The 136,335-nt window shown below is 46.2% G+C and overlaps 4 protein-coding genes across 8 annotated transcripts; 1 reads left to right on the forward strand and 3 right to left on the reverse strand.

The window, feature by feature from the left end:
• The first annotated feature begins 453 nt into the window (after positions 1-453).
• On the forward strand, positions 454-18,638 carry CNTN2 (contactin 2). Its single transcript, XM_040985267.1, has 22 exons — positions 454-523; positions 4,163-4,307; positions 4,423-4,598; positions 4,752-4,847; positions 5,200-5,409; positions 5,569-5,668; positions 6,939-7,114; positions 7,467-7,603; positions 7,956-8,085; positions 10,078-10,228; positions 10,321-10,448; positions 10,711-10,886; positions 11,299-11,419; positions 12,156-12,314; positions 12,960-13,109; positions 14,607-14,677; positions 14,979-15,213; positions 15,556-15,668; positions 16,567-16,753; positions 17,067-17,179; positions 17,836-18,004; positions 18,380-18,638. Exons 1-22 carry the CDS (start codon positions 454-456, stop codon positions 18,487-18,489), a joined length of 3,123 nt encoding a protein of 1,040 aa, XP_040841201.1. The 3' UTR covers positions 18,490-18,638.
• Positions 18,639-23,719: 5,081 nt separating this feature from the next.
• TMEM81 (transmembrane protein 81) lies at positions 23,720-27,818 on the reverse strand. Of its 2 annotated transcripts, XR_005884473.1 has the most exons (2): positions 25,630-27,818; positions 23,720-23,859 (listed from the first exon to the last, which is right to left on the reverse strand). XR_005884473.1 is itself a non-coding variant. In XM_040985513.1 (1 exon), exon 1 carries the CDS (start codon positions 26,999-27,001, stop codon positions 26,231-26,233), a length of 771 nt encoding a protein of 256 aa, XP_040841447.1. In that variant the 5' UTR covers positions 27,002-27,818; the 3' UTR covers positions 25,483-26,230. The 2 variants fall into 2 exon arrangements, 1 of the variants encoding a protein (XP_040841447.1); XM_040985513.1 differs by lacking the exon at positions 23,720-23,859 and having other exon boundaries at positions 25,483-27,818.
• RBBP5 (RB binding protein 5, histone lysine methyltransferase complex subunit) lies at positions 25,483-58,451 on the reverse strand. Of its 3 annotated transcripts, none has more exons than XM_040985511.1 (15): positions 58,326-58,451; positions 50,721-50,746; positions 48,852-49,024; positions 46,380-46,520; positions 45,158-45,320; positions 43,637-43,746; positions 40,406-40,525; positions 40,166-40,319; positions 40,001-40,072; positions 38,075-38,192; positions 36,833-36,902; positions 36,231-36,460; positions 35,221-35,298; positions 30,533-31,180; positions 25,483-25,737 (listed from the first exon to the last, which is right to left on the reverse strand). In XM_040985511.1, exons 1-14 carry the CDS (start codon positions 58,342-58,344, stop codon positions 31,152-31,154), a joined length of 1,503 nt encoding a protein of 500 aa, XP_040841445.1. In that variant the 5' UTR covers positions 58,345-58,451; the 3' UTR covers positions 25,483-25,737; positions 30,533-31,151. The 3 variants fall into 3 exon arrangements, with proteins under 3 accessions (XP_040841445.1, XP_040841443.1, XP_040841444.1); XM_040985509.1 differs by having other exon boundaries at positions 35,107-35,298; XM_040985510.1 differs by lacking the exon at positions 25,483-25,737 and having other exon boundaries at positions 29,842-31,180; positions 35,107-35,298.
• An 8,054-nt stretch (positions 58,452-66,505) lies between these two features.
• DSTYK (dual serine/threonine and tyrosine protein kinase) lies at positions 66,506-119,032 on the reverse strand. Of its 2 annotated transcripts, XM_040985514.1 has the most exons (13): positions 118,585-119,032; positions 99,059-99,447; positions 85,107-85,770; positions 82,148-82,380; positions 80,663-80,746; positions 79,871-80,047; positions 77,853-77,982; positions 77,337-77,493; positions 76,771-76,903; positions 74,585-74,698; positions 72,965-73,079; positions 71,523-71,657; positions 66,506-70,515 (listed from the first exon to the last, which is right to left on the reverse strand). In XM_040985514.1, exons 1-13 carry the CDS (start codon positions 118,844-118,846, stop codon positions 70,328-70,330), a joined length of 2,781 nt encoding a protein of 926 aa, XP_040841448.1. In that variant the 5' UTR covers positions 118,847-119,032; the 3' UTR covers positions 66,506-70,327. The 2 variants fall into 2 exon arrangements, with proteins under 2 accessions (XP_040841448.1, XP_040841449.1); XM_040985515.1 differs by lacking the exon at positions 71,523-71,657.
• Positions 119,033-136,335: the final 17,303 nt, after the last annotated feature.

A 136,335-nucleotide genomic window follows, 5' to 3' on the forward strand; every position in this document is an offset into this window, starting at 1 on the left:
TGGCAATGCATGTGGGCAGGTGCATTCTTGCTTCTCAATTAGTCATTGCTTTTGCCTCTTGAACAGCACCCCCGCTGGCTGGAGGAAGGTGGGGTAGGGTACAGGGCAGACCCAGACTCCCAGGGGCCTAAGTAGGAGGCACTCAGCCGGGGAGGTGGGGGGGGGGGGAAGGGGGGAAAAGAGCGCCTGGATAACAGCTAGGCCTCCTCCCCTGGGACCCTGGGGGGAGGATTATCACTAGCAGTTCCCTCAGCCGCAACCTTGCTGCCACAGCCTAGGTAAAAGCATGACGAGCCCAGATGTGTCTGGGGCTGGGAGGGGTGCTCCTTGGCTCATAGCCACCTGCCTCCTGCCTCCTGCCTCCTAGGCCTTTCCCAGCCTCCAGCTAGACTCACCCCTCGTTGGACTCAGACGCCTGCTCCCCAATCTCTGCCTCTGCTGGGAGCGCCCACCATGAAAACACCTGCCAGGAGGAAGCCCATCCTGCTGCTGCTGGCTGCTATGACCCTCATCTCCTGCCCAGGTAAGAGGGTCTGCTGTGCTCGTCAACCAGCTGGGTTGGACTATATCACTGTGTCCTTGCCGTGGTGTTCATGATGATTTCAGTGTAACAGTCTTTGCATTGCTGTAGCATGCCAAGATAGCTGAGGGCATTTCCTTGGAAACATTTTTCTCCCTGTGGCTCTTCCCTTCCGTCAGACAGGAGGGGAGGGCATGCATCTTTGCCATTCCTTGGAGTTCCTTAAGGAGGATGTGTGGTTTGCCCCCCAGGTTACTCAGCAAGATTCTGCCACAGCTAGAACACCTCTCTCCCTGACACAACCCTCTAAGCTAGAGATGGAGGCCCTAAGGCTACCCTGCCCAGGGTAGAAGGCCCAGCCAGACGTGAGCCCCAAGGCTGAGACCCACATTTAAAAAATAATGTTCTCAGAGACACTGGCCACAATTCAAGTGTTCTGTGGCCACCTACAATAGCACAGACTCTAGAACATTCCATCAAGAAAGTTCTGGACAATGCATCCTGGCAGACAGACACTGATGGACAGCAGAACTGGGCAGGAGACAAGACTGGGAACAGGGCAGAGCTCAGGCAGAGGGTCTCCTCACAGAGGGGGGAAGGGACTGTGGGTGGCCCTGCTGTCCTGGAATGGGAGTGCAGGGGGATGTCTAGTACCTGCTGCTCTGAGAGAGTTATTGTTTGGCTTCTGCCCTGACCCTGGGTCAACAGGCATTCCTTCCTGCCCTAAATGTCTCCCTGGCTCAAGTAGTACCATACTCTGTGGTCCTTCCACAGTGCTGCCATCTGGGTTCCCCACAGTCTTGGCAGGGCTCTGGCCATTGTCTCACCAAGGGGGGCACTGCTGGTATCTGCTCAGATCTCCTTGGTCAGAGCCATCCCATGACCCTGCTGGGAAATGGGTGGGGTTGGGGAGCCCTGGGGGTGCCAGGAGGCAGAGGAAAAGTACCCCTCACCTCTCTGCTGGGCCCTCCCAGTATAAGGCAAGGGATCTGGGCAATCTCCAGGGTCCTTATACCCAGAGGGGTTGGAAAGCAACTGCCAGGGTCCAGGGCCTGGCCGGCCACCTCACAAAACCCATAAAGACAAGAGGACCCAGTTCTGTCCCTAGCCCCTACCTCTGCCCGCAAGGCCTCTGGAGGCCATGTTTGGGGATAAAGCTATCCAGAGAGAATCAGAAGGTGTGGCACACGGGCAGCAAGGAAGGGCTGGCTTTGTGCCTGTGTGTGTGTGTGCAGATACTTTGAAGGTGTGTGTGTTGTGGAATAAAGTGGCAGGTTGTACGTGTGTGTATGAGCACACATATGGAAGATGCATTGCAGGTGTGTGTGTCACCATGAAGGTGGCATTTAGCTGGGCAGTTCAGATACCAGTTATGCTACCATTATCCCACACCAGGGGTTCTGGATTACCTGGCTAACTCCAGCTTCTTGCTCCTGCAGACCCAAGGGGGTAGCAGCAGATGACAGCTAAATACTTGGGTCCCTACCATCCATGTGAGAGCCCTGGGTGGGATTCTTGGCTCTTGGCTTCAGCTGGGCCCAGTCCTAGTGGTCATAGGCATTTGGGGAAAGAATCAGTAGATTAAAGATCTCTGTCTCTTTCTTTCAAAACAATAAAGAAAAAGGATTTTTTTTTAAAAAGAATGCTGGCTATGAGGTGAGCCAACCTACCAAGGCCAGCCCCATCTTGCTCAGAGATTTTGGACAAGTTATTTAGCTTCTGAGATCCTAGCATCCAAATCAGTAAAGTGAGACCATGATAGTGTCCATTTGGAAGAGGAGAACATGAGAGGAATGTAACACTGCTTTTTACTATTATGGCTGTTGCCATTTAGTTATATGGTTATGACAGATAACAGTGCCTGTTTGTGAATGCACACACACACACATACACATCTATAAAGCTAAATGTTCATGCACAGGAATGGGTGTGTGAGTATGGCAGCCCCTTGGACTCGCACAGAGGGAGTAGCAGAGACAGGTGCCCCCTTGTGGGAGCCAACGTGTGATGTGGCAGGCAAGTGTAAGCCCAGTGCAGAGAACATTTTCCAGAAAGACAGCCAGCCAAGGGGCCGCTCAGGGCCCCCTACCCAGCAGAACTCCCGGCAGCTGCTATTGTACAAGGTGACCCTACCCACCCCCACACTCTCTCCCCCACTCCCAGCAGGCCCAGCTGAGGCAGGCATCTATTTCCTCCTCCACCACAGTCATTAACTTGGGATTAAACTGGGCTCTGCAACCCAGACTAGGAGCAGTGAAGAGGGACAGCCTGGGGAGGCAGTGAAGGGGGTGGGAGTCTGCCTGGGCAGGGCTGTTCTTGGGAGCCTTGGCTCCCTCCCTCATTCTGAGAGTGGTTAAACAGCTGCTCTCTCCCTTGGGGGACCAAAGGGCTGGGCCTCAGCTGTGGACCGAGCTCCCTCCCCCGCCCCCTGGACAGCTGGATACTCTGAAATGGGAGGTACTAATTAGTTAGTGGGGTGCTCTCCACCCATAACTCAGCGCCGAGGACAGGCAGGCAGCCAATTAGGGGGTTCGTCCTGCCCCCATGCCATAGGGGTCAAGGGAATCAGTCCCATATATCTAAGGACAGCACCACCCTGCCCTGGTGATGCAGGGCAATGGTGCGTAAAAAGAGACATATCTGCCCAGGGCAGGGCTGGCATGGAAACCCCATCTGCACTAGGGACTCCCCATCTGCTTGGGCAACTCACAAGATCTGAGGTCTGGGCCCCATCCATGCCAGACTCACCTTGGCACTGTGGGCAAGTCCCTTCCTCCTCTGGGCCTCCCTTTCTTGAGTTGTGACACTAGGATTTTATAAAATAGCCACCAAAGCCTCCTGCTTGCAGGCCTCCCCCCTCAGGCTTTCTGCCTTACCTGTTCTCTCTCTCTGGGGCCACCTTTGGGTGCAGTGGACATCCACTAAACCTGCTCCCCTCACCAGCCTTCTGCTAGGTGACTCCTCAATGGATTTGAGAGATGAGTCTGGATTCTCTCCATGTCACAGGTGGAGACTGCTATGACTTGCTCAAGGTCAGGCCTGATCCCCTAACCCCCCAATAACTTTTTGCTAGGCCTTAGTGCCTCAGAGGGATGCTAGATTCTAGGGACAGTGACAGGTGAGTTTTTGTACCCCTCCCCCTGCCCATCCTTTCTTCTCTGGAGCTCCCCTGAGAGCTCTGCCCACCACTGTGAGCAGTGGCCACTGCCTGTTCTCTGAGGCTCCAAATGCTGCTGTGGCACCTGCCACTTTGCACTCTCAGCCTTGGGTCTCCCTCCCTGGACTCAACTCTTGAGGACTTGTGTCTTTATCATTTTGGCAGCTGGTCTCCAGGGTGAGCCAGGTACACAGCAGGTGGCCCACAGCTACAGGTGTAAGATAGGGTCAGATGGGTCCTGTCTGGCCCATTTAAGCTCGAAGTCAAATTCATGAAAATAAAACACAAAATTTTGCTCTGCCACCCCCTCACTAGCTCCATTTCCAGTGCTCAGCAGCCCCAGGGACCTAACACCCCTCACAGTAGGCCATGTCCAATAGAGGACATGGCAGCCATTCCCAGGAAGCTCTGCTAGACAACACAGCTCTCAAGGCCTGGCTCCAGCCAGGCACTGAGGTGGCCTCCATTGGTGTCCCCCTCGACAGCCTGGACTTCAGCCTGGGGATCACCTGCCACCTTTGGGCCTGTCTTTGAAGAGCAGCCCCTTGGCCTGCTGTTCCCAGAGGAGTCCACAGAGGAGCAGGTAATGCTGGCATGCCGTGCCCGGGCCAGCCCTCCAGCCAGCTACAGGTGAGGCCCTGTGGTGGGTACCAGGAGGCCATGGACAGCAGCCTGGCTCTTCCTCACCCCAGGGGGTGGGTGGCTGGCTGTGGCCAGAGGTTCCCCTGCCTGTCTCTTGCTGCAGGTGGAAGATGAATGGCACAGAGATGAAGCTGGAGCCAGGCTCTCGTCACCAGCTGGTGGGGGGCAACTTGGTCATCATGAAGCCCACCAAGGCCCAGGACGCTGGCGTCTACCAGTGCTTGGCTTCCAACCCAGTGGGCACTGTTGTGAGCAGGGAGGCCGTGCTGCGCTTCGGCTGTAAGAGCCCAGGGAGACGGAGAGGGTGGAGGGAGCCAGAGAATACACCCCGGAAGGCCATGTAAACAGCCACTTCCATTTGAGGGCTGTGAAGGGGAAGGGTGGTCCCCGGGCTTGAAGGATGGTACTTAAGCCCTTGGTCTCCCCCTGTAGTCCTACAGGAGTTCTCCAAGGAAGAGCGGGACCCGGTGAAGACACACGAGGGCTGGGGGGTGATGTTGCCCTGTAACCCACCTGCCCACTATCCAGGTGAGTTGGGGCCCTGCACTAGGTTAGGCAGAGGGCACAGGATGGGCCTCTGGCTCCTCCATGGAGAATGGGATGGAAGGTGGATGGTGACCCTGGAAGGCACAGCCCCTGGGCGTCCTGCCTTGGTGAGTCTGTTCCATCCATCCCTTCAGACTGGGAGTCCCTGAACACTGTGTTCATTGGGGACAGGGCTAAAGTCACATCCCCCTTCCACGGTGTCTGTAATTCAGAGCACCAGTGGCTCTCAGGACTGGGTCTGCAGGTGCTGAGACACCCTTAGCACATCCCTGCAAGCTAAGCATCCCGACTGGTTCAACTGCTTTCTCCTACCCCATCCCACTGCTGCCACCAGGCTTGTCCTACCGCTGGCTCCTCAACGAGTTCCCCAACTTCATCCCAACGGACGGGCGTCATTTCGTGTCACAGACCACAGGGAACCTCTACATTGCCCGCACCAATGCCTCCGACCTGGGCAACTACTCCTGCCTGGCCACCAGCCACATGGACTTCTCCACCAAGAGTGTCTTCAGCAAGTTTGCACAGCTGAACCTAGCAGCTGAAGGTCAGGAGGCAGTGTGGCTGGGGAGCAGGAGCCAGAGCCAAAGACCTCCCCCAGCTGTCCACACACTGTGGGTACTGATGGATGCCTAGGTCCCAGGCACAGAGGGCACCTGCCCTGGCATCATTTGTATTTGGTGAGCAAAATCCCTCTCTCTTCCAGATCCCAGGCTCTTTGCACCCAGCATCAAAGCCCGATTCCCTGCAGAAACCTATGCACTGGCTGGGCAGCAGGTGACCCTGGAATGCTTCGCCTTCGGCAAGTGAGTGGAGGAGGGGAAGGGTCTCCCTGAAGTTGGGCCTGACCTCTGAGAGACCCACAGGGGCACTGTTGGCAGCAGGGTGAGAGCAGGCAGGGTCAGTGCTCCTGGCAGAGTGCTGGGTACACAGTGGGTCTGCAGTGCCACTGACCAAGCACTAACACTCTTGTAGAGGCAGCACATGCTGGGCAACTGACACTAACCAGAAGACCTGGCTCCCTAGCAAGGATGCAGGCTTAGATGGCTGGGGTACAGTGTGCAGGCTTCTGCCTGGTGGCAGAGCTTGTGTAGGTGAAATGGCTAGACCAGTGCTGGCATTTAGTTAACTGTCGTATGGCTGCTGAGAGTTACCTGCTGAGATGTACCCCCACCCCGCCACCGGGGGGGAAGTTATTCTTCCTGCTTTCTCAGAGGTGGGGTTTATCGGTACAGGGCTGAGCAAACAGCAAGCACTCCATGAGTGTTTGTCAAATGAGTGAAAGTGCAAGAAGTCTCTCCAGCAGCTCAGGATGGCCACTACTATATGGAAAGCTATGGGGCTTCTAGAAAAACAGTTTGAAAAGCACAGACAGACAACTCAGTAAACATCTCCCCGCTTAAAAAAATATTTCTTTGAAAGGTAGCTAAAGAAAGAGACCAAAACAGAGACTTTTTTATCTGCTGACTTACTCTCTAGATGGCCACAACGGCCAGGGCTGCTGGGCCAGGAAGAAGCCAGGAGCTTCTTCTGGGTCTCCTACATGGGTGGCAGGAGCCCAAGCAATCGAGCCATTTGCCTCTGTTTTTCCAGGCATGTAAGAGCTGGATTGAAAGTAGAACTGGTACCCACATGGGATCTGGCATCACAGGCAGCAGTTTTACCTGCTGCACATGCCAGCTCTCTTAGTAAACCTTTCAGACTCATTGATGTCTCAGCCCCAAGCAGTATCCAGATTCCTCATAAGTCTACTTGAAAAGTAGGGTGACGGGCCACTGCTGGTAGGTGTGGGGTGTGGAACAACCTGCCAGAGGACCCACATCCCTACATCCCAACATCCCAACATCCCAACATCATAGTGGTTGCACTGGGATGGATGGATGAATGGATGGATGGATGGAGGAGGCTGTTCCTGGCCCCTTCTCTGCTTGTGCTCCAAGCTACTTGGGGAAAGAAAGGGGACCCTCCACAGTACCCTCTTCCAGCCCACTCAACATTCCAGGAGGGCCTGGACACACCTGGGAGTGAGTGTGCCTTACTCAGCCCAAACCCCTCTGGCCTTATCTCCCTCACCAGCCCTGTCCCCAGGATCAAGTGGCGCAAAGTGGATGGTTCCCTGTCCCCACAGTGGGCCACCGCCGAGCCCACCCTGCAGATCCCCAGCATCAGCTTTGAGGACGAGGGCACCTACGAGTGTGAGGCGGAGAACTCCAAGGGCCGTGACACTGTTCAAGGGCGCATCATTGTGCAGGGTATGGGAGCCAGGGCCGCCTTCCCCTCCCCCTGCAACCCTTCATTTACCCTGTCCCCAAGGAGAGAATTCGAACCAGGACTGCATGGGGTGAGGGGCCAAAAGCTAAGTGTTGTGGCTGGCTCAGAATACTTGACTGGTACAGCAGACAGAGGGTTTTAGGATGGTCAAAAGTGCTAAAACAGCCACTGGCACAATTCCAAACACCAATTTCCTTATGCCTGATTCGTCCTGCCCCTCCCTTTAATCCTTTCTACACTGCAACACACAGTGCCCCCTGTCGTGTGGCTCAGGCAAAACACCCCTGTGATTCTCCCAGCTCACCCTGGTTCTCTCTCCCCTGCTCCCCATAGCTCAGCCCGAGTGGCTCAAGGTGATCTCAGACACGGAGGCTGACATTGGCTCTAACCTGCGTTGGGGCTGCGCAGCTGCTGGGAAGCCCCGGCCTACAGTGCGCTGGCTACGCAACGGGGAGCCCCTGGCTTCCCAGGTAGGAGATGCGGGGCTTTTCTTATCCTCAGCTCCTTTGGTTCTTTGGGTCAATTATGGTGGCCATACCTCTTTCCCTCTGAGAGTTCTATGTCACATGCTGAAAATAGACAGAAACATAGAGACCTGGGTCCAGGCCCCGCTAAGCCGCAGCAAAGGCTGCGGCCTTGCCAGTATCCCTTTGCTCTTTGTGAAGCCCTGTGGAATATCAGAGTGCTGAGGTCCAGGGGACCCATCCCCCAGGGGCTGGCAAGGTGCCCCCATGCCCCGCAGGTGCTCCGCTGGTCCCTCCTCCCCAGCATTCCAGGTCCTGACTGCTCCCTACCCTGCCTTGGCCGGGTTCTTCTACACAGAACCGGCTGGAGGTGTCAGCCGGGGACCTGCGCTTCTCCAAGCTGAGCCTAGAGGACTCTGGCATGTACCAGTGTGTGGCAGAGAATAAGCATGGCACCATCTACGCTAGCGCCGAGCTGGCTGTGCAAGGTACTGGGTGCAAGTGTGGGTGGGGTGGTGGGGCATTCATTTCTGCACACAAGCACACACACATACAGTCTGCCTTGGTTTAGAGTAGTGCCTGAGGAATGTCTTAGCTACTGCAACAGTACTCACCCGGTCCCTCACGTCCAGTTTTCATTTCTTGATCGATCAAGTGAACAGAAACAGCAGTGCTGCCCCAGGGGGCGACTGTGAGGAGTAAACAAGCCAACAGAGCAGCAGCTTGGAGGGCCCTTCCTCGCGCAGGCACCCAGTGAAAGCCAGAGGTGGTGTCTGCTTGTGTGATGGGAGCTTCCTGGGCCTCCTCACTGGCCAAGTGGACACAGTGATGCCCATCTCATGGTGCTAGGACGCACTTATTCATTCATTCAACCCTGGGAAATGAGCACAGGAGGCTCACAATCCATGAGAGGGGGAGGAACAAATAAACCCAAGATCAGAAACCTACAGAATTTCAAATAGCAATAAAAATACAGTAAACACCATGCTTGGTACAGCGGCTAAGACTCTCCCTGGGGGCCTACCTCCCACACTGGAGTGCTTGGATGTGAGCCCCACCACTCCTGATTCCAGCTCCCTGCTAATGCACGTGGGGGGCAGCAAGAAATGGTTTCAGTGCTTGGGCCCCTGCCACTCACAAGAGAGACCTAGCTGGAATTCCAGGCTCCTGCTACAACCTGGTCCAGCTCTGGCTCTTGTAGGCATTTGAGGAGTGAACCAGCAGAGGGAAGGTGTCTTTTTGTCTTTCCAACAAATGAAAATAAGGTTTTGTTCTGTTTTTTTTTTTTTAATATAAGAAATAACAGTGTAAAGCAAATATGGGAGAACAGTGGGTCAAGAAGGAGCAGTTAGGTGGGCAGTCAGGGACAGCCCTCTGAGGACATCATTATCTGAGCTGTGATGGGAGTGCTAACAGCAAGCTCCATGAAGATTTGGGGAATTTGTTTTTTAAAGCATATTTATTTGAGGGCCAGGAGTGATAGCCTAGTGGCTAAATCCTTGCCTTGCATGTGCCAGGATCCTTATGGGTGCCAATTTGTGTCCCAATTGCTCCACTTCGCATCCAGCTCCCCACTTGTGGCCTGGTGAGGCAGTCAAGGACGGCCCAAAGCCTTGGGACCCTGTACCCATGTGGGAGACCCGGAAGAATTTCCTGGCTCCTGTCTTCAAATAGGCTCAGCTCTGGCTGTAGTGGCCACTTAGGGAGTAAATCAGCAGACAGAAGATCTTTTTTTCTGTATCTCTTCTCTATCTGCCTTTCAAACAAAAAATAAATCTTTAAAAAGTATATCTGAAAGGCAGTTAGAAAAAGACAGATTGGGATCTGCCATCCACTGACTCACTTCCACCGCCATCCATTGATTCACTTCCAAATGGCCACAATGACCAGCGCTGGGGCGAGGCTAAAGCTAGAAGCAGAAGCTTCTTCTATGTTCCCCATATGGGCACAGAGGACCAAACGCTTGAACTATTTTCCTAGGTGCATTAGCATGGGCGTTCAGAAGGGAGGAGCTGGGGACTTGAACCAGCTCTCTGATATAGAATTTTGTTATCACAGATGGTAGCTTCACCTGCTGAGCTATAGTGCTGGCCCTCCATTTGGGGAATTTCCAGGCACCTTTTTATAGCTAGTGTGAAGGTCCTGAGGCCCAAGTGACCAGGTGGTTGGAGCAAGGTGATGGAGGATGAGTGGAATGAGGGGGCAGTTGCGGGCAGCTAGGAGCACACTGGCCTGGATGATGAGATGCTTCAGCTGTTGGGTGTAGGAGTACCTGTAGAAGCAGCACAGAAACAGGAGGGCCATGGCTGGGGGGGTGGGGTGGGAGGTAGCAGGGACAGAACAGGTGGTGGCTTGGAGCAGGGAGACAGTGGTGGGGGTGACGAGAAGGGGCTGGGTTCTAACAGGCTCCTGCTGGCTTAGCATGGGCCAGTGAGTCCACATCAGTGGTTAATACTGGCAGCTCTTCCCTTTCATTCCAGCACTGGCCCCTGATTTCCGGCAGAATCCCGTCAGACGGCTGATCCCTGCAGCCCGGGGTGGTGAGATCACCATCCCCTGTCAGCCCCGAGCTGCCCCCAAGGCTGTGGTGCTGTGGAGCAAAGGCACCGAGATGTTGGCCAATAGCAGCAGGTACCACCATGCCCCCCTCCTGGAGACTGCTCCCCTGCCCACGGCTCTGGCCAGCCCCCAGAGTGGCCGTATCCACCTTGTCCTTGCTGCAGAGTAACCGTGACTCCAGATGGCACCCTTATCATCAGAAATATCAGCAGGTCAGATGAGGGCAAATACACCTGCTTTGCGGAGAATTTCATGGGCAAAGCCAACAGTACTGGAATCCTGTCTGTGCGTGGTAAGGCCTGTGGTTGGCTCCATGGTCTGCTGAGTCTCCTGGCTTGATTTCTGAGGCTACTGCCGGGTTCTGTTTGGCTTGGCACCACCCTCTTGCTACCACCCAGAATCAGGTCCTCCCTCCCTGCCTGCCCCATATCTCTGGGTATACACCACCCCTTGCTGTTTCCTGGGCCTTAGATGGAGCCTAGTGCCTGTCCTGCAGCTCCCATCTACGCCGACCTCCTGCCCCACCCACTTAGGGGATTTGTTTCTCCCAACAGATGCAACCAAGATCACTCTAGCTCCATCCAGTGCTGACATCAACCTGGGGGACAATCTGACCCTCCAGTGCCACGCCTCCCATGACCCCACCATGGACCTCACGTTCATCTGGACCCTGGACGACTTCCCCATCGACTTCGATAAACCTGGGGGTCACTACCGGAGGGCCAGCATGGTGAGGCCCTAGGGGCCCTGCCCTCAAAGCTCTTATCTCAGGCCCCTGCCCTAGCAAGCTCCACCTTGGGTTGATCACCCCTTGGTGATCCCTCCCCCTGAAAAAAAAATCACTTATCTGGGAGAAGCAAGGGGACAAACCCAGAATTCCAAGTGCCTGAAGCCTCATTCCCCCTGCTGCTGTCCTCTTTCTGTTCCAGTGCAAGTGTTGTCATTCACTTGGACTGCCATTGGCCCCTGTAACTTTGCTGGTTGGTCCCCAGAGGTAGTAAATGGGGAACAGCCAAGTCCCCTCATGGACAGGGATAGTGAGATACAGTTGTGTCCCTGGTCGTCATGGAGCAGAGCCCCCCCATGCTCTGCCTCCGGGCCCCCACTCTGACCTGCCTGCACTCTGGGCTGTCCCCGTACAGAAGGAAACTGTCGGGGATCTGACCATCCTGAATGCCCAGCTGCGCCACGGCGGCAAGTATACATGCATGGCCCAGACAGTGGTGGACAGCGCATCCAAGGAGGCCACGGTCCTAGTCCGAGGTAAAGGAGCTGCCACCTGTATCCCCATGCCATAAACCCTGGAGGCCAACTGGGCTACTGTGACCTCCCTCCCTATATGCTTCTCCCCAGCTCCCTAGGAAGGAACTCCCCATGGAACCTGCTGAACTGCAGCTAGGTCTTAAATGAATGGGATATTTTTCTGCCAAAGTCAAGCTTTTAAAGAAACCCCTCCCGGGGTGCAAGTTGGGCACAGCAACTAAGCTACCCCTTGGGATGCCCACATCCCTGATTCCAGGGGGCTGGAATCAAGGCCCAGCCCCGTCCTCTGCTCCACCCTCCTGCTCACACACACCTGCAGGCAGCAGGTGATAGCTAAAGTACCTAGGTCCCTGCCACCCACATGGGTAACGTGCATTTAGTTCCTGACTCCTGACTTCCACCTGACCTTGGTTTCTGTGGGCATCTGGGAAATGTCTCTTGAGTCTTTCAAACAGAACACATTCCACAGCAGGATTCCTTTGCTAGGCCCAAATTTCTCAGACCCAGTTCTGGGAAACTTCCTCAAGTGGTGCCCACTGTGAGCCCCTCAATGGAAGATACAACTCCCCCAAAGGATAGACACGGCCCTGCCCCTCATTCTCCACTCTGGGGCAAGTTCATCGCGTCCTCTGCTGTGCCTTGTCTTATTCCTGCACCAGTGCCAGCGGGGGACTGGAGGTGGTGTGGATTTGAAGCTGCCCAAGTCTCACCCTGCTGCTCTAATCTCTGGGTGTAGGTCCGCCAGGTCCCCCAGGGGGCGTGGTGGTGAGGGACATCACCGACACCACCGTCCAGCTCAGCTGGAGCCGTGGCTTTGACAACCACAGTCCCATCGCCAAGTACACCCTCCAGGCGCGCACTCCGCCCGCAGGAAAGTGGAAGCAGGTTCGGACCAGTAAGTGTAAGGCATCTCTGGGATCAGCCATGACCATGCCTGGCTGAGCGTGGTGGGTGGGTGGCAGTGGCTGAGCTGGGAGCTTCCTGGAGAGCCAACAAGACCATCCCCAGGAAGCTGGTAGGGGTAAAAAGATGGAGGCAGTGGTGCTCAGCCCGAGTTCTTGAAGAATGAGGGGCAGGCAGGGGTGGGAAAATGGTGTTATTGCCAGAATAGCAAAAATATCCAGGAAGTTGAGACACGCTTCAGTAGTAGATTCACTAGGACAGGGAAGTTGGCTTCCATTTTCTCTTTTCACTAATTGGTGTTAATTTTTTTTTTTTTGAAAAGCATCTCATCATTTGTGTGGGGGGCTCAGTCCCCCACACAAAACAGGATGAAGCCAAAAGCCAGAACTCAATCTAGCTGTCACCTGCTATGTCCCAGGGTGTGTGTTAGTGGGGAGTTGAAATCCTGGTCTTGAGGCCAGACACTGTGCTGGAGTCCTGAGTGGCGGCTCCCACCTCTCAGTCATTTCAGGAAGAGGTTCTGAGTGTGTGCAGGAACCACAAACAGAGCTGGGCTGAGGTGGTGGTCCAGGCCCAGGACCTGCCTCTGCCTACAAATAAATGAACGCTGATGCCGTGAGGCCCTGGTACCTTGCAGATCCTGCAAACATCGAGGGCAATGCTGAGACCGCCCAGGTGCTAGGCCTCACCCCGTGGATGGACTATGAGTTCCGGGTCTTAGCCAGCAACATCCTGGGCACCGGAAAGCCCAGTGGGCCCTCCAGCAGAATCCGGACCAAGGAAGCAGGTCAGTGTCCCCAAAAGAATCATTGACAGGGCAGAGAATCTGGTACCCTGAGTTCTGGCTCTGCTCCCTGACGAAACAGATGAGAAGGGAGCAGCAAGTCCACTGTGTACACAGACCAGCCATCCAAAACCCTCATTTCAAAACTGGGTCAGCCTGACTGAGAACCCACAGCTCTATTTTTAAGTCAGCTTTTTAAATGGGATAAAAACTTAAGTGTGGCGAATGAAAGACCCTAGCAGAGGCTGAATTCGAATCCAGGGCCTTGCAAGTACATGGATTGCAGAAATCGACTCCTGAGGAAGGGGAGTGATGTGTGCCAGACAGGTTTTTGGCAGGGGAGGGGACGAAATGTCTCTGCCAGCAACCTCAATGAGAGGCATGTAGGAACTCAGGAGGCAGGGAGAGACACAGGCCTGTCAGCACCTTCCTGCCGTCTGTGTCACGTGCAGTCCAGGGGCCCAGAACGAGCGCTCTAGGACCGTGGACACTGTAGTGTCTCTCCCTCCTCTATACCCCAGGCTGACTTCCCATGCCCTTTCTGGGTCCCGGAAACATTTTTTAGCAGATACCTCTCTCAAGAAATCTAGAGGATGCACTTTCTTTGATGGCCTTAAACTTCCTTGAGAGGCCAGTGTGGGGTGGTGAAAGAGCCTCCTTTATTCTAGTGTCCAGAGGCTGGCAAGAACAGGACAGCTGGGATGGAGAAGTGGGGGGCTTGCAAATCCCAGGCGCTGGGGCCAAGTTCTGGCTGTGCTATGTAATAGCTTGACTTAGCAAATCACTTCCTTGTCCTGGGCCTGTCTCCCTACCCTAAAAAGGGCACTCACCTCCTCAGAGCCAAGTGGGCATGTGTTTAAGTGCCTCTTGGGAATGACAAGGCCCTAAGGTATTGTCACCAGTATCCAATTGCTGGCTTATCTGCAGAAATATTTTGACTCCTAGCTGTTATTTACTCCAGAACTGTGGTGGGCTCATGAACACACCCTTGCTTTAATACTAGCTTTAACACAAGAGACAATTAGGAAATTAAACCTGCCACATTCACACACAGTTCATTTAACACCCCGGAACCCCAGAGCAATGCCTTCCTGGGTGTTTCCTTGCTGCCTTCCTTCTGGGTGATTTTCCTCCATTTAAAGCAAGCTAGAGTTGGTCACTGTGACTCAGCTCCAGTCGGCAGTGGTGAGGTCAACTCATTTATGGCGTCTCCTGTTCTTTGGCAGCCAAAGCTTCTCTGATGAGAAAAACATGATCATGTTGCATCAATGGAGAGGGAAATCAGAGGCTCAGAATGGTTAAGATACTTTGCCAGGGAAACACAGCCACATGTGTGGATTTGAACTTAGGTCAGCCTGATTCAAGTACCTACACCCCAAGGAATAAGATCCAAAGTCCAACTGATGTGGTGTCCCGCCCCAGGATGCTCAGCAAGGACAGCCTTGGGACCTTTGTTCCCTTGCAGCACCACCCATAACTGTGTCCCTTGGTGTCTGGCAGCCCCCTCGGTGGCACCCTCAGGACTCAGCGGAGGTGGTGGAGCCCCCGGGGAGCTCATCATCAGCTGGACGGTAAGCTGGCAGGGAGAGAAGCAGGCCTGTGCCTCCCAGTCCCATGCTGGGGGGATGGGGTGGGAGGGGCAAATCTTTCCCCTTGACTCATCTCCTGTGTGAGCAGTGTACAGAAAGGTTCAAATTCAAAAGCCAACAACCCCACATCCCCATCCCCTTATACCTGATGCCCCCACAGGAATTAATAGCAGGTGAAGACTGTACAGGAACAGGCACCCTGGGATGTCCCTTGGGGTGAAGGTCGGGTGGGCAAGAAAACGTGCCCATGGCCCCGCGCCCATGCCACGCTCTTGCCCCTCAGCCCATGTCACGGGAGTACCAGAACGGAGACGGCTTCGGCTACCTGCTGTCCTTCCGCAGGCAAGGCAGCACCGGCTGGCAGACGGCCCGGGTGTCTGGCGCCGACGCCCAGTACTTTGTCTACAACAATGGGAGCATCCAGCCCTACACGCCCTTTGAGGTCAAGATCCGCAGCTACAATAATCGCGGGGACGGCCCTGAGAGCCTCATGGCACTTGTGTACTCAGCGGAGGAAGGTGGGCTGCCCCAGGCCTGCCACTTGTGGCCAGCATGGCCGCTTGTCCAAAGAGTTGGGGACGGGGGGGGGGGGAGGACAGCAGTCACACAAAAATCTAAGCTCCATTTTCTAGAAGCTGGAGAGGACAGTGAGTGCTAAGCCCTGGGCTTCACCTCTGATCCCTCTCTCCCTTCAGGGCTGAGGTAATGAGGGAGGCTCCCTGAGAAGAGAAGTGGGCCCTAGAGTGGTCTAGGAGCCCCATGGGCCTTCATCCTGGGCCCTGGCCTCTTTCCCAAAACCCTCAGCAAATGAAGCCCCAGGAGGCCCACAGGACCCAAACCCATTCTGCCTCCATCCCCAGAGCCCAGGGTGGTGCCTACCAAAGTCTGGGCCAAGGGAGTCTCGTCTTCAGAGATGAACGTGACCTGGGAACCTGTGCAGCAGGACGCGAATGGTATCCTGCAAGGGTATGAGGTGAGTGGAACTTGGAGCCTGGAAGGGAATACTCATCAGCTCACCAGGCATCACTCCTAGATTCATTTACTCACTGTCTGCACAGTGAGAGGCCAATCTGTACAGCCATCAGTTATACAATTTACCAAGACCCTGCAGCTGATGCCCTCGGGTGGACAGACTGGTAGGCAACCTCGAAGTAAACACGGGGCTGCAGCCAGCACTGGAGGCCAGGTGAGGGGGGGTGGGTTCTGGGAAGAGGCATGGCCTGCCCCTCCCACCTGGTATCACTGGGCATGCACAGGGAACAGCACGATCCTCTCTGGGTACCAGTAAACAGGCCTGGGCCATTAGTCTCTGGCCTCAGACTCCACAGAGGGGAAGATGGGGTGCAAGGGAAGGGATAGAAAGACAAGTAGACTGTCACTGCTTGAGGGAGACTTATCAGGCAAGGCCCATGACTGAGAATAAATTCAACCTAGTAGAGTCAAACTGGGATCTAAACCCAACAGCTTGGACAAGCTCCAGTGAGAAGACAGCCTCAAAACTTGCCCTTGATTTGGGAGACTCTTCAGCAGATCTCAACAATACAATGACTACTAAGAAGGGCTTGTATTCACCGGGCAGCCCTTATAATCTAGCTACAGTTGGGGAAGGAGTCTGTTTCATGTCCCTTAACAGAACCTGCTGAGTTCCATTCGGGCCACTGCTGCGCTGAGCCTGCGTCCCCACCTCTAGCTTCTATGCATTAAAGTGCTTTGGACTGGGTACCAGGACATGCAAGGGGATCATGCTAGCATGGCTTGGCTCCCTGGGATCTTATGATCAGGCCCCAGTTCTGAGGAACAGAATGTGAAGCTAGGGCAACCCTGAGGTCCTGGGTCTGGCCACTGATCCTAGGGTCCCCTCCTTGCTTCAGATTCGATATTGGAAAGTTGGGGACAAAGAAGCAGCTGCTGACCGAGTGAGGACTGCAGGACTGGACACTAGCGCCCTGGTCACTGGCCTGCACCCCAACACCAAGTACCACGTGACCGTGCGGGCCTATAACCGGGCTGGCACTGGCCCTGCCAGCCCTTCTGCCAATGCCACTACCATGAAACCTCGTGAGTCTGTCTGCCTGGGGTGAGAGTTGGGGTGGGGGTCTCCGGGATGACCCCTCTCCACAATCAGGGAAGTGCTATAACCACTAGTTCTGGGCTGGGCTGGGCTGCACAGAACAAGGCCGTGAGAGTGAAGAGGGGCTGGAAGTCCCAGGCCCTGAAGCCCCTCTCTCTTCTACATGGGCTTTGTTTCCAGGAAGCACAGGCAGAATTTCTGGGTCCTGTAGGCAGATACTAGGGAAAGGGTTGGCTAAAGGCTAGGGCTGGGAGTGCAGTATGACCTTTGGAAGTCTCCCCAAAACTCCCTCCCTGGCAGCTCCACAGCGCCCTCCTGGCAACATCTCCTGGACTTTCTCAAGCTCCAGTCTGAGCATTAAATGGGACCCCGTGATACCCCTGCGAAATGAGTCTGCAATCACTGGCTACAAGGTGAGGATCCACCAGGCCTGGCATGGGAGAAACAGCCCTTCTGTGTCTCCAGGGAGCACGGGGAGCCTCAATCCAGATCAAGGAAGGTCTGTCTTAGGGCCTGTGACCACAGCATACAGCACCAAGCGACTCTCGTGTAGTTTGTAGTAAAGACTAAAGACAAGGCAGTTTGGCCTAGGAGTTAAGATGCTAGTTAAGATACCTGCGTCCCCTGTAGGAGTTCCTGGGTTCAAATCCAGGCTCCATTCCTGATTCTGGCTTCCTACTAATGTAACAGGTGATACACACTTGGGTCCCCACATGGGAGGCCTGGATTAACTTTCCAGCAACCGGCTTCTATGCTTGGCTTGGGGCCAATTAGTCTTTTGGGGTGAGAACCAGCATATGGACATGCTCTCTGTTTTGAATACAGGGAAAATGGTATTGCTGCAGAAAGGCTTGGGTCATGGGGCAGTGAAGGACTTGGTGGCTCTGGCCCAAGGCACTGGCAAGCCCAAGTCAGCTGCTTGCAAATTGTCTTCCCATTAGTGAGGAGCTTGGTCAGTGGGAAACTGAGGGAGGTGTGGGGAGGCAGAGCCCCATTCTGGTGACTAGGACTGGGGAAGAGAAGGATTTGCCTTGGTTAAGGAGGAACCACCTGGACATCTCACACACAGATGCTGTACCAGAATGACCTGCACCCAATGCCCACACTCCATCTCACTGTCAAGAACTGGATAGAAATCCCACTGCCTGAGGACATCGGTCATGCCCTGGTGCAGATTCGGACCACGGGACCAGGAGGGGATGGCATCCCAGCAGAAGTCCACATCGTGAGGAATGGAGGTGCTGTCCCTCCCTAACCTTTGTCCCCCAGATGCCTGATGAAGGGTTTGGTCGCACCCAAGCCAACTCCCAACCCTAAGGGGAAGACAGACAGGAACCAAGGGCAAAGCAGTCCTGGACTTGCCCAGACCATTTCCTCCTTCCCACATCCTGAGCCTGCTGGTGGAGGGCAGTGGAGACCAATCAGCAAAGGCTGAAGTCCTATCAGGCATTGCACGAGTTAAGGGCGCTCGTGCTCCCAGGCCTGTGGGTGCCCCAGGCCTCCTCAGGTGTCCTGAGCAAAGGACTGGGGAGGGGGGAGGCTGTCCTGAGGGTGGGGGCTGAGGTTCCCAAGCCTGGCTGACTCAGCCCCCACACCCCTGCTGCTGGTTTCAGGTACGAGCATGATGGTGGAGAACTCGGCTGTGCATCCAGCCCCACACCCCGGCACCCTTCTCTCCCGCTCTGTGGTGATGCTGATGCTCTTAGGCTGCCTGGAACTCTGACATCAGTGCCCACCTTCTGCGCTGGAGTTGAGCACCCACCTCCAACAGACTCAGCCGCTGGCCCAGGTTCTTTCCCCGGTGCCAAGCGGGTCCAACACTGTGCCCAAGAGCTGTTGGCTTTCAATCCCTACTTCAAACAGTGCCCTTTTGTAGGAGGTGGGATAGCTCATATTCTGCCACAGGTCAGAACCCATGTGGACTGTTTTCTTAAAGTCACAAGGCACCGGGCAGTGACTTCAAGATGATACTGAATCCCATGCCTGGGTCCTGGAGGTGACCTGACTGGCAAACAGGCCTATGGGAAGAATGGGGCTTAGCAGGCTTCTTTGGAGTCACAGAGCTGGCACCCCGAGACCCTGAGTTGATCCTGCCACCTGAGGGTAAAGTCCCATGCCCGGCACAACACTGGGATTCTGGGGGCTGAAATGGGACAAAGTGTAAGTGACAGCAGCTGGCCCCAGGCTCTCCCCTGCAGCCTCTTCTTGGGGAGTGCACAGCTGGGCCTTCCACAGTCTTCTTTGATTCACTGGAGTCTCCTGCCTGTGTGGGCAGTGGGGGAACTGGTGCCTGATGGCTGGAGCTAGGGTTTGCACCCTTCAGTATCACAGGTAGGAGCTGAAAAGGGTCCAGAGGCTGAGACACCCCATGGAAAGAGGCACCTGCCTTGCCTGCAGGCAGGGTTACAGTCCAGGTGATGCTGCCCTCCCAGCCAACACTGCCAATCCGCCCATTACCCCCAGAGTGACAGAGCCATTTCAGGGGACTAAAGGGCTTATCCTGGGGAAACCTCCACCAAGACCTACCCTGCACAGCCCCTGCAGGGTCTGGCCAGGATACAGGGGCAGTGCCCCACCTTCCAACCTTTGCTTCCAGCTCTGCAGGCAGACCTGGGCTTCTCCCACCTGCAGGCCCTGTCATCCCAGCATGGACGCATGCCTTCAAAGTAATGCAGCGTTAGCTCTGTGTTCTGGAGCTGGAGGCAAGGGCTCAGGGTGGCTCCACTTGTACCCAGGAATGGCCCAGATCGCCTAGCAAGACCTGCTCCCCAGACTGCTTGGCCTGCTCTTTCACATTTCTCTGAAAGAAGAAGCGGTTAATAAATGGGAACTCCTACACTGAGCTCTGGATACATAGCCAGTCACAAACATCAGTGCTAGAAGAGGTTTGAGAGCTCAATTGCAGAAGCCCTTCACTTCAGACAAGAAAAAGGTCCTGAAGGTGAGAAACTTCCAAGGTCAGCTGGAAGTGACAAGGCTGGACAAAGAACTCCGGATGAACTCCTCCTACCTTTGGTTCAAGGTCTTTGTCCAGAGGAAGGAGGCGGTGCTGTACGTCGAGGGCCTGGTTTCAGAAGGCGGTGAGGGTCAGTAGCATGTGACAGCTCCGCTTCAAGAGGTCCAGGCTAATGGTCAGCAGGACTAGCACGGAAGGGTCCAGCCCAAGACATGGGCATGTCCCAAGAGCCATCGAGTCCTTGTTGCCTTCTAAGTCTGGCTCCTGCTGTGACCTCCAGGGGGGCAGTGTTAGCTTGAAGCCTTCTTTTGTCCTCACTGTTGCTCCGAGAAGAGGTCACAGCATGGGTGGGCTCTCCAAATCCAGGCAGCAGTAGCACGACCAGGAGAGCCCAGGGCCTGCTCTCCAACAGGTGGCCTTGTACACGTGGGAGCAGCGTGTTGGGCATGTGCCCTGGAGACTCCCGAAGCCTGTTTTCTGTAGTTTACAGTTAGAGCTCTATTTTGTTATGGTTTTTTAAACTTTCAAGTCCTGCTCTCTTTTCCTGGGCAGGTTTATGTTTACCCATAATTTTTTAAAAACGGAAGTCACATACCTTCTCCCTACTACCACCAGCTCCCCCTGCACTAAGGCCTCTCCGCAGCCCTGCTTCCCTGGAGCCATTAGATCTGTTCCCAACCTCGCAGCAGGAGTGCTAGGGGCTCAGCTATGGGGCCATTCTCCTACTACAGGGACCTCAAACTCAGTCTAGCATCCCCATGCTGATCAAGGTACCTTGCTCCAAGGTTTAAAATTCAGGGTGGTAGGAAGACGGGCGTGGACTGGCTGCTGGGCCAGGAGATGAGCTGGTTTGGCAAAGAACCTAACCAGGCAAGTTGTAGGCTGCAGCCCTTAGGCATACTTGAAAGAAGTAACAAGTTACTGAAAATTGTAATTCTAATGAGGCCCATCAGGAAGGGGAGAAGGCAGCCCTGCTGAGAGGCCCACAAAGGGCTTTTAGCAAGGAAAACCTAACCACTGAGCAGGCAGAACTGGGGACACAAAGCCATAGCACTGCGGCTATACCTGCAGCTGTCACCTCCTGCAGAAGTCAGAAGAGTAGTGACTAAGGTGTAGTGAGAGGGGAGATGACTTACGGGCATTAAAGACTGTAAAATGCAACAGCTCCTTGCTGGAGGGTCTTCTCAGATCGGCGGAGAACTGCAGGTATGGTTTCCCCTGCTTTGGCCACGACTCAATTCTGCATCCTTCTCAGGCAGAAGTTGAATGGGTCAGTACCTTGCCCCACAGCTGCACGGCCAATGTCATGAGGACCAAAGGCAGATGTCCTAGCCTGACATACCTTTTCAGGCCCAGGGAGACTCACTCACTCTGGATATAGCAGGGGTCAGCCTAGAGAGCCCTTTGACCCTTGCCTGGGCCCTCTAGTCCTTGTTGCTTTGACAAGTATATGTCCCAGTCTCAGGGCAGCAAATGACAGTGACTGTGGCAGGCAGAGTGGCAAGGCAAAGGGTACAGTAGAGGAAAGAGGAGGTGTCTTCTGATAAAAAGGAAGAGCCAGAGCAGGCAAAAGGCTTTTATAGGGAATTGCAAGGATTTGGATAACTGTTGGTGTGGGAGCCTAGGTTGAGTGACATGACTATAGGAGATGCTCAAAGTGACTGTCCCAGATTCTTAAAATCCAAAAGTGCTCAGCAAAGAAAGAGGTATAAAGACACCATTTGCTTTGGGTCCAGTATCTCAGAGGAAGCTGAGGGAGAGGGCTCACCCCAGGAATTCTGGCATAGCCCTGTGTATTTCCCAGCATGCTCTGCCTCTTGGAACCCCAAAAGTCATCTCACCTATGCCCAGAGCCAGAGCACAGGGCAGCTAAGAATGCTGGATTCTCTGGAGCTCCTCCTTGGCAAGAGTTGTGCTCCCTCCTTCCCTCAGAGTTTGCCCTAGGTCAGAGGGACAACAGGGATCCCCATCTGTGCTCCCTGACACCAGTGCACTGCTCTGCCTCCCCATATCAGACTTTACCTGGGCTTAATCCTGTGTATGAAGGGAGTCGTCAAGAAGGCTTCTGGAACAGTGGAAAAGGGATCCGATGGGCATTTTCCTAAGAGATTTCAGTGAGCTCCATGGGAATAGGCACCCGGCAGCTGCGGGGGGTGGGGGCATGGGGAGGGGTGCCCCATGGACTTGTACATACGGTTATGGGTTTGGGAAGGTTGGACAGTATAGGAAAATGAGAGGGGCACACTGGGTCAGCTTCTCAAGAGCCCCAAGTACCCTTCAGTGAGGTCATGCTGCCATGGCCCCAAGACTCCCCACTGTACTCCCTGTCAGGGCCTGCACAGCTAGGCAAGTGCTAGAGCCTCACCAGAGCCCTGACGCCTTTTGTTCGGAGCCATTCCCCTGGCCCACTGTCTGTCTCGGGTACAACTTGTAATGGTAGTTACTGACTCTGGTAGCAGACAGTTCTTAAATAAAGATGGTTTCCCAACCTGCTGGGGCAGCAGGCATCAGCTGTGGATGTTTTTCTCATCAGGTCAAAGTGTACCTCTTTGACCTGCTGTTAACTCCCAGATACTGTTTTCCGGTCTTCTTTAAAGGCCAAGCTATCTCCTGAATACTTCAGCAAACTGTTTGTCCACCAGTATTGAACCTAAAGTGTGCCACTAACTGCCTTCCCAAACTCAAGCCCAGGACTTCACAGTTCACCCTGCAATCCCTATCTTAAACATGAGGCAGATGGCAGTCAACAGCAGCAGACCAGAACCCAGTTTTGAAATCCACCTATTTCCCTCCACAGTGGCTAAGTGGGGTGAGATGTGTCAAAAGTACGATCTTTCTAAAACAGCAGCAATGGTTAGAGGCTCCTGTGCCATGTGCCTAGGCCAGTGTTCTCCATCTGGGTTACAGATCAGAAAAATTACAAAATGTTAAAAACAAAACAATGCAACACACAAAAAACAAAATAATTAACACACCTAAAAGGTGTTAAAAATTCATGGAAAATATGCATATCTTTCATTTCCATTTTCCATCAATCTTTTTTAAATTAAAAAAAAAATACTATTTGAAAGGCACAACGGCAGAGGGAGAGATGGAGAGACAGAGATCTTCCATTTTCTGGCTCATTCGCCCAAATGACTGCAACAGCTGGGGCTGGACCAGGAGCCAGGAACTCCTAGGTGTCCGACCTGGGTGGCAGGAACTCAAGTACTTGAGTCATCATGCAGTGCCTCTCAGGCGTATCAGGAGAGTCAGACTGAAAGAGGAAGAGCTGGGACTTGAACTGGCACTCCAACACAGGTCTTGAGCATGTTTAACCTGCCGCATTCTAACACCAATCCCTTTCATGAACCTTTTGCAGTTCCCATGTGTGTAGCAACTACAAATGCATTGCTACATACAGCACACAGACCCTGACTTCCAAAAGATATTCACACTAAAAGAAACCATGGTTCCTTGGAGAAAGAGCAGGATTCACATTTGGGACAAGGACATTCTAAAGTGACCCTGAGATAGCTTGAACCAGAAAGCAAGAAATCAGTCAAACAGCACCATAGCAGGACATAACAGCTGGCTTAAAGGGACTTCTATGGCTGGCCAGTGTGGTAGCACAGCAGGTTAAGCCAACACTTGGGATCCCCATAGCCCATATTAGAGTCCTGGCTCAAGTCTTAGCTCCTTTGATTTTGAAATTTATTTATCTATTTGAAAGGCAATGTTACACAAACAAAAATATCTTCCATCTGTTGGTTCACTTTCCAATGGTCACAATAGCTAGTGTTAGGCAAGACCAAACCAAGGAGCCAAAAGCTTCTTCCAGGTATCCAATGTGGGTTCAGAGGCCCAAGAACTTGGGCCACATCTTCTACTGCTTCTTGAGGTATGTTAGTAGGGAGCTGGAATGGACGTAGAACAGCCAGCTTAACCAGTGCCCATAATTGATGCTGGCATTACAGGAAGCAGTCTTACCCATTATGCCACAACTCCCCCTATTCTCTCCCACTTCTGATTCAGCTGCCTGATAATGTGCCTGGAATGGCACATTAAATAGAGGCACTTACATATAAGTACTGGGGTTGATGGGAGTACACGGGAGACATCTGGATAGAGTTCTAGGAACCTGGTTTCAGCATGGACCTGATATTTAGGGAGTGAAACCAGTGGGTGGAAGTTAGCTCTCTTGTGTCTCCATTGGTCTGCCTCTCAAATAACAGAAAAATGATGACAGTAATAGATCCCATATATAATGTGCTGACTAAAAAAAGAAAAAGGAAACTACTGCAACTTCAAAAACAGAAGGTTAAAAGGAAGACTCCTTTAAGGAGAATATGTAAGCTATTAAAGCTATAAATGTAGAAATGATGAACTGAAAGAACTACCAAGTCACAACAAATCCTCAGTGTGTAGTAAGGATCACTGGAGGATGCCAAGGTTCATGTAAAGTTTTTGGAAAACCAGATAATCCCAAAGTAAAACCATACAGGCTGCTCATTTCCATGTGGAAAGGCAGGTCACACACACACACCCTCTTTGGAGAGATCTGGCAGTTACCACCCTAACCAATCAGCCTTATTTCACCAGAATGGGTCAAACTAACATTGTCAGCCTCCCAATGTGACAGTAAGCACATCTCTCTTGTTGAAAATGCTCGTGATTCAGTCCTTACGAAGCCACTCACAAGGAAATAAGATCCTGATGGTGGGACTCTATCCAAGACAATTGGACTAGTTAGACTCTCAGCAAAATAAAGGTCATGAAAAAGAAAATACAAGAAGGGAGGAGGTCTGTTGGAAAAAGAGATCACAGGAGTGACAATTTTCTCAAAAATATCTAACATTTTAGAAATTGAATCTATGGGCCCGGTGTAATAGCGTAGCGGCAAAAGTCCTCACCTTGAACACACCAGGATCCCACATGGGCGCAGTTCTAATCCCGGCTGCTCCGCTTCCCATCCAGCTCCCTGCTTGTGGCCTGGGAAAGAGGATGGCCCAAAGCCTAGGGGCCCTGCACCCGTGTGGGAGACCCAGAGGAGGCTCCTGGTTCCTGTCTTCGGATAGGCTCAGTTCCAGCCACTGTGGCCACTTGGGGAGTGAATTGGCAGAGAGACAGATCTCTGTCTCTCCTCTCTGTTTATCTGACTTGCCAATAAAAATAAATAAATCTTTTTTAAAAAAGTTGAATCTAAGTTTTCTGTAAGACTAGAAAATTTCTTAAGTGTGATAAAGATACTATGGTCAGCTGTGAAAATGTCCGTATTAGGAAATACACACAGGATTCCAGAGTTAACGATCATCATGCAACAGTTCAGCCATAATCAATATCCACCTCGGAAACAATCATGACAAAACGCTTACAGGTGATTCTGGATAAAGGGTCTGTGGAGGTCACTAAACCTTTCAATTTTTCTCAGGCTTTTTTTTCTCTTAGTTAAAAGGAAATCATCAAGATCCTTTTGGCCATAATTTAACCTAAATTACAAGCATCCTCAGGGTTGGGCTCAGGACCTGGATTTCTCAGAAAGTCCAGTGGATGACCCTCACGCACACCTAGACAAGGGCACTGACCTTTGGTTTCTGCAATTGCTACTGCAGCTGAAGACAGGAAGAAAAGCCACCAGGCTCTCGGGATTAGTTCAGTTGGTGGCTAACAAGCCAATCATCAGGCACATGGTGACACCCCAACCCTCGCAACATCCTCCCTTCCCAGTGTGCATTTAGGCTTGGATTTTCAACAGAGGACAACTAGTTACTTTAAGAGATCAATATAACTGACCTTTAAAAGGAACAAGCCTCAGGGCACCAAAAGAGCAAGAAGGAAAGGGACAGCAAGACATGGAACCACCTGGACGACCAGAAGGATCCAGAGCTTTGCTAGGAAATTCAATTTAACATGGAAGTCAGGATTCACCTGGGGAATGCAGGGCAGCCTACTACACATTTGAGACACACGTCAGTCCTGACAACCCGCCTGTGCACAGCCCCACACGGGAAGCAACCTGTTTACCTTCTGAAGAACCTGGGGAAAATGGAAACCAGACTGGTAATTATAAGGTGGCTTAAATGCCAGAAATTTTTAAAAACAAGAAAAAGCTGCTTCTATACAGCTATTGTGAATTTTTTTTATTGAAGAGGGGGAAAATATTTTCACTAGAAAAGCTATTAGTAAATTTTACAGAAACCCACTGTTTGAAACAGAGGTGTGAGGCACACCAGTAAATCATAAAGCAGAGAAAACTGAATGAACTTGGGCTTGGAGGACAGATCCCTTCTTGGGAACAGGCCCGGTGCCAACAGTCAGGTTCCGATGGGCAAGTGCTCAGGAGAGAGATGAGTGAGAAACGACCGCTCACAGCTCCCAGGAGGTTCTCCCCACCCTGTTCCCACTTGTTCTTTGGGTGTTGGGAACCCCTCCCCTTGGGTGACACACTATCAGGCAGCAGGAAAGGGAAGGTGGGTGGGCTTCCAACAGCCAGACCCTCAGGAGTCAGCCTCATGAATACTGGAAGCAGTCAGTGGCCAGAGGTTGGCCTCCAAGCTCTGCAGAGCGCTGCGCTCACCAGCACCCCACCCACCACTCCACTGGTGATTCCTATTCCCACGGCCGATGCCACCTTCTTTTTCCACGATGGGTGATGAGGCATAGAATGGTTTGTCAGATTGACTTCCAGGCCCTCACCTACTAACTTTTGATCATCAGTAAGGGACTGATAGAAATTCAGGTTCACCAAGTTAGGAGGAAGAACCCTCAGCCCAAAATACAGCCTCTTGACAAACTTCAAGTTTTTCAACAGCTGCACGTCACAGCGGTAGGTCCCGGAGTCATACTCCTGAGCAGGCAGAAACTTCACAAAGTAGGAGTGGGCTCGAAAGGGCCTGAAGACCTCATCGTTAGTGGAGATGATGCCCCGCGCAAGTCTCCAGGTGAACCGAAAAGCTTCCTGCCCGACTTCCAGGATCTCTGGACTCAGGCAGCTGAGCTCAAACTGCTCCCCAGTGAGAACAGTGAAGTGGAGCATTCCACAGATCCAGTTGGTCAAACACTCCAGGCGCTGAGATGTACAATTCCTTCTCACTCCATCAGGGCCCACCTCACAGACGGTCTCCTCCTTGTAGCCGAGGCCACAGGTGACAGTACAGGCGGTGGCATTGATGATCACTTTCCCCACAGCTTCTCGCAGCCTTTTGGGGATAGCCAGTGTGTTGGGAGATGTTACTACCAAAGGCAGGCAGGAAACCATCACCAGGCTGCCAAGGGGGAAACTAGTGGCCAAGTTCTTCATGTCTTAGTAGGTTTCATTAACCTCAGGCAGACCCTCCAGGTGTCCCAGTGGAATCCTTTAGCGTATCATAATCTCATGCAAGATGTAGGTACCATCCATAAAACAAAGTCGAGTCCTTAAGGACAGGTAAAACTATAGGTAGAGAAAAGCTCAGAATGTTGTGCTCTCTTACAGTTGTTAGTGACCACATGACTTGTCTTCATTCTTTTCATATCTTTTTAACTAATGTAAATCTTATGGAGACAAAGATAAAAGACTTCAGAAACAGTGAATTTTCAAACCGCTTCAAATGCAGTTAAGTTTCACACTTCTCATCTGCATCCAGCCCTCTCCAAATGTGAGATCCTAGACCAGGAGTAGGAATCGAAAAGGCCTGCAAAATTATCTGGTCTGGCCCTGCCAAGGAAACTGCAGACTGGACTTGAAATTTTATAAAGGTATATAGCAGGGGCTGATTTTGAAGTTGATCACTCTGTATGGCCCCCAAATGATGTACTAAATATGCTAATGCCATTTGGCTCTTAGCAGAAAAAAAGGCTCCAAACCCTCCCACATTACATCTGACCTCAGGAAAAAAACACATTAAGGTCTAAACAAGAGAAAATACAATTTGAACTAAGTTCAAGTTCAGCAAGTTGAATTATTTACTTTGCTCTTAAACCTTTCAGAACAAGGATTAAGGGCGCTAGCACTGCAGTGCAGTATACCACTACCTGCTTTCTATATAAGAGTTCAGTTCAAGTTCCAATTGTTTCCAATCTAGCTCCCTGTTAATGCATATGTAGAGACACCCTACATCAGAGGCCCAAAGTTCCTGACTCCTGGATTTGGCCATGGCAGTCATCTGAGGAGTGAACCAAAGAATGGAAGATGAATCTTTCTCTGTCAAATAAACCAATCTCTAGAAAGAAAAGGGGCCTAGTGCGATACCCTAGTGGTTAAATCCTTGCCTTGCAACTGTTGGGATCCTATGTAGGGAATAAAAAAAGAAAAATAAATATCTTAAAAAAAAGATAAGATTCAGTTCTTTGCCTTTGGACTTACCCTTCAGAATTTCTATTTCCTCCTCTGTAAATTAAGACCTCTGTACTTTGTACAGAAATGCTGGGTGTGAAAATACTATGTGAAGCATGAACCTTGTGAAGATTTTAAATAAAACTCCAAGTTAAAATAAAAAAAAAAGATAGGCCATGATTAAGGCAAACATTCCCACCTCGGGTACTCTTCTTTCCCGTGGGGACCAACAGCATTTTCTGTGTTGGACGATGCACAAGGCTGACTGCTGGCTCAGACAGAGGTTGCTATGACACAGGTATGATGTCACAGGTAGGTTCCCATCATGCAGATTAACACAGGTAGACATTCTTGCAGTGATGAAGATCAGATTCGGATTCTCAAATACCCTATTCATTTGGAAATGAAGTGCACTCAGTGGATTTTAATGCTGCTTAATGCAGAAGAAGAAAAGCTAATAGGAATTTAAGAGTACTTGGACTAAGAAAACTCTGAAAGGCAGGAATCTCTTGGCACGCATTGGTCACCATCAGTGTCTAGAGCTACGGCTCTTTCAGAGAAAACATTAAAATTCCACTCTAGGCTAATTAAAAAAAAAAACAAAATTCTTTTTAAAGACTTATTTTTATTGGAATGTCACATATGTAGAATGGAGAGACTAAGAGATCTACCATCCACTGATTTATTCCCCAAGTAGCTGCAACGGTTGGTGCTGAGCCAATCCAAAGCCAGGAGCCAGGAGCTTCTTCCGGGTCTCCCACACAGGTGCAGGGTCCCAAGACCTTGGGCTGTCCTCAATTGCTTTCCCAGGCCACAAGCAGGGAGCTGGATGGCAAGCGGGGCCATCAGGATTAGAACCGGCACCCATATGGGATCCTGTTGCATGCAAGGCAAGGACTTTAGCCACTAGTTTACTGCACCAGAACCGGGTTAAGTCATCTTAACTGAGACTAATCCTACATGATCTCTTTGGTTAGCAACAACTTTTGCAAAAATCCTTGTTTGTTTACAATCCTGTCTAGATGCAGGAATGCAGGACTCCCTCCTCACTCCTTTCAGCTGTGGATTTCTACACAGAAATGTCTTAACACCACAATAATCTGCATTTTCTGTTGTACAAAAGCAAAGTGGCTGGTTATCAGTGTTTACAAACAAACATTTACACTTGTTGTTTAATAAACATCCAATTTTATTTACAAAGCATTAAAGCTTCAGCAAGAAGTACCCAAGGCTATGTTTCATCTTGTACAAAACTACAGAACATTAAAAAAAACCAAAATGGTATTGAGCGGGGAGTGGGGATGTGACAGAAGGGCAAAGGAAAATATACAGATATTGTACAAATCAAGAAATCCCAACTGGAATAGACAGAAGTTCTTAAGAACTAAAAACATCTTCCAAAAACATAAATAATGATTAGGACCTGCTGCCAGAGGCCATTGCGAAGTTGATTTTCTCAAAAGCCAGTTAGGGAGTGGAAAAGCTTAACATCTAAACCCACAGGCAGAGGAAGCCAAGCTGCTTCCCACAGGAAAATAAGGCAGTTTGCACACACCTGCAGTGCACGGGATGGGGCAACTGGAATGGATAGGAGTTAGTTTGCAAAACAGGACTATGCCTAGTGAGCCACTACCAACTCCAAGCAGCGGACTAATCAGGAAGTTCACAAAATGGGCAGTCAAGCAGAAAGAAGCAGAAAGTAGTGGCATCTGGAAGCACTGGCATTTTGCAACTGACTCAGGAGAACTTTCTTCAATTACTGCATATACCGGCTCTACGACACAGAATGGAACAAAAGTGGCTCATACTGATGGGTTCTACTTTCATTTTTATCCTAACATCTACACGGCAATCAACATGTTTGGCTACCTATAGGAGCCTCCCCCAATGGACAGAGGTTTCATGATTAACATAGGATTGAAAGTCTCCTTCACTCCAGCAAATGCACTTACTGCTCAGCTGAAAGCCCCCTTTGGCAAGGCTACTGAGTCCTTTCTAGACCTGGCTTCCTGACTGGGATTCTCAGAAAATTCCAAACTCCTACCCTAATATACACATCCATCCAATCTTCTACTTTTCATATAAAGAACGGCAGAAGGGTTGGGGAGGGAGCTAAGCAACCTTTCACAGAAAGGAAGTGACTGAAAGTACAATGAGAAAAAGGAGCACAGACACAGCAAGGGAAGGGATGATGATGGGTGAGGACAGATTTCCACCGGTAGTGGTAAAAAACTGGACCTTGGTCTTTGATTTAAACTCTGCTACTGCTGCTTTGATTTTGATGGTTTTACTTAGTCCTTGCATAGGGTCTCCCCCCAGCCCACTCCCCCCCAACCCCAGTAAAAAACTTTGCTGAGAAATACAGTGGTGTGTTTCCATCTTTGGAAACCAGCACAGAAAAAGATCAACTACTGATGATTCTTCACTGGAGAATCTTCAAAACACCATGATTAATGAGAATGAACCAATACGGGAAGAAAACATGCAATGAATAAGGAACCCTGAATCTCTTATTACCCATTGTCTGGAGCAGAATGGGGTGTGGCAGGAGCAGTGGCTGTCTCCTTTTTTCTCCCTTTCTGAAAATTTCAATCTTTCAGGCATTTTTTCTTTTCTGTCCATCATTTGTACCAGTAATGGAAACACAGGAGGTACCTGAAGAGATGGTAATTTTAAAAATGAAGGAGAATCCGTAGCCCAAGTTTTCCTAGGATACAGGTTGCAAAACTTCAGATAAGGACAAATCACCTGGGGACATGCATTGAGGACAGAAAGCAAAACAGGAGATAGAAAAATGGTCAAAAGGATGCTGGAAAAATAGTCAGATGAGCAAATATGTCGTTTCCCCAGTACTGCAACTAAGCCTTGAGATTTAGGTCAAAAATACCTCTATGCGGTATCTTCACAATCCTCATTCCTGAGAGCCTATTTGGACTTACGCTTGAAAGGGAAGGTAGAGGATGTATATTCTTCTTTCATAATTCACTTCTTCATTCAAACGTAAATTCACTCCCTTCCACCTCCAGGGTGGGAGGCAGAGGCCTTTGTTTTAAATTAAAGTCAATCTCAAATGACTGACCACACTGTCCAGAGGCCACATGATGGCAAGGGGAAAGCACGAAGAACTTCAGGGTCTTCATAACAATTCTGAGATCGCTCCTCCTGCTAAAGAAGTCAGACACAAAAAGCAGCAGTTAGCATCAGTCAGCCACGCACAGACAGAAACACTGCTGGATGCTGGCTGGTGCGTTGCACACACACAGGGTTGACAACTTCCCCCATTTAAGAAAAGGTGCGACCACACCAACTCCAAGTACTCTTTGTTGAATTAACAGATCATCCAAATCCCAGCCCACATCCCAAGGCAGCAGGGAAATGAATGATCAGAGGTAGACATTTTCTAAGCTGCTAGTTATTGTCTAAGGTGTTGCCGTATAACATTTCACAATTCAGTGTAGTAAAGGAAATTCTAGGGTATTAAACTTTTCATACTGTAGTCTCATTATTTATCAAATAATTAAAACCCTTTCACAAGTGCACCTGGTCCTCAGGGGACAATCTTCTCACCCTGAATTTATAGGAGAAAATGGTCATGATAATACTGTCTGTATTTCCATGTACCACAGCTCGCTGACAAACACAACCCTAGAGAGTACAATCAAGCAGACAGACACTTCCCTGTTCAATCTCAGAGGGGCATCCTTAAATGGACCGCTGTGAAAATTAACTAGGAAGTGTAAAAAGAAAACAAAGTGAAGAAATCCCTCCCAGATGCCGCTGGATAGGATAGGATCTGCTGTGTGCAGGTGAAATGGTTAGAAAATAATGGCCCAAGTTATGAAGTGAAAGCACCCAGTTATAAAATTTTTCTTTGCATCTGGGTTTTAAAGTTCAGTACAAAATTAAAATCAGCAGCAAAAAGTATCCTTACATTTGCCTGAGAAAAAGATTAACAGATGCAAAGTCTCTACAGGGTTAAAAAAAACCCATATTTAAGCATTTTTTATAGTTCAGGAAAATAATAATCATATTTAAGCATTTTTTATAGCTCAGGAAAATAATTTTTTATAGTTCAGGAAAATAATACTTTTTTCAGACCTCTCAACACAAATCATAAAAATGAACCTCTTGAGATGATAAAAAAATCTTTGGGTGGACACTTGGCACAGTGGCCAAGATGCTCCCAGGGATGCACATATCTCATACACAAGTGCCTGAGTTCAGGGCTCAACCCTGCTTCTGATTCCAGCTTCTTGTAACCCACATGGGTGATCCAAATGGAATTCTAAGCTCCTGAACTCAGCCTGGTCTAGCCCTAGCTGTTGCAACCATTTTTGAGAAGCAAACAAACAGATGGAAGATCTGTTTCTGCCTTAACAAGAACTAAAAAACCATGAACAAATAAATAAATAAATAAATCATGACATGCAAAAACACACACACAAAGGCTCAACATTATACCTCTGTCACCTTCAGGCCAGTCTCACTGTTTCCACAGTTACTATGACAATGTTAGTATTAAGCGATTAAAAAATAATACAATCGCTTCTCGGCTTTTTGGCAAAGATCAAGTGTAAAAAACAATACAAGTTTGCCATGTTAGGTCTAACTCATGATGGCAGAGTATGGTTTGATTATAAGCTAACAGCATCAATCATGGGCACTCGAGATGACTAATGAGATGCCTTACACTGATTATTTGAGACATCCCTCCTCCTCAGATTAGACATGAAATCAGACATAAATGCAAAAATAAGGGAGACAAAGATGTTGAGGCCTGCCAGAGCATGACAGAGGCTTGTGATAAAGCACGGCTCTCCCCATGGAACGCCAAGAGGAATGTACCAGAGGCTGGATGGCAGGGTTCCTGGGCTTCCCGGGACATCCAGTTTTGCCACTCTCCCTAACTGTTGCTGTTGCCACCAAGCTCCAAGCTCTACCAAAGTGTGTCAGCAGCACTGCCTACAGTCCTCCTGAGCACACATCGCAAGCAGGCCCAGCTCCGGACTTGCTCTCAGTACGCTGGAGCTTAATGTGCTCATTTCCACTCAAGAAGAGGCCAGAATCCAAGGCCAGAGAGAAGAGAAGGATGTTGAGATCACACAGGTATGGGATACATGCAATCACAGCTAAGGTAAGAAAAACATCCTGCTACCCTGGGCACTGCTTTGTTTATGCACTGTCATAATTGCCTCATCACCCTGTTCCTGAGAAGGTCCCCTAAGACGTTAAGGTAGAACGCTGAAACAGCCAACATAGTTGCCTCTACTGGAGGCTGACCAACTTAAGTGCCTAACAAGAATAACCAGAAACTAGAACTTTAGTGTGAAGCACCCTGTTACTTCCCAGATGCAAGGCTGAACTTTCAGTGGGTCATTCCCTTACTTATCCTTGTTCGCAACACAAGTGGAATCATCTGCTAACAGGTCCTTGGAAATGGCGGCTACTCCTACCAGACTAGCAGGTTAAAAAGATCAATTGCACAAATACTAAATTGCATATCCTACATACAGATCAAAATTTTACTTTCTTCTATTACTAAGAAAATAAAAAGAGGCTCAGAGTTGTAGTGCAAACAAGTTAAACCACTGCTTGTAATGTCAGCTTTCCATACTGGTCTGAATCCTGGCTGTTTCACTTCTGATCCAGATCCCTGCTAATGCACCTGGGAAAGCAATAGAAGATGGTCCAAAATCCTTGGGCCCCTGCACCTGAAAGAAGACCTGGATGAAGCTCCTAGCTTCAGCCTGTCTCAGTTCTGGCCACTGTGGCCATTAAGCGAGTGGAAGAAGGAAGCAGAACAAGCAGAAGGAAGATCTGTATCTCTCCCTCTCTCTCTAACTGCCTATGTGGAAGACCTGGAAGAGGGTCCTGGCTTTGGATTGGCTCAGCTCTGGCTATTGTGGCCATTTGGGGAGTGAATCAGCAGACGGAAGACCTTCTCTGTCTCTCCTTCTCGCTTTATATCTGACTTTCCAAAAAAATAAATATATCTTTAAAAAGTAACACTGATATACAGTCTTATGAGAGATTAGAGACTAGAAAGCTGTTTCATCAGATTAACTCTCCACCACAATAGTGACTCACGCTTGGACGCTTCTGCAGCAAAGCTCAGAAGCAGCACTGTGGCCGTGCTCCTCACTGAAAAAGCAGTAGAGGATGGCCTCTGGACCCTGCACCTGTGTGGGAAGCCCTGAAGAAGCTCCTGGCTCCGAATGGTTCAGCAACAGTCGCTTCGGCCATTTAGGGAGTGAACCAAGAAGATCAACATCTTTCTCTTTCTCTCCATAAATCCGATCTACCTTTCCAATAAAACTAGGTTTATTTAAACTTCCAAAACAACACTATTCAAACACAAAAGGATTCTAATCTGATATTTTCCAAACATTACACCACTTATCCCAGGTTCACAAGTATCTGACAGGATTGCTCTGCACCTCTCAGTAAAAATTCCTAACCATTTATAAACTAAGTTTCCAAAGGCTTAAGCAGTAAACCACACAGATACTACAGACTCTGTCTTTTTGATGATCTCCTATTTTTAGCTACTGGAGGAAGAACACCCCAAAACCTCATCTTCCTTAACAGGACACCGCCAAACACTTTCTCACTGCTTCTAGACTTCTGAGAGAGATTCATTCACTGCGCACTTGGAGAGAGAGAGAGACAGAGAATCTTATAAGTAAGATGTCAAGGGCGACTTAAAACAAGCTTCTATGTCTGGTACTTCATTGGACATCACCAACCTAGAGCAAATACAGATCAAGCACTGAACTGAACCATGGGTTCTTACCCATTTTTGGATCATGGATTCCTTTAATATGATGAAAGCTATGGATATTTTCATCAGAAAAATCTACAGACTGTTTTGCAGTCATAGAACAACAGATACCCTCCATCCCCGAGTTTTACAGCTGCTGAATTAAGCAAATTCGGTTTAGTTTGCCCCTAGTAGCAACTTAAAATGCAGATTTTTATAACCGGGGGAAAGGAGAGAAGGAAGAAAAGACAATGCTGCAGTTAGATGGAGTCAGGGCTGTACAAAGCAAGGCCACAAAGCAAGCTGGGCAGCGCTCCCAATGTGTCCTTACCTGTCAAGGGCTGGCTGAGCTCCACCTGCACTTGACCCTTCGCTGATCCTTCCAGAGGTAACCCTCTGTCCCCTTTGTAGAGTTTCGGTTTAAATGGAGAATCTTTCTCTTTACCTTTTGATCCTTTAGGCCGGCCTGCTTGCTTCTTCTTGGATTTGCCATCCCCCTTCACACCCAGTAGTGGATGGACTTCTGCAGAAGGACAAACAGGCATGGGAAGGGAGCCACGGCACCGTTCCCATCACCCCGGCCAGAACTGTGTGACCCAATGTGGTGCCTCTGTGTCCCCCAGGCGCTAATACAAGGGTTAAGGCTTACCCTGTTATTTATAAAACTGGACAAGTGGCCAGCCAAAAGGCACATATGGCCTGTGTGGTTCACAGTAACTATAAGTTGAAGAAGTAGCTGCACTTTATCAAACTGAGTAGGAACAGGAACACCCTCCCCATACACACCCCCCTCCCCAAGCAGAAAAGGGATAGTTTTGGAACTTAACAGACAACTGGGAGAAGAATCTTGACCCTACCACTTTATGTTAAGACTCTGAATAAGTCATGAAACATTTCATACATACTCCTAGCCTCAATTCTCTCCTTTTGTAAAGCAGGGGCAACAAAGTGCCAGGAGGTGAAAGTTACAAAACTGTGAATAGAACAGGGCAGATACGATGGACAACATAAGGGTATGTAATCTGTAGTAGCTTAAAAAGAGAGAAAGAAAGAGAGAGCGAGAGAGAGAGGATGCCCAAGAGTAACCGCCCCCCGACACACCCATGTTTATCCATCCTGATATCTGACAACAGAGGTTTCCAGAGGCAGCCAGCAAAAGGAGAGAAGGAAGGGACTACCTGTGTCTGAGTAGTACTTCATTATCTTAAAAAAAAAATCACTTTATGGGAACAAGTGAAAAAGATGAGGGGACTTGAAGTGGGTTGCCTGGTAAGGATGCAGAGGGGCAGGAATGTCCCACTTTAGCAGGACAGAACATACAACCATGACAAAGCTGTAAGCAGGACAGTAAAGACCCATGGGAAAACTTCAAGGTAAAATCTCTTGAGTATAAAATTACCAGTTAACAGGAAGAGGAAAAGGTGGTGGGCAGCAGGGAGAAGAGGCAGCTCTTACCATCATTTGGGACTCCTTGAAGTTCGATGTTGGTTGTTTTGGGTTTCTTCTTGGGCGGCTGGGATCCATCAGCTGAGGACTGCCTCTTCTTCTCTGAACTAGCCCCTTCATCCATCAAGGAGGTTTGGACTGCATCCGGTGGGGGGCCATAGGGATTTTCCTCTGGATCTTCTACCTCAGGGGCAATGGGTAAATATAACAGAGCCTTTGAATCTTCCAGCTCTTCATCACTATTTGGAACAGGATCAGACAAGGGATTGGAAAAAAGAGGAGACAGTTGCTTAAACCGTGAGCCCTTCCTCTAGCACCTATATTAAGCATAAGCAGCTGATATGATCAAGGACTTTAAGATAGTCAAGTTGAATAAAAGGAAACCAAACACCATGATTAACAAACTCAATCACAAAAATAAACAAATGAATTATTTTGGTTTCTGAGAATTGGCTGTCTGTGCTACAGAAGAGGAGATGATTAAAACATATTTTTCCTACACCACAGGCATTCTGTCTTCTGACTCACAATGAGATGGGACTGAGGTGATACACGGGGAACTGGACGATGCAGACTAGGAAGGGGCAGCCAAGCGCCCCCCGCTAGCTCACCTGCTGCAGAAGGCAGCTATGGGGTCCACACTGGTGACATCTACTTCCTCATCTTCTGCAGCATCAGCACCTACAGGACAGAAGCCCAGGAAAGGATTGACAAAGAGTAGAAAATTGCCTCTGACTGGCAGCAAACGATTTTCATGAACTGAAATCCAGGAGAAGCAAAGGAAGAAAAACTATTCACTTCAATTATTTAACAAACAGTGCAGAATTTCCACCACATGCTGGGCTGGTAAGAGAGCAAGGACTGAGAGTGTTGGAAACAGCTCTACCCAGGCCGTCAGCTACAGACTGGTGGTCTCAATTGAATTCCTAAGTGCTAGCTATGTGAGAGTGCTCAGAAAGAACAATCGCTGTGAGAGTCTGAGATGACTTCCCAGAACGGAATCCACCAGTGCCAAGGCAATTCAGAACCCCTGCACCCCTGGAGTCCTTCCTAAAACACACAAGGTCTGTGGGTTATCTACAGCAGGTGAGGCCAGCACTATCAGGCTGGAAGGAACTCACTGCAGTCCCGCCCTCCATTCCTGACACCAACAAGTGGCCCCTGAATCACTGACAAACAACCTGACAGGGCGACTGGGCTGATAGCCACACACACGAACCCCTACTGTGTAGAACACCTTGAGTTAGACAATGGGAGACAGTCAACTTTGTGTGCTAGAGGATTTTAGCTAGGAAGACAATGATCACAGTCATAATTGTAATAGAAAATACTGAGTATTTATTATCGTCTAGGGATCCTCTAAGTGTTTTACGTGAACTAGCTCATCCACTCCCTATCGCCCTAAAATGCAGGTCATATAATTTCCCAGCTCATGAGGAAGTGCAGGTTCACATATTAGAAATAACTATTTTGTGCGAGGCAGTCCGGCTACAGTGCCCACACCCTTGCCCTTCTCACAGAATGACAGAACACATGACACGCTGAGCACTCGGCGCGTGCGGCCGCCCTGCCAGATGCTCCACGTAAATCCCCACTTAACCGTCTGCAATTAGTCAGGAAGTATAAAGTGCAATGTCAAGAGAGCTGCTGGAGCCCTGCTAATGCCCACATAAGCTCTTAGATAATGCCTTTACAAATTAAAACTCTCTACACACTGGGGAAACCGTGTAAGCCCAGAGAAAAGAGTGACATTTTAGATAAGGTGCTGAAACAAATTTACAACTCACATCAAGCTTGCTAAGTGAAGCCATCATTTCTCCTTGAGGAAACATTCGGTGCAATGACCAACATACCTGTCTGTTCAGGCTCACTCTTGTCTTCATCTTCAATGTCAAACTCTGATTCCCTTTCTTCATACTCTACATTTTCATCCAACTCTTTGAAATCTGGTGCGAAGGCACTCCAATTTTCCTATTCCACAAACAATATACACTACTTAATCATATAAGGAAGCAATAACCTATAACAGACATTAACAATGAAACATTCAGAATTTCACAACTAAATCTGGTAGAGAACAGAACTTAAATATCTACAGGTTGTCTTTCTCTTTTTTTGGTGAAGCAATTATGCTGGCACAAACAGGAATTTGGCATTAACCAGGTCTAGAATGCCAACCAGCTAATGGCTGCTTTTCTCCCAGCAGTGTAACACTTGTATAGGTACAAGGCAACCTAGGCAGTTGCCTACAGCTAGGAAGGTTGTCTTGTCTTAGGGCATTTTCTATTTTATTTTAAACATTCCTATTATTACCTACCTAATTTTTCACAGGTAACTACCTTCTCCCATCTTCTTAAGATGTAACTCAAGTAATTTTCTATCAGCATGCTGATTACAAATGTGGGTTTAACGTTGTAATGGAGAAAACAAATATACAAACAAATAAAGTGGAAATGGGCCAATGTTGTGGCCTAGCACCATAAACTACCACCTGCAACGCTGGCATATAGGCACCAGTTCAAATCCTAGCTGCTCTATTTGAGACTCAACTCTCTTCTAGTGTGCCTAGGAAAGTAGTGGAGAATGACCCGTTCAGCCCTACACCCATGTGGGAGACGCGGAAAAAGTTCCTGACTTCAGCTTGGTCCAGCCCGTCATCATGGTCATTTGGGGAGTAACTCAGCAGATGAAAGATCTCTGTCTCTCCTTATGAAAAAGATCTTTCCCTAAGACTCTCCCTCTAACTCTGGTTTTCAAATAAACAAATCTTTACAGCAACAAAAAAAGTTGGAGGCCTGGCCACGATAGCCTAATGGCTAAATCCTTCCCCTGCATGAGCCAAGATTCTATACTGCTGTTGATTCATATCCAGGCTGTTCCACTTCCCATCCAGCTCCCTGCCTGTGGCCTGGGAAAGTAGCAGAGGATGCCCAAAGCCTTGGTACTCTGCATTTGCATGGGAGATATGAAAGAAGCTTCTGGCTCCTGGTTTCAGATAAGTTCAGCTCCAGTCATTGCGGCCACTTGGGGAGTGAATCAGCAGACAAAAGATCTTTCTGTAAAGCTGCTTTTCCAATAAATAAAATAAAATAAATATTTTTTTTAAAAAATGGTGGCATGGCAAGCTAAGCCTCTGACAATGGCACTGGGCATCAGTTCATATCCCACCTGCTCCACTTCTGATCCAGCTACTTGCCAATGGCCTGAGAAAGCAGGGAAGCACTGCTCAAGATTTTTGGTCCCTGCACCTACATGGGAAACCCAGAGGAAGCTTCTGGCTCCCAGCTTCAAACCAGCCCAGCTCTGGCTATTGCAGTCATTTGAGAGTGAAGCAGCAAATGGTAGATTTTCTCTCTCTCTGATTTTCAAGTAAAATGAATAAATCTTTAAAGAAAAAAGTTATAAGTAAAACCAAGATGTAAAACAAAAATTGAGCTGAAAGTAAGAAAAGCAGAAGAAAAATATATCTCAAATAAGTAATAGAAAATACACTAGGGAGGGGTGGGGGGAATCCCAGTACCTACAACTGTGTCACATAATGCAATGTAATTAAAAAAAAAAAAAAAAAAAACAACAAAAGAAAATACACTAGATATTCTTACTAAAAGCACAGCTTGAAACCAAGACCTTACCATTAAAGGGAAACTAGATGCATGGAAACTGGTTAACAAGGCTGCAAGAATGCAAAATAAGGTAATTTTTAGTTTAATATATGTAAAATTCTTTAACAAAAAGGGGTACCTAGTTTCAAAACAAATTAACCAAAGAAAAATACTCACAACTTGATTTTGTGCCCAAATAGAGACGACTCCACTAGAAATGGATGCTATGATGGGTCGCACAGGATGCCACTAAATGCAAGGAAGAAAAGAAAAAAACAGGTCATCAGCACAGACTCACAGCCTTGAGCTCAAGTGAGTAACAATGCACAGCCCTGGACTCACGGCCACGTCCAGGAGCAGCTCTCCTCTCGTCCCGTGGAGAATTTTCACCAGGTTGCCAATGCTCTTCTCCCAGATGTACAGAGCATGCTGCCGGGCAGAGCCTGCCACTATGTACTCCCCGTCACCAGAGAAGCAACACTTCTTCCACGGGGTCCTAGAGGTCAAAAAATAGAGCATGGAGAACAGGCACCCAAGCCCCATCCCTGCACTGTCATCTACTCTTCCAGGTGTGACACATACCTGTTCACCAAGTCCTGCAATTTCTGCATGGGTTCAGGTTCCCCATCTCTTCCACAGGTTAAGATTTCTCTGCCATCATAAACTCTGATTATTCTATCTGCTGTGTTAATCAAGAAGCAACTACAGAAAAAACAGCACCAGAGATTAGAAATGTTTCACATTTCTTATCATTAAGAAAGCACCACAAAGACTAAGAACTGGGAAAAAACTGAGTACAAACCTACAGGCCAGAATATTTGTTCATTTATCTGCCACCTTCCAAATCAAAATAAAATTTGAAGTGAGAATGTTTTATTATACTTCCTTTATGTCCTTGAACACAACAAGCACAAACTGTTAGTATTCTAAGTGAAATGTATGACCTCTAAAATTAGCATGTTGACTACAAAAGCTCTAGTTATATGCATGGAAATACTTTTCTTGTTGGATTGCAAAGTCAGATATACAGAGAAGGAGATGCAGAGAGGAACACCTTCTATCTGTTGATTCACCCCTATGCCACAGCAATGGCCAGAGCTGAGCTGATCTGAAGCTAGAAGCCAGGAGCCTCTTCGGGTCTCTGACATGGGTGCAGAGTCCCAAGGCTTTGGGCCATTCTCAACTGCTTTTCCAAGCCACAGGCAGGGAGGTAGATGAGAAGCAGGGCTGCCAGGATTAGAACCAGCACCTATATGGGATCCTAGAGCATTCAACGTGAGGACTTTAGCCCCTAGGCTACCACGCTGGGCCCGTAAATAGCTTCATTTCTAAAATATGTTCTATATACAATGTATTCTTTTTTCGAGATTTATTTATTTGAAAGTCAAGAGTTACCAATACAGAAATCTTCCATCCACGGGTTCACTCTCAAAATGGCCACACGGCCAGGGCTGGCCAAGTCAGGAGCCAGGAGGTACACCTAGGTCTCTCATGTAGATGCAGAGCCCCAAACACTTGGATCTTCTTCCACTACTTTCCTAAATGCATCAGCAGGGAGTTGAAAATAAAGTGGAGCAGGCAGGACTCAAACCAGAGCCCACATGGAATACTGGCATTTCAGGTGGCAACTTAACTCATTATACTACTTTTTTTGTTTTAACATTTATTGATTTTAAAAGTCAGAGATGGAGAGGAACAGAGAGATCCCCCATCCCAAATACCACTCCCCAAATACCAGGACCAGTGCAGCCAGTGCTGGACCAGGCCAAAGCCAGAGAATCCAGAGCTTCCTCTGGTCTCCCATGTGGGTGGCAGGAACTCAAACTTGGGTCATTTTCCCCTGCTCTGTCCAAGCTATTAGCAGAAAGCTGGACAGTAAGTAGAGCAGCTGACACTCAAATCAATGCCAATATGGGATGCCAACATCACAAGTTGTGGCTTTACCAGCTACATTACAAGGATGACACCCAAAATATTCTTAATCGAGTTAGTAAACTATGTCACTTCCAAATGTCCTATTTTTTTTACTGGAAAGCTTAGAAATCTGTCTAAAAAACAATTCACTTTAGACACCTTTATTTTTGGATGTTTATTTATTTACTTGAAAAGCACAATCGTAGAGAAAGGCAGAGAGAGAAGAGAAAGATCAGAGGTTTGGTAGTTCACGCCTCAAATGCGTGCACCGGCAGGGCTGGCCTAGGCTGTCAGGAGCCAGCAACTCCATCTGGATCTTCCACCTGAGAAGCAGAGCTCTAAATAACTGAACCTCCCAGAATGTGCCTCAGTAGGAAGTAAAAGGATGCAGGAAGTAGTCGTAGGCACTTCAACCTAAGATGTGGGCACTCCAAGTAGTGGCTTAACCTGTGGTGCCACAATGTCCGCCCTCAACGCTTTCTTGCAGACTTCACCAACTAACATGTTCTCAATTCAAGACAATGTTTAGACCGGAACGCAGCAAAGGATGTATGAGCGTTCCTAACAAAATACAATGAATAGCTTTCTTTTCATTTCTGTTCTTGTATCTACTTTTAATTGGGAAACCATAATTATCATAAGCAACATCATAAATTAAAAGGGTCAGAAAGCCTTGTGTGACTCCCTGTTGAGTTATAATATAAACCTGACATCAATTCTGATCACAGTAGCTCATCTTTCTTCCTCAGAGCTTACTACACGCCAGGTATTCTGCTTCTATACACTGACACTTGAACACCTTTTCCATACAGAAATGGTAAGGGCTGGTGTTGTGGCACACAGGCTGCCACTTGAAATAGGCAGCATCCCATGTCAGAGAGCTGATTCAATTCTTGGCGCTCCATTTTCTTTCGTTCTTTTAAGATTTTATTTTTATTGGAGTCAAATGTAGAGAGAAGGAGAGACAGAGAAAGAGCATCCATCTTCTGGCTCACTTCCAAATGACTGCAATGGTCAGATCTGAGCCAATCCGAAGCCAGGAGCCAGGAGCCTCTTCCAGGCAAGGCAAGGACCTTAGCCACTAGGCTACTGCACTGGGCCTGGCATCTCCATTTTCAATCCAGTTCTCTCTGTTAACCTGCCTAGGAAAACAGCAAAAAAAAATCACCAAGTATTTGGGTCCCTAAATACATTTGGGAGACTTGGATGAAGTCTCGGCCTTTGTGGCCATTTGGGGAATGAAATGAAGATGGATGATGATGACGGTGATGCGGCGTGTATGTGTGTCTGTCTTTCCTCTATGATTCTACCTTTCAGTAAATAAATAAATTCTAAAAAAGAAAAGAAAGAGGGCCTAGCGTAATAGCATAGCAACTAAAGTCCTCACCTTGAATGCGCTGGGATCCCATATGGGCGCCAGTTCTAATCCCAGCGGCCCTGCTTCCCATCAGCTCCCTGCTTGTGGACTAGGAAAGCAGTTGAGGACAGCCCAAAGCCTTGGGACCCTGCACCCGCGTGGGAGACCCGGAAGAAGCTCCTGGCTTTGGATTGGTGCATCACCAGCCATTGCGGTCACTTGAGGAGTGAACCATCAGACCAAAGATCTTCCTCTCTGCTATCTCTCCTCTTCTCTGTATATCTGACATTCCAATAAAAAAAAAAATAAAAGAGAGAAAGACAGACAGACAGACAGATAGATAGGGCGGGCCTGATAACCTCCAGGTAAGAAAGATGTGACCTCTGATTCAATGCAGAAGATTTCGTGAATTCATGAACCAACACTACAGATTTTCTAATATCTTTAAAGGGAAAAAATTATACAAGCAAACTGCAAATCTTAATGAATTTCTGCATTCCACTCACTTTTAAAACTGTCCATGAGGACAAGGTCCCACTCACCTCCCCTTCCGGGCAAACTCAATTGACTTTATGGCTGTAGTATTGCTTGTTCCAGTTGTTACTCTGAAGGAAGCAACAAGATCCTGAGAATCTGTTTTTAGGACCAAAATCTAAGTTCAAAGGAGAAAAACAAAAGTTAATATTCTGAAAACTCACAGTAATTAGATTTGGCTTCTGTGAAGTGAGCAGAAACGGGATAAAACTATAAACGTCTAATCTCATACAAACTGTCAACACCATTAAATGATATTTCCTTTCACCTCTTAGGAAAATGGACAGGTTGTGAACTATTCTTAAAATCTAATGCTTAACAGCCAAAACCAGAAGCAATCCAAGCATTTATTAACGGATGAACGGACCAACAAATGTAGTGAATACACAACCTGAGCCCTGAAAAAGAGGGAAATTCTGACCTATGCTACAACATGGGTGAACCCCCAAGACTGCATGCTAAACAAAATAGCACAAGGACAAATATTTAGAAATATGAGATATGGAGAGTAAATAAATTCTCAGATACATGAAGTAAAACGGTGGTTCCAGGTGTTAGAGAAGACCAGGGAATGAGGAATTCCTGGTTCATGAGTTCAGAGTTGCAGTGACAAGACAAAAAGCGTCCTGGAGATAGAGTGGTTCCGGTGGCATAGTATGAGTCTATTTCTCAGCGCCATACAAATGAACATGGGGACAATGGTCACATCTGCATTATACACATCCCACCAGGATTTCTTTAACGCCACTTTCTAAAGCAGCCTAATCATCATGGTATATAACGGAACCATAAACTCTAAACATGGAAAAGAACTTAAAAACAGACTTCTTGTTCTGCAAAAGCACTTCTACAATGCATCCCGAACAAAAGAACCTACACCTTCCCAATATTCTAAAAGGTAAAAATGAAAGAAGAGCTTAGGCCTCAGTAGTATAGCATAAGTTTGGCTAATTATACGACACTTTATAAAAATAGGTAGCAAGACATTTTTATCGGCAGGGTTCCAGATAACATAATTTAAACCTAACTTTAAAGTAATTTTGCAATTTAGTAATAGTCTTTGACTACTCTAAATCCACATAGCAGGAATTATCAAGGGAAGAGAAAGGTTACACTTACTAGAAGAGCCACACTTAGTTCAGGTGTAAAGAAATTCCAAGTGGAGAACAAGGAAACACAAAAATGCACGAGATATCTGAGCTTGGGACTGGTACTGTGGTATAGTCAGTTAAGCCACAGCCTGCAACACTGGCATCCCACAAGCACCTCACTTTATGTCCCCACATCTGATCCAGTTTCCTACTAAAGTGCCCGGGAAGGCAGCAGAGGGGCCCTGCCACCCATGTAGAAAAATCAAGTGGATTTCCACACTCCTGGGCTTCAGCCTGGCCAGTCCAGTCATCTGAGCAGTGAATTAGCACAGGGAAGATCTGTCTGTCTCTGGGGCTGCAACTCTCCCTTTCAAATAAATAAACCTTTAAATTACAAGAAGATTCTTATTTGGCCACCCGCCAGGGATGCAGGCTCACCTTGCCTTTTGCATTTCCTGTGTAGATATATTCCCCTCGCCTATCGAAGGATGCCACCACATTCAAATCGGAGTCATCATCTACTGGCAGAACAACGTGTGTGGAATCTGAAAGGGTCAACATGACAGGAGCAGATTTCATGGGGCACACGAGAACCTTGTTCCTGTTTAAAAATATGAACAGTATATTGGCTGTTGCGTTGATATTGGCAGGCTGATTCCCTGTCCTGTCCACTACTCTCATCAGCTTTCTCAGCTAAAGTAAATTTAAGTAAGAAAAACAGTAATATCTGTCTAGGAGCAAGAAAAAACTCAGTAAAATTACTGGGGCCCTACCTTACCAAAATAAACGTAATAATCATTAAAAATATATATGAAGATGCAACCAACTAGTAAAACATAAGTAGTAAAAAAGCAAAATATTGACTCCAATGATATAAAACATGTTTATTTGTGTGATCTCATATGTATTGAGCCATGAGACATTACAAAAGCTTTATACCTAAAGAAAACTTGACACAAAGAGAACCCAGAGAAATTAAAATACTTAGTTAAGACAATGTGTGGTGAATAATTTCCTCTTAAATAATGTTTTTAATACTGAGCTTTTGAGTTTCAATAAAGGGGAAATTCTGCTAACAAACATTCCAATAATCTGGGGTGGAAAGTCCCAGCTATCACACTTGTTCCCACCCTTGCCAACTTCCAAAGCCTCAATACCATCAGTTTTTAGTAACACAATGCTCTCCAAAGGAATTCAGTAGAACCAACCTACTGAAGGTCTGAATAGATGTTCCCATTTTTCTTCAAAGAACTTAAATGGGGGAAGGAGGATGTGACGAAGCAGGTAAGCTGCCAGTTAGGCTGCCACATCCCATTCTGAAGTGTCATTCTCAAACTCAGCTATTCTGTTTTCAACCCAAGACAGGGGGTTGAAGGGGGAAGTAGCAAGTGCTGAACCAAATGCCTGGATCCTGTCACCCACTTGGGTGACCCAGAGGTGAGTTCCAGTTCCTGGCTTTGATTTGGCCTGGCCCTGGTTATTATGAGGATTAGGGGGGGTCCAATGAAAGAAAACCTATTGGTTATTCTGCTTTTCAAATAAATAAACATACATATACATCTTTTATAAAAACAACTTATATGGAAACTGTCAGAAGCCTAGCGCAAATTCCTTCAGCTACAGCCCAACCCAGAAAAGGAATGACTTAGATTAAACCTACTGATCTCGTGGATGATACTGGACTTTCAAGATGGGCGAAGGGAATCGAAACCTCTGGTCGCAGTCTCCTGAAAGAACATCCCACTGTGACACTATATTATCAGTGGAAGCACTCACGAGTTTATGACCATCTCGGCTCCAACTAGGAGATAAAAAGGGTAACTCAGAACATAAACTAAGTTAAAATAAATCACTTTAACTTGGTGGTATTACATTATTCTTCCAAGAAATTATTTTCTTATTAAAACCTGTAGCTATATGGAGGCCACAGTACGACATCTTAACACATGCATACAACATGTACTGATCAAGCTTTCTATAATGCCCTCATCATGACCCAGGGCTGCCTTCCTCCACTTCCTTATAACGTACCTAATAGGTTATTATGAACTAGTCACCTTTAGGTCATGATTCCTTTGATCCAACTCAAACTTGGTACCTGTTATCCAAATCAACTCTATCTTCATAACCCCTACAGCCTATAGTTATCACTTCCATGTTGAGACGGAGCTGTGACTTTTACTAGCTCCCACATATGAAGGAAAACTATTTTGTGACTGGCTTATTTCACTGGATCTTCCAGGCCGAACCATTCTGCACAAGTGGCAGGATTTCATTCTGTGCTACGGCTGAAGGGTACCCCACTATGTATATATACCACATCTTCTTTATCCAGCCACCTAATGATAAACATCTCACTTGAGTCCATTCCATTCTTGGGCTGTTGTGAACAGTGCTGCAGAGCAGTGATCTCTTGGGATTTTATGTCTTTTGGATGTATAAGCAGCAGTGGGACTGCTGGATGATATGACATCTCTACTAACAGTTCTTTAACATAACACCATACTGTTACCCATAGTGGCTGCAATAATTTAAATTTCCACCAACAGTGTGTGAAAGTCCTCCTTCCTTCACAACTTCACCAGCATTGGTTATTTTCAGTCCTTTTCATAATAACCATTCTAATAACTCTGAGGTGACAGCTTGTTGGGGTTATGATTTGCACCTTCCTAATGTCTCATGGTATTGAGCAGTTTTCATGTATCTGTTAGCCATTTGCATTTCTTCTTTTGAGAACTACCTACTCAAGTACTGGATTGGGTTTTACTCTTTTGAGTTCCCTACACAGTCTGGATATGAATCTTGGTCAGAAGAGCTCACAGATACTTTCCCCAATTCCACTGCCTGTCTCTTCACATTTCTGGTTATCTCTGTGCTGTGTAGGACCTTCCAAGTTTGATAGAATCCCATTTTCCTGGTTCGGCTTTTGAGTATGTGTGAGTCACATACATTGCCCTAGACCCAGGGCCATTCTTCTAATGCTTACTCAAATCCACAATAAGCTTTCAACTAAATAAGAATTCTTAATTTTATGACATTTTCACATCTAGTAGTGGCAACTTTAAAAAAAATAGTAATTCTTAATATTTCAAGATATCACTTAAAGTGGCGCAATAAAAGATTCAAAATCCTAGAAAAAAAATCTAAAATCAGTTGGCTCTTGAGGCTCATGTATACAGCACAATCACAAACTCGCAGAAAACTATCACTCTCCAGGTGGTAGAACTATGGAAAACCAGTTCTTTGTTATTTTTCATAATTATCTAAAACAATGATTGATGTTACTGTATAATCAAACATACATGTGTATTTTCAATGGGTAGGACTGATAGTTGCATGACTGAACATATACATAAACCACTGAATTCTATACTTTAGCAGGTGAACTGCTCTTAAAAACACGTGTACTAATTTCAGTCTTTATTGCAAGAACACAAGAAACACAAAGGACCTGGAAAGGAGCCAGTGCTCCCATTCTGCGAGACCATCAGTGTCCCAGCCCAGGCAGGGGCCAGGCCTCCTCCCGATTCCGTGCTCCATACTATCACTGTAACTGCCATTCAAACCAGGGAAACAGCCATGATTTTATTAATCTAGACTTGATTAGGTGCCTTCTTTTGGTGCCAAGTTCATTTAAAAAATAAATGCTATCCCAAAATAAAAACTTCTGATGTGGACAGAGAAGCTTCAGAGAGGAGTAAAATCAATAGGAATAAATATAAAAATAGACATTCGCTCAATACATTTGATAGAAAGCCCTAATTACTGAAAGACTTGGCATGTTTGTGAACATAGAACTGCTGGAATTGAAGAATCTGGACAAGGCTGGACTAGGCAACCAGTGCATCACTATTACCATAACACTATTACTGTAACAGATGCCACTTTTAAATAGCTCAATCCAGAACTGCAACACAAGACAATCATACTCATGAACTTCCTGGAAAGGTGCTTTAATGACCCCACGGGTTTAGTTAGGATCTACATAACCTACAAGAAATTGTATTACCAAGAACTAAGTATTTAAAATTCTGAATTTAAGTTATCTATATTGAACCAGGGGAATATATAGTCACAATTTACTTCCCCCAATTTAACCTATATTTAACATACTGATTGAGAACTTCCTTACCATAGAGAACAGACTGGATGGATGTGTGCACTAATTATTTTTGCAATGCCTCTTGTCAAGAAATCCCAAATGACAATTCGGCCATCATTACAACCAACCGCAAGCAGTGTGCCCCATCTGTTAAAGGTACAAGTGAGGGCCATGCTGATACAATCCAAAGTTCCATCAGCTTCCTAAAAATGAAAACAAAGACAAGAATAAAGACAGTAAAAACAAAGCATCCAAATTATCTAAGATCTTCTTACCACATGTCAAACACTTCACTCGAATCACAACACTAATGCATACCAAAATCTATGTGTCTTCATATACCTACTAAATGAACCAGAATGAAGAAAAATTTATAGGGGCTGGTAGGGTGGCATGGTGGGCAAAGCTGCTGCCTGTGGTACTGACATCTCATATGGGTACTAGTTCAACTCCTGGCTGCTCCATTTATGATCCAGCTCGCTGCTAGTGGGCTAACGAAAACAGGAGTGGAGCTGGGCCTCTGTAACCATGTGGGGAATGCAGATGAAACTCCTGGCTCTGGATCAGTCCAGCCTCAGCCACCACTGCATTCATTTGAAGAGTGGAATAGCACATCTCCTTTGTCCCCCATTACTCTGCCTTTCAAAACAAAACCAAAAAAAAACTCTGTGTTTTGTTTTTCAGATTTTACTTGAAACAGATACAGAGAAAAGGAGGGAGACAGAGACGTTCCATCTCCTCAAATGATTGCCAACAGCCAGGGCTGGGCTGATCCAGTGTTGGGAGCTAAGAGTTTCTTCCAGTCTCCCACATGGGTTCAGGGCCCAAGGCTTTGGACCATCCTCCACTGATTTCCCAGGCCAAAAGTAGGAAGCTAGATCATGAGTGAAGCTGGATCAGAAATGGACTGGAAGTTATTTAACAAATGAGAGAGAAATATCTACAAAGGGCAACCAAGAATTGTGGAAACAAAGGACAATGTTGTAGTAGAGTGTGTTAAGCGACCACATGAGATACCTACATCCCATACTGACTGCCTGGCTGAGTCCTGGATCCTCCACTTTCAATCCAGTTGCTAGCTAATGTGCCCTGGGAAGCAAATGATGATGAGGCAAGTATTTGGGTTCCTTCCATCCTTTGTGAGAAACTGGGATAGAGCTCCTGGCTTCAGTTTGGCCCAACCCTGGCTGTTGCAGGCAATTAGGGAGTGAACCAGTGGATGCGAGATTTGTGTGTGTGTGACTTTCAAATAAGTAAGTTTTATTATTTATTCAAATAAATAACTTTTAAGTAAAAAATCAAAAACGGTTTTTGGAAATAGATGTTCTTATTATCTCTCACTACTGCAACCTTGCACAGATTTTCTAGAGGGCAAACAGGCCAGCTTTTACAGTCACTAACAGTCACAGCTATTAATCCAGCAAACAAAGCTCCGGGACAACACTTTAAAACAAAAACCCTGGAGGAATCTATATGCACAGTATTAAGGAAATAAAATTATTTTGCATCAACATGAACCCATTTAGATACAATAACACATTCAATTATTATAAAATATATTTTAAAAGTGAGGTACAATTATACATATTACTGCTATGGAAAAACACTGATTGAAACTAGATAAAGTAGAGGCAAAAGCAATCCACATAACAGGAGGTGCTACCTTGAAAGTCTTGTATGTAAAGGCGAATGGCCTCTACCCACTTACAACAGCCAGCGATTCCCAGCCAACACTGCATATTCTGCCTTATGGTCAAAATTAAACACTTAGTTCCTTCTCAGAGCAGATTTATTACTTTAAGGGTTATCAAAAGACAAGAACAAAAAAGCAATTTTGTTCAAACACAAAAACTGGGTAGTAACCCTATTCCCAAAATCATGACAGAATTATACTCTTACCTCTGGGTAGTTCTGCCCAAAGGACTCTGCAAGAAAGCAAAGAAAAACAATTGATGGGAAATATGCAACACATGGGGGGCGGGGTCAGACAGCTCAGCAACAGCACCCTGCGGGGCCAGTAAAGCCAGGGGTCACATCATCTTCATCAGCCACATCAATACACTTCCTCTCCTTTCACTCCATGATCTCCTGAGTGCACTGCCAAGGCAATGTGACTTGTGCCACTGTGGCAGCGGAGAGGCAGGGGCAGATCTGAGAACCCAACAAACATTAAAGAGATCTGTAGAAACATGGAAAAATGTCACTCTTCCAAAGTACTTTTTTGCTTTCAAAATCAAAATAATTGTATATAAACACAGAATGAATGTATTAGGATTATTTTAAAATTAGCTTTAGGGGCAGGCACCTGAACAACAGTCAAGCTGCCCCTACTTGAGTATCTGGTTCAGGTTCCTGCTACTCTGTTTCTGATCCATCTTCCTGCTAACGTGCACCTGGGAGGCAGCAGGGACAACTCAAGTCCTTTCCCACAAAGGAAACCCGACTGAGCTTCAGGTTTCTTGTTTTGGCCTGGACCAGCCTTGGCTATTACACATTGGACGGAGGGTTTAGGAACCCAGCTCCAGGGTATGAAGGGCGACTGCTATAATAGCCTCTAGGCTGTTGTATAATCTGTCAGCTGGTTATATATGCAATTCCCTATACTTATTTCTTAGGCAAATAACATTTTCTGTAAGAAGTTTCATTTTAGCAGCAGAACCATCTGTCTGAAGCCAGGAGTCTAGAGCTTCTTCTAGGTGTCCCACATGGGTGTAGGGGCCCAAGGCCTTGAGTCATCCTCTGTTGCCTTCCCAGGCCCAGAGCTGGATCATAAGTGGAGTAACTAGGACTCAAACTGGCACCTATATGGGATGTTGGTGCTTGCAGGTGAAGAATCACTCAGCTGAGCCATCATGCCAGGCCCAGATGATTTGTTTCTAAAGAAGTTTGACAAGCAGCTTTACTGGCTTTGCCCTTTATAAAAATTAATAATTTACAAAAACAAAACAAAACAAACAAACCATGGGCTAGCATAGTGGTATAGCACACTAACTCTCAGCCTGAAGCAGCCAGCACTCTCATATGGGTGCAGTTCAAGTCCTAGCTGCTCTCACCCCAATCCAACTCCCTGTTAATCCAACTCCCTGCTTTCTCCCTGGGAAAGCAGCAGAGGATGGCCCAAAGCCTGGGCCCCTGCAGCCATGTGGGAAATCTACGAGAAGTTCCTAGCTCCCAGCTTTGGACCAGCCGGGCTCTGGGTACTGCTGCCATATTGGGGGAGGAAGGAACCAGTGAATGAAGATTCTCTCTCTCTCTCTCTCTGTAACTCTTCAAGTAAAATAAATCCTTAAAAAAGAAAAGATTTAATTTTAAAAAGTGAAACATTAAAACTTAACAAAGAAACACTGGCCCTGCAATGAAGAAAATAAATACAATACTACGACAGTGCCGGTAAATAAATTCCAGAAAAGGTAAACATTAAACCTAAGGTGGCTGGAGTGTATGAGTTTCAGATAAGAAGGACAGAAAACGCTAAAATTCTACCCAGATGAGTTTGTTAGGCCAGAGGCCCAGACCCCACTTGAGACGCCTGCACCCCCTATCAGAGCACCTGGCTTGAGTCCCAACTCGCCTCCTGGCTGCCTTCTGGCTAACGTGCGTCCCAGGAGCTAAAGGGGTAAGCAGCTGAGTTCCTACTGCCCATGCAGGAGAACCAGAGCTCCTGGCTTCTGGCTTTGGCCTGGCCCACCCCTGATGCTGCAGGCATGTGGGGAGTAACCCAAAAAAGGGAGACTTCCTTACCTCTTATTCTTTCCTTCACATAATCAAACAAATAAAATTTACTTATTAAAAGTAAGAAAATAAATTCCAGGTAAACAAAATTGTCTTGGTTTTCAAAACATAAGGCCAGAATATACATACGTATGTACTGTAGATAGAAACAGCTGCCATCCACTGGATGACTTCCCAAACTCCTTTAACAGCTGAGGTTAAACCTGGGAACCAGAAACTCAATCCAAGTCTCCCACATGGGTGACAGGAACCATCACTGCATCCTCCCAGGTCTGCATTAGCCAGAAGTAGGGGTCGGGAGCCCGAGCCAGAACCCACACCCAGGGACTCCGAAATGAGATGCAGGGATCCCAAGCAGCATCTTAACTGCCACACAAAACACACACTATAAGAAACAGTATCATGTTAAGTGAGAAGAACAAGCTGCAAATAATGTACATATAAAGGTTATATTTCAACAAAGAACAGGCATAACGGCTCAATTGGTTAATCCTCCCCTTAAAACACCAAGCATCCTATATGGGAGCAAGTTCATGTCCCCACTGCTCTACTTCCAATCTAGCTTTTTGCTTACAGCCTGGGAAAGCACTGGAGAATGGCCCCAAGCCTGGAGACCCTGCACTCACATGAGAGACCTAGAAGAAGTTCCTGAATCCTGGCTTCGGATCGGTGCAGCACCAGCCATTGCTGTCACTTGGGGAGTGATTCATCGGATGGAAGATCTTGCTCTCTGTCTCTCCTTTTCTCTGTATGTCTGACTTTGTAATAAAAGTTAAAAATAAATAAATAAATGTTTGTTTACTTGAAAAGCATCTAATGCTGAAACAGGGAACCTTTTTTCCTACCAAAGGTCATCTGGATATTTGTTAAGGATTTATTCTTTTTTATTTGAAAGGCAGGGTAACAGAGACATCTGCTGGTTTACTCCCCGAATGGCTGCAATAACTGGGACTGTACTAGACCAAAGCTAGGAGCCAGGAGTCTTCAGGGTCTCCCATATGAGGCAGGGCCCAAGCACTTGGACCACCTTCCTTCAGGTGCTTTCCAGGCCTGCAGCAGGGAACTATATCAGCAGAAGCAGAGCAGCTGGGACTTGAACTGATGCCCATTTGGATGCCAACGTTGCAGACAGCATCTTCACTTGTTATGCCACCATGCTGGCTCTGCTCTGGATAATAACATTTATAGCATTTGTGGTCACACAAAGTTATCAACTTAAAAATGAGCCTGTTGGGCCCAGCGGCATGGCCTAGCGGCTAAAAGTCCTTGCCTTGGAGGTGCTGGGATCCCATGTGGGCGCCTGTTCCAGTCCCAGCAGCCCTGCTTCCCACCCAGTTCCCTGCCTGTGACCTGGGAAAGCAGTCAAGGATAGCCTGGAGCCTTGGGACTTGCACCCGTGTGGGAGACCTGGAGGAGGTTCCTGGCTCCTTGCTTTGGATAGGCACAGCACAGGCCATTGCAGTCACTTGGGGAGAGAATCATCGGATGGAGGATACTTCTCTCTGTCACTCCCTCTCTGTATATCTGACTTAGCGATAAATCATTAAAAAAAAATAACTGTTATGGATTTCCTGAATTTGGAGTCCCCCCAGGATCCCTAAGATCAGGCACAGGCCAATTGGTATTGTGGATCTTACGCTGCCTCTAGGCCAGACTTCCCCACCCGATCTAATGAAAGACCAACAGCTGCACCAGCAGTAATCTCAGGCGGATGCCTCATTTCGCTAAGGTGCCCACACTTCCATTTGCAGCTTACTTCTGCCAGATCCCACACTGAACTCATCTCATTCAACTGTCAATTAACTTATGTGGCAGCTGTTATATGCCATTTCATAGGTGAAAGTTTTGCTAAAAAGTTAAATAAATTCACACACTGATAGCAAAAAACTGGCAAAATCTGACCCAAAAATTGTACGAGAGAACTTGAAAAAGATCACGGAAACTGTATTACGACAAAATTACATATGGATTTCAAAAACTCCTTGCACCAACATGAACTAATGTTTTAATTCCCTCTTGGATGAACTTTTTCTTTTAAGATTTATTTACTTTTGGGACCGGTGTGGTGGCCTAGCAGCTAAAGTTCTCGCCTTGAACGCGCCGGGATCCCATATGGGCACTGGTTCTAATCCTGGCTGCTCCGCTCCCCATCCAGCTCCCTGAATGGGAGATCTCCCGTCCAATGACGGGATGGGAAGTGGAGCAACCAGGATACGAACAGGTACCCATATGGAATACACAGTGCTTGTAGGTTTAGGATTAGCCAATTGAGCCAGCACATTGGTCCCTGAAGGAACTTTCTGAAGTATCCTTAAGACTCTTAAATGCAATCACACTAAAAACCTATAGAATCTTATCCAAACTTGACCTAAAACTACTGCTTCAGGATTTGATAAAACATAAAGTCAAAATTTGCCCATTTCCTTTCTGCATGCCTTCTTCAGTCAACAACAACCTGCATCAGTGTGAGCAGGCATGAGCTCTGTCAGGGCCTAGCAATACACTTCAACAAGTGAGCAAGCCACATGCAATTGCTCCCCAGTGACAGCCTGTCCTGTCCACTTGATTCCATGTTTCCGCTTTGCTGGAGATGCTAATGAAAAAGAGCTTGAGTGTTCTACTTTCCCTCTTGCTTATGGAGCCCAAGGGCAACACATGACAAACTTCTGGATGAGGATCTTTACAGTTATTCTTAAGTTGAGATGCAGAGGAGTCTGGCGCAATAGCATAGTGGCTAAAGTCCTTACCTTGCACACGCCAGGATCCCATATGGGTGCCAGTTCTAATCCCAGCAGCTCCACTTCCCATCCAGTTCCCTGCTTGTGGCCTGGGAAAGCAGTCAAGGACGGCTCAAAGCCTTGGGACCCTGCACCCATGTGGGAGACCCAGAAGAGCTCCTGGCTCCTGGCTTGGGATTGGCTCAGTTCCAGCCGTTGTGGCTGCTTGGGGAGTGAACCAACAGACGGAAGATCTTCCTCTCTGTCTCTCCTCCTCTCTGTATATCCGCCTTTCCAATAAAAAAATACTAAAAATAAATCTTTAAAAAAAAAAGTTGAGATGCAGAGAGCACAAGTGCATTAGTGAGCTCCGGTCCCTCAGCTCACTCCAAAGGCCCTGAAGACCTTAGCCAGGGTCTCCCACAAGTGGCAAGAACCCAATCTCCAAAGCCATCCCCACTTGCTCCCCTGCCTGGGACCCAGAGTCGGCACTGAATCCAGACATCCTGACGTGGGATCCAGGTGTCTTCCTCCCCCACCCCAGCCACAGGCCCTCCTTGCCTGAGTGCCAAAGGAGTCACCTGCAGTGTTACAGTCGGGCCCAAGTAGAAGACATCCTCCTCAGGAAACCCTGTGTGCCTCCCTTTTACATTTTGGGTTTTCAGCCTCATTAGGTTTCCTACCACTCGGCTTAACGGCAGGTGCCCCTATCAGGTACCACCTTTAGCGATGTGCCCCTCCTCTGCATCCACCTGCTTGGAACCTGAGGCAGCTTTCAGTGCATCCCACGGGCTTCTTCTGCTTCCTTCTTTTTTCCTATTTGAATCCCTTCACTCTTCCAGGCCTCTCAGTCCTCCTCCCAGTCTCCTAACAGGGAATGAAGTCTATTCACTGGATTGTCAACACGAGCTCTTCTTAAAGACGTGACTGCCACGAGCTCTTCTGTCTCATGGATCCTCCCTCCTATTAGTCCTGTTACTTTCTGCTCGCCAACCAATACCACCCTAAACCATCAAAACCCAGGACAGTTCAGGTCCTGAGCAGCACTTCCATTCGGACTCCTCCATCTATGTCCATCAGTGAGGCACTGTCAGGACTTCTTGTAGAGAAATGCCATGTCTGTGTCCTGCCACACCCCATCCCATCACAAATACTTTACTCTCAGGAACCTTCCATCTCCATAACGAGCCAGCTACCTCTTTCAGAGGACTAGCCTGTCACCTTTACTCCATCCAGACCTCACAGGGATGGGTCCTCTCGATCTCTACTGCCTTGCGCACACCTTCCTAAAACCAACAGTATTGGGCCTCTGCCTGAGTGGCTGATGGGGCCTACAGCCCAAAGACTCACAGTGCAGCCCATTCTCTGTTCCACAATTAGCATCTATGGGAAGGCACCACACTGGTCTGTACTCACTTCTCCATCTACATGGCTAAGTACATGGCAGGCACTTAAGAACGTGCTCAGCTCTACCTGTACCTTCCTGTACCTCACTGTTAGCTAATGTGTCATTTATTCCTCCTCACTCTCCTTAATTACAGACAATTATCCAAGATCTTGGCCATTTTCTTTTTCTGCCCTTCCTCTCCTCTGGTTTCGTCCTGGACTCACAAGGTTTCTGCTGACCCGCCTACAGGAGTGTCAACTTCAGTCACCCTCACTTGTCTCCTGAAGTCCAGATCCACGCTCAGTGTCCTTAGGTTTGAGTCATCGCGTCATATTCATCCCTTACCACACGTCCATTTACTGTTCTCACCACCACCACAACCTGCTGTTACTAAATTCTACCAACTCTGCCTCCTCGGTGCTGTTTCCCAGTTCCTAGTCTGGCCTTCCTCCTCGTCTCATCCACCACCAACAACCAGATTGGTTTCACTATTCAAACAACTTCAAGCCTCAACCACAACCTTACACAATCCTAACCCCAACTGAGTGATTTACCAAAATCCTGCAATGGATCTACCCCCACCTCTCCTGAAATATACAAGCTTCTCAGTTTGGCATTAAAGAACCTCTACCAAACAAATGGCACCAGCCCAACCTGTTTTCCTTAGTAACAACACTCACCAAGTGGGCTGACAAGAAAATTCTGCAGGTGCTCATTCACCGATGTCTTAACACAACAGTTATCACCTCCTCCCACACCATCACCCCCTTGTCAGCATGCCACTCAGGTCACCCACTCCCCCAGTGTGCTGCAATTCCCTTTCTGCACGTGCCCCAGTCCATAGTCACCTTTCCACCCATCCGAACAAGGGGCTCCACAGCCATGACCCCTGCACTATCCAATTTCCACAGTTACTCTGACTTCTCCCAACAGAAAGTTCCTTAAAGGAAAAAAAAATCTCAGAAATTATGACATCCTTTGGACGGTCGGCGCCTCCCCTGAATCTGTCACGAGGAACCACACCCTTAGGCACAGCTAACGGTGTGGGACTCCTGGAAAACCTCAAGATTCCCAAAACTCCCATCACCTAATGAAAGCCCTTAAGATCAGACCTCGGGAACAACCCGAGTTAAGGGGCAGGGAAGAAGGGACTCGAAGGAAGGGGGACAAAAGGCAGCCAGCTCTGCAGCCTCCCCACCCCGTTTCACACGCCGGACCCTGCCGCTCACACCGGACGCCAGTGTAACCGGCTCCCAACGCCCCTGCGCCCTTGGCTCGCCTACTGCCTGCTCACGACCGCCCGAGTCCATTTTCCTCTGGTTCAGTGCAACACTTGCAGAAAAACCTCCAAGTCCCCTCCTTAGACATCGCGTCTTTCTAAATAAACACATAAAAGGAAACCCGGACAAGTGCCCAATGTCCGCCTCGCGTCTTCGAAGCCGCGGAGCTCCGACCCCAAGCACTCGCTCGGGGCGGCCCTGGGAGCCGCAGCCGAGGCCCCAGCCGGCGTCCCCGTCGCTGCACACCGATCCCAGGGCGGCGACGCAGGCCGCCTGGCCAGCAGCGGGGCTCCCCGAGCTGCTGCTGCTCCGCTCGGCAGCGCCCGGGCACCGAGTCCCGGGAGACTGCAGTCGCCACCCCCGCACCCGGCACCACGGCCCTCCTCACCGAGTAGCTCGAGGTTCATCCCTGCGGACTCGGGCCGCCCGGCCTCGGCTCGGCCAACGACGCCTGCCGCCCCTGTCGCTCCTGCCCGCGTCGAGAAGAGCCCGGCGCCAGCTCCCGACACTTTCAGACTTGGGAGGACCCGCGGCTTCCGCTGGCTTCCCTCCTTCCTTCTGCGTTTCCAGTGGGCTGCCCAGAGATGTGCCTAACTAGAAAGAAACACAAACTCTCTCAGGATTGACACCATATGAGTTTTGTTAAGTTACAAAAGTGTTCTTGTCAACAGGGCTTTTAAAAGGGCGACAATGTGAAGCCATTTTCTGTGGGAGCGTGTAGCTCAGTGAGAAATTTCAGGCATGTGTGTAAGCCTACCACTGGGTGCTGTATTGTGTGTTCTGCTGTGTGGTCCGGGCGGGCTGCCTTAGGGTCGGCAGGGAAGGTTCCGGACGGGTCCTCTTGGCGTAGGAGAGCGGGAAAGCTTGTGTCCTTCAGACGGGAGTGTGCTGCTAGGGGGCGAGCCTCTGTGCGTGCGGGGTTCCTGGACCTCCTGCGTGCGGGGCCCCTGGACCTCCGAGCGTGCGGGATCCCTGGGTGCCCCAGCGCTCCGGCACAGCAACTGTGAGGGAAGTCTGCGCACACACATTACGGGGTCAGATTCCAGGTGTAGACTGTGTGGTTTCATCCAGGAAGGAGGAGAAGCAGAGGCTCCACGGAAAATAAGCGTCGGGCCGGTCACCCCAACTCACCCCACCTCTGGGCGGCACCTAGGTGTGCTCATATTGTAAAATAGGGGGTGATGGTAATAATAATAGTACTTATAGGACAATCGTGAGGATTACTGAGTTATCCCAGTGCCTGGATGTGCAAGGCTCCTGTGGGGATGCCTTCGTATATCCGAAGCATTGGTAAAATGTCATCCTAGGTAGTTCATGGCCAACTACGCTTTAAAAAAAAGATGTATTTATTTTTATTACAAAGTCAGACATACAGAGAAGAGCAGAGACATGATTCATTCCCCAAGTGACCACAACGGCTGGTGCTGCGCCGATCAGAAGCCAGGAACCAGGAACTTCCTCCAGATCTCCCACATGGGTGCAGGGTCCTAAGGCTTTGGGCCATCCTTGACTGCTTTCCCAGGCCACAAGCAGGGAGCTGGATGGGAAGTGGAGCAGTGGGATTAGAACCGGCGCCCATCTGGGATCCCGGCATGTTCAAGGCGAGGACTTTAGCCGCTAGCTAGGTCACGCCACTGGGCCCCAACAATGCTTTTTAATGAGAGCGTTGCTGTGCGTTTTAGCAGTCATGTATTATCAGCCTTGCTCTTCAACTCTGCCCACAGGATAAGGAGGATGAGTTACTTACTTTTAACATGTGTAAATGTGTTTTTGTCTTGCATGAGGTAACCTATCTTGAGGATGGAGTATTAATCTTGCAGGATTTTTAAGCAAGGAATAATATGATCAGGTCGGTGTTTGAGAAATAAAATGCTTCAGAGCCATGTGGAGTAAGGATTGATTACAGGGTGAAACTAACTAGGACTCCACTGCAGTAATTCTGTGGAGCGACTTGAAATGAAATCTCTTTAGAGGGGCAAGTGTGGGGCAACCCGTTAAACTGCTTCCTGCAATGCTAGCATTCCATATGAGTCACCTGGTGACTCAGGTGGACATCTAAGGAGTGAACCAGCAGATGGAAGGGTTGTGTGTGTGTGAATTCTGCCTTTCAAATAAAAACCCACAGGAGAAGGGGGGAAAGGAAGGCAATGATTGCAAGAACAGTGTGTGAGACAGACCTAAGAACAGAATGAGCAAGACCTGTCTGGAAAGCAGTGGAGGGGCAGGAGTCTGACATGACATCCCCACTTCCAGTCTGGGTGATCCCGTTTGCCAGGACAGAGAATGCAGGAGATGCACAGCTGGCAGGATGGGTGGAGTCCGGTTTGGGTGATGCTCAGATTCAAGGGGCATGTGAGAAATACAGGTGGTCATACAGGCCTGGAATTCAAAGAGAGCTAGGCTGAAGAGCTACTGTATTGCATCAGTTTAAGTATGTATCCTTTTTTGTTGTACAATTTTAAAATTTATTTTCATTTCATTTGAAAGGCAGAGACAACGTGAGAGATTATCCATCTGCTAGTTCCCTCCCCAAATGCAGAAACAGCCAAGCCTGGCCCAAGCTCAAGCTGGGATTCACAAAGTTGACATGAGTGTTGGACCTGCTCCCTGCTGCCTTCCCAGGGTGCACGTTAGCAGGGAGCTGCAGCAGAAGCACAGACTAGCCAGGGCTCAAACCAAGCACTCTAACACGGGTGTAGATAGCCTAAAACAAGGCTTTTTATTTTTTATTTTTCATTTTTTTCCAGAAAAGGCCAGAACTAGGGAGAAAGATTTCCCATCCACTGGTTTACTTTCCAGATAGTCATAGCAGTCAAAGGCAGGAATTTCCTCCAGGTCTCCCACATGTGTGTCAGGGACTCAAACACTTGGACTCTCTTCTCTTGTTTTCCCAGGCCATTATGGGAGCTTGATCACAAGTGGAGCAGCCAGAACAAGAGTTTGGAATACTGGTGTTACAGGTGGCTGCTTTTATGTGCTAGGCCAAATTCTTGGCCTTCAAAACCTTAGCTGCTATACCAACCACATGTGCTCATTTTTCTTTCTTTCTTCCTCTCTTTCTTTCTTTCTTTCTTTCTTTCTTTCTTTCTTTCTTTCTTTCTTTCTTTCTTTCTTTCTTCCTTCCTTCCTTCCTTCCTTCCTTCCTTCCTTCCTTCCTTCCTTCCTTCCTTCCTTCCTTCCTTTTTCCTTCCTTTTTCCTTCCTTCCTTTCTTTCTTTCGCTCTCTCTTTTTGTTTTAATCATTTAAGAGGAGAGATTGTCCGCTGCTTCACTCCCTAAATGGTCACAACAGCCAGTCTGGCCCAGCCCAAAGCCAGAAGCCCAGAACTTTCCACATGGCTGGCAGGGGCCCAAGTACTTGGGCTATCTGCCGATTCTGGACACATTAGCAGGAACCTAGATCAGAAGCAGAGCAGTTAAATATTCAAATCAACCCTGCAATATGGAAGGACAACACATATGAGTACCTTATAACTCATCGTATCTTTGATTTAGTGAAAAACAAGGTAATTGGTAGACTTCTTTACAAGGGTTAAAATTAATTAATACAATTAACTGCCAATGAAGAGTACCCAGATTTGTGTATTGAATGGAGGAAATGCTATTTTCCAGCCCTGAAGCCACGTGTGGCTGTCACTCAGACTGCATTAATAAGGTCATGATTCCCAGCAAGGCTCAGCTTGCATCTCATTGAACCCTGAATTCTGCTGGCGGATACTGACTCCTCCTCCAGGTAAAATGTTATGAATTATCTGAATGGAGCACCTCCCAGTCAGCCACAATATGCTCCGGCAGCTGGCTCAATGCTTAGATTACAAGGAGTGGGGTCGTAGGAGCTTCACCCAGTAGTCTTCCACCTTAGCATATCTGGGCTACTTCAAAAAGCAAAGGTGCCTGCGTCCAACTCTGGATAGTCTGAGTTAACTGCAGAACTTGCCTAGAACATTTTTTTTAAACTCGGTAGGAGCCAGGCACAGTAGCCTAGCAACTAAAGTCCTCAACTTGCATGTGCTGGGATCCCATATGGGCACCTTCTAATCTCGAGAGCCCAGCTTCCCATCTGGCTCCAGGCTTGTGGCCTAGGAAAGCAGTCAAGGATGGCCCAAAGCCTTGGGACCCTGCACCCACATGGGAGACTTGAAAGAGGCTATGGACTTCTGGCTTTGGTCAGCTTAGCTCCAGCCATTGTGGCCACTTGGGGAGCGAGTCATCAGAAGGAAGATTTTCCTGTCTCTTCTCTCTGTATATTGGACTTTACAATTAGAAAGATGAATATTAAAAAAAATCTCTGTGGGAAATCCTTTTTTATTAAAGACTTATTTTTACTGGAAAGGCAGATTCACAGAGAGGAGAGACAAAGAGATCTTCTGTCTACTGGCTCACTCCCCAGTGGCCATAATGGCTGGAACTAAGCTGACCCAAAACCAGCAGCCTCTTCTGGTCTTCCCACATGGATGCCGAGTCTTAAAACTTTGGACCATCCTTCGCTACTTTCCCAGGTCACAAGCAGGGAACTGGATGGAAGTGGAACAGCCGAGACATGATCTGGCACCCACATGGAATGCTGGTACTTGCAGGTGAAGCATTAGCCAGTTGAGCCATCATGCCAACCCTTCTGCCTAGAACATTTGTGGTCTCTGATATGCTTAAAAGCTTTCATATGATTCTTTTAGTTGTTGTCATTGTTATATTTTTATTTTGAATTTTTAAATTTTGTGGTACAATTTTGTATAGACTGGGATGATTCTAATATACAGTGTTAAGAACCATAGGAGGAGGTTGGTGTTGCCACCATAATCATTGGCTAAAACAAAATAAAAGGTAAAAAAATATATGCGTAAAAGATTATTTATTTTAAAGCCAAAGTGACACACAGAGAAAGACACATAGAGAGATCTTCCATTCAATGATTCACTTTCCAAATGGCCTCAATAACCAAGCCAAAGTCAGGAGCAAGAAACTCTATGCTACTCTCCCACATGAGTAGCTGGCTCTGCTTTCCCAGGTACATTAGTAGCAAGCTCGATTGGAAACAGAGCAGCTGGGGGACTCAAATCAGCACTGGGATGTGAGACAGCAGCACCCCAAGGTGTGACATAATGTACTGCACCACAGTGCCCCCCCCCGCCCACCCCAAAAACATACTCTGGATCATGAGTGTGCATGATATCAGTGAGGACACAGACTTCAATAGAGCTCAGAAAGAAAGCAGGCAATAGCTTTGAATTCCCTAGTAAGAAGGATTGGCAGGGGAAAAAAGATGCTCATTTGAATGTACACCTCCAATAATGGAAAACTACACTAGAGAAAGTTAAGCCTTGTCATATTGCCTATAGTTTCAAAATGCTGAAATTTTTCAAACGTAGAGAGATTTGTCTTTGCATGTTTCACAGGATCCAGAAAATTAAGTAGCTACTACAGTCGGCCTTGGTGTGTCCACCACAAGCTGGCACTCACAGAGTACCCTGCGTCCTGGCCATAGTTAACCACACTATGGGTATGCCTCAAGATTCCCTTCCCCAAAATTTTCAGCACAGACCAATTAACCCCCACAATGTGACACATCTCTGTTGTGTTGAAGAGAGCAAGTGTGAATTAAGACTCATGGCTCCTAATAAATAGAAGCCACAGTAGTTGGCTGAAGGTGGAGAAATGAAGCAGAGGTTCAGAAATAAGTCAAGTCCACTTTCTACACCTCCTGGGGCCCGAGAGCAGCTGCACCAATGCCCGCTCTGCTGCTGTGGCTTCTTGGACATGGGCCCTTGCTGCTGGCAGCAGTGGAAGGCAGACAATCCCAACTGACCTGAATACAAGGGAGGATGCTCAAAGCCTGTGTGTGTTGGAAGAGCATAGGAAAGGAAAAGAAAGAAAAGGAAGGGCATACAGAAGGGGTGGTATTTGTCAAGCATTTGCCAAATAAATCCATTTAATTGATACAAAAATTTTTTAAGATTGGTTTAAGATAGATTTGTATCTAATCTGTTCAATATTAATTAAAAATAAAATAAATAGTCCTTTGTGTATCTGCAAAAAAAAGAGACTTTAGACAAAATGCCATCAATAGGAAGTCAAAAATAACAGAATGAGGGAACTTAGGACAAGCTAATGCAAAGACAGCTGGGGTGGGGGATGGGGGCACAATTTGTTAAAGTACAACTGATGCTCTGTCCTGCGTTCCAGAATTTGATACAGCCGGAAGGCATGATGGGAAGTCTCCACTTTATTTGTCCTGCAGAAGATCAATGAGGAGTTGAGACAAGCACTTCCAAACCCAGACACTGTTCTAGCTTTTCATACCACATAGAGATAAAAAGCAAACTTCTTGTAGGAAACTTATAGCCATTCATAATGGCCTCAAGTTATGTCTGAAATAATCAATGGTGATTCAGTTTAGGAGCCATCATTATTTCTCAAATCAGGTGTGCTTCATAGCTTCAATAACTATTTAAAACCTATCTATGATTCTTGGTGAATAGAAAGTAATTCATTTCAGATGGGGAACCAGTAAGGATGCTATCACTTACCTTATAAGGTAGCAAAACAGGTTAGAGAAGTCTGTTACTTAAAAAGAGCAGAGAGTTGATGATCAAGCAATTGTAAAAGAACACTTTGTTGGGCAGGCATTTAGCCTGGCAGTTAAGATGCCCTCATTCCAACTAAGAATGCCTGAGCTCAATTTCTGGCTCAGCTCCAGATTCTAGCTTTCTGCCCAATGCAGATGCTGGGAAGCTGCAGGTGGTGGGGCATGGGCAGGTGTTGGGCAGCAGCAGGTTGGTTAGGTCCCTAGCAGCCATTTGGGAGACCTGGATTGATTTCTGGCCAACAGACTGCATCATATTGAAATGGCTTTTTTTCAAATGTGGGACGTTATAATGAATAAGGGCACCTGCTGGGGTTTGGAAGATCTCTGTAAATCTGCCTTTCAATTAATCTTTTTTTAAATACACATACACTTTGAGTTGTATATTTTTAAAGGTGTATTTATTTGAAAGGTGTATTTATTTGAGTTAGTGAAGAAGAGATAGAGATATTTTTCATCCACTAATCCCAAATGGCTATGACAGCTAAAACTGGGCCAGGCTGAAGCCAGGAGTCCAGAACTCCATCCAGGTCTCTGACAAGGGTGGCCATCTTCTGCTTTCCAAGGCACATTAGCAGGAAGCTGGATCAGAAGTGAAGCAGATGGGACTTGAACTGTATCGTCAGATATGGGATAATGATGCCACAATACCCACCCTATTAATCTGTTGCTTTTTCATTTACATAGAGGGAACCAATTTCATGTCTTTAATAAATACAGTTCTCAGAGCATAATGATACTTTCCTTAATATCCTCCCTCAAATTCACTCTTTTTTCTTCTAATTTTTACAATGGCATACTTTCAATTTACTTCATAATCACAGGCTTAACTCCTCACTGAATAAAGAATTCAACCAGTGGGAAGTTTCTCCAGAGTATAGAAAAGGGCTATAAGCAACCATCAAATCTCAAAATGTGGGGGTTGGTGCCATGATATAGGAGGGCTAAGCCTCTGCCTGTGTCACATCATCCCATATGGGCACCAGTTCATGTCCCTGGCTATGGCCTAGGGAAGCAGTAGGGGATAAAACCCTTGGGCCCCTGCATTCATGTGGGAGACCTAGAAAAAGCTCCAGGTTCCAGAATTTGCAGGGGTGTGTTTTTGAAAAACCATGCTCAGTCTAAAAGTCTAAGCCTGGGCTATTTTTCTCAAATTGTGGTGGGGAAGAGGTGAATATCAGGAAAACTAAGTGCATATACACACAAGATGGGACCTGTTTTCACTGTTGACAGGTGCCTAGGGTTAGAGCAGTTGACAAGCACCTTTTTTACCTAACGACTGCTACATAGGAGTAGGTTGAGAATCACCGAGTTGAGATAGAGCTTTCCCTTAAGCCGCACAAACACAGGTAAGATGTGCTGCTGCCTCCTGGCCAACGTGGTGTGGCAGGTGCAGGAAGCTCCCCGTGATCAGGTAACCAGTAACAGAGCAAAACGAACACACATGTGGCAGAAGAGGTACGCTGCACACGGACCTTCCCTCATCACCACAGATGGTGCTGCAGTCCTAGCGGCCTGTGATGGCACCAGATAGGTACTGCTGAGCAAGCCAGTCTGAGCAGGTGGGATGAGCCTAGATAGAAGATTCCAAATTGTTTAAAAGCAGATGGATTGGTGTAGATTACGTCCCCAGATTCCTTCATGGTGTAGGCCCATGTAGGAGCCCAGAATGCTGCAAGTTCGTGCCAAAAGGAAGCTGGGAAGAGGGCATTACCCGCAAGCTCTGAAAACAAGCCTGCTCTCCCAGTCTGATTTGCCCCTTCTTCTAGGTCATCTTGACTTCCTTTCCCTTGTGCTTTTCTAGCAGTGTCTCTCAAAGGCTAGGAGCGATGTCAGGGCCAGAGAAGGTTCCCAACAGAGGGACAACAGGTTTCGTCAGTTTCTCCTGAGGTCACTGAAAGACATCAAACCACTGTCTCAGAATGGGAAGGATGAGCGGGTCCTGTTTCATGGATGGTGACATAAAAGAGACCCAAAACCAAACAGAAGTAAACCTAAGATGTTAATGTGATCTTTATTATATACAGCACATCTGGTATTTATGCATCCTAGGAAGTAGATAGAATATTCTATAAAACTAAACCCAGTCGTTCCAAAATTATATTAACCAAAGATTTAACCCACAGTTGTGTCTCTCAGGATTGACGTGGTCCTGCTGTAATAGAACCAGGTAGCTCAAGAAGGGGGAAAAGTAAAAAGCCCCAAGTTCCTGCCAGGTAATTTTCTTCTGTTATTGCACTTTTATTCTACACATTTAGTATGTTACAATTTTATTTAACACTGTAATAAACATTAGTGCTTTAAAACAAATAAAAACCATTACATGAAGACAAAAGACAGTAAGCTGTCCAGTCCAACTTGGGGCAAGATGGCCTCTCCGTTGCTGTGTTTCCACACAGTAACAGTGGCCACTCCCCTGGACTGGATGCTAACAAGGCAGTGGGGTGCAAAAGAAAACCTGCTGGAGAACAGCAGTGCTAGGGGAAGCCTCCAGGGGCTTGCAAACCAAGTGTCTCAAAACCATCCTGCGCTTATCCATGCTGACAGTGCACTAGTTCCACCTTATCTCATTCCCAAACTTAGGATAACCCCCTCTTAAAAAAAAAGTTGGTTATTTGATCCAGCTAATCCAAAAAGCAAGCTTCGAAAATGCAAAAACAAATATTCTTTGGGCAGTGACTCTTCCAGGGCGGCTAATCCTGCTCTGGTGCTGGAGGGACCCGGGAGATTTCTGGATTGGCCAGTGGGGGCCCTCCCTCCCCAGAGCTCTGTGGTCATCATGGTCATCACCAGTCCTGCTGGGCTTCACAGGAGGACATGAGATTCTGAAAGCTAAAGCGTCATTCAGTGCAGTTGTTGCTTCACAGCCCTGCCACCCTGAGTTACATTTCCCATCAGGAAAAAATGTTTTCCAAGCCCTCTTTGGCTTCGAGTTCCTCCTCCCACTCAGTGTGCAGTGGAAATGGGTTCTTTCTTCCCTGTTTCCTTAGTGTTCCAAGTCACAGGCAGCTGCTGCCTGCTGCCTTGGCTTCATCCCCTTAAAGCTGACGCAGTCAAAAGAGACTCTCTTTGGTCTGGGAACAATGAGTAGTCCTTCTCCCCGGAAGTGAAAGGCCTGCCAGTTAGGGAGCCCCTCTCTGAAGAGAGTGAAGAAGGAGGGCAGCGTGTGCCCTTGGAACCCCGACCTCCCAGCGAGCAGTCCATAACCCCACGACTGACCCTACCGCTGGCTTTCTGGGCACGGAGGGGGGGGGGGGCACTGCAAAGCCCCACCCCATCCAGGTGCCTTCCCATTGCTGGTTTGCAAGCAGGCCTCTCTCTGTTCTGAAGCTAAGGTTCTGAGTGGCCAGACTTCAAGGTCACGAGGTCACGACTGTTCACCAGGTGATTGTTCCTGGGCTGGGGCTAAACTGACTTCCTTAAGTCAATTTGAAGAACAGAACACAGCAAGGGGTGTTCTTTCATGCTGCGCTGCTTTCTTCCTGCCTCATGCAGGAGCACCAGTGTCCAAAGCTGGAGGTAAACTCTTCAGGATATGGGCCATGCTGAGCCTTCTGCTCAAGTGCTACCAGACTTCTGAATAACTAGTGCCTCCCTAAGTCATCTTCTATACAGTACATTTCATGGCATCCCATCATTTTGATAACAATGGGTGCTAAGGAATGAAGAGTCCATTAATTAACTGACAATGTTATAAAATAAAAGTAAAGTATACACATGTCATACACTTCTGCGCTTCTACTCAGCCTGCTGAGTACTTAAATAACACCCCCAGGAATCCGTATGTGGACCTGGGCTGGCCTTGAGACTATGGAATACTTCGCACCTTTTCTCAGAATACTTTTGAAAATGAACAGTAATAGTAAAACAACTGTTCATTCAGCATCAGACCCACCTGCCATGGAGCCTAAACTACAGGGCCTGGGCCAGAAAAACCAGCCTCTACCAGCACATGGAGGCAAGGCAGAGACTGGAAAAGGACCTGGGTGGGAAAAGATGGATCCTTCCTAGTATAGATGGGGTGTGAGCTAAGACTTCAGGTGGTCCTCTCTCTGGGAAGTAAAAATACCTCATTGCAGTGAGAGTTGCAGAGTCTGGGAAAAGCCAACCATGTAAGCCTTCTTGTGAAATGTCATATGAAAGAGACCTAAAATGAGATTTTGGCAAGCAGAGACTACTCACCTCTCCTTTCTTAACCTGACATCTTTCTGGATTCCTGGAAGACCTACCCCAGACCCCAGGAGGGCAAGGAGTTAATGCAGAAGAGAACAGGGTGACTTGAAGCTAAGATAAAGCCGTAATAAGAATTCTAAGACAGGAGCTATAGAACCCAAAGGCACCTGGCCAGTCACTTCATTGTTTGCAAAGAAAATAATGTTAGCACTCCATGGGCTTGCTATGGGGGCTGCAAGACATGTCATAATCAGAGCCCAAGAGAGTAAAGAATTAAAACTGAACTTTAAACGTCATATAAAATTGCTTTACAGGCTCCATTTACACTGTTAGTGTGTCAGGGATGGATGGCCATTCTGTCCTAGTCACTTAGGGAACCCCTGCAGCAAGGGGAGCCACTCACTGCACACACCTGGGGAGCAGGCCCCAAGGCCAGGGCACAGTTTTCCAGGACTGTGCCCTGCTTCTGCCTGGAGCCAGGTCTTCCCACCCACCCAAGTTGCAGGAGACTCTCTCTAGTCACACCCCCAGCTCCCACCTGGAAGGGAGGGTTTCTCGATGCTGACAGGTGGCAGCAGAGAAGCACTCCTCCACTGAACTTGCTTCCACTCACAGATTATCATTATAAGAAGGTATGAAGGGACAACTTGCAGAAGGAACCTTGGTTAGAATGCCTATCGAACATGGTTTAAAAATGTCAGTTTGTTAGACAAAAAAGTTTCCGATTAGTTGTCAAAGCCAGCTGGTGCACCTCCCGTGGGTTTGTATGCAGGCCATGTACCGCAGCTCATACTGCTTCTCGAGTCTCCTCTATACACTGTACAAAGTGCCAGACCTGCTCGCTCACTCCCAGGTACCATGTTACCTGAAGCTTTCCCATCCAGGGATCACAAGGTGCAGGGTGGGGAGAGTTCTAACGGCTGACAGACCAGATTCTGTTCTGAGGTTAGCAGTAACTCCAAATCCCATAGCTTATATTTCTATACATATATGTGCACACACTTTCTTTTTTCTTTGTGTTTTTGTGGCCTCTAGGTGATCTAATAGCGAACCCCTCCCCCAGAAGGCCCTGTAAATGTAAACACCAGCACTGGGAGGAGCACACAGCTGTGTTTCCTGCTCTGACCACTGCAGCCAGGACCCCTGGCCCCCGAGAGCAGGAACCAGGCCTCCCTAAGGTGGGCCCCATGGCCCCACAATGCTGGACTCAGCCTAGCCATCTAGCACTCCTGACCACTGGGCAGAATCTGACTAGCCCTAGCTGAGCTGGAATCATGACAAGGATAGTTTTAAGTACTTTTGCCCCTGCAGAGTTCCACTCGTGGTCTTGAACAGACATGGTGAGTATGCAATGGTAACCTCTGCCTCCTTCTTGGTCCGGAGGCCCAGCTGTCCCATTCTTCAGCTTTTGCACATTGAGACAATCTTCTGATGTCAGGATCACTTGGGACACTGGGGACCTGCCGACGCCCCCAACAGCCATCCAACTCCTCACTGTCTCTGCTGGGGAAGGCCTCTGGCTGCCCAGTCAAGTGCCAATTTCCTTGGGAGTTCCTCTTCACAAACTAATGTCAAATTCTCCCCATGGCCTAAAGGTGAGGGGAAGGAAGGAAATAATGAAAAGGAAGGTCTTTGCTTTCAGGTGGAATCATCTAGTCCTCTGTTTGGCTGCTCACAACTCGACTTGCAGAGTCGGTCCATGATGCCCTGGAGCATGGGCTGGACGATGCCCAGGAGCGGCCTCTTAGAGGGGTCACCGTCCCAGCAGGCTTCCATCAACTGCCAGCACTCCTCATCAAACATAGGGAGACGTTCTGGACGGGCTCCTGGAGGGAGGAGTAAGGACACAAGGTCAGAGTCAGTGAGGGGGCCCAGCCAGGGTGGCACAGACAGCCCAGGGCCCAACTGTGCGGTTAGAACTTCACTGCTGAGCAGTGTAGTGAGCTTTGGCTCCTGGTATGAACATCTAGGTTAGATCCAACAGTAACATGCCCTGGAACTCCCGGGCATAGGAAGTTGAAAATTTTAGAATTTTAGAGGGAAAAAAAAAAGCTTTTCTAAGTTAGTTCAATGTCTTCAACGTTTACCTTGAAGGAACAATTTGATTTAAATGTCTTTTCCAGGCAGGTGTTTGGCAGAACAGTGGTTGTAGCAGTTAAAATATCACTTGGGAGCCCGTGTTGTGGTGCAGAGGGTTAAGACACAGCTTGGGACACTGGCGTCCCGAATTAGAGTGCCAGTTCAAGTCACAGCTGTTCTGCATCTGATCCAGCTTCTTGCTGGTACATCTTGGGCCCCTGCCACCCTCGTGGAAAACCAGGATGGAGTTCCTCCTGATGCTTGGTTTCAGCTTGGCCTAGCCCAGCTGTGACTGACATTTGAGGAAATACTGTGTTTGCTTTCTTTCTTTGTCATTCTTTCAAAAAAAAAAAAAAAAAAGAAGAAGAAAAAGAAAGAAAAAAGGGGATACCATTTTGGGAGGCCTCTATCCCATACCCAGAGTTTGAGTCCCAGCTCTGCCCCTGAATCCAGTTTCATGCCACTGAGCACCCTGGGAGATAGCAGTTGACTCAGGGGTTGGGCCCCTGTCCCCCAAAATGGGAAACCTGGAATGAGTTCCCAGCTCCTGGTGCTAGCATGGCCCCCACAGCTGTTGCAGGTAGGTGAGCAGTACACACATAAAGCACTGTCTCTCTGTCTGCTGTTCCATAAACAAAATTACTGCAATGGATTCCATGATGGCTTAGACATGCACATGGAGTGAGTGCCCCTGCTGCAGTGCCAGGGCCTTACTGGGGGTCAGGACAAAGCAGGGCTTGTGGCTGGCTCTTACCTTTCCGTACATTGTTCCACAGGTGGTCTTTGCTGGCACACCTCTCAAACGCCTCTGGGAGCTTGACAGAGCCTGAGCAGATATACCAGAAAAGAATCCCAAAGGCGTAGACATCCACAGAATTATCGTACTTCCCTACAACAAGAAGGGATGGAAGGCAGTGAGCAGGGAGGGGAAGGGAACAGCAGCATCACCACTGTGATCCATTGTCTCCTGTAACCCTGTCTGGGAGGCAGGGCACCTTTACAACAGTCGGGTACTTTTTCTTTTTTTAAAGATTTATTTTTATTGGAAAGTCAGATATACAAAGAGGAGGAGAGACAGAGAGGAAGATCTTCTGTCCGATGAGTCACTCCCCAAGTGAGCGCAACGGCCAATGCTATGCCAATCTGAAGCCAGGAGCCAGGAACCTTTTCCGGGTATCCCACACAGGTGCAGGGTCCCAAAGCTTTGGGCCGTCCTCGACTGCTTTCCCAGGCCACAAGCAGGGAGCTGGATGGGAAGTGGAGCAGTGGGATTAGAACCGGTGCCCATATGGGATCCCGGTGTGTTCAAGGCGAGGACTTTAGCCGCTAGGCCACGCCGCCGGGCCCAATTTTGTTTAGTTTTAAGCCAGTTGCAGACAGAGAAGTTTATTTGTGAAAGGACCAGGTAAGTGGGGAAAGAAGAGGGAAGGGGAAAGCACCTTTCGAGAGAGAGCTGGAGGTGGGGTGCCTCTTGAAGGAGAGAGGGAGAGACACCCCTGCATACTGTTTTATGCTGCATTTGAATTATTTTATCTGTCTTAATATAGCTCCACATCAATTTTATATTCTTTAATTATAGAGGACACCTACTACATAAGTTATTCAGTTCAGTGCTTTACAGCAGCCAGTGGTGTGGTATAGCACGTTAAACCTATGCTCATAATGCTGGCATCTCACACAGGGGTGCCAATTCCCACTGCTCAACCTCTGATCCAGCTTCCTGCTATGTTCTTGGGAGGGCAACAAATGAACAGTCCAAGCGCTTGGGCCCCTGAAATGCCTGTGGGAGACCAGGAGGAATTTATTGGCTTATGGCTTCAACATGGCTCAGACCTGGCTCTTATAACCATTTGGGGAATGAGTGAACAGATGAAAGATCTCCCTCTTCCTCCCTATTTATCGCTCCCTATCTCTGTCTCTCCCCCGTCACTCTGCCTTTCAAATAAGTAAATCTTTAAAAATTAAATTGGTTGAATACTTGGCTGATTATGGGAATGATGGTGCTGACTGCCCTCAAAGAACCCCACAAGTACATGCTGGCTCCCACGTGGGACCCTCACCCATTTTTCCCTTTTTCCCATGTGCCCAGGCTGCCTCTGTTCTGGTTTCTTGCTGGCCCAGGCCAGACCTGCCTGTCGTGGATGCTGCTTAGCTCAAGCAGCAGCACCCAAACCCACTCCCCACCTCCAACCTCACCTGTGAACAGCTCAGGGGCCATGTGGATTGGTGTCCCCACGATGCTGCCTGACATCATGGCCTCTGGCTTGCAGAATCCTAGGTCGGTAATCTTGGCCCGGTTCTGCTTATCCAGCTGCAAACGAAGCAGGATGAGAGTCACGCTGCCTCCGATCCCTCATGCAGCACTTGGCTGCATATTCTAGCTCAGAGGCAAGTCATTCTTACTAACTCTGGCCTCCAACCTCCCAGTCCCAGCTGAATCCCTTGCCACCTTCTTCTCCTACTGTGGTGAACCAGACAGCAGTGATGGTCTTTTTCTTTCTCTTTTTTAAGCATAATTTATTATAGGAACATTTCTACAATACGAACAAAACTTCAGAAATGTAATCTGTGAATACTGCCAGGCCCAGGAGAACCAACCTGTTTCATCTGGCTGTTGCTCAGCCTTCGTTCTCAGCCTGCCATTTGAGGGAGCTATTTCTCTTCCCTGAAACTGCTGTCAATGTATCCCTGAAGTGTTGACAGAAATACCTCACAAACACTTCCATTTACTTTCAAGAGGAGTATGTCGAAAGGTTCTTGACAATTTACATGACCGGCTAGTGTAATACCCTTACCTTTCAAGGTGCTGATATCCAGCTCAGCTTACATCCTACAACTCTGATCAAACCCTAAGCAGTAGCAAGACCTGGACACCCCCAAACAAATGTCAATGTCATAAAAGCAAAAAAGGCAAGAAAACCTGTTCTAGATTAAAGGACACTAAAGAAACATGACACCACAGGGTGGACATTCACCCTAGCGGTTAGGATATTTGCATTCTACCCTGGAGTCCCCGGGGAAGCAGCAGTGACAGCTCAAGTATGTGAGTTCATGACCATGAACCCCCCCATAGAGAGACTTGGATTGGGTTCTTGGCTTTGTGGCAGGTATGTGAGGTGCTAACAAGTGGACTAGAGCTCCCTATCTGCCTTATCTTGTCTGTCCCTTACTGCCTCTCTCAACAACAACAACAAAGTTTTTAACTTAAAGCAAGATAACATGACAACAAAATGCATTATCTGAGTCCTGGATTGGATTCTGGATCAAACAGTATTTAGGGACAACCAGATGCTACTGAGATAATTGGGAAATGACAAATACAGATTTTATGTTAAATAATAACATTGTACCCGTGTGAAATTCAAGTGTGATAATGGCATTTTAATTGTATAGAAGAATTGTATTTCTTAGGAGATACATACTTAAGTATTTCAAAATGAATTGTTTTCTGCAACAATCATACAGTTTGGTAGAAAAGCAAGGTGTGTGTGTGTACACACGCACTAGTATACACAGGAGAGTGTAGGAGTGAGCATACTGGGAGAGATATGAATGTGGCAGAAGCGTATGTAAGACTCACTGTATCACTCTTTCAACTTTTCTGTAATTTTAAAAATTTTCAAATAATATATGGGACAATGACCTTAAGCAATAAAAGGCAAGGTCTATACTGAAACACCTCCCTCTCCTTAAGCCAAGGTCTCCTCTCCCCATCCCCTCTGTTGTTCATTATTCTTCCTCTGGACTTTTCTTGTGAATACAGGTACCCTCCAAAAGGCCAGTCAGCCTGGGAACAGGGAAATAGCTCCCACTCACCAGCACATTTTTCAGTTTGATGTCACGATGAACCAGTCCCTGGCTGTGCAGGAAGCGGATTCCCTCCACCACATCCAGGGCTATCTGCAACCGTGGCTCTAGGGTCAGCCCCGCCTTGGGGAAACAAGAAAGCATATTTGCCATATACAGAGCAACTTCTCCAGTCCAACAGGCTCAGACTGACTGAGGCTTCCTTTGGTGGGGAACTAAAGGCTGACAACACAGGGGTACACAAAGGCAGACAAGTGAATGGGGACTGGCAAGGAGGAGGAAAGCAGTGAGGGAAGGGAGGTAGAGGGAAAGCAGGGAGGAGCAAGCTATAATGGCGACAAGGCCAGAGCCATGTGACTGACATCCCTTGCAGGCTAGTCAGGCAGCTGGACAACCTCAGCCGTGATGGGAGAGGCTCAGCCGGATGGCAGCAAAGCCTTGTTTCTAGCTTCTGAGTTGACTCGAGCTGTCCCAGCCCCGCTTGCTTCACAAGCCTAATTAGGCCAACTTTGGTTCTTTATGGATTTGGAGAGTGACGCTGTTCCTGTTTCTTTAGTTCAGGGTATCATGAGCTCTGGAAAATGCTCTCTCCTAGGGGCTGTGTGGAAAGGCACCACACAGAGCTGAGTGGATTCCTTGGAGAGGAAGGGAGGAAGCCACCTAGAGAGTGGCTTCTTCCTCAGAGTCTTCTTGACCCTTGGGTACATGGTCTATCTTCTCTGTATGAGAGGACTCCATGGGCAGGGACACACCCAGAGAGGCAGGCCCACTGGTCTCTGCAAAGAGGCCTCGCCTCTTCTCCGAGGTGGGTTTTTTCACACAAAGGAAGCTTCATTTCCAACTCAGGATTTTCTCTTCATGCAAACCAAGTCATGCAGTAGCACATTAGGATTCATAAAGAATCAAGATCACCTGAGAGGAGCCTAATCACCTCACTTGGGGCGTGTGTGTTCTGTGCAGCTTCTCATTATCCACAACAAAGCATGAATTCTGCAGCAATGTTTACCACTGCAGAGAGATGGGTTCCACCCATCTCTGTGTGCATCACCTCCCACCATTCCCCACACAGATGCTGGCTCCAATATGCCCAGTGTCTTTACTACCTGGGTACCAAGCACACCTGTCAAGCACAAACTCTGCATCTTCGTGAACCATTCCCTAGTAACAGTTCTCCCCAAATCTCCCAGCAATAATCATTTTTTATATACCCTAATGGTGCCTAACCCAGGGCTTGTGCAAATAGGAGATCGGCATGGTGGTGTAGCAGGCATCCCACATGGATACTGGTTTGTTCCCCAACTACTCCACTTCTAGTGAAGCTCCCTGCCTATGACCTGGAAAAGCAGTGGAGCGTAGCTTGAGTCCTTGGGTTCCTGCACCCACATGGGAGACCCAGAGGAAGCTTCTTTCTCCTGGCTCCTGGGTATGGACTGGCCCTGCTCCACTGTAGTCTTTTAGGGGATTAGCCAGAGATCAAAGAACTCTCTCTGTAAATTTTTCAAATAAAAATTCTTTTTAAATAAGATTTTTTTATTGGGAAGGTAGATTTACAGACAGAAGGAGATACAGAGAGAAAGATCTTCTGTCTGCTGGTTCACTCCCCAAGTGACTGCAACAGCTAGAATTGAGCCAATCTGAAGCCAGGAACCAAGAGCCACATGGATGCAGGGTACCAAAGCCTTGGGCCATCCTCTACTGCTTTTCTAGGCCACAGCAGGGAGCTGAATGGGAAGTGGGGCAGCTAGGATACGAACTGGTTCCCATGTGGGATCCTGGCAGATGCAAGGCAAGGATTTAGCCATTAGACTATCGTGCCAGGCCCCCTAAACTCTTTAAAAATATTCATGAATATTTTCTGATAAAATGACCAAAACTGCCTTTCTCTACCAGGATCATGAAAGCCAAATATGACAAAGATGATCAGAGCTAAGGAAGCTTTTTTGTGCCTCCAAGGGGCCGGGGTGTTTACCACCACCACCACCACCACAGGCTGAGGGAATGGTGACAGGATTTGCAATGTGCACTGGGGTAAACCTAGATTCTAAGACATTTTTCAGATTTCTGGAGCTAAATGCACTAAGACCTGGTTACTCTAACCAGGAGCTCTGAACACACAAGACAGAATGACAGGCTGGTGAAGAGGCATGGCTCTGGTTGCTGCCTGGATTTTGCTCACCCCACCCTGCCTGCCTCACCTTCAGCCCCGTGTAGAGGTCCCGGTGCAGCCGCTCCATGATGAGCAGCACAGCAATGCTGGAGCCTCCACCGTAGTTGTAGTCGATGACAGAGCCGTGCAGATCCACTAACCGCTCGTGCTTTGGCAGAGACCTGTGGCAAGGACAGAGGTCTTGGCTGCAGTGGTTTGGCCCTAATTCTGCACAACAGGCCAGCAGGTAGGAGGAAGTAATCTCAGGGGCCTGGTGAGTCTGTGCAGTGGCAGTGGCACCACATTCGGACAGGACATCCAAGAATGGCCTCTCCACTTGAGGACAAAGAGTCACAGAATCTAAAAATGGACCAGCCTTAATGACTGAAGCTATAAGTCACACAGATGAGGAGCCTGAGCAATCAGGATGGCAGAGAGCACGCAGAGATCTTTGTAAAATCTTTCAGACACAGAAACACTAGTCTACAGTATTCACTGTGACCTAGGTAGGTATGGGGAGAAGCGGCATTCTGTGACTTGTGGTATAAAATGTACAGCAAGCTTCTAATACCTTTTCCAGAACTTTCCATAGAGAAAAATGAGACCAAGACCCACCTCATGTAGTGAAACTCCAGAGCCAGATCGTTCCAGTGCTTCTCATCTGGAGGGACAACGGACTTGAGGGCACAAGGGAAGTGACCTCCCCAGTTGTCACACAGGTATACCACACCATACTGGCCCCGGCCCAGTTCCTGTCCCAGTTTAGGTTTACCTGCAAGGCACAGAGATAAGATGGGAGACAGGGAAACTTGTTGGGAACCCTCAGAAACATTCTTGCACACTGATCGGCTAGGAAGTCGCAATTATGCCTGGGGAAGATATTCTGGTATCACTGTAAGCCAGTGGAGAGTTACATAACTGGCTTAATTTTACCCACCTCTGGTCATGGTATTGGAGCCATATAAACAATAGGACCAAACAGATTATAGCAATTCCAAAACACATCAGTGAGTACTTAAGCAGCTTTGCAGGGACATAGCTTTAGACACTGGGATCTTCCAAGCCTAGACCTAAGAATCTCAGGGTCCCTGGACCGTCTTCCAATTTGCTTCGGGCAAAGCAAGAACTCACGATGGAGCAGGACGTCCTGTAAAGAACGGCTCTCCAAAGAGAGGCGGGCCAGGCGCGGGGCGTGATCCTTGCGCACCTTCAGCCACAGGTCCTCGGTTTTCTCCAGGCGGCCAGAGTGGCCAGCTTCCAGCTGGGAGGGAAACAGAAAAAAACAAACAAAAACAACTAATCACTTGACTTTCAAGTCCCTAACTCATTATTACTAATAATGTCTATCATAGATGGATAATTATGAGAATTAAAGAATATGTATGTAAAATGTTTAGCACATAGTAGATAGTCAGTAAATCTATTTTTCCCTCTTGGAGGAATAATTACAGCTATACACACACGTAATACACATACAGAAAAATTCACCCACATACTCACTCCATATAAACAGATATTTCATAATTACAAATTGCTATCTGAGTTGGAAAGTCATTCCTTTCTGTAATTCATTCCTAAAGTGCCATATCACCTAATGTAAAATTCCTATTTCTTGGAAAGGTGTTATCTTAGAGAGAGATAACCTCCACCCCATACTGGAGCATCTGGGATACAGTCCTGCCTGTTTCTGACCAGCTTACTGCTAATGTGCAGCCTGAGAGGCAGCAGGTGGTAACTTAACAACATGGGTCCCTGCCATTTCTGTGGGATATAGTTCCTGGTTCCTGGCTTTGGACTGGCCCAGCCTCAGGGACTGCAGGTGTTTGAGGAATGAACCAGTGGATGGCAGATCTCTCTGTGTCTCTAATTCCGCCCCTCTGTCTCTCTGCCTTTCAAACAAATTAATTGAAAAAAAAAATTCAGACTCCTTTATTTCCTTTTCTCACGCAGGGAGAAATTAGCTGAGCTCCCTCCGTTCTCTTTAGGGCTAAAAATATCTGCATGAAAAACTCATTCATGAAACTTCCCACCACATTATTCTCTAACTGAATAAAAAGAAAACATACTAAAGATCTTTAAAAAGCATATGGCATCAGCCCGGCATGATGGCCTAGTGGCTAGTCCTCACCAGGATTGCATATGGGCACTAGTTCGTGTCCCAACTGCTCCACTTCCCATCCAGCTGCCTGCTTGTGGCCTGCGAGGGCAGTGGAGGATGGTCCAAAGCCTTGGGACCCTGTACCTGCATAGGAGACCTGGAGGAAGCCCTTGGCTCCTGGCTTCAGCTCTGGCTGTTGCAACCACTTGGGGAGTAAGCCAAGGGACAGAAGATCTTTCTGTCCCTGCTTCTCTCTGTAAATCTGCCTTTCCAATAAAAATCAATAAATCTTGAAAAAAAAAAAAACTGTATGTCAAGGAGCCATCATGACATAGCAGGTTAAGTTGCTGCCTGCAAGTCCAGCATCCCATATGGGTGCTGGTTCAAGTCCTGGTTGCTCCATTTTCTAATTTAGCTCCTGCTAATGTGCCTGGAAAAGCTGTAAACAATGGTCTAAGTGCTCAGGTCCTGCACCCACATGAGAAACCCAGAAGAAGCTCCAGGTTCCCAGGTTTGGCCTGGTCAAGCCTTGGCTATTGTGGCCATTCAGGGAGTGAACCAGGAGACAGATCTCGCTTTCTCCATCTTTCCTTCACTCTATATGTAATTCTGCCTTTCAAACAAACAAATAAATATATTTTAAAGAGTTATTTTTTTTTATTGGAAAGGCAGATTTACAGGGAGAAGAAAATACAGAGAGAAAGATCTTCTGTCTGCTGGCTAGCTCCCCAAATGGCTGCAATGGCTGGAGCTACGCCAGTCTGAAGCCAGGAACCAAGAGCTTCCTCCAGGTCTCCCACATGGGTGCAGGGTCTCAAGGCTTTGGGCCGTCCTCCACTGCCTTCCCGGGCACAAGCAGGGAGCTGGATGGGAAGTGGAGCAGATGGGATATGAACCAGTGCTCATATGGGATCCTGGCATATACAAGGTGAGGATTTAGCCACTGAGGCATCATGCCATATATATATATATATATATATATGTAAGCTGTTCCTCTGGCTGAGGCTCCTTTCTGTCTGATCCAGCTATACCAGCTTTCCTGCATACCAACCTGCCGCAAGGACGCTGCAAACGCCTCATGAGAACTGTTGAGCCGAGTTCGGAATTGGCTGCAGATGCTCTTGGCCAGCTTGGAGGCACTGAGGCTCTCGATGGCTTCCTGGGCCACCTTCCTCTTCCACTCCAGTGTGATGGCAGGTGGGCTGACCCATGTGATACGCTGGATGATCTGCCACAGTGAGGACAAGGGGATGGTTGAGGGATGGGAGACAGGCAACAACCCTTCTTTTTCTGGGCTACCTACTCATTAGAAGCAAACTCTTCAGACAAGAGCCATGTGAGGTCCAAGGTTCCCTCAGTTGTATCTACCTCAAAATCAGAACTCAGCCTAGGGGGAAGCATCAAGGACTATGGGACCGGGTCTACAGGCCCATGGCCCTCAACACCCTATATTTAGTGTCAGTGAGCGTCTGACAAATCACTTTCTGAAGCTGGTAAGTAACTCTACGTATGAAGCAGATCTAATTCCAGGACAGGAATCATACTCAGGGCCTGTGGCAACAACAAAGCCTTGTCTGAGAGAACACTGAGATCGGGAAAAAGAAATACACGGAAGCAAGTGTCTCCACAAAATCTTACATGCACCCACCACTCCTAACAGTTAAAGGCAACACTGTTGCGTATTTCACAATGAGCATACACCAGAATTCTGCCAGGCTGGTTAAACCAGAACAAATGGGCCCTTGACAATGACATAATATCCCAGAATCTTCACTTCTGGCATCACCAGGATTTGTGGCAGCCAACTAGGGGCTGACAAGATGCTTCCCTGAGTAATCCCTACCTGCTTGATTTGCTCCCATAGCATCCTTGTAACAGAGGACCCCGAGTGAAATGTGACTTCCACGTGATAGGCGGCATTCAAGATCTGAAGGAAAATATACATGAGGGAAGACAGCCTGAGGACAACAGTTATTTAAAACAACTCAACCAATCATATTCACTTCAAGAACACAGCTCTGGTCTCAAGGGTTCGACTTTGATCTTTCACTGCACACCCAGAGTGAATTCAAGGTGATCATCTCTGTTGTAATTATCTAGATCCTTTTACTTCATCTTCATGTGATGTGATATCACTACATTTATATTGCACTATGATATTACAACTTATCAGCACCTCCCACAGGTACTGGTCCTGTGACAGCAAAACAAAAATAAAAATCAAACCGGCTTCGCAAATAATTAAAAGGGAAATCTTTTGGGGCCAGTAAGTTAGGCCATCACTAGCAGTGCCAGCATCCCATATCACAGTGCCAGTTCGGGTCCTGGTTCCCCTGCTATGGTCCCTGCCTCTCCTATGGCAGCACCTGGAATAGGCTCCCTGCAGGCACTGGGTCAGTGACTGGGCAGTGATACGAATGGGCCTCTGTGTAGGGGGACTTCTCAGATCTGACCTCAGCTCCTTAAAGGTGATATCTGCCACAATCATGCATTTGCTGGATGATCCCAATTACGGTTAGTGACGTGAGCCACAACACAAATATTCTTACCTAGTTTTTAATTCCTTGTGATCCTTACATCAACCCAGCTCCCTTGCCCCCACCTGTGCCTCCAGAATATTTCTGGGTGGTACTATGCACCATTGTTTTGCTTCCTTCTAATAAGCTGGAATTGTTTAAAAATTCATGACAGTTTCAGAAGGAAAATATCTACCCAATACATCATGGTGTCCTGGGCTATAGATAATTGCAGAAAATAATATAATATAAAACTAATATATGTGTTTATAAAAATCACAGCTTTAAAAGGAAAAAGGTGTTTATTTCTCAGTAGTTTTCTGTTCTCGTTTTCATCTATGTAAATGGTATTTATGACTCCATATTATGGCATTGAAAAAATATTTAAATATACAAATACTTATTAAAGCATTATACACATATGAAAAACATGGATTCAAAATATAGAAAAGAGTGCTTTAAAAAGTTTAAGGAAAATGAAATTAAAAATTAGCTTACTTTGATGCAAAAAAAAAAAATCTGACTCGCTGCTAATATGCCCAGGAAAGCAGTGGAGGATAGTCCAAATACTTGAAACCCCAACATTCATGCGGGAGATATAGTCAGCTTTAGTCATTGCAGCAATTTGGTGTGTGAAACAGCAGATGGAAGATGTCTTTCTCTGTTTCTCCCTCTCTCTTTGTCACTAGCCTTTCAAATAAATAAAATAAAACCCCTTTAAAAACAAAGGGTGTTCTCTGCTCAGCTGTACTTGGACTCCTGTGGACTGTGGTGTCACCTGGGGCCTGGCCTCCTGACAGCCATTTGTGTACCTGTTTGAGATAATTACTGGTGATGTGAACAGAGACATCCTGAGACTTCTCCAGGCTCTGCAGACAGCGCTCCAGGGTCCCAACGAAGCTCTCACGTAGGTAATCCACCGAGCTGATCAGCTTGTTGGCCACGGCTTGGTTAAGCCGGGAGATGATGAGTTCCTGGATCTGTCGGATGCAGCATTTGATCTCTCTGGTACCCACTGGTTCTCCATTTGCAGGGATAATGACATCTATGGGGTCAGAGAAATGAGTTAGTTATCTGCTGGGAGGGGCAACTCTAGAAGCCTGGCAAAGAACTGCTATGATGCTGGCTATAAAAAGAAGGGCTGGTGGGCTTGGCATGGTGGCCTAGCAGCTAAAGTCCTTGCCTTGAATGCACCAGGATCCGATACGGGTGCTGGTTCTTATCCTGGCAGCCCCACTTCCCATCTAGCTCCCTGCTTGTAGCCTGGGAAAGCAGTCAAGGACAGCCCAAAGCCTTGGGACCCTGCACCCATATGGAAGACCTGGAGGAGATTCCTGGCTCCTGGTTTCAGATTGGCTCAGCACCAGCCATCACGGTTACTTGGGGAGAGATTCATCGGACGGAAGATCTTCCTCTCTGTCTCTCCTTCTCTCTGTATATCTGCCTTTCCAATAAAAACAAATAAATCTTTTTTTTTTAAAAAAAAAAAAAAGGGCTGGTACGGGAGTTCTGACCCTCAGCATAATTAGGGTAACACTCCCATACTTAAGGCAATGCGATCCTGGGAAGCAGGGACTATGTCCAGAAGAAGTCTGCTGATTTTGTTAGTTTTTATGTCATATTAAAGAAGGAGAGGGATGACGTTTATTGAGTGCAGATTCCTTGACAATTTACAATAAATATTTTACATATGTAATCTGACTACATCTGTACAATAACTTTGTCAGGGGGGTTATTTGTTATTTTTTATAAATCAGGAAACAACCGCATAAAGGGGAAAGTAGACAACAGGAGGGAGACAGTATAGCTAGAAAGTCAGACAGCTAACATTTGAAACCAGAGTTAATGAATTCCAAAGCCTGTAATCTATGAAAAATATCACACTGCCTAGAACAATACTGAGAAAGATCCAAGAGTTAAGATTTTACTCTGAACAATTACTGAACAACTAAAAAGTACCATGCAACTGTTGTTCCCACTATGCCACCACTTGTAAGAGTTAGAACATATTTTAGTTTTGTTTTTGTTTTTTTAATTTTTAATTTTTATGATACAGTTCTGTAGGCTTAGGGATTTCCCCTTCCACCCTCCCCATTACTCCTCTCCCACACTAAGTAAATTTATTTTGTTGTAAGCCAGAGACTAAAAGAGCTTAAGACAAGTCAAATTGGGCCTGGCGCAGTAGCCTAGCAGCTAAAGTCCTCGCCTTGCACACAAAGGGATTCCATATAGGCACCTTCTAATCCTGGCAGCTCCACTTTCCATCCAGCTCCCTGCTTGTGGCCTGGGAAGGCAGTGGAGGATGGCCCAAAGCCTTGAGACCCTGCACCCACATGGAAGACCCAGAAGAGCTTCCTGGTTCCTGGCTTTGGATCAGTGCAGCTCCAGCCATTGCAGACACTTGGGGAGTGATTCATAGGATGGAAGATCTTTCTCTCTGTCTCTCCTTCTCTCTGCATATCTGACTTTCCAATAAAAATAAAATAAATGTTAAAAAAAAAAGATAAATTATCTGCAAAAAGATTTGCTCCTGATATGACACTCTCATGTCCATTGGTGTGAACAGAAATTGGTGCCACTTCTTCAAAAGAAATTTGGCAATATCTGGTAAAATTTTAAGCTAATCAAAAGAAAAATCACATATCCTGATTTAACTATCCTGATTCAAGGAATTTTTTTTCTAGAAACACACCATTAAGGTGATGATGGACACAGCACACTTTGCCTGCTAATGCACTTGGGAAAGCAGCAGTCATGGCTCAAGTGCTTGGTCCTCTGTCACACACGTGGGAGATGAGACAAAATTCCAGGCCCTTGGCTTTGGCCTGGCCTAACTCCTTAGGTTGCAGCCATTTGGGAAGTGAACCAGTTGATGGAAGACCTCTTTCTCTGTCTTTCCCCCTCTCTGTGTCTTTCTAGCTTTCAAATAAATAAATAAATAAATAAATAAATAAATAAATATTTAAGAAGCACTTGCCAGCTTGAAGGAGCAAGGGTTAAGGCAAAACTTAGCCACATGCTTCAAGCACTGCTTCTCCAGCCGCTTGGGGTACTGAAGGTGAAAATTAGAAAACTATTAGGATAAACTAAAACTGAAATGTCAATGAAGTAGTCACAGGAGGTGGTTAAGAACTTGCATTTTCTAATATATTGGTCATTCAATACCATGTCAATAAACTCAAAACAAAACAAAACAAAAACCCAACCTTTAGGATGAACTGACCAAAAGCTAAGCTAATGGACTTTCTTCTCCCAGGAAAGTCTCTGACAGTAAGAAAAGCAAGGCCCCCACAGCTAAATGTTTTAAGATGAGCTCCTGTTCAAAACAGAGGCACATGAAATGACCTTCAGGTTCCTTTATCTTTAAGAATCAATGTTCTCAATGTCAGAAAGAGAGCTACAGGGCCAGCAAAATGGCTCAACTCGCTAATCATCTACCTGCAAGTGCCAGAATCCCATACGGGCACTGGTTCAAATTCTGGCTGCTCCATTTCTGACCCAGCTTCCTGCCTTTGGCCAGAGAGAGCAGCAGAGGATGACACAAGTACTGGGGCCCCTGCACCCATGTGGAAGAATGGAAGAAACTCCTGGCTCCTGGCTTTGGATCAGCCCAACTCCAGCTGTTGCAGCCATTTGGGAAGTGAATCGATGGAAAGATCTCTATCTCTCCTTCTCTCTGTAACTCTGCCTTTCAGATAAAAATAAGTCTTTAGAAGAGAGAGCTACAGATTCCTGTAGTCGCAGGATCCTACCTTGTTTTCTGCGGCCTACCTTTAAATTCCATGTTGGTAGCGTCTTCTAGAAGTTCCTCCTTCATGGTGTTAAGTGTTTCAACAATCATATCCTTCATTTCCTCCTGCTTTCGGTTGGCAATATTCATGAGTGATTCATACAACTCATTCTCCTTTTTTCGAGTATATTCCAGGCGTTTAGGAGTGATCTGCAGGTCCCGCTGCATGTCGAAGGCCTGGTTAATAAAGATATCGAGGCAGTGGCAATGTACCAGGTTCAGGGCTGTGGCTGCATCCACCAGGCGGGTCTGTAGTACCTGATGAGAAAACGTACTCAAGTGTCGCAGCTTCTCAACCTGCTCCACCAACATGCTCTGAGGTTTCGTATCCTGGCTGGGGGACACACAGTTCCAGTGACTGCTACTGAGATAGCCCAGGTCGATTAGCTGGCGATAAAGTGGGGCTCTCTCACTCTCTGCTCTCCTGGGGGAGGAGTCTATTATCTCTGGCTTTGGCACTTTGAAAAAGAACACAGGAAAGGAGAAATACTTTCGGATTTCCTGAAGCTCTTGCTCATCCCTCTCAGAGAGTTCATCCTTATGGAGTGCATAGGTTATCACAGGCAAGAAATCATTCACCAAGTCGCCCAGAACGTCCACTGCGGGCCGGAGGCCGTGGCATGGTGCTACCATGATGTCCACCTCCTGCAATGCGAAAGGGGTCATATCAGCACCTCAAGGTCAAAACCAATCCTCACTTCCCTGAAGTCTCACACTGAGACCAAAATCTACATCTCTCATGGCACAGCTGATGTCACTACATACCAATCATTTGTCCGCCTCCTTGCTTGGTTATCAACACCTCCTGGGGCAGCCTATGGAGCCAGGCACTCATTCAGAGAGAATAAAAAAATAACTAGAGAACATGGCAGTCCATTTAGCTATTACAGATAAAAAGAATATTCAGTCCAAGCATTCCTGTCATTTGGAAATTCCCACTGATTCCCTCTGATGAAGAACTAAAACAAAGCACAGAAGAGAAGGGAACTGTGGCGGAAGTGATCGGGCTGGGGGGTGAATCGGCTTGAAACGTTTCTCCTCACCTGACCCTCCTCTCACACCCCCACCTCCACTTTCCTAAAACACCCCTTCTTCCCCCCAGATTTATTTTATTTTTATTGGAAAGGCAGCTTACAGAGAAAATCAGGGACAAAGATCTTCCATCTGCTGGTTCACTCGCCAAGTGGCTTCAATGGCTGCAGCCAAGCCGATCTGAAGCCAAGAGCCAAGAGCCTCCTCCAGATCTCCCATGTGGGTTCAGGGACTCAAGGACTTGAACCATCTTCCACTGCTTTCCCAGGTCAAAAGTAGAGAGCTGGATGGGAAGTGGAGCAGCTGGAACATGAACTGGTGCCCATAGAAGATGCTGGCACATACAGGTGGAAGATTAACTTGTTGCACTACCATGCCAGCCTCCCTTCCCCAGTTTCCTAACCTGGTTCACTTTCAAGCACCTATGAAATCTCACTGTGCACATCATGGCATAGCCAACAGAGGTCTTTCCAGCACAATCCCAACATTCTTTACTTTCTCCTTCTTAATATACATCACATTTTGAATTTACTTACTTTAAAATATATTTTTTTTATTTAGTTTGCATGGGACCATGACTACCTTGTTTATTACTGAGCTGTAATGCTTCACACATAGTAAATCCTCATTATTGTTGAGCCAACTCTAGCGGCAATCTAGAATTCAAGTTCATCAAACATTGTTACTCAGAGTCGGAGATCTTCCACAGTCTTGGTCTAAGCTCTGCTCATTTGGTGGTTAGCCTCTACACTGGGGAAAAGCAATGTCCTTGAGGGATGGGGTTGCCAGTAAGTGGGTGGGGCTTCCAGGAAAGCTCTTTGGGAAGGCTGGGTCTACAGAAAGTACATCCTTCAGCCTTGCCCTTTTTTCTGCCAGGACAAAGGCATGACAGCTAGAGCAACTGTGGTTCTCCAGCAGAACCTGGTAAACCTGAGAGTGGAAGCCAATGGCAAAAATGATGAAGCAAAAAGCAGGGAGCCTAGTCCCTGAAAATCCTGGAGCTGAGGTCCAGTGTGATAGCCTAGTGTCTCAAGTCCTTGTGCTGCATGAGCTAGCATCCCATATGGGCACCGGTACTAATCCTGGCAGCCTTGCTTCCCATCCAGCTCCCTGCTTGTGGCCTGGGAAAGCAGTGGAGGATGGTCCAAAGTTTTACGACCTGCACATGCATAGGAGACACAGAAGAGTTTCCTGGCTTTGCATTGGTTTAGCTCGGGACATTGTGGCTATTTGGGGAGCAAACCAGTGGATAGAAGATCTTTCTCTCTGTATCTCCTCTCTGTAAATCTGCTTTTCCAATCAAAATAATAAAATAAATCTTTTTTTTTTTTAAGAGCCTGGAGATGCCACAGCTGCCATTAGTTGTCCAGCTCTTTTACAAGAAGAAGAAACTGAAATTAATTCCCGTCTTCTTTAAGCTCAGATTTGTTTTGTTTTGCTTTGTTTTGGTTTTTAATGAGTTGTAATATACAACAGAACCTAATCCTAACTCAAGTTCCTAAGGTGAATTTCCAGAATGATCTTTGATTTGTAAATAAACCATCCCCATGTCCTTCTGCCAGCCCATAGTCTCTGTTTTCCATTCTACTTCTTTCCTGAGTGGTTCCAAAACACCAGGAGCATGCATTTCCATCCACAGCACAAACTGCTCCTCTGCTCAGACACTGTCCACTGTACCCGTCATTCCAGATGTTCAGGGCTGACTGCCCATGTCACCATCACAGAAATTCCTGATGCCTCCAGAGACCTAAAAACTCAAAAGTAACCCTGAACAGAATTCTGGCATAAAGAAGTTCCAAAAATGGGCCCAACGCCGTGCCTTAGCAGCTAAAGTCCTTGCCTTGAACACGCCAGGATCCCATATGGACAATGGTTCTAATCCCAGCAGCTTGGCTTCCCATCCAGCTCTCTGCCTGTGGCCCGGAAAAGCAGTCGAGGACAGCCCCAGGCCTTGTGACCTTGTACCCGTGTGGGAGACCTAGAAGTTCCTGGCTCCTGGCTTCGCATCGGCGCAGCACCGGCCATTGTACTCACCTGGGGAGTGAATCATTGGACAAAAGATCTTCCTCTCTGTCTCTCCTCTTCTCTGTATATCTGACTTTGCAATGAAAATAAAATAAATCTTTAAAAAAAAAAAAGAACTCAACACAAATGTGATTGAGTATCCTTAACAATTATTAGATTGAATATTTACTTTATTTGAATTATAAAATACATGTAATTTTGTTTCTTTCAGATTCATATTCTGTTTGCACCCCTTACTCTATTTGAGCAGCATGTATGTTTCATAAGAGTCTTAAAAATCAAAACCTGGAACTTTTCTTTTTGCACATCCTTCTCTCAGCGAGCCAGAAAGGACCAGGAAATACCAGCCTCCTTACTATACCTGGTATGTCTTTTCTGCAGACACCAAGACTTGGTATGTTTTGTTTTTTAATCTTTTCCATTTGCAGAAAACCAAATAGACCTGGCCTTTTCCAATTCAAGGTAAGCTCTATTCTCAAGTAAGCCACCTGACTTCCATGTGGATGGCCACTTAGACTCTGCATTACTGAAAGTGTTTTTAGCATCTCACCAATTATAACTGGAGTGACCTCTGCACACACCCACCTACTTTTCACCTGTGCCTAGGCCAAAGACATGTGATGTTTCCTCTGCACGGAATGCTTGCTGGTGACAAGCCAGTCTGACACTCATATTGCTGCTCAAAACAAACCCTCCTAGGCTCGCTGCAGTAGCCTAGTGGCTCAAGTCCTTGCCTTGCACGTGCCAGGATCCCATATGGGCACCAGTTCTAATCCCGGCAGCCTTGCTTCCCATCCAACTCCCTGCTTGTGGCCTGGGAAAGCAGTGGAGGATGGCCCAAAGTCTTGGGACCCTGAACCCACAAGGGAGACCCTGAAGAAGCTCCTGGATCCTGGGGTTAGACAGACTCAGCTCTGGCTGCTGCAGGCATTTGGGGAGTGAGTCAACAGATGGAAGATCTTCCTCTCTGTCTCTCCTCCTCTCTGTATATCTGATTTTCCAATAAAAATAACCAAATTTTTTTTAAATTCTTCTTTTACACCCCTGAGTCACACACAGTAGAAGATGAGTCATGTCAGAGAAGTGCATTCAAAAAGTTGGGAAGAAATGGTAAGAACAAAACATAAAATTGCATAAATGCTAATATTATTGTCACATATAATAATTAGAGAAATACTATGAAGAATCCCAAGATGAAAAGCTACATAAAGTTACAGAATGATGGGCAGAAATATTCTTTACATTGCAAAGCTACCCTAAGTCATACATTTTAAAAATTCATTGATCAATCAATCCAACTCATTATAGGAAGAAGGCCTAAACATTCAAAATCAAAGTTAAGTGTAATGCAGAAGATCTTCAGGGAGAAGTTCATTCACTTCTCTGTTTGGTGGATTTTGGAACATTGTATAATACACTGTCAGAGCCACTTTGTGTGTGCTGCATCAGGGCTATCCGCCAAAGCTGCCAAGCTATCAGTAAAACAATACCATTTGAGAGATCAGCTTATTTTATTTGCTCATATGTATAAATTCACTTAAAAAAAGAAATCAGACCCAGGGCTCTTAATAGCAGAGTTTAGCCTGATATATTGGCACCCAGAAATAAAGCAGCCCACTCCTAAATATCTCTTGTAATAAACAAAAATACATGGAACACAGAGCAGGTGCTCTTTTCTCCCTCCCCAGTTCAAGAGCTAGCTCTTACTGCTCCATCACGACTGTCAGCAAACAAGCAAAGAGCTGCTGGCTGAGACTCTGGCAGTGGTACAAATTAGACTGGAATGTGATATGCAATTCTGCAATACTCACAGTGAAGGGATGACTCATGCCTGACGGTTATAAACAAAAAGGGAAGCCAGAACTGTCTCCTGGAGACCAGGAGTAAAAAAAACTAGAGGATGAGAGAATTGTATTGGTTTCTATTATAGCTACCTAAGAGAGAAGTGTGACGTCAGATTGTCTATTTCATGGAACACGGTAGCACTCCTGGCAACCAGAACAACTGACACTTAGTAAGCATCTAATGAAGACACGTGGAATGCATTATGGAAGAAATGATGCCTTTACTACTTGCTCAAAACCACTTTCAGCCAGCATATGTGTGATCTTGTGTCATTCAGCTTTCATCCTACACATTTATTTGGAATTGCTCTTTGCTTCAATTCCTAGAATGAGGCATAAGAGACCTTAGGGAATCAGGACAGATTTCTCTTGAAGAATGCATTCTGCATATATCCATGGAATTTATTGAAGTTGATCTGTTAACCATAAATTTTTTGACAGAATTAAGAAAATGAAACAGGAGCTTACTGCTCTGCAAACATTAAAACATGTTTTTGATTTTGTATATATAAAATATCATTTTATATGATGAGAAACAATTAGTCACTGGAGAAAACCGACCATTTTCAGAGAATGTTGGCTCATACTGTGAAGATCCCTTACTGTGTAGCTCCTGGCACATTACTGAAACTCAGTTATATGTCTGAACACCATGTTACAGATTAAATCACCACCTGGGATAGTCACACCTGTATTGCACTGTCTGGTTTAGGTCCCTGCTGCTCTGATTCTGATCCACCTTCCTGCTAATATGTCTTGGAGGCAGCAGATGATACTCAGGTATTTGGGTCCTTGCTATACAAGTGGGAGATTATATGGAGTTCTTGACTTCTGGTTTTAACATGGTCCTATTCTAATCTGTTGTAGGCATCTGGGATGTGAAACAGTGGTCTCTTTCTTTCCCTCCACTTTATAAAAATGAAAATAAATAAGTGAACTTTTTAAAAAAAATTGAATTAAAGTAATGGAACATAATACTAACCACTGATTCAAATAGGAAATGGTTATACACTTAGGCTAGAGCAGATGTCTGCTTTCTTCACTGTTCTGAAGCCTCAGATTTATATCCAACAGAAGAGAATGAAACTATATATAATAGCCCTGCCCCTGATGGGCAATTCACACAAACATGAACCTCAGTCACCTGAATTGTTGTCCCAATCCTAGCTCTCCTTCCTACCGTGCATTCTCTCAAGTGCGTGAGAGCCTTTTCCTGTTTGTCTTTTCACTGGATGATTATTCATTTTTATATGGCTCCCTGAACTATCACTCTTAAACATTAACTATATATTAAGGAAAATACTTTTTTATTCCTTCTATATTGTAGAAAATAATTTGACTCTTGATATTGATACTCTCCAATGGAGAGATGCAATTGAATGCGTTTCTAGGCTTTCAAATGCTTCATCAGTGATCAACATGAAGTTGTTATCACAACAGTCACCACAGTGCAGACATAAGTTTATCCCCTGCTAGCAAAAGCATTAGGATGGAGCTCTGAGGTCAGACAAAAGCCTGGGAAACAAACTCAACCATAGCTCTAAATCAGACAAAGGGAACATAAGACCACTACACTAAGAGTGGAAACAGTCACAATCCCAAAAACCCACTTTCAAGGATTGTCATCATCTTCATTGTATGTTAAACCACAATGAGCTAGGAAATAGACAAGTTAACAAAAGCATACTGAATATCCCCTGCTTGTTCTGCCATGTGAACAATCAGACTTCCAGATAACCACAGACAGAGACAAAAGCAGGAATCAGAATCTTTATTCTCTTATTACCTCCTAGAGTCATCAATGGAGAGACAAGTAGTAGGTTTTGCGCTATAGCAGGTTAAGCTACTGCTTGGGATACTGGTATTCTATAGCACAGTGTCTGCTTCCCATCCAGGCAGAGATGGGAGGTGGCAGACGACAGTTCAGGTACTTGATGACACAGCGCCCTTTTCCACTTGTATGAGAGACCTGGATGGAACTCTGAGCTCCTGGTCTTGGAAAGTGAGCCAGCAAATGGAAGATGTGTGTGTGTGTGTGTGAGAGAGAGAGAGAGAGAGAGAGAGAGAGAGAGAGAGAGAGACTCTGCCTTTTACGTAGATGAAAATAAATATTTTAAAATGTTAACTATTCAGGTTATTACAAAGAGGAAAAAACAGCAGAAAGGAGAAAAGGGAAAAAAGGAAAACTACACCTTCTAATTTTTATATACTACTTTATAACATCTCCCTCCTTTTCATTTTATGATAAATGTAAGAACAAGAAGGACCAAAGCTTGACCAACAGGATGAGTTCCAGTGAAGAAGATGCGTGCTGGGGAAGGCTTAGGTGACTGAATACAGGAATGGTTCTTCTTCAAGACATTGCTGTTTGTTCATAGGATGGAGGGACCTGTTTCATTATGTGCCAGACACTGTGCTGGGTGCTTTAAGCACAAGCTCTCATTTTAGCCTCATACCACAATGAACTCACATGTGAGCTTTGGATGATGTACTGGGTTGCTGGCTTCCACCATGGCTCTTGCAGCCATTTTAGGAGCAAACCAGAGACAGAAGGTTATTCTCTCTTTCTCTCCCTCCCTTCTCTTTCTCTCTCTGCCTTTTCCTCTGTCCCTGTAACCCTGTAACCCTTTCAAATGAAATAAATAAATCTTTCCAAAAAATTAAAGACAAATAAAGGCACAGAGCAGCCAGCACTGTGGTGCAGCACATGAAGCCACAGCTTCAATATCGCCATGCTATATCAGAGCACCACTGCCAGGCCTGGATGCCCCATTTCTGATCCACTTTTCTGCTAATGTGCCCAGGAGGCATCGGAAGATGACCCAAGTGCTTGTGCCTTTGCCACTCATGTGGGAGATGCAGAGACAGTTCCAGGATTCTAGTTTTGGCCTGGCCCAGACCTGACTCCTGCAGGCATGTGGGAACGAATCATCAGAAGAAAGATCTCTCGGTTTGTCTCTCTAGTGTTGCCTTTCTAAAAAAATAAGTAAATATTTAACAACAAAATAAAGGCAGGCCAAGAGTCACACTGCTAAATGGCCAAGTTAGGACATGAATCCAGGTCCACTGAACTACAAAAACCATGTCAACAACCTCGAAGTCCCAGTGACAGGAAAGCTCTGGAAGAAGCATAAAACACAGACAAAGTGACTTTTAAGGTGCTAACAATCCCAGAACTTTACATGAAAATGTGGGTGCTGGCTACAAAGCAAAGGTTCTGCTACAAAGCAATATAATGTCCCTGGTGGCCGCATCATGAGAGAAATATAAAAGAAAATATTTTTGGCAGAAAAAAAAAATCAGAAAGTGCATCATGTGATACAGAAAAGAAGAAAATGGTATCCATAGATACCAACTGTTGTGAAGAGAAATTTTACTACTATAACTTGTTAGAGTTAAAAGCAGTATTTTAAAATTAAATTTACTGGAGGCCCATGCTGTGGCACAATGAGTTAAGCCACTGTCTGCAACACCAGCATTCCATATGGATGCTGATTCATGTCTCAGATAGTCCACCTCCAGTTCAGCTCTTGTCTAATGTGCCTGGGAAAGAACTGGAGGATTTTTAGGAACAAGCACCTACATGGAAGACCTGGAAGAAGTTCCTAGTTCCTGTCTTTGGCCCTGCTATTACCACTGTGGTCCTTTGGTAAGTGAATCAACAGATACAAGATCACTCTGTTTCTCTCTCTTTCTGTGTAACTTTGACTTTCAAATAAACAAATACATCTTTTAAAAAAAAAAAAATTAGGATCTGGCATGTTGCCTCGATGGGCTAATCCTTTACCTGCAAGCACCAGCATCCCATATGGGTACGTGTCCATGTCCCAACTCCTCCACTTCTCATCCAACTCTGTGCGTGTGGCCTGGGAAGTACAGCAGAAAATGGCCCAATGCTTTTGGGACCTTGTACCCATGTGAGAGACCTGAAAGAGGCTTCCAGCTCCTGGCTTCTGAAAGTCTCAGCTGTGGCCATTGTGGTGTTGGGGAGTAAACCAGAGATGGAAGATCTTTCTCTGTTTCTCTGTAAATCTTTCTTTCCAATAAAAATAAATGAATCATTTTTTTAAAAATTAAAATTAACTGGAAGACCACTGACCTTGTCTAGAAATATTAGTCTAACTCAGTTCCCTGAAATACTCCCTACCAGAAAAAATCTTGTACTGGTGTGACAGTCTGGCTGCCAGGTGACGTGAACATTTGTCCCAGGGGCCAGAGAGCTCCTGGCAGGAATAGGCTGTTGCTAAGAGCAGATCAACTAGAGCTAGGTAACAGCCACAGTACATGCCACTGCTTGGCTGCAGGATCCACCTTGGGCTAGGCAAGTTTAACTACTTCCACTGTCTTAGAGGTGTCGGCAGGAAACACACACACAAAACACACACTGAGGAAATTGCAGGCCACCAGAAAAAAAAAAAGAAAAAAAGAAAAGAGAGTTCTACCAGAAAAAAAGAAAAGAGAGAAGGAGACATGGGTGCTAGAAGGAGGGAGTTTGGAGAAGGGGGAGGGAAAGTATTATTGTAGCTAATGATAGAATTAGTGAAAACGGGGGATGGCCAAACAGGAGCTAGTTGGAAAAACACTGCTTTATTCCCCTACGAGGCTTTGGACACCTACAGCTTGACAGGGTTCTTTGGGGTCAAATTCTGGGTTAAGAAGCTCAGAGGATCCGGAACCCGCAGGCAGGGTCCCTATGACTTGTTCTAATCCAGAACCAACTGAAAATGGCTAATTTATGAGGACTTTAAAGCAATGCATTAGAAAATGACCATTGTATAAGAGGGCAGGGGGAAGTTCTGCTTTGATAATTTGACAGTTTAAAATGAACATCTCGCTTCCCCTAATTCAAGCTTGGTTTCCTTTGGCTAAATGTTTCCTTTCTTTCCCACCCTCTTTACAAACCAACTGTAAGGGCTGTTCACAGCTAACACACTGGTCCTAAATAGAACCCAAGCTGAACAAAAAATGCTTTCTCACGGCATCCACAGACCTCCAGGTAACCGAGCAATGCTCCCAGCAGTAAGTGGCACATCACTGAAGTGTTTCACAAGATCAGAGTCCAGCAGTAGTGAAAGGGCAACACTCAAATTCCGCAGAGGCCACAGGGACCCCTGAGGCTTGGCATCAAGGGGTTCTAAACTTAGAACAACCGCTGGGGTCTGTTATTAGCTTTACATCAAAACCACTGGAGAATAAAGCAGATCCGGAGAGAAACACTAGATGAGAAATCCTCACAAGCCACATGAAACAAAACCATCATGCCAGGCAGGAGGTTCCTTAAGCCAAGAGTGAGAATATGTATTTACACCATGCAGAGAGGATTCATTTGGTATCTCAACATCCTGTCCCAGTTTCTTCTCAGCTGAGGCTTAGCTGGTGTGCTTAGCACACATCAGGACAGGCCCAGCGAGCTCCTGGGAGGACCCATGCACAGGTGCACACACTGTTCACTCTGGCTTTCCCATGACTGTCTTGTACTATGCCCACTCATGGTATTAAAGTAAATGAGCATTAGAAATCTAGCCCACAAAATGAGCTGATACAGAGAAATCAATAATGCAGAAAAGCACCACCAACTTAGGGCAGTGGTGGTAGCTACTTAGCATTTTCCAAGCTATAGTTACTATGTGTCAGGTCACAGCATCAACTAGTGCATTCTTATCACCATTTTTACAAAACAAAGTTGAAGGGGTGGTATTGTGGTTTAGTGGGTGAAGCTGCTGCCTGAGATGCCAGTTTGAGATCAGGCTGCTACACTTCTGATCCAGCTCCCTGATAATGTGTCTGCCGGCAGAAGGTAGCCCAAGCTTACTCACGCAGGAGACCCAAAAGAAACTCCAGGCTCCTCACTTCAGCCTAGTGCAACCCTAGTTGCTGTGGTCATTAAGGGAGTGAACTAGTGGATGGAAATCAACTTCTTTCTCTCTGTAACTCTGCCTTTAAATAAATAAATGATAAATCTTTTTAAAAAATTCAATAGAGAAGAAAATAATATATTTTACAGAAACAAAAGTACAGTTTCATGAACTTTCTATTTCAACTAAAAAAATCCTTTTTTTTTTTAAATTTTAAAGATTTATTTAGGGGACTGTTATGATGGCTCAACTGGCTAATCCTCTGCCTGTCAGCACTAGCATCCCATATGGGTACCATTTCATATCCCAGTTGCTCCACTTCCAATTCAGTTCCCTGCTAATGATTTGGGAAAGTAGCAGAGGATGGCCCAAAGCCTTGGGACCCTGAAACCATGTGGGAAAACTGAAAGAAGCTCTTGGCTTCTGATCAGCTCAGTTCTGGCCATGGTAGTCATTTGGGGAATGAATCTGTAGATGAAAGATCTTTCTGTCTCTCCATGTTTCTGTAAATCTGCCTTTCCAACAAAAAATAAATCTTAAAAACAGTATGTTATTTGAAGGCAAAGTTACATATTTATATGCATACACTCTCTCACATACACAGGTGTATACACAGAAAGATCCTCCATCCAGTGGTTCATTCCCCATATTGCTGCAATAACCATGGCCGGGCCAGGCTGCAGCCAGGACCCAGGAATTTCATCCAGATCTATCATGTGGGCGACAAGGACATAAAAACATAAGCCATGCTCTGCCAATCTCCTAGGCACATCAGCAGAGCTGGATTGAAGCAGAGCAGCTGGAAATCAACCTGGTACCCATACTGAATGTGAGTATCATGGGCAGTGGCTTAATTCAGTGCTCCCCAACTCGAAAACATTTTTTTTTAAGATTAATTTTGTTCTCATTGGAAAGTCAGATTTACAGAGAGAAGGAGAGACAGAGAGAAAGATCTTCCATCTGCTGGGTTCATTCCCCAAGTGGCCACAATGGCCACAGCTGAGCTGATCCAAAGCCAGGAGCCAGGAGCTTCTTTCAGGGCTCCTATGCGGGTGCAGATTCCCAAGACTTTGAGCCATCCTCCATTGCCTTCCCAGGCCACAAGCAGGGAGCTGGCAGCAAAGTGGAGTAACCAGGACACAAACCAGTGCCCATAGAGATGCTGTAACATGCAAGGTGAGGACTTTAGCCACAGGACTGTTGCACTGGGTCCAATATTTCTATTTTTTTAAAGAATCAATTATAGTCTTCATTTTTCAGGGTAACTACATGATGTTATGGGACACAACTGACAGTAAAGCAAATTAGCATATCTGTCATGTTACATAATTAATTTTTTTCTGATAAAAAAATAGCTAAAATATACTTAAACTAAGACCCTTAGTGCAATACAGTGTTATCAACTACAGTCTTGCTCACCCTATAAGCTGTTTTTTTATCCACTAGCCTGCACTCCTAGCAATTTACTATCTCTGTATATTCCATGTGAGATCATGCACTGTCTGTCTATGTCTGGCTTATATCACTCAGCACAATATCTTCCACGTCCATCCACAGGCAAATGGCAGGACTGAAATGTACAAGTATTTCTGACTTGAAATGTAAGCAGCTTTGAAAGCCATGGCATGGTTGCAAACTGGAAGGAAATAAACTAGGGCAGTGCACTGCAGAGAGATGGTATATGAATCAAATACTTGTGAAACAGGTCGGCCAAACAAACAGCTCAGCTGATGATAACATGGACAGCTGCCAGGGCTACTGCCACTGTTACCTGTGCCCTGGAGCTAAGCAGTGCAGATTCTTCTTGGGGAAACAGCACAAACTCACCCTTAAAACTCAACTAGGGAAATGGGGGCTTGTTACCTAGTGCCTTCTAGATTGTAGGAAGGTAAAAGAAATATGGACTGTGGAGGGAAACGAGATGACAGTTCCTACTTGTGGGCTGTCACAGACTACAGCTCTATACAAAAGCCTCACGGACTGCCAGGCCAAGCTGCCAGGCTCCCGAGGCCTTCCTGGCACAGCTAAACAGGGGGAAGAACGCTCTATTCTGAGTATATCTGCGTTCTACTGCTACCTGCTCCTGACCTCTAACACAGTCACATCCTTTGCTCATCCCCATCTGGCCTAATTAAACACCCTTGCCCTAGCTTCCCAGTGGCAAGGAAGCCCAACCAGAGAAAAGAGGCCTCCCTAAGTGAAGAAACAAATACCAGACAGACAGACACCATAATCTCTTACACAATGCTTATGGCACTTGTGTTCTCTAGGAGTTACTTTAAGAGAAAAGCCAAAACAATCTCCAAATGATGGAATCTTCCCGTCCCCTTACACTGAGCTAGACACTCCCTCATGCCCCTGAGTGCTATACAAACTAGAAGAAATGATCTTTCTCACTTAGCAAATGAATAGCCACATTAAAGGAAAAAATTCTCCAAATTCTTCACTTCATCTTAATTCTTTTCTTAAGCAACTTTTAATTCTTTAAGGATTTGTTATTCATTTCTATTTGAAAGCCAGAGTTACAGAGAGAACAAGAGAGATGGAGATCTTTCATTCACTGGTTCACTCTCCAAAAAGGCCATAATGGCCAGAGCTAAGTCATTTCAAAGCCAGGAGCTTCTCCTGAGTCTCCCACACAGGTGAAGGGACCAAAGAACTTGAAACATCCTCTGCTGCTTTCCCATACCATTACCAGGGAACTAGATCAGACATGAACTGGTGCTTATATGAGATGCTGGCGCTGCAGGTGAAGGCTTAGCCTATTATGCCATTGTTCTCCCCTCAACCCCACTTGAGCTCAATTCTAACAGAACATTAGGTAGAAAAAGGTAACTAGCAGCAGTTCTAACAACAATGTTAGAATTTCAAACTTTGATCACAGCTTTTCTGTAAAAGCTTACCAAGATTTAAGCATCCCACATTCTTTGTCCGTTAGAATGAGTGGTAAGGAGGCAAGAAGACAAGCACAATCTGGCAGTCTGGCAAACAGCAGCAGGGCTGGGCACTGCTGTTGCCTTGTCCATTTTTCAGCTTTCTAGATTACAACTTCTCTGACTCCAGCTGTTGCTCCTCTGACCCCAGGGTGTACATCGCCAAACCACCTTTTGAGAAAGCCATATCAAAGGCAAACTGTTGCATCTGTGTGCAATCAGTGAATCAGCATGAGACTGGTACCTGTAAGAGAGCATGGCGCATCGTCACCTCCAGTTCAGCTAAGACGTGAGCAGCATCTTCACTGTCCTCTTGGACCTCCAGGTCTTCCTCGGGGATGGTCTCCCAGTTGCCCTTGTGGGCAGCCAGCGTGTGCACCAGTTCGTAACGTCCAGGCAGTGCCAGGCTGACCCGAGTCTGAGTCCCATAGGTGAAGCGGAGGCGCCGCAACTTGCAGCTCTTATGACTGCCCAGCTTGGTGGTGGGAAGCACCTGTATCCCCAACAGCAGGTTCAACAGCTGGCGCTTGACATGACAGTCCTGGCCCAGGATCAAGATGCAGGGGAGGCAGTCCACAGTCTGCTGGAGGTACTTTTCTTCCTCAGGCGGGAAGGAAATGCAGCTCAGCTGGCCTGGTTGGGGCAGGGGAGCATGGAGAAGGAGAAAGAAGCAGAGAGAGCACAGTGAGCAGGGTTTCAAGACTCACACAGAGACTCCATTATGATCTCGGTGTTCTAGATGAGAAACTTCTAAGAAATTCTCAGTTGAACAAAATATCCCAGTCAGGAGCTCTCCGAGTATCAAGCAGAATTTCCTCCACCTAGCAGCTCTTCAATGAACCAGCTGCTCTTTTATATCCAGATCGATGACAATCAGCTGATCTCCCACCATTCCTTTTCCACTTGGGAGAGCAACAGCCTCAGGAATTTAGAAGGATTCAATTCACAAACACAAGACTGTTAAGGCACCACACCAGGACAGGGCCAACAGCAAGCTGTACCTGAACAGTCAAAATTAAAACTCTTCTTTCAGAAGATCTACTACTTGAATATCCACAGCCTTTAAATTCCTCTATGCAATTTCACCTAGCTGTTTTCCTCACAGCATTTTATAACATATGAGCTCATCTGTATATATACACATACATATGGTAAGATACAAGGCAGTTCCAGCTTGCATGGACTCTAGAACATTTTCCAGTTCATCTCCCTGAAAGCTTGTGACAGCATTCCAGCTGCCAAGTAATCTGTTTTCTTACAACATCAGGTGCCCAATTAAGATCAATATTCCCTAATCAAATCATATTCCTTCCATTTATGGATGACAAGACCCTGGAAAAAACAAAGGGAAAGAGCTGCCTATTAGGATAACATCCAGGCAAGTCTAGGAAGAGCTGTTATCTGTCTCCAAAACATTCTGCTCTCAGGACACCCACCACTCCACATAGATGTCAACTTTAAACAGGCTTAAACAGTGTTCAACAGCAAACAAGTGCTTCCTAAACATGACAGCCTCTGCTTGGGAAAAAGGACCCAGAACTAGTTCAGCATCACTTTGATCTAAACTAGATCCCTTCATCACTTTTCCACATCTAAGATTTAGGCAACCCCTATATGTGTTCAGAAAGGCTCAGACATGCAATTCTTGGCTGTACGAAGGTCAAATAATCTAGCCAAATACAAACAACATAATTGAAATGTTGGGTGGCACTAACTGAAATAGTATTCCCTTTAGTCACTTCACCATAAGTTCCATTAAACCATTTGTGTAATGTTTATTTTGTTCATATAATTGAAGCAGGGCAGACCTGATTAGGACTGTATCTACTATTTCAAATCCTCAAGTTTCCGTCTCTGACACACGGCAACACCCAAAAGTTTAAAGAGGTCTGTGTTCATGTAGGCCCCTCTGTGCATTTCGTTATGGCTCTGTCTTTCATAACTGTTTGTAAGGGCTTCACCTGGTCCCACACACATACATTAGCGACACCAGACACTGAGACAAGGAAATGCCTCCACTGTGAAAGAGACAGGCTGCTCTGGAAGAACAAAGAGCATTAACTCCATGAATCATTCCATGCAAGGTACTTTCTAAGCACAGCACTGAAATTCTAGAACACTGCCTAGTCTTCAGCCCACAGTCAAAAATCAAGGGAACTTGGCCAACTGCCTGTTGTGACCACTGTGCATGTTACAGTGGGGTGGTCCCAAGTCCCTTCATCCCTTCTTTATAATTAGACTATTCTTGCCACAATTAATGCTGATTACCTGGTTAGAATTGTTAAAGTAGGAAGAACAATCTTGTTTCTGTACCCAAAACACCCAACCCAATGACTGACACATACGAAATGGGTAATGTTACACAAAGAAAGCACAGGTGTTGTGACACAGTGCATCAAGCCACCAACTGGGACACCTGCATCCCACGTTGGAATGCCTGAGATTGAGTCCTATTGCTGCTACTGCCACCCAACATGGAATGCAGTGGGTGAGGGCCCCAGCACTTGGGTCTCTTCTTCCCATTTGGACCCAGATAGAATTCCTGGCTTCTGGCTTTGTCCTGGCTGAGGACAAAGATATTTGGGGAATTGAAGATATTTGGGGAGTGAAGCAGTGGCTGGAAAAGATTCTCACTCATTTTCTCTCTCTGTTTCTCAAATAAATAATAAATAGATAAAATATTTTCTTTAAAAAGGTTCCATTTGTTACAGAGTTGTTTACAGGAAGTTATCAGCAAATCCACGAGGTGTTTTGAGAAGTCCAATGTCATCACAGACAACTGAAGAGCAACTGTCATTCCTAAAAACTTGCTTCATGTCACCATGGACAACAGATGTGGACAAGATACAGAGCTCACCTTGAAGAACAGAACTAGCACTGTCTCAGCCTGAGCAGGTGAAGTTGGTGAGTCTCTCCACTCTCATCCACACCTCCCAGCTTTCCTCTTTCGCCAGTTCTCCTGAGATTCTCAACCCCACGCCTAAGTGTGGATTTATACTAACAACCTCTTGGGCCCAGCAGCGTGGCCTAGCAGCTAAAGTCCTCACCTGGAACGTGCCAGGATGCCATATGGGCACCAGTTCTAATCCCGGCAGCTCCACTTCCCATCCAGCTCCCTGCTTGTGGCCTGGGAAAGCAGTCAAGGACAGCCCAAAAGCTTTGGGACCCTGCACCCGTGTGGGATACCCGAAGAAGTTCCTGAATCCTGGCTTCGGATCAGCATAGCATCGGCCATTGCACTCACTTGGGGAGTGAATCATCGGACAGAAGATCTTCCTCTCTGTGTCTCCTCCTCTCTGTATATCTGACTTTCCAATAAATAAATAAATCTTTTTAAAAAACCAAACGAACAAGCTCTCAATTCCTACAATAAGCATTGTCTGACAATAATAAAAACAAACCAGCACTTTGTTACAGCAACTGAGGGGACAGATAATAGAGAGGGAAACCACTGAAGCCACTTCTTTGGACCCGGGGGAGAAGATCTAACACCTCTGGGACAAAGTGTTGACCACAGGAAAGCCAATAAAGTGTGTTGCCTCCACCAAAACCACAGCCGACACACCTCATCATTCATCTGATCCAAATGAGCACCTTCCCCTTGCCACAACTCCCAAAACAGCTACTACAAATAAACCTGCTATTGTCGAACAACCAACAATCAGTATGATGAAAAGGAGGCTGGAGTCCAGTTTACAGTTACTATGCCAGGGTTCTATGCACAGACTATTGGACTTAAGAAGCTTGATAGGGATACCACTATCTGTTTTTTCTTTTCCTAAAGATTTTTCTATTTTTATTTCAAAGATTTTACAGAGAGAGAAGGTGAGACAGACAGGTCTTCCATTCACAGGTTTACCCCCCAAATGGTTACAACAGCCAGAGTCAGGCTGGTCCAAAGCTAGGAGTCAGGAGCTTTCTCCAGGTCTCCCACATGGGTACAGAGGCCTAAAGACTTGGGCCATCCTCCATTGCTTTCCAAGTCTATAAGCAGGGAGTTGTATTGGAAGTGGTATAGCCAGGTCTTCAATCAGTGCCCATATAGGATACCAGTGCTGTAGGTGGAAGATCAGCATGCTATGCTATGCACCACCATGCTGGCCCCTATTTTTCAAAATATCACCATTTTTGCATACATCTTAGTCTTTAGATTTTTAACCGCTATCTAAATTATCTATCAGATTTGAATGAGGGCATGGAGAAAAATGAAGCTGAAAGAAGAAGGGCTGACTCCTTGCTTCTTAGGGCACTTGGCTCAGCAATGAGGAGCACAACACAGAAGTGGGGCCAGCACTGGAGTGCAGGGCAGAAGGCCTGGTGGCAGCTTCATCCCTGATGAGCCAGGTGACCTCGGCAAGCCTCCGCATCTTTCTGAACCTCGATTCATTCATCTGCAAGCTAGGGGAGTTGGATCTGATCATCTCTAACATCCATGCCAGTCTGCAATCTTAGAATACTGCCCATTTTTACTGTTAAAAAAAATGATGCATGGGAGATGAGAGACAGTCTGGTTGTTTTTCTTTTAAATCATATATGAAAGTAATTACGCAATGCCCCCGACCATTATAACTACAGAGCAGAAAGCTGCCTGAATCAGTCAGGGGCTCCAAGACCTACGGTGCAGTCCCAGCAGGCCTCTGAGGAAAAGATTAAAAGCTGCAGACCATAGGAGGGAAGAGGAAAATCTGTTCCAGAGTCAGGGCAGCTGCCTTGCTGACAGTTAAAGGACTTCTGGGTTAATCAGGTTTTCTTTGGTAATTAATACAACATCATTTGCATATTGGCTGCCAGAAGGTAGCACACAGCTTCTCAGCTGGTGCATGTTGCCCCTGCCAACTTTGGCTGGATGAAAATTCAAATCAAGTTGTCCCAAGTGTAAACCACCCCACCCCTTGGAGGTTGTTCTTAAATACAGATTATCTTGAATGAGGCTGCTTCTCAAAAGTTTCAAGCTAAGCAAAGGAGGAGAGCACCTTAAGGAGATACCCATTTTGTTTGCCTGCTTTAGATGGCATTTCTTGAGCCTTAAAATGTACTTATCATTTCATTCACCTTATCTCACTACTTAATGGTCATGACTCTGATGACTGTTACCTGCATTTACATGTTTAGTAACAAAAACTTAAAAAGCGAAACAAGTTTCTTTACAACACTGTGCAGGAATGATACCTGGGTCCCAGGTGAATGCTTGGCAGTAGGCAATCTCCTCACCACCCAATCTGAGGCCAAATAGAACTTGGTAACTGCAGAATCCCAATTGAACTATCTGTCCTTATGAAAGTTATCCCTCTGTAAGAGGAATAAAGCCCGAGGAGAAATGCTAAGTAGCACCACTGGCTGGTGCACACACAGAAAAAAATGCGATTGTTCATCTCCCTACCATCTCTAGAGTCCCTTTTCCAAAAGAAGCCATGGGTGTTTTTCAGAGGAATTCTTAGTGCTCCTTTTATCAGCCGATGTGTATTACTAATCAGGTTTGAAATTAAAACTATTCTAAGAAGGAAAGTTAGGACAGAAGAAATGCTAAGGCTCTATTAGGAAAGACACTCGGTTTAAATCACCTTTGCAGTTATGCAGAAGATTTTGCATCCATACATTCTCCTTCCTGCCAGTTTTCCACTCCAAGTGATATACCTGGGAGACATAAGTGAAGGCCAGAATAAGGTGCAGACTATGGCCAAAGCACAGAAGGCTCTGAATGGAGCTGAATGAAATGGAACACCATGTTTTCACTTTATTATATTATTGCAACTTGTTAGGGCCTCCAACATGGTATCCCAAAATATGACACTTGGATATATTGCGGACTGTGAACTCAAGGAGCCCAGAGGTCCTTAGCAGCAGGCTCTTTCCCACGCTCCTGTCTTCCCCAAGTGAATGACTGAAACCAGAATTCCTCCTCCCCAGCAAGGTTTGTGCAGACAAGAACTCCCTGCCTAAAGCAAGCCACAAAACTAGGAAGGTCACACTCTCCCTCCTCCTATAAAGACCCTCCTTCCCAAGGCGTTCTGTCCCACACCTGCGGGGCAGGTGCTACTGAGAGAGACCAAGAAAATAAAGAGACAGGCTTTGCAGGCTTTCCCTCTTAGTGTATTACCACACACTCATTTAGTTTTTGTACTGTCATGCTTCCATGTACCTGTCTAGTCTTTATCAAACTTAAGTACAAAAATGTGGTCTTTCCTAGGTCTTTGGATGTTCATTTCTGATGGCTCCTGTGCCAGGTAAAACCTGGACTAAAGAAATCAGTTACACTTTTCCCTGTCCTTTGTGATGGAGGTATCCACTGTGACCCTCTTCTTTTCCACCCCTACAAACTCATGGTGTTGACAAGGACATCGGGTGTAAACCAGGTCTCCACAGAGTGATGACACCAATCCTTGCTTCTGGCACTCAAGGCTTCCTTCCTTTCCTGTATCTTGTCTTTAACAGTGAATTTCCCAGAACATACGCTTTTATGGCAAGTCATCTTAAGTGCTCTCTGAAAGTAAATGAAATGCAAAGAATTTTACAACAAATTGGAGTAACCAGTGACATAAATATTCACTTCCACCAATACATGATGTCATCTAAGTCTTAAATCCTAAGTTGAGAAATGGATGCAATATATTCTTTCTATTACAATCAGTTCTACTACAAGCATTTAAAAGTTAAAAGAAAAAATATTCTTGCCAAGAAATAACCATCATTCCTAAACAAGTTCAATGGCCTTCAGCTAAATTAAAAAGAGTCCCAGTGACACAGATGACACTTTGTTTAGAGACAACACAAACTTAAGGCATCTGTGTTTTAGAATTTCAGGACCAAGTAAGTACAAGGCACAGCCACTTAATGAGAGAAAAAGTTCAGATAAATATGCTTTTGGGCAATTCTGTCATTATAGAAGCATCCAGGAATGAACCCAGACAAACTAACACATTGACAATGTCATTAGGCAATATGATCTTCTGGGACCATGGTCATATATGTGGTCATCACTGATCAAAACATTGTTATGCGTTTTGGTTGGAAAGGGTTGCTGTCTGGAGATCACAGCCTACAATGCACTCAAGGAGTGAGAGCTCCTGTAGGAAGCTGAAGAAGCAAGCTGGCACAAAGGCTCTCCCATCTGGTGGCCGTGTCTTTAAGGGCAGACTGCCCTGACCCGTGGGAAGAAGGAGGCCGTCTCCCTGCTAGAGGGTGACACCACTGCAAGCCACATGAAATGAGAAGGCACTCAGGAGCCTGCTAAGTTTCTTTTTGGGTGAAACTGTTCCTGGGCTGATCCTGCTACAGCAGGAACAGAAACACAACTGGCAGCTAACACTGTAATTTATTGGGCTGCAGAGGTAGAAGAGATTCCTCGAAGGAAGCCAACTCCATACTCCACAGAGGGGTTAGATTCTGTCATTTGGAAGGCTTGGAACCATTAAAAGTAATCCAAGGTTGGGGACATGTAATAAAGATACAAGAATTGTGGCTCCTTTCAAGAAGACATACTGATCAAACTGGGGACAAGTGAAACAGAAACAGAAAAAAAAAATGATAGTAAGAGATTATAACACATTAAAACATAATAAATAAAACATTTTATGCACTGACATAAATAACTAAAGAAACAAAAAGGTTCTTTTTTTTTCTTTTTTAAGAGATTATTTATTTGAAAGGCAGAGTCACAAAGAGAAAAACAGAACTATTTTCCATCTGCAGGATCACTCCCCAAATGGCCGCAATAGGTTAGAACTACATCAGGGTCTCCCACATAGGTGCCAGAGGCGCAAATATTTTGATCACATTTTGCTGCTTTCTCAAGTGCATTAGCAAGGAATTGGATTGGAAGAAGAGCAGCCAGGACTCAAATTAGCACTCATGGGATACTGGTATCACAGCCAGTGGCTTAATCCACTATGCCACAATTCAGGCCCTAAAAGGTTCTTCCTTACAGCAGAAAGAGTATTACAAAACCCACTACTGGAGTGGGCCTATGGAGCAGTAGGTTAAGTTGCTACTTGGGACATTCACCTCCCATAAACATGTGCCTGGGGTCAAGTCCCCACTTCGCTTCCGATCCTGCTCCTTGCTAATGCACATTCTGGGAGACAGCAGGTGATGGCTGAAGCTCTTGGATGCCTGCCATCCATATGGCAGATCTGGATGGAGTTCTGGCTCCTGGCTTCACCCTGACCCAGCCCCAGGTGACTGAGGCCATTTGGTGAGTGAATCAGCAAATTGGAATATTTTCTTTCTGTTACTCTGCCTTTCAAACAAATAAAGACAAAATAAGTTTTAAAAAAAATCCCACCAGTGAGGTAGGAAGGAGTTACAAAGGATGCCTCGTCCTCGGAAGAGCTCTTGACCTAAGGACCCAGAAGGAAGGTCACCCTATAGAACATCAGGCCTGCTACTTAAATCTGCTGAGACAGCAATGTCAGGGAAAGGCATGGAAGTGTCTCAGATGAAGGGAATCTGAAAGAACACTGCAACTCAATGCAGTATGTGTTCCCAGATCAGACCCTGGACCAAAAAGCAAGAGACGTTGTTAGGCCAGTTGGCAAAACCTGAATGAGGCCTGTGGACTGGGTGGCAGGCCTGAATCAATGGTGACTTGCTGATGTGGAATGCTACACACTGCTGTGTGGAAGCACGCCCTTGTTTGGGAGCAAGGCATCCCAGACTGTTGGGAGATGAGACAACATATCTGCATCTTCCTCCACAAAGGTTTAGAAGAGGACAGACATCATCTATATGGCCGGTGGCTAAGGAAACAAATGCATTAAAATGGTAAGGGCAGGGAAATGTACAAGGAGGAGGATGAGCGTTTTTGGTTTGCTCTGGCAATGCTTATGTGGGTTTGACATTATATATAATGATCCAGAGGGATATCTAGAAAAGCATACACAAATATGGATCTTACAGGAAAGAGATCAGTAGACAACATTTTACTTGACCAAAAATAAAACAGCAGGAGAGCATACAACACAGACAATAACATTAGGGCTTCAACAATAACAGTTTTATTGTCATACTCCCTGCACATCATCATCTACCTTTTCACTCTTCCTAGGATGGTTCAGTGTTGTCAATCAGAATCTGAGGAATTCAGGGCACTAACCTAAATATGAATAAAATTTGGAATCGAAATCCATGAAACTAAGCAGTATAGACCAACATCCTTCAGCATAGGACACACAAGAAGTTATCTGCAACCATCAAGTTCATTAATCAAGAAGACTTCGTACTGCCTGCAGTGGCCATTTCTATTTACTCAGTGGGAGAGAAGACATAGTCATCTCTTCAGGAATGCAGGACTCCTCTTTATCACAAACAGATTACTCTTCCATAAAAAGTCATTTCTCTTGCCTTAAAAAAAAAGTTTTAGTTATGAGGCTGGTGTTGGGTAAAGCCACTGCAGGCCAACTTCTCACAGACACCAGTTCAAGTTCCAGCTGCTCTACTTTCAATCCAGCCCCCTGCTAATGTGGCTGGGAAAGCAGCAGCAGATGATCCAAGTACTTGGGTTCTTGGACCCACATGAGAAACCTAAAGAACTCCTAGCTCCTTGCTTCAGTCTGTCCCAGCCCTGGCCATTGTGGTCATTTGGGGTAACTCTATCTCTTTCTCTCTCTCTCCCTTCCATGCTCCTCCTCCTCCTTTCTCCTTCATTCTCTGTAACTTTACCTTTCAAATAAATAAAATAAAGCTTTTTCTTTTAACTTGTATTTATTTTAAAGGCAAAGACAGATCTTCCACCTGTTGGTTCACTCTCCAAATGCCCACAACAGTCAGGGCTAGGCCAGGCCGAGACCAGAAGCTGAGGACTCTATCCGGGTCTCTGAGGTGGGGACCAAGGCGCCTGGGCCAATAAACACTGCCTCCCCATGCACACATTACAGGAAATGGACACAAGACTCGATTGCAGACACTTGATTTGGGATACAAGCATCCCAACCCATGGCTTAACCCTGCAACACAACGCCCACTCCAGAAAAACACTTTTCCAGGTTGGAGCAGCAGAATGTCTCCATTTCTTTCCATGGAACAAGAGCTACCACAGCAGGCCAGCTGCTCCATCAGGAGAAAGCGAAATAAGTTTCCCCAGAGGAGCTCTGCAATGCCTAACAGTAAAACTGGATTTTTTCCTACTAACTACACCCCCTCTACATTCCTCCTTGCACTTATGTTTCTCCATAATATTAAGGGCTAAGGCCAGGGTATGTTTCATAGAATAGTCATAAAAAGTAGATTCCAAATTGGTTCAGTCACTGTTTCCCTAATTTGAACAGAAAGAGCTTCTATTGAAACTAATCTTGTAACCTATCTGCATTTGTCATTGGACCTTAGTCCTTGCTCTGGAAAGTTCGGTTTGATTTAAAAAACAAAACAAAACAAAAACCTGGGAAATTCCCTTCCTGTCATGAAGATTGAAAAAGCCACAAATAAAAAAAAATTTGGAACTCCATGAAAGTCACATTTGTCTGACATAGGCCCTAAAGCTCTTAATATGACAAAGCTAAAGTTAGACTTTTTTTTATACCCAAGAGGATAAAAGCACTTTTTTTAAAAAAGAAATGCAAATTTTAAAATCAAAGGCTGTTATAAATACATAACTCAGACATCTTCCTTTGATAGAGTTCTGATGTATCATTTAGTTAGACAAGTGAAAAGCATAACAATCCTCAAGTCCTACTTCCTTCCTCCTGCCCAGAGAATGCCACCCCAGGGAGCGAAGGCCTAGCAGTTACAGCCCAACTCCAAAGGATGGTGGTCAGAAGGTTCCCACAGGGCTGGGAAGTAGATCCAGACCACTGCACTGCCTGAGCCAGATGCACTGCATGTGGCAGACACTTCCCCAGTCAGTCTCCAAGCTCCGACTGACTTCCCTTCAGAGACTTTGGTGTAAACTTCACAAGAATATTATTCCCAAAAGAACATTTCTTGGACAGCCTGGTTTATAGTTCAAAACTAACAGGGCACAAGCCCCAACCACCATGACATCTGCTCTCCTCTGCTCATACGTCAAATTCCAGCATCCCCCAAGCTCACCAGACTGCTCATCTGGCACAAAACAGGATCAACATTCAAGCCTAGGAACAGCTGACACTGAGACTGGACATCCAGCTAGGGGCCCACAGTCAGCTCTCTGCAGGTTAATAAAACCTGTATCCACATGGACTCCTAGCTATCAAGTTATTATGAGTGACAACACTCAGATTCCCTGGACCACGAAGAAAGAAACACTAATCAGCCCCAGAGGCAGACCGTTTCCCTGAAGAAGGACCAAATTCACCTTAGGTCTCAGAACTGCTAGGGAACAAACCACATCCACCCACACACCTCCCAGTCCTATTTCTGGTTGCTCTGTAAGTAATCTCTAAGAAACACATAGTAGGCTTAGCACAGTAGTCTAGTGGCTAAACGCCTCGCCTTGTATGTGCTGGGATCTCATATGAGCACCGGTTCATGTCCTGGCTTCTCTAATTTCTTGCCAGCTCCCTACTTGTAGCCGGGAAAGCAGTCAAGGATGACCCAAAGCCTTGGGACCCTGCACCCACGTGGGAGACCCAGAAGAGGATCCAAGCTCCTGGCTTTTGATTAGCTCAACTCCAGCTGTTGGAACCACTTGTCTCTCCTCCTCTCTGTATATCTGACTTTCCCAAAAAAAAAAAAAACTTAAAAAAAAATACATGGAGATGAGGGAAATTCATCACAGTAATCATGATGAAATTACACTGCATCTACACCACACAACTTTCACCACCCCACCAATGGAAAATATGGCTAATTCCTTGCACAGCCTGAAAGCACGTGGAACATCTCAATCCCCATCCTATCAATGCCATTTAATCTCACAAATCCCCATATGCCTGGCTCACTTCCTTTAAAAAATCATTTTAAAATGGTTAAATAAGTAACCAATTGATTAAAAAAATACTTTGAAAGAGACTCAATTAAACTCTAATCTTTCACAGCACCAACATGGAATTCATAACACGTTAGCACATCTGTAAAAAGCCAGACATTGGGCCCAGCGCAATAGTGTAGTGGTTAAAGTCCTCATTTTGCACATGCCAGGATCCCATATGGTCGCCGGTTCTAATCCCGGCGGCCCTGCTTCCCATCAACTCCCTGCTTGTGGCCTGGGAAAGCAGTCAGAGACGACCCAAAGCCTTGGGTTCCCGCACCCGTGTGGGAGACCCAGAAGAGCTCCAGGGCTCTGCTCTAGCTGCTGTGGTCACTTGGGGAGTGAACCATCAGAAGGAAGATCTTCCTCTCTGTCTCTCTTCCTTTCTGTATATCTGACTTTCCAATAAAAGTAAATAAATCTTTAAAAAAAAAAAAAAGCCAGACATTCAGACTTGATGAGTAAATGAATATTAAGAATTTACTGGGCCCGGCTCAGTAGCCTAGTGGCTCAAGTCCTTGCCTTGCGCCAGGATCCCATATGGGTACCAGTTCTAATCCCAGCAGCCCTGCTTCTCACCCAGCTCCCTGTTTGTGGCCTGGAAAAGCAGTGGAGGATGGACCAAGCTTTGGGACCTTGCACCCATACGGGAAACCTGGAAGAGGTTCCTGGCTCCTGGCTTTGGATCGGCGCAGCTCCGGCCATTGTGATCACTTGGGGAATGAATCATTGGATAGAAGATCTTCCTCTCTGTCTTTCCTCCTCTCTGTGTATCTGACTTTTCAATAAAATACATAACTCTTTAAAAAACAAAGAATTCACTGGGGCCCGGCGCGGTGGCGCAAGTGGTGCACGCCCGGGATCCCATATGGGTGCCGGTTCTATCCCGGCAGCCCCGCTTCCTGTCCAGCTCCCCGCCTGTGGCCCGGGAAAGCAGTTGAGGACGGCCCAAAGCTTTGGGACCCTGCACCCGCGTGGGAGACCCGGAAGAGGCTCCTGGCTTCGGATCGGCATAGCATCGGCCGTTGCGCTCAGCTGGGGAGTGAATCATCGGACGAAAGACCTTCCTCTCTGTCTCTCCTCCTCTCTGTATATCAGACTTTCCAATAAATAAATAAATCTTTAAAAAAAGAAAATAAGAGATCTTTACTTGTTGTTACACACAAAGCACTGTGAGAGGCTTTGCAGGTAACCCAAGGAGGAGCACAACACAGTCTCTTCCTTCAGGGGTTCCTTGTCTAGTTGGCGGGCTGAGTACAACCAGTTATCACAGAGAGGCAGGATCGGGGCTGTAGATACTCAGGGAGGAAGAGAAGAAGGAAGGAATCAGCAAATAAAACATTATCTCCATGGCCAGAGCCTACAGGAATTAAGCAACAGGTATACAGTGAAACCCATCGATACCATTACTTTACTTTTTAAAATTTATCTATCTATTTATTTGAAAGACAAACTAATAGAGAGAGATCTTCATCTGCTGGCAAATCCCAAATGGCCGCAATAGCCAGGGTTGGGCCAGACTAGAGCCAGGAGTCAAGAACGCCATGCTGGTCATCCATTGAGTGGCAGGAAGCCATACACCGGTGCTTCCCAGCACGTTAGTAGGAAGCTGGATTGGAAGCGGAAAAGCCTGAAATCAATCCCAAGCCCTCTGACCTGGGATACAGGCATGTTAAGTGGCAGCTCCATGTTAGTGGATGCTCCACTACAACATATACTCTTTGCCTTCACTTTAATAGCTCATTTTTTTAGCTTTTTTTTTTTTGAGCTTTCATTTTCAAGATTGTTTTTAAAGTGCATTTCTTACAGTAAGATTCCTTGTTCTTCACTCAAAACAAAGAACAAAGCATGAGGGATTTGGGGGGAGGGAGAAGAGCAAACCAAAATGTAACCATCAGACTGCATTTTAATTTAACTCTATGCTTTCTTGAAAAACTAGTTGCCAAGATTAAAGCATTAACCACAGTGAGATCAGTAACGACTCTGAAGACAACACTGAACATGCTGCAAATAATAATAAGCTTATAGGCAATAACGTTTTGTAAGAGCAGGCAGAATTTTCCAACCCTTCTTCACAGCAGCCTGGACTGGGCATGGGAAACCGATTATCCCAGGAAAGGAAGATTAGGAAGGGAGAGGCTAAAAAGGCAAAGGGTGCAAAGTGCCACTGTGCTGGGGAGGCCGTTTCCTCCCAGGTCTCTCAAGGGAGTAGCAGGAAGCAGGAGCAACAAAGAGGGGACTGGGGCTCTGAAAGTTAGGGCGCCCCAACTGACATGAGGGCTTCAGTGGGTCGAGTCATATTATGCTTATTCGGTTCAATAAAATCTCACACTAAAGTAAATTATGGCTCCACGGCAGGCCATGCAGCTTGGCGCATGAGTCATTTGTAATAAAGTCTCCCGGCTGCTGCCCGAGTGTGTTTTAAATTCCCCTGGTTAGGTCAGAAAAGAACAAAAAGCAGAATTGGACTGGGAGCCTTGAGACCAGGACCTAAATCTGGCTCCAGCTCAAAATGGCTGTCCCACATTTCTTTCTTCCTGCCCTTATTCTTCCCCCATTCCCACGTTCCAACTTCCTAATCTAATGCTCACCAAAAACACACACACACACACTTGAATGGCACCAATTCTGTGCTTTTCCATAGGTTGTCAGACGTCAGCCTCATCACTTCTATTTTTTTTTTTTTTTGAGATGTAATTTGCCCTTTTCATAGGGACAAGTCAGTGGATTTTAGCATATTCCCAAGGCTGTAGAACCATTTTGGTGATCAGCCTCAGTCCCCTAAACAAACCCTATCTCCCTAAGCATTCACTCCTCATGTTCCTCGTTCCCCGGCAGTCACTAACCTACTTTCCATCTCCAAATTGGCCTATTTTGGACATTTCATATAAATGGAATCACACAGAATATGGCTCTGTATATCATTCTTGTTTTATATATGAAGAATCCAAGCTTCAAATAGCCTAAGAAACCAGTCCCAAGTCACAAAGCTACCAAGAGCGTACACTACAATAAGAGCCCAAGTATGATTTAAGTGCTTTTATGCCTGTTTTTGATTACAGTATGCTATTTCCCTAAGAGGAAGAGGTAAAAAGGTTTTGGTACACGTGGGAAAAGAGGGTTTTAGGAAGTCCAATTTCAGCGCCTTCTCTTTCTGTGAACTGCACAGGCAGATCAAGTAACTACTAGGCAGCACAGCAACTCCACTTCCACCCACAATTCACCCAGCTTTTGTCCCTTCCCCAAACGTCACCCTTTATGATCCTTTTACATTGCTAATATCTATTTCCCAAAAAAAGTCTATGTTAAGTAAGCATTCTAGCCCAAGAGAAATGTTTGATTTCCAATAAATGCACTAGTGCTTCTCCTTTAAAAAAAAAAAAAAAAGATTTAACACACACACACACACAGAGTGAAAGTGAGAGAAATGTATTTATGTATTAAGTGGGATGTATTTATCTGCTGGTTCACTCCTCAAGAGCCCACCACACTGGAGCTCAGACACACCAAAGCCAGGAATAAGAAACTCCATTTGGGTCTCCAACTTTGGTCTCAAGTCCTCGGGCCATCATTCACTGCATTTCTAGGTGCATTAGCAGGAAGCCTGATTAGAATGGGAGTAGCTGGGGCCAGCACAGTGGCATAGTGAACTTATCCTCCACCTGTGAAACCAGCATCCTATATGGGTGCTGATTTGAATTCCAGCTGCTCCATTTCCCATCCAGCTTTCTGCTTATGACCTAGGAAAGCAATCGAGGATGGGCCAAAGCCTTGGGCCCCTATACTCACATGGAAAACCCAGAAAAGTTCCTGACTCCCTGCTTCAGACTAGCTCAGCTCTGGCCACTGGGGCTCTTTGAGGAGTGAACCAGCAGATGGAGTATCTCTATCTCTCCCTCTTTCTCTTTCTCTCCCTCTTTCTCTTTCTGCAACTATAAATTTCAATTAAATTAATAAAACTTAAAAAAAAAAAAAAGCATGAAAGTAGCCAGGAATTGAAGGGGCACTCCAATATGGAACACAGGGGTCCCAAATTGTGGTTTAATCCACTGTGCCACAGTGTTTGTCCCTCTCCTTCCTTTTAAATCCTAGCCTCAGTTAACACTAAACATGACAAAAAAAAGAAGTGAAGAATGCTGGCAGGAACATAGCTAAGCAAAAGCAAGAGCTATAAAAATCCAAGAATTACAACTCATATAAAATACTTTCTGCTTTTTCCCCTTGTTTTATGTGTTATGTATATATATGGCTTAGATCAAATGATACCATACTAGATGATTAAGTTCTTTCTAGTCCTTGCCATGCATCATCCAACATAACAAAGTGGATGTACTATAATGATCATCATTGTAATTACTTTTTCTCTCCTAGGAAAAATACGTAGAAGGGAAATGCCCAAGACCGAGCTCAGTGTCTTCAGTTGACTTTACTTCCACAAAGAGTGTATTGACTGGCACATAGTCCACTCACTCTGTTAACACTAACATAGCACCTTAAAAAACAACACTATTTATTTATTATTTTATTTATGTGGAACGGCAAATAGAGATTTTCTGTCCATTGATTCACTCACTAGAGGCCTACAATGGTTAGGGCTGGGATCAGGCCAAAGTCAAGAGCTGGGAACTCAATCTGGCTCTCCCATATGGGTTACAGGAACTCAATCAGTTGACCTATCGCTTGCTGCCTCCCAGGATGCACATCACCTGGAAACAGGTATCCAGAGCAGAGCCAGGAGGTGCACACAGGTTCCTGACAGGAGACACAGGCCTCCGAAAAGGTGTCTTAACCACTACACCAATACCTGTCCCTGGGCCCCCACCATTATTCTAAACAAATACATATATTAACTCCTAACAACTCTAGGGGTAACCAGTATTATAATCTCAAGTTCTAGTTGAGGAAATTGTGGTATGGCACAACTTCCACTTGCCCAAGTTCTTCCACTTAGTAGGAGGTGAAACCAGGATTAAGGAAGGCTGCATGCACTGACCATGGCATTCCAACCAGATACATCTTAGTCCTTCCAATTTCTCAAAATGGAGAAACTTGTGACAAAGTACAACAGTTAGGAACTATACTGGATCACAAAATAAGAAAAACACTTTTCCATCTGCAATACTCCACCCTGCCTTTCTTCAGAAGTGCTTGGAGCCTTTATCTCATTACTGCTAAACCCTCAGAGAGAGGAAAATCAACAGAGGGGGTTGTATCTTCAGCAGCCAGGAGAAAAGAAGACCAAGGCAGGGTATCAAATCATACAAACTTCACTTACAATTCAGTGGTCTTTGTACGGACCAAACAACCCTTCAAAAATATCTCAGAGTTCTGTTTTCCCCGTTTTTTTAACTTCTAAAATATCATGGGAGCAGGTATTGTACAACCACTTGGGACATCTGCATCCCATATGTGAATGCTAGTTCAAGTCCTGGCTATTCCAAGATTCCAACCCAGCTTCCTGCTAATGCACACAGGAGGAAGTGGGTGATGGCCCAAGGGCTTGAATTCCTGTCACCCAAGCAAGAGACCTGGATAGAGTTTCTGGCTCCTAGCTTCCAGCTGGCCTAGCTGTAGCTGTTGCAGGTGTTCAAAGAGTAAGCCAGCTGAATGGGTGGGATCTTTTGATCTCTACCCCACCCTGACTTCTGTGTGTGTGTGTCTGTCTGTCTTAGTCACTCTTTCAAATAATCTAAAAAATAATTAAGTACTTTTTATATTGTCTACACTGACCCCAAGAAAAAAAATTATAAAATTTAAGAAAGAAGCATTACGAGGGGGGGTAGAGTTGAAGGTAAAATGCTAAAAATTTTATATATTACAGAGCATTACAAATGGCACACTTTAAAGAGACGCAGAAATTGTGCGACTGTTGCCATCCTTATAGTCTGATGCTTTCACACCCAGAATGAACACTAGATTTTTAATTGCTCAAGTCCTTCCACCCTAGAGGCACTTTCACTTTGAAATGATGATTAAAGTCTTCCAGAGGCTTGCAAGTTAAGAATGGAGAGTGCTTTCTCTTAACATTCCACGTCCCTGTTAATCAGAAACCAATATTCATAGAACAAAGTTGAGACTGCATCTGAATGAACTTGACTTTATCAAGACAGTCTTTTAAAGGAGAGCTAGCTGTCTTTCCAATATGATTATCTAAAAAGCCGGGGGGAGGGGGGAGGCATCCTGAAAATACACTTAGCAAGTGCCACCTCACAAGTTTTTTTTCCCCAGTACATTTTTACCCTCCAAAATAAAACCCCCTCACACCAAAAAGGAGGGAAGATATTACATGGAACAGAATGCAACTGCTTCAATGCTACCACCTGTGCCCTCCTGGAGCTTTCCTTTGGGGCGGACAGACTCCAGAGGGTGAAGAGAGTTAAATGGGCAGATTAGTTTATGATGCAGTCAACTAGAAAAGCCAACAAAGCAAAATACAAAGGTATGATTGTATTTCTTCAGTTGGCTTTTAAAGAATAGAAATCAGCACCAACTAGGGTGCCTTGAAAACCTCTCCGACTTGTTGTAATGGTAATCTGAAAAATCAATAGTTGTAAAACAGCAGCAGCAATGGAGGGCGTTTTAGGAGAAGTGGAGAGAAACTTCTGAGCACAGAAAGGCAAGGAAGCACTGTCGGGAAGCAGTGCCCAGGAGAGGGTGAAAGTACACATTCTGAGAATCTACTTTCTCTAAAAACAGCCAGGCTTCCCAGCAGCTGTGTGCCCATGGCCTCTCAGAAACCAGCTCTCACAGCAAGGCCCCACCGAGAAGGACCAAGCTCTGGATGGAAGATGTCAAACCACCACTCCTCTCATTTATCCCAAGTAAAATAAAAGCTTTCTAAGTAGATATCCAGGCCAACTAAAAGCTACAGTAGCAATGGGGACCCTACCAGAATCTATCTAGATATTTAGCACCATCTATGGTAGTCCTCGTCAGATTGAGGAGATTAAATACGAAACTCTGGGTCCAAACTCACAAACTTGGAAGCACTTACGCAGCCCGGAGTCTCAGGTTCCGAGCTCAGCATTGCCATTTCTGAAGTGCAGCCACAAACCATGTGCGTCAGACTCCATCCCTGCTTTCCCCCAACTCCCCGGGGTCTTCCCAAGTTTGATTCTTGGGGCCCACTGCCTTTTCCACTCAGGCACAATCCGATCCGGCCCAAGACGGTGTATTTCTAATAACACTCCTAGGGTGACAAGAACGCCCACTTTTTTCTGAGGATCAGAACGGTAAACCCACAGCCTTCTTCACAATGGTGTCCCTAGACTAAACACCCCTCTGGGATGCCAATGCTTCCTCCCATCCAATCGATTTTCTCATTAAGGCGCGCTACTTAAACTCTTCTCCAATCCCCTACCAGTGGCAGTTTGTTGACAAGGAAACATGAAGTTGGAGAAGGTTAAAGACAGCGTGATCCCCCATCCCTTCCCTCTCCAACTTCTTCACCAGATCTCTGCGCACACTTCATCGACACACGCCCCCACTCCAGCCAGGGACTCCTGCACACCGCTCTCCTCCATCCTCCACCTGCCACCCGAGAACCGCAGCTCGGGCCCACTCGACCCCCAAACCCCAGCACCTTTCCCCACTCCTCGGGCGTGGAGGACCCCGGCCCTGCCCAGTGCCCCGCGCGCACAGCCGGGGCCGGGCCCTGCTCCTGAGCTCCCGCGCTCGGGCGATCCTCGCGCCGGCTCCATGACGAGCTCCCGGCGGCTCCCCAGGCCCCCGCCCACGGGGATGCCCTCTCACGACACCCCGGGTCCCGGCAGACCAGGTCCGGGCGCCCACTTTCCGCGTCTTCGCGGGTTGTTTGGCGTGGGCATGGGCGCAGTCCTCCCTCCACTTGGCCGGCCCTGCCCTCTCCGCCTCGGGCCTGCCCGCCTTACCAGCCGGCAGCCCGGTTTCGGCGACATCGCCGGCAGGGCCAGGCTCGGCCCCGCCGCCCGTGGGGGAGGAGGGACAACTGTGGTTGTGGGAGCACTTGATGTCGCGGAAGAACTTCTGGGTCTCGCGCAGGTTCTGCCTCAGCCGACCCAGGTAGCGGCGGTAGCGACCGAAGCCCCGGATCAGCTCGCGGATCATTCCGCCGCCGCCGGGGCCGGGACCCGACACGGGCTCGCCGCCCCACGGCACCCCGTCGCCCTCCATCTCCTCCGCGCGCTCAGTCTTTGCGGCTCGATCCCCAGCCACTGGCCCGGCCTCCCTCCTCCCCGCCCCCCAGGGCTTTAGGGAGGAGGAATCCGCCTCCAGACGCCCCCGCCTGCAGTCGGCCGAGCTTCCACCATCCGTCACGGCCGAGGCAAACAAACCAACCCGCAGTGCGCCGCGATCGGAACCTTCCTCACCCCCTCTCTAGGAGCGTGAGGGAAGGATGACAAGGGGACGCAGTCCCCGCAGGGCCTCCTGGGACTTGTAGTCGGGCCGGGCCGGAAACCAGAGGCGGAGGCGGTGGACCAGGCGTCTGTGATTGGAAGGGACTGGCTACCCTCAGCACACCTTGGGTGAAAACCTAACCCGTGCTTGTGGTTACATGCTATTCTCACTTGAGAAAGTGTATCCTTCTTCCTTCAAGAGTATTCGGGAGTAGAGGGATTCTGCAGAATTCGTGCGCAGAAGTGGGGTGCCTGACCGTAATCAGAGCAGAAGATTTTAATAACAAAGAAAAGGAAGGAAGTATGATCGCGATGGTTACCAGGAGTGGCTGTCTCCCTTTCCCAATACAGTAGAACCTGGGGAATTGGCTGGAAATAAGAAAGTCTTCTTTGTCTTGCGCCCCCACCGCACCCCACGCTCCTCCCCTATTCTGCCTGGATGAGTCTATATGTGGAGAGGGGAGTGGTGTGAAAGGGCGGATAGGAACTTTATAGCAGAGTGGAGCTGGGTACTTGAAGGAAGAAGACAGGGCTGGGTAAGGGGAAGTTGAGGTTTGTAGCCGAACAAACCATGTGTGATTAACTCGGCTCCTGCTGATGTACACGCCTAGCACGCGCACTGACTCCTGGGCCCCTGAGCACAAGTACCGAGGGACACAAACCTGGGGTTCGAGGCTCCCCATCCCTGTTTGCCTCCTGCCCCACACCAGCCTTTCTGTCTACAGGGAGAACCCATCTTGGAGGTTCACCGGACCTCTTCCTGTTCCTCAACTGCAATTAGGAGATGTGTGAGTTGGGGTCTGGACTGCCCCAGCTCCTTGCCTTGTCACCCCCGGGGTAGGGCCCCTAGTTCCTTATCTACAAAGTGAAAGTTTAGATGAGTTGATCTCTAAGCCCTTCGGGGGTTCTAAAACCTTGTGATGGCTGCCTCAGAAACCTGACTTCCATCTCTCATCTCGTCTCCGTCTCCGGGGCAGGGGCCCTATAGCTAAGGGGTGCAAGTGATGTTTGAAATAATTCTCTGAGAGCTTGTAGGACTTGGCTTTCTGGGGGCTTTTGCCTTTTGTCAGAAGGAGTCGCTAACGCACACAAATCTCCACGTTGTTAACAGTTGCCTGTAAGGAAGGATTCTCACACGGCTTGCCACTCCCGACCTCCATCCCTTACCTTTACAAGGTTATATTCCTCCCAAGCAACCCACACAAGGAGCAGTTAAACACATGCAAATACAACATGGGAATTTTAATACAAGATGGCAGAGATTATTTTTAAACATAGAAGAGCTGCCACAAAGCAGTCTGCGATGATTTGCCACATGGTGGTTTGCAGTGAAGGAGCAGAGATGAGTGAGCGCACAGGCTGGAGTTGTTCAGAAAAGGAATGTATCTTGAAGAAGCAACAAAAATGTGGAATAGGTAGAAGTTGCTAGAGAGGACCTGATCTCAAGTAGAGGTCAGGAACCCAGCTTGGTTCAGGTGGGTGGATACTGTGGCACAACTGACTAAGCCACTGTTTGGGATGCCATGTTGGAGTGACAGCTTGAGTCCCAGCTCCTTCTGAGACAGCTTCCTGTTCACCTACCTAGGGGGTAGTGGATGATGGTCCCAAGGCTGCTGCCCCTGCCCCCAACCTGGGAGACCCAGATGGAGCGCCGAGCTCCTGGCTTCAGCCTGGACCAGCCCCTGCTGCTGCAATTACTTGGAGAGTGAACTATGGAAAATCTCTTTGTGTCTCTTCCTCTCTCACACATCACTCTGCCTTTCAAATAAAAACTCAAACAACTGGAAATGATTTATTGTGCTTTATTTTTAAAAAGAGAAATACAAGAATGTAGTATGAAATTCAAATGGCAGGAAGGGTACATGAGGAAATACGAAGCTTTCTTACATTTTCTAGCCTCTTTATCACCTGATTTCCAAAGGGCAATTTTTGTAGCAGATACAGATGTGTGTGTGTATTTTAAACACAAATGGTAGCATACTACTCATGCTCAGAACTTTGAAGGCTCTCATATCAGAACATAAAAAATTGCCTCATTTTTTAAAAAGATTTATTTATCTTTTTTATTGTAAGGTCAGAGATATACAGAGAGGAGAAACAGAGAAGATCTTCCATCCAATGACTCACTCCCCAAGTGACCACAATGGCTGGTGCTGCACCAATCTGAAGCCAGGAGCCAGGAACTTTCTTTCAGGTCTCCCAAGTGGGTGCAGGAACCCAAGGCTTTGAGCCGTCCTCGACTGCTTTCCCAGGTCACAAGCAGGGAGCTGGATGGGAAGCGGGGCCACCGGGATTAGAACCAGTGCCCATATGGGATCCCGACACATTCAAGGTGAGGACTTTAGCTGCTGGGCCACCTTGCCGGGCCCACCTCATTCTTTTTAACTATATAATATACTACTCCGTGAATTGCAACGTTTTACTAGATAACAACTTTATCAGTGGACCTTTAGGCATTTTAAGCTTGCGTGCCATATAGGGACACTGGGGTTTGCTCTCTGGCTCGGGTTCCTGACTAATGCCAACTGAGAGACAGCAGAGAGGGCTTATGTGAAGGGGGTCCTGCCAGCTCTGTGGGAGACCCCAGTTGAGATCTCAGCTCTTGCCTTTGGCCCTGTTGGAGACCATTGTGGGCATATGTGAAGTGAGAGGGTTTAAATTGGAAAATATTCCCTGAAACTTAGGAGAATCAAGCAATTGATGAACACAGATATGCCTTGGGTCCTTCCTTAATACATCACTAAAAGTTCAGATAGGAGAGTGGGCATTTGTCCCAACAGTTGAAGTGCCACTTAAGAAGCCTGCATTCCATATTAGAGTGTCTGAGTTCAAGTGCTGGCTCTGTTGATGCTACTATCGGAGGGAGATAAATGTATGAGAAATACATTAAATTAACTTTGCTTTTCTATTATGAGTTACTCTAGTTAGATGACACTTAAATATTTGGCAGATCCAGAAAAAGAGAATGAAAGAGGGAGAGAGGGAGTTCCCATCTGCTACTTTACTCCACAGATGCTTGTAATAGCTGGGACTGGATGAAGCCAAAGGCAGAAGCTAGGACCACAATCCAAGTCTCCCATGTGGTGCTGGGAGTGCAACTGCTAGAACCATCGCTGCTGTCTCCCGGGCTCTGCATCAACAGTAAGCCGAAGTTGGGAGCCAGAGGCAAATATCAACACCGGATGTGGGTCTTAATCGGCATCCTAGCGATTCGGATGAGTTCTAGATAATTCAGAAACCTCATTCTCCTGTTCATGCAGGTACACATCAGGTAGAACACCAAAAATTATGAACATTTGGGATTGGCATATGGCACAGCAAGTTAAGCAGCCACCGTGACAACAGCTTCTCATTTAAGCACCAGTTCCAGTCCTGGCTCTTTCACTGCCTATCCAGCTCTCTGCTAACGTGAAGGCAGTGGGACTGGGTCCCATGCTACCCAGATGGGAGAATGGAAGATATCTGTCTCTGACTTTCCCCTCTCTCTGTAACTCTGCCTTTAAAATGAAGACTATTAACATTTAATTCTTCCATGAGAATAAAAAATATGTCTGCTAACAGCATCATTACCTTCTATTAAGCAACATAAAATTACAATCACAATTCTAAGAATTTACAGAAAATACAATTATGCATTTCTGAGTTTTCCATAGGCATTTTATTTATTCATTTATTATTGGAAAAGCAGCCAGAGACGTCCATCTGCTGGTTTCAGTTCCCTAAATGCTCCCAACAGCTGAGACTGGGCCAGGCCTCAACCAAGGAGAGCCAGGAATTGATTCTGGCAAATCCCCAAATAACGAAGTCTGCTGCCTCCCAAGCCGTGCTTGAGCAGGAAGCAGGGGTGAAGATGGGACTCTAACCCAGGGGCTCCACCCAGGAATGCAGACATCCCAAGCAGGGTGCTAACTGCTGTGCCAAACATCCTTCCCACACCCAAGCATTTCTTTAATTCTTATTCAGTTGTGATCTCTTCAAGTCTCTAACAGGTGCTATTAATCTCCCAGAAAAAGAGGAAAAATTGTGGAAGATGAGAAGAATCACTTGCTTTCTACCATGAATTGGAAAAAGATCAGCCGTACTAAATCTAGCAAAAACATAACTAGTGCCAGCTCAGTACTGATTTCTAAGGGCAAATGTTTAGGATTCCCTGCTCGAGACAATCCAGTTCTCTGTCTAGTCTGTGGAACACTGGCACTGTACAGAACAGTGCTTATCAAACTTGAATCAACCACTTGGGATTTGGTTAAAACACACTTGGGATTTGGTAAGGAGGATTCTGCATTTACAACAAACTCTCGAGTGGTGCTGGCTCTTAGCCTGGACCCCACAGTTTGGATGCACAGCAGGGATGGACAGGAGTCAACAAAATCTCAGGATTAAGGAAGTAGATCTTGGCATCTAGGACACCTGTATTCAGATCCTAGCTGTGTCTCTTCCTGTTTGTAGGCCATGGAGATGTAACTTATTCCCTCCAACTCAATTCCTCACCTGTGAAATGGGAATAACAGTACCTTCTTCAAAGGGTTATGGTGAGTGTTAAAAGCGTAGTGTCACTGACCTCAAATTACATTTAAATACTTCTTTTTAGGAGTAGCTCCTGACATCTGCTTAATGATCAGTAAATGACGACAGCTTTCACTCACTGTGTTATTATTACACACCTGAGTTCTAGTCCTACTTCCTATTGTATAACCTTGGGCAGTCGCTGGTCCCTCTGAGTTTTAATTTCTCACCCAACAAATGGGATAATAGTAACTGCTTCATAGATTACTAGGAGGATGAAACCTAAACCTATATTAAATGCTTAATATAGTGCTCCATCTCGAAAACAGCTAGCAGAGGGGTTGAGGGAGTGGACATTGTGGCACAGTGGTCAAACTGCCACTTGGAATGCCAGCTCCATGCTCACTTCCAACTCCCTGCTAATGGGCACTCTGGAAAGCAGCAGGTAATGGCTCAAGCTTATTTATCTCTCTCCTACATACACATACAAACACTCCAAATTAATAAATAAAACTTTAACAGAAAAAAATGGTAACTGAGAATGATGGAGGGGATACTGATTGATCAAGCAGTAAACTGACAAAAATAGCCCTGGCTCTGGGACTCACGTTGAAAAAAAGACTCCTTTAGGGGCCAGTGTGATGGCTCAATAGCTAATCCTCCATCTGCAAGCACTGACATCCCATCCCACCTGTTCATGTCCTGGCTGCTCCACTTCTCACCAAGCCCCCTGCTTGTGCCCTTGGAGGCCAGGAGAGGATGGCCTAAGGCCTTGGGAGACCTGTAACTCTGCCTGTCAAAAAAGAATAAATCCAAAAAAAAATTGTACAGTTATGCATAACTTCACTGCTTGTTGGGAGGATAGGATGAGCCATAGTAAGTGAAACTACTTTAAAATCAAAGTTCTGTTAAAACTTCAGGAAAAACTGGGAAATCAGAAAGAATCTGATCCACGTTTCATTCTTTGCTGTGTTGCATACTTATTTCAGCATCTGAAACAAATCACTGAATTTCTTGAAGTTTTCATCACTCCATCTGCATAAGGGAGGTATTAATACCTCCCACAAGAGGCTGGAAAGGTTAAAGAATGTAACAGGGAGGGGGGCAGGATTGGGGCGGTGCTGTAGGTTAAGCTACCCCATGCAATATCAGCATCCCATATTGGAGTACCAGTTTGAGTCCTGGCTACTCTGCTTCCTATACATCTCCCTGTTAGCACATGCTGCGAGGCAGAAGATGGCTCAAGTGCTTGGACCCTACCACTCACACAAGAACCCATACGGAGGTCTGGGTTCCTGACTTTGGTTCTTTGTTTACTGAGAACATTTGTGGAGTGAGCCAGTAGATACAAAATCTCTGTCTCTTTGCCTTTCAAGCAAAATTACATGTACAGAAAAATATTCAAAATATTTCATGTTTTCAGTTTCTAGCAACTATTCATATTCAGGATTATGCACTTGTCCAAGGAGGACAGCATTTCTAAGAATATTTTGATTTGTTGTAAGATTCTCTACATGAAGGTTTATTAACTTGAAGATTAAAGGTCTATAAAATTGAACTTCTAACTGCATCCTATTTAATTATACATCAAGTAGCAATCCAATACTGAATATTTCATCAGTGGCATGGCTGGCTGTTAGGATGCAGAGCGTGGGCGGAAAAACAATCAATTAAAGAGGATTTGGTGTAACCCAAATTGTCTGTTTTTCTGCCAACTTGAAGAACAAGATTTTTCAAAATTTTGCAGAGTAACTGACCCAACACTTTTCAGAAGAAAATCCGAACATGTCTTGTAGTTCATCTTCCATCAGTAAGAATTGTTGATTTATTTGCTTTTAAAAAAAAAAAAGATAGTTTAAGACCATTGGATTGGGTTGCTTTGATAATAAAGATAATTGCCTGATTTAAAAGTCCTAGTGACAGAGAGAAATTGTCTTATCTGCTTATTCAGTCCCCAGACGACAACAAACTGAAGTGAAGCAGCAGCCAGCTGTCCAACCAAGATTCCAGAAAGGAATGCTAGCGTCACAAGCATCTTAACTCAATGCAATTCAATGCATCCCCTCCAATTGGTTCGCTTTTCCAAAGCCAAGTGATTATGATCCTTTCTCCATTATGTTAACTGACAATTCAGTAGAATTCATCTTTTATTTCCTTAGCTACCTAGAATAAAACTGTATAACCAGTTGCATTCTTATTTCTGGGATGATCTGTGATAGAAAAAGAGTAGATGAAAACATACTAATCTTTTCTGTGTCAGCATTATCTTGATAGATGTTTTCTAGAAGATTTGGAAGTCTGGTTTCTCACTGTCCAACTAGTTTAGTCTGGGTCTACCCACACACATGAAATGAACACACTTCCTAACATGAAGAACATGCTACATGCATGTCCTGAAGAAAGCCATGGCACGTCATCCTCCCGCGCATCCCCACTCTCACCGATCCAGGTGCTGTGGTGGAAGTGGGGTCAGGAAGCAGAGGCACAGGTGAATGGCAGACTTCCTGGTGGTGACAACATTCTCACACCAAGTTTAGAGGGCAGAAGTGCCTCCATCTAGCAAACTTCATATGAGCCTCCAAGCACTCTGAAGGCAGCCCATGGCCCTACCTGAGCTATCTTCACCTGTGCTTGTGTTGGGCTTGCGGCTCATGTTATTCTCCCACAGCTGATTTAAACAATACTGATTACGCTTCTCATTTAGGACTTATAGGTTCTTGTAGTCAAATTTCCAGATTACATACACACATTTAAAAATTTTTTTATATATTTTATTTTATTGGAAAGTCAGATTTACAGTGAGAAGGAGAGACAAAGAAAGAAAAATCTTCCATCAGCTGGATCACTCCCCAAGTGGCCACAGTGGCCAGAACTGAGCTGAGCCAAAGCCAGGAGCCAGAAGATTCCTCCAGGTCTCCCACAAGGGTGCAGGGTCCCAAGGCTTTGGGCCTTCCTTTACTGCCTTTCTCAGGCCACAAAGCAGGGAGCTGGATGGGAAGTGGAGCCGCTGGGACACGAACTGGCACTGATATGGGACCCCAGTATGTGCAAGGTGAGGACTTTAGCCACTAGGCTACTACGCTGGACCCACATACACACATTTCTTGCATAGGGATTACAAAAGCTTTTAAAGTGTGGCAGTACAATAGGGAAAAAATAGTATTGAACTTAAAACATTATGGCTGACATTGTGTCATAGTGAGTTAAGTCATCAACTGTGACAAAGGGCACCCCGCTGAAGCACTGAAGTCCCTCTGACTGCTCCATTTCTGATCCAACTTCCTGCTGATGACCAGGAAAAAGCAATGGAAAATGGCTGAGGCTTGGGCCCCTTTGCCACTTACATGGGAAATATCAATGAAGTTCCTGATTCCTGGCCTTGGCCTGGCCCCGCCACTGCAGGGGAGTGAACCTGCAGGTGGAAGATCTGTGTGTGTGTATGTGTGTGTAACTCTGACTTTCAAATACATAAAATCTTACAAAAAAAAAAAGGCCTCATTTAAAATAAAATTTTAAACAGTCCTATATCTGAGCATACAATTTATTGTCTTAGTACACCCTCCCAACTTTATTTATGGTTTATTCAAATTTTGTCTATATAATTCGTATCATGTTTAATTCTTACAACATTAGGAAAATGTGTTTTGTTTGTTGAGAGACCAAAAAAAATAATGATATATATATATAGAGGGAGCACCTATTTACCTTTTCACACCTGAGTGGCTCGGGGAGCTGAAGTCAGGAGTTGGGAACACAACCCAGGTCTGCTTGAGTAATAGGAGCCCAGTTCCTGGAGCCAGCATCACTGCCTCCCAGGGCCTGCAGCAGCAGCAGCATGTTGGAGTCAGGAGTGGAGCCAGATACCAAACCCAGTTACCTGTGTGGGACAGTGGCCTCTTCTAGGCTAAATGCCCAGCCCAAAGATGAATGTTTTATCCTGATTTTACAGGTGAGGAAACCAAGACTTAATGAATGCTTTAATTAACTCCATGTGGCTAATCACAGGCTTTTCCGAGTGCAAAGCCCTAGCTTTTCTAGCTCCACACAATTTTACATTCTAACGCTTTCATCTCGTATGATTTAAAGAAGGCTTTTAATGTTCCTGCATATTCATCAGATTGTTATGCCATTGTTACTCATCCATTCTGTATTCTTGAACATTAGGTCATCTCATGTTTTCTGTTATTATAAATAGTGCTTCTATGAACATTTGATGTTGTTGTTCGCAGTTTCTTGATTTCTTCTTAAGAACTGTTTTCTGGGAGTAAATTCCCAGGAGGAATATAAACAGGTGAAAGGTTGCAAACATCTAATGACTTTAGATATATATCACTAAATTGTCTTCCGAAAGAATTGTACTACGTCATTGCATCTTGAAAGAAACTACTATATTCTTTCACTAGTAACTTGTGAGAAACGGTACACAAGCCTCGGTGGATTTGCTCATGAAAACAGCCCTTTGTGTCTATTTCTGCCTGGGTATGCCCCGGGGCCAGAGGACACTCCCTGAAGATGATTTGTGACATGGCATGCACCCTCCCAAATAAGTGCTCACATGGGATGGTGTGATTTCCCCCTCCTCAGCACAGGCTTCATTGATTAAGTTTTCTTTTTCTCTTTGAAGTCACAAGATCAGCAGAAGGTTTTTCAGGCATCTGACATTTCCCTCTTGATTTTCTCTTGATTCAGCTCCCCGTTCCTATGTGATGCCTGGTAGACCCAGAGACTGGACTTAAGCTAATGGTTGGTCATCCTAAATGTTGTGCAAAAGGGTTGGGAGCAATGACACCCAGGAAGGAAGTCTTGACACAGCTGGATGAGGTTTCAGAAACTTCTAGCAAGGAGTAAAAGGAAAAGTCGCACTAGAGTAAGAAAGCTCTGGGGGCAGGAGTTTGGGGCGGCACTTTTGTGCATGCCATATTGGAGAGGTTGGTTTAGTAGTGGCTCATCTGCTTCCAGTCCAATTTCTTGCTAATGCTCACTTTGGGAGGCAGCAGGTGAGTACTGTTGCCTGCAGTGGCATGAGCAGGGCTGCAGAGAGAGATGACGTGCAATTGAAAAAATAAGAAATAAGACTGACACAAGACAAAGACTAATTGGCCAGAGGAAGGCCCCCTCTTTGAGGAAAGAGGTTGATCTAGAAGGCTTACCGCCTCAATGTTTTATTGCTTGGGGGAGTTGATGTGGCACAAACTTTGATAACCACATTCTATATTGATGTTAGCCAGCTAATGCTTGATAATCAGGAAGCAACAATAGTGCCCAAGCACAGAAGTCAGTATATAACTGTCTCAAAGAAACAGTTCTGTGGCCTTGGACCGTTGCCCAAGTGCAGACCCTCGCCTGCAGGCCTTGACTTGGTCTCAGACTTTCATCCACTTGCAGACCATTGCTTGCAGAGTTTGACCTTGGTCTCCAGCACCAGCAGCCTCAAGATTCCAGTCAATCCCCCCAGCTCTTCATTATCAAGTTATGCTTTTTTTTTTTTTTTTTTTTTTTTACAAACTGCTTACAGTAGTGATGCCTCAAATACTTTAGGCCCTGCCACACCACACAGGTAGAAGACCTGTCTGAGTTCTGGGCTCCTGGCTTCTATCTGACTCAGTCCTAAGTGTTGTGGGCATTTCAGGAGTGAACCAGCAGGAAGATCTCACTTTTGTTTTTTCTATTTTTCAAGCAAAATGGAAATATATCTTTCCATCTTAATTATCTTCTACAGCAAGAATACCATTTGAGGTTGTTGGAAGGATTAGATCTAAATTACATACACGTACATAGAAACTCAAACAACAGGTATTAAAGATTTGTTTATTTTAAAGAGACACTGAGAGAGTGAGAGAGAGCAAGAGAGATCTTCCATCCATTGGTTTGCTCTTCAAATGGCCATAACAGTCCTGTCTAGGCCAGGCTGAATCCAGAAACCAGAATCTCCACTGGCGTTTCCCATGTGGGTGCAGGCACTTAAACACATGGGCCATCTTTCACCTGCTTTTCCCAGGCCATTAGCAAGGGAGCTGGGTTGGAAGGAGAGCAACTAAGACACAAATCAGTGCCCGAATATCAAAACACCCACCCACATTACTACTATGAATAAACACAGGAGACCTAATATGGTCTAGGTGACAGTGTAGTAGGCCTTGTGGAGACAGGAGGAACCTTCAAAGCAAGCAGAACAGGTTTGGCTAACTCCTCTGAGCCAGGTTACTTTAGGTAATGATATTTTTTTTAGAAAGATGTAGGAAGTGATAACAAAATTTATTCAAAAGGTGAGAAAGTGAACACACATACACATGTGAGCATGGGTGTCCCACACTGAGAAACCCCCATCATGTGGATCCAGGGGGTGGCCTGAATGGGGTGGGGCAGTGAGTTGGAACACAGAGCACCTCCAGCCGTGGTCTGTGAGAGAGCAGGCAAGGTCTTTAGATCTTCTTGACTTACAAAACAAAGGTTATGATCCTTATTTGCAGAGTCTGTTTTGCAGACTGAGAGTGTGTGCCAGGCATATGATAAGTGTATCAATAAATGTGATAGAACAGGAGCTCTCAAACATCTTTGTATCACGCAGGATACCTGTCTAAATAACATAGTTTTAGGTTCTGCCCCTGAAAATTCTATCCAGTTGGGATGGGGCGCTGGAATCTGCATATATAAATAATTCCAAAGCCAGTATATCTCTGGTAGTCCATGAAACATGCATTGAGAAACACTGCCCTATAGCCTACAGTCTCCAAGTACTAATAAAAGAAAAAAAAAATGTTTTCACCACTAACATGCCATAACAACTCTACATGCATACAGGTATAGAATGAAAGAGATCCAAATAGTGAATGACTTTCAAGGTTATTTATATAGTTCTTCAAGGAATTAGAAACATCTTAAAGCATTCTATTTTTTAAATTCATGTTAGGAAAAAAACACCTTTTCCTTGGAATCGTATTGATTGTCAGGGAGCTCTCTCCCCTCTGCTCATCTTCTCCTCCAAAGGTTGGCAAACACTACCATTTCAACCTTTTGTCATTGACATTCAGCTGCTCTTCAAAGGCAGAGACCAACGTGTTTTATTGTTTCATATTCCTCTAGGAGCGTTTGTGCAGATACAAGATGTGTGTTTCATAAATACTTAAAATGGGTTGGAATGGATGTAGATTGCATCTTGAACTACGGTTTGATTCTCATTGATAGATTTGTCACCATTAATGGTTCATGATTATAGTCACAAAGGGATGACCTCGTAGGCTTTGAGGGTGTGGAGTCAGAGCAAACCAAGTGCAGATCTTAGACTGTGTAAGGAAGGAAGCCTCTTTGAGCCCCCTTTTCTCATCAATAGAGGGGAATAACATTTGTTTTGTAGGCTGTTGCAAGATTGAGAGACTGCTCAGAGTATTCCTAGCAAACTGCTCAACACCTGTGATGCTCTTTCCATGGCAGACACTTGCTCAAGCTACTTTATCTAAAAGCAGCTCATAGAAGAATAGAACTGCCATAGTTATTTATCGTCAGATGTCAAATAATGAACAGCTGACTTTGCTTCAAGCAACTCTGACATTTTCTCTATCTTTTTAATGTCTAGACTTTTCCTCTTTAAGTAACAGATTGTCTAGAAATTTGTATGAATTCCCCATGGAGATGGGAAAAGACACGCAGCAGCCATTTTAGCAGTTTCAGGCTTCCACGGGGAGCAGAACAATCAGGGTTCAAGTTTATGCTTCATAGACCTTCCCTGTGGCCAGCACGATTGTGACTTTTCTCCTATTAATGGGAAGCAACAGCACCCAGAACAAAGCACACGTGTCCTACCTGAAGTAAGAGGCAGAAACTTCCAGCCTTTATACTACAGAGAGAGGATTCTCCAGTTCCCACAGGGAGACAGGCATTGGGAGCTCTTGCACAGCCCTGCAAGAAGCTGTGAGCAGGAAGCTGGCTGGCTGGGTTTGCTTACTCATGAAAAACATCGCCTGTTGAGTACCAGAGTGTCTAGGCTATGGAGGAAATCCAACATACAGTTTCTGCATTAATTACGGTGGTTGCACCTTTATTCCTAAAGCCAAAAGTTTGATAGCTAAATGTCTAAATTAAGGTGGACAGTGGTTACTTAGACCATGATATCTGCCATTGATAGACAGCCAGTGATTAAGAATATTTGTTTAGACATAGAGAATCTAGGTAGCAACATAAGGAATAACATAGAAAATGTAATTACAAGGAAAATACAACTGAGGGCATTTTCAGTTAAAGAAAACTTAAAATTATTTTAGGCACAGAACTTGCTCCAACTCAGGAGTGATGCAGAACTTTACTGGATCTCCCTGCTTACAACAGCCTATAAATATTTCATCCTTAGGGCCCGGCATGGTAGCCTAGTGGATAAAGTCCTTGTTTTGCGCCAGTTCATATCCTGGTTGCTCTACTTCCCTTCCAGTTCCTTCCTGTGATCAGCTTAACTCCGTTGCGTCCACTTGGGGAGTGAACCAGCAGATGATCTGTCTCTCCTTCTCTCTGTAAAACTTATTTTCCAATAACAATCAAAGAAAATCTTAAAAAAAATCCCATCCTTAGGCGGTGGGATTGTGATGTTATCGTGATCCTAGCCAACCTATCAAAGGTTGGCTATCAAAGGCATAGTTTACTCCCCCTCATCCAATGGAATTTAATTTCTCTTAAGACACACATTGAGTAGAAGTGCTGATCTCCTATCAAAAGAGAAGCAGATACCATTAGTAAAAAATATTTGCAAGAATATTGATCTTAAAATACAGAGCTCAAAGTCATTAGATCTAGTTCCTCTAGAGGACACTTTAGCCTTCTGAGCATGCTAGTAAGGATGTTAAACCTTTTTTTTTTTTTATTGTTAATAACATTGTATTATGTGAAGCAGTTTTACAGGCACTGGGATCCCCCCCCACCAGGATGTTAAACCTTAAAATAGCTTTCTGACAACTCCTTATCTATTTGATGGTTAATTAAAAATATATATATTTCTACCCGATTTTCTTGGATAACCTACAAACCTCTATTGGCAAAAAGAGAAGTCTTTTACTTCTTAGACCGAATTGATTTCTCAAAAGAAAGCAACCCCCTGTTGTAATTGTACCCTTACCTGTTGATCTTGGCACCCTATTCTCTATGACAAAAGTTTCATCCATGTGACGAGGCAGCAGGATTCAATCACTCTGCTTTTTTGCTTTTTCCTCCGCCTCTTCACTTACTGAAGTCACAAATCTGATAGGACCAAGAATGCTTCCCATCCTTTCAGTTGTTCAACTGGGATCTCTGCTCACAAAAGGCATTAGGGATGGACACTTCTGCCTTTCTCATGTGACATGGAAGGGGCATCAACGAGGTGATTATTTTTGTTTCATTTAGGTTTACAGAGCCTATAGCATGTGTCACTTTTTTTAAAAAAAGATTCATTTATTCTTATTGGAAAGTCAGATATATAGAGAGGAGGAGAGACAGAGAGGAAGGTCTTCCGTCCACTGATTCACCCTCCAAGTGGCTGCAATGGCTGGAGCTACACCAATACAAAGCCAGGAGCCTGGAGCCTCTTATGGGTCTCCCATGTGGGTGCAGCATCCCAAGACTTCGGGCCTTCTTTGACTGCTTTCCCAGGCCACAAGCAGGGAGTTGGATGGGAAGCGGGGCTGCTGGGATTAGAACTGGTGCCCATACGAGATCCTGGTGCATGCAAGGCAAGGATTTAATTTGCAAGGTTACAGCGCCAGGCCTGACATGTGTCATTTTCACATGCATTATATAGCTTAACCCTCAAAATAACCATGGGAGCTAGATATTTTTAGACTCTATTTATACATGAGAAAATCAAGAGTGAAAGTGTGATTTGATTGCCCAAGAACTCACAGGAAGCAACAGAACTAGAATTCTTTCATGAATCTTCTGACACCAATACCTTGTTCTTTTCTCTGTTCTATGTTATTTACTCGTAATTAACTGTGCCAAAAGAGAATGGAAAAAAACAACTCCTACATGCCATATAACCTTACACATTGTAAATCTGCAAGTTTGTATCTTGTCTTGAACATCAAAACAGAATTTGTGCCTGCCATTTTCCAAAGAACTTGCAAAGCAATAGAATAACCCATTCTTTAAACAAAACTGCAAACAGCCAATGTACCTTCAAGCTCTATTTATCTAAGGCACTCGGGAATTGACTAAAAATAATGAAAACTGGCTATCAGCTTGAAGCTGGTGTCTGGCTGCAGGTCATATGGGTCTTCACTCAGACCTGTCTGGCAGTAGCATATTTGTGCTATGATACTTAGTGACAGTCAGAAATGGAGGGACACGTTTGAACTCCCAAGGAGAGAACCCATGGAATGAAATGTGCAACTTTTTGAAATTGGATATCATCTGTGATAATCATTGAAGCCCCCACTCTGTGCCAGACAAGACCAAGCACTCTACACACATTACCCAACACCTGTTAGGTAGATACCTTACTTCCAAAGAATGGGAGAACAGGGTTGGGTAACTTTGCTTCCACTCAGTTAGTAGAGAGCAAAGCCAGAATTTGTCCCTTAATAGTTAAGCCACAAAGTCTGAACTCTTAACCACTAGGCTATACTGCATCTCTGAAACAGAACATAAACTATTAACTGATTTAATTAAACACACCAGGACTTTTTGTTGAACTGCATTGTATCTTACTACACATAGACAGCCATTGGAAAGTTGGCCATCCTGTTGCATGTAAACTATAATACAAAACTCACACATGCCACACATATCATGGCACAGGGGATTAAACCTGTACCCATGACAGCAGTATGCTATATGAGCTTGCCAACAGTTTGAGTCCCAGCTGCTCCTCTTCCTATCCTGCTCATGTGTCTAGGAAAGCAGCAGAAGTTGGCACAAGTAACTGGGGCCCTGCCACCCATGTGGGAGACCCAGATGGAATTTTAGGCTTTTGGCTTCAGACTGGCCCAGCCACGGCCATTGAGAACCTATAAACCAGTGGATAGAGGAGCTCTCCCTTCCTGTGTTTCCTTGCCTCTCTGTACCTCTGCCTTTCAAATAAGGAAAAAAAAATTTTTTTAATCTCCCTCAAGACCAAATTGCAGACTAATACAAAAATGAGACACAATTCAAAACCATAATGCTGTTTCCTGGAAGGTTCACACAGAATCCCTGCAACAATTTTCAGCTTAGGATCAGGTCACAGACACTGTTTAACATGTCTTCACTATTTGCTGGCCACTGTTGGCGGCCCAAGGCCTGCCCAGCCTGCCTCTCATGCCAAGCATGACACAGAGTAGTGTACTTCCCTGCCTTCCACAGTGCACCACGGGACTCTGCCCCCACCAGCTCTATCTGATCCTGCCCACGATCTGCACTGGCATCCTGCCATTCCTTACAGTTGAAAATGCTAAAGGCTTGTAGTTTAGTGTTTCCACAGTGTGCCAGATACTGTGTAGTGAGCGTGGGGGATGGTTCAATGCTCCCAGCCCATCCTAAATTCTTATCTTCTAAAAATGGAGCCGCCTGGTTTAGAAAGTGGATGCTTTAAGAAAGTAAATTCTTAACAACTCGAATCTTTTTCTAGGATACACATTAAAATGAGCCTCTGGAATGGGAATAAGACAGAAAAACATCAGCAAAGTCTCAGACTCGTGGGACCAGAGCAAGACTAGGATGGCAAGATGGGTGTGAAGGAGATGGGTAAACTGTAAAGTCTTTAGGAGAGCATCACTGAATGGGGCTGAGCAGCCCCTTCACCATGTCTAAACCAATGAGTCTTAAATGTTAACAAGGCACTGGATCCATCAGCAGGGCGTGCCAGAGCAGACTTCAGGGCCTTGATGAGTGTCTGAGCACCCACCACTCCCCACTGTCAATCCCCCCCACAATGCTGATGGTCTGCTACAAGGACCATACTCTGAAACCACTAGAGCTGAAGGTGCTCAGTCCATTGCATCCCCCCAGGCAGGTTACAGGCACTCACTTGGACGGGGTGGCCAGCACCTTTCTCCATTACACACTCGATCTTAGCCAAAAGGCCCAGAAGCATACTTTTCTCTATTAAGAAAAAAAATTACTTATGCATTTGAACAGCAGAGTTTCATGCACTGAGAGAGATCTTCCATCCTCTAGCTCACTCCAAATGGTTGACTCTGCTAGGGCCCAGTGGAAGCCAGAGGCCTGGAACTCTATCTTGGTCTCCCGGTAGTTGCAGCTGGTCAACTGCTTGGGCCATCTTCCTCTACCTTCCCAAGTGCAACAGCAGGGACTCCAACTGGCTCTCATGGTATGCCCGCCACTCCTTGTCCATTTGTTGGTAACTCCAACATTTGCATTCTGCCTTCTGATGAGTCAGTAGGTTTTGCCTGAGATTATTATGGGAGCATTGCTTTTCTATTCTACATCTATCCCTCTCCCGCCATTAACGCTGCTTCACAGTTAGCAAGGAATTCTCACCTGGGTATCGTACTTGAGTAACAAATGCTTCCCACATCTGAGTTTAAAGCTAACTAAAGACCTATGAGATTTGTCCTCAAACCCGGGAAGCTCTGAAGGGGCAAGGGCACAGAGCATGCTCTCTCTTTAGCATTTACATCTCTGAACGGGCCTCGCGAGGGGTCCAAGCAGATGGATGTTTCAGCTGTAGGTAATAAGTCGGGGTGGAAAAAAATTAAAACAGTGGTGATCCACGTTCCATGGTGTCCGCTTCCCACCATAAGAAGGGAACTCTAGACAGCCTGGCCTGGGCAGCGTTCCCAGGAACCACGGCGGCCCACG

The sequence above is a fragment of the Ochotona curzoniae genome, unplaced genomic scaffold (assembly GCF_017591425.1).
Source record: "Ochotona curzoniae isolate NIBS_2020 unplaced genomic scaffold, NIBS_Ocur_1.0 contig_430, whole genome shotgun sequence".
Lineage (NCBI taxonomy): Eukaryota > Metazoa > Chordata > Mammalia > Lagomorpha > Ochotonidae > Ochotona > Ochotona curzoniae.

What these genes read in the sequence shown, in the direction of transcription:
- DSTYK (XM_040985514.1), bottom strand. Translation starts at nt 118,846, where the DNA reads ATGGAGGGCGACGGGGTGCCGTGGGGCGGCGAGCCCGTGTCGGGTCCC. An exon ending in TACCAACATGGAATTTAAAG is followed by an intron (nt 82,381 to 85,106) that starts GTAGGCCGCAGA and finishes CTGACCCCATAG; the next exon opens with ATGTCATTATCCCTGCAAAT. An exon ending in GGCCCCTGAGCTGTTCACAG is followed by an intron (nt 71,658 to 72,964) that starts GTGAGGTTGGAG and finishes TTCTTGTTGTAG; the next exon opens with GGAAGTACGATAATTCTGTG.
- CNTN2 (XM_040985267.1), top strand. Translation starts at nt 454, where the DNA reads ATGAAAACACCTGCCAGGAGGAAGCCCATCCTGCTGCTGCTGGCTGCT. An exon ending in GGGAGCCCCTGGCTTCCCAG is followed by an intron (nt 7,604 to 7,955) that starts GTAGGAGATGCG and finishes TCTTCTACACAG; the next exon opens with AACCGGCTGGAGGTGTCAGC. An exon ending in CTGCAATCACTGGCTACAAG is followed by an intron (nt 17,180 to 17,835) that starts GTGAGGATCCAC and finishes TCTCACACACAG; the next exon opens with ATGCTGTACCAGAATGACCT.
- TMEM81 (XM_040985513.1), bottom strand. Translation starts at nt 27,001, where the DNA reads ATGAAGAACTTGGCCACTAGTTTCCCCCTTGGCAGCCTGGTGATGGTT.
- RBBP5 (XM_040985509.1), bottom strand. An exon ending in TTGGGCAGAACTACCCAGAG is followed by an intron (nt 49,025 to 50,720) that starts GTAAGAGTATAA and finishes TTTCATTTTTAG; the next exon opens with GAAGCTGATGGAACTTTGGA. An exon ending in CATCCAGTCTGTTCTCTATG is followed by an intron (nt 46,521 to 48,851) that starts GTAAGGAAGTTC and finishes TTTATCTCCTAG; the next exon opens with TTGGAGCCGAGATGGTCATA.